The 144,179-nt window shown below is 39.0% G+C and overlaps 4 protein-coding genes and 2 non-coding genes across 7 annotated transcripts in view; 3 read left to right on the top strand and 3 right to left on the bottom strand.

The window, feature by feature from the left end:
• The window catches only part of LOC149029423 (E3 ubiquitin-protein ligase BRE1-like 1), a 37,727-nt gene extending 14,573 nt beyond the window's left edge, over window positions 1–23,154 (top strand). The window contains exons 12-19 of the mRNA XM_089141862.1: window positions 12,932–13,008; window positions 13,524–13,718; window positions 13,861–13,933; window positions 14,027–14,113; window positions 21,686–21,823; window positions 21,912–22,114; window positions 22,195–22,360; window positions 22,876–23,154. Coding sequence (XP_088997988.1) covers window positions 12,932–13,008; window positions 13,524–13,718; window positions 13,861–13,933; window positions 14,027–14,113; window positions 21,686–21,823; window positions 21,912–22,114; window positions 22,195–22,360; window positions 22,876–23,007 — 1,071 coding nt within the window. The 3' untranslated portion in view covers window positions 23,008–23,154. The remainder of the gene's footprint in view (window positions 1–12,931; window positions 13,009–13,523; window positions 13,719–13,860; window positions 13,934–14,026; window positions 14,114–21,685; window positions 21,824–21,911; window positions 22,115–22,194; window positions 22,361–22,875) is intronic.
• Window positions 23,155–34,615: 11,461 nt separating this feature from the next.
• On the top strand, window positions 34,616–34,689 carry TRNAI-AAU (transfer RNA isoleucine (anticodon AAU)). The gene has a single exon. It is a non-coding gene; the product is annotated as a tRNA-Ile (tRNA).
• A 2,747-nt stretch (window positions 34,690–37,436) lies between these two features.
• On the top strand, window positions 37,437–37,510 carry TRNAI-AAU (transfer RNA isoleucine (anticodon AAU)). The gene has a single exon. It is a non-coding gene; the product is annotated as a tRNA-Ile (tRNA).
• A 7,513-nt stretch (window positions 37,511–45,023) lies between these two features.
• Window positions 45,024–47,659, bottom strand: LOC149029420 (ethylene-responsive transcription factor ERF039-like). Its single transcript, XM_089141861.1, is given in 3 exon segments — window positions 45,024–46,325; window positions 46,328–46,972; window positions 47,101–47,659. Coding segments are annotated over 2 exon segments (798 nt in total). The 5' UTR covers window positions 46,880–46,972; window positions 47,101–47,659; the 3' UTR covers window positions 45,024–46,079.
• Window positions 47,660–54,389: 6,730 nt separating this feature from the next.
• Window positions 54,390–62,665, bottom strand: LOC149029419 (chaperone protein dnaJ A6-like). The gene is made up of 8 exons (XM_089141860.1): window positions 62,537–62,665; window positions 61,275–61,482; window positions 59,040–59,205; window positions 58,773–58,914; window positions 55,592–55,725; window positions 55,364–55,506; window positions 55,059–55,257; window positions 54,390–54,962 (listed from the first exon to the last, which is right to left on the bottom strand). The coding sequence occupies exons 2-8, from the start codon at window positions 61,422–61,424 to the stop codon at window positions 54,640–54,642; spliced, it is 1,257 nt and encodes a 418-aa protein (XP_088997986.1). The 5' UTR covers window positions 61,425–61,482; window positions 62,537–62,665; the 3' UTR covers window positions 54,390–54,639.
• A 9,539-nt stretch (window positions 62,666–72,204) lies between these two features.
• LOC149029418 (dentin sialophosphoprotein-like protein) lies at window positions 72,205–126,107 on the bottom strand. Of its 2 annotated transcripts, XM_089141858.1 has the most exons (12): window positions 125,659–126,107; window positions 121,604–121,830; window positions 98,806–98,879; window positions 94,081–94,158; window positions 92,421–92,773; window positions 91,053–91,121; window positions 90,881–90,969; window positions 87,785–90,034; window positions 87,628–87,705; window positions 87,320–87,431; window positions 72,483–72,533; window positions 72,205–72,365 (listed from the first exon to the last, which is right to left on the bottom strand). In XM_089141858.1, the coding sequence occupies exons 1-12, from the start codon at window positions 126,010–126,012 to the stop codon at window positions 72,315–72,317; spliced, it is 3,786 nt and encodes a 1,261-aa protein (XP_088997984.1). In that variant the 5' UTR covers window positions 126,013–126,107; the 3' UTR covers window positions 72,205–72,314. The 2 variants fall into 2 exon arrangements, with proteins under 2 accessions (XP_088997984.1, XP_088997985.1); XM_089141859.1 differs by lacking the exon at window positions 121,604–121,830 and having other exon boundaries at window positions 125,659–126,098.
• Window positions 126,108–144,179: the final 18,072 nt, after the last annotated feature.

Raw genomic sequence — 144,179 nt, 5'->3', positions numbered from 1 at the left:
GAGAATTTTGTTATATACGGAAGCATTAAGCTATTTACATCCTACGAGTTAGTCGATGTTCATCAATTTCAGTGAAGGCAACACTAATCTAATAGCAAGGAAAACCATCTGGGTTCAGAGAGAAAAGCCCTGCTTCATTAATGCTGCAATGGCACATTGAAATATTGAATGGGCTTAAAGACTTGCTCTTGTTGAGGCCATGTTTTGGGCTTAGTTAAACCCATCAACACATAATGTCATGACAGCATTATACCCGTTGATCAGCAACTGAAGGGGAGAGAAGTTCTTTTCAGACCATGTAATGTAGTACTGTATTTGATTGATCAAAACAGTAGCCAAATAGGACCTTTCACAGGGAATCAAGTTCATATTTGATAGACTTGAGATGAAACAGAATTTAGATGTGAAAGAGGGCTGAAAGTAGAGTGGTTTTATAAGGATAATGGCATAACAAAATGGGCTAAATAGATCTTCAAAATAGGGGTAGAACTATGATGAAGAAATTGAAGGACAATATGAGGGAATTGAAAATAACAATATAACACCCGGGCTTCACACCGCAAGGTGGTTCGATTGGATCGAACACCAACCTACCTTGATCAAACACAAGGAGTCTCCATAGAGAAGGAATGCTAACAAAACAATTTGATTTCAATAGATTAGTTGTGTCTTCACCTCTTATATAAGTCTCTTTATATAACATTTTAAAGAGACATAAACATTAATGGTAACATTCAACTACTAGCTAACACCACCTACTTATTAATAATTCAACTACTACCTAACTCTTTGACAATGAGTTCTTTTATTTTCAAACCACGACCCCTTTTATTGACTTTTCAAAAAGTAGAGTTGGGCTTAGGTCTAGACCATGAAGTTCAACATATGTGGGCTAACTTTAACCCACTAAAACAGTCCTAGCCCATGAAAGCCATGGGCTGATTTGTGTGATAGCTTTAGGCTTTTGATGAGCCTGATCCAATGGGCTTCTTCTTTCTTAAATATGTCTTTAATTATGCATCAACTCTCCCCGACTTGAAAACATTCGTCTCCGACGAATGGATGAATGATATGTAATGCTCATACCAATCGGGATCGAGTTTCTCGAGATTTTCAGCATGAATCCAAGTGTTATCATGTCGTGGACGATTCTTCCATTTGAACTCGCCCTTATCTTGCTTTAAACATTTGGGAATAGGTGTCATGATTGCACTGAAGTTCCGAATGACTCTCCTGTAAGACGATGCAAGTCGATGGAAATGACGAACTTTAGTGATTGTCCTTGGGTTAGGCCAGTTGATGATGCTTTTTATCTTATTTGGATCAACTTCAACCCCCTGTGTCATAACCCTCATGGAGGCACTGGGTGCATTCGTCAGACCAAAAAGCATGATTTTCCATTTAAATAGTCCATCCTTGGTTTTGAAGACAGTCTTCCATTCGTCTGTAGGCCTAATATGGATTTGATGATAACCACTTTTGAGGCCCAATTTTGGAAAGATCTTAGCCCCGAATAGCATGTCTAACATGTCATCAAGCTGCGATATAGGAAACCTATACTTGATTGTAATCTTGTTAATTGCTCTATTGTCCACACACATGCGCCATGAACCATCCTTCTTTGGAGTCAGTAATGCTAGTACAACACATGGACTTAAGCTCTCCTGAATGAATCTTTTATGTAGCAACTCTTTCACCTGTCTTTGAGTTCATTGTGCTTTGTTGGGCTAAAGCGATAAGCCGGTAGGTGTGGTAACACCGAACCCGGTACCAAATCAATGGCATGTTGAATATCGCTCATAAGAGGTAGCTCATTAGGCAACTCATCAAGAACCACATCAGAAAAATTAGAAAGTAATTCTTTGATGGGTGGAGCCCTGTGTTATGGCTAGTGTGAATGAACTCTTGGTGTTCAAGCTTTTCCTTTTGAGAGTCACCAACATGCTTATTGAATGTAGGTTATTCTCCAGTGAAATAACTCCTTATGTGCTCTTTAAGGGTTGGTAGCACAACTGGAATCCTTTGAGGCCTTCTCCCTATATTCATCCGGGTAAGAAAGTTGGCTACAGAGTGGGTTGGCTGGGATTGTTCACCAAGTGGAGGGTGTGGAGCATGAGTAGAGGCAACAACTCTAGCCTCCATTGCTGAGAACCTCTCTTCCACTTGCTTGTGGCTTGTAGTGATTTGGTTGCTCAATTGTTGCAACATCCCCATCATTGTTGCCATAAGGTCAGTATTCAAGCCAGAAGTTTCATTCCCTGTCATGGCTCTGATACCAAATAATGTAGTACTGTATTTGGTTGATCAAAACAATAGCCAAATAGGACCTTTCACAGGGAATCAAGTTTAGATTTGATAGACTTGAGATGAAACATAATTTAGATGTGAAAGAGGGCTGAAAGTAGAGTGGTTTTATAAGGATAATAGCATAACAGAATCGGGCTAAATAGATCTTCAAAACAGGGGTAGAACTATGATGAAGAAATTGAAAGGACAATATGAGGGAATTGAAAATAACAATATAACACCCGGGCTTCACACCGCAAGGTGGGTTGATTGGATCGAACACCAACCTACCTTGATCAAACACAAGGAGTCTCCATAGAGAAGGAATGCTAACAAAGCAATTTGATTTCAATAGATCAGTTGTGTCTTCACCTCTTACATAAGTTTCTTTATATTGCATTCTAAAGAGACATAAGCATTAATGGTAACATTCAACTACTAGCTAATACCATCTACCTATTAATAACTCAACTGCTACCTAACTCTTTGACAGTGAGTTCTTTTATTTTCAAACCACAACCCCTTTTATTGTCTTTTAAAAAACTAGGGCTTAGGTCTAGACCATGAAGTTCAACATATGTGGGCTAACTTTAACCCACTAAAACAGTCCTAGCCCATGAAAGCCATGTGCTAATTTGTGTGATAGCTTTAGGCTTTTGATGGGCCTGATCCAATGGGCTTCTTATTTCCTAAATATGTCTTCAATTCTACATCACCATGTGGGATCCAACATGGATAACTTGGCTGTAATATTAACTTGGGTTCCGAGGCTAGTAGAACTTGTGGGGACCTAATGGACAGCTGGCTTAGAGGATGGGTGCTGAGATTCTTTTCAGACAATGATTGCTTTGAATTTGATTAGTTATTCTCATAGTAGCTCTAACGTCTATTTTTTGTTTCAGCTTTTGTTTCCTAATATGTTATGGATAGTTGGACACTCCTATTAGTTAAGGATGAAGTCAATTATTTCCTTGTTGGATGCTTTCTAGACGCTTACTGTTTTTTGTTACCTATCTTTTTGGCTATAGGCTTTCTAGACAATTTCTACGTATCGTCACTTCCCTTTTGGCTCTAGGCATGAACGTTCACATTATATATAACTGAGACATCAAGAGTCTCCCCAACAATTAGATGAATGAAAAACTTGGTTGGTTAGCTGTTGCTGTGAGCTGCAGTGAATGAGAGGCCTTTAGAGTAGGTGAGATACCTAGGAGAAAGGGAACTTCCATCCATTATCCCTGTATTCTTCTCCTTTTTTTCTCTTCATGGATTCCGGAATCCGTTTTCAGATCTCAGCTACTGCTTATGTCAGTGACCAATCTATCTCCATTATCTTGCTGATCATCACCATTGAAACCCCTAGTTATTGTCAGTAGTTGCTGTTCCACGTGGAGAGAACCCTCTTGACCAGTAGTTTAGGGTGGTGTTCTGGTCTTAGATCTGGTTCATATTTAAAGTTTCCTAAGCACTATCTATGTCTGACTTGTTCTTCAAGTTGTCCTTGTAATTGACTAACAACTTTCTAGGACGTATATCTTAACATCCAATCTGTTGAGTGATATTGGAGGAAAGTATTCTCACGGAGACGTACACTCATCCAGACTTTGGTGGGCTTCAGATCATTTCTGTGGCTTATATGGGAGTTTTTCTATTGTGTGCTAAATTAGGAAAGTTTGGTAACTACCATTCCAGCTACTGACGTGAGACTTCTCCTTGGAGGTCTGATTTCGACCAACAATACTTCAATTTGTTGTTGGGTGCTATTTGGTGGTGGTTGTCTACTAGTGTTAATTGTTACAAGTTTATTTCTGGTGTCTGGCCTCTCTTTTGGGTTTTCAGTAGATAAAGGCTGCTGCCTTGAATGCCTATTAGACAGAGTTGTACCCTGCATATTTTGGGCATTGTGGGAAGTCTTATGGTACTAATATCATTGTGCTATTGGCTGATTGAGTTGCTTGTCTACTATGACATATCTGAAATCTTAACTTAGAACCTACATTTGGTGTATTTGTAATCCTAATTGGGTTAGGATTTTCCATACCAGGCCTTAAATTATCCGTACAACTGTCATCGATAAATATTGGGGAAAGACCTGAACTTGTCTGGAGATCACATTCTTTTCCCTTCCATTGGCTGATGTCTTGTCTAGATGGGCTTAAGAAAGAGGAGGGTGATGGGTTGCAAAGCTTGATGACCTACGGGTAGTCCTTGAGGTGATTACTTGGTATGTTTGTTAGTATTGTAGTGTAGCTGGATAGAATCATGATACAGCTAAGAACTTTCTTACGGTAGTAGTCGATAGACCTAAACTTGATTTCATTCAGTAAGGAAACTGTTGGAACATAGGTATTGAAAACTTGGCTTATGGGAGATGTGGGGTAAGTTTCATGAGATGGGATACTGGGGATCTATAGGTGTTAGAATGGGCTGAAACTTGGACACAATGTAGGTAATTACATAAGGATATGGCCCTCCATGTTTGGCGCAGATCTAATGGCTAGATTGGTGAATATCTGACTGTGAATTTCAGGCATCTTAGAAAGTCCAAAAATTCAAGAAAATTAAAAGGCGATATAAGAAGGTGAATGGAGTATAGGCTGCTAAGTACCAGGATGGAAGCCTTGTAGAGCTTTGGAATGAATTGGATGGCTTCTTGATGTGAAGTTGAAGGACCCCCCCCTCCCAAGGGCCGAAAGAAAGTATAAGGCTGCCGCCCAAGACTCTGCAGCCCTGCAGGAAGGCCAAGCCACGTGGAGGGCATTTTGGGCGCCCTAATCCAGCCCAATTTGGTCTTATTAGAATCAGGGTCTTATTGGGACTCCCCTCCTAGTTTCTTTTTGTTATTTGAACCAGTCCTTGTTAAGTTGTGAAATAATCCTAGTCTAGCTAGGAGAGGTCAAGTTGGAATCTTATCTTGATTAGGATTCCTTCTTGCAGTGGAAATTCTTTCAATTGCAGTTGTATTTAGTTGGAGTTCTCTGAAAACAAAATACCTTGTTTATTTCCCTTTCTAAGTAAGAGTCCTTTGTGGAATAGGAGTCCTAAATAAAGTAGAAGTCCTTGTTTTCTTGCTTTCAAGTTTGAGTCCTTTAGGAATCCTTCAATGTAAGGCTACAAATATAGCCCACCACATGTTATCAAATTAGATTTTGATGATTAATAAAATATTGTCTGAGGAAGATATTGATTGGAGTGAGGGCTTCCAAGCAGCAAGGTGTGGCTTCTTGTTCATGCAAACTGCATACTTTGAGTTCTCAGCTAGTAATACAGCAACCTCATTCCTCCTCTCTTTTGTCCCATCACATTTAGCCTGAACCCCTCCTCCATCCCCGCAGCATTCCTTCTTGCTTCCCCTAACCCTGATTGCCCAATTTCCTTATCCCCTCTCCACATCCAATTAGGACGATCGCCTGACTTCCCTGCCTAGCATTCGATCCCCATCCCAAAACCTAGTTACCCATCTAAACCCTAGGACCCAAATGCCTTTTCCCTTTCCCAACCCCTACTTCATCTCACCTCTCCTTCCCCCATCCCTTTCTCCTTGTGACACTTCACCTTCTAACCCTAAGACCGAAACCCCTTTTCCCTTTTCCAACCCCTACCCATCTCACCTCTCCTTTCCCCCTCCCTTTTCCCTTGTGACACTTCACCTTCTTCCCACAAACTCTAGCCATTTATTCCCTCTTCGCTCCCATCAATTCCTTTCCCTTTCTAGGACCACAATCCTATTCCTTAACACTCAGTCTAATTTCTATCCCTAGCTCACCCCTAGAAAACCCTAGATTTGAGATTTGAATATGAACTTGAAATGATTGGATTCAGATTTACATTTTCTTTAGCCCTAGGTCTATGAGTCCCAGGCACACCTTGCCAACTCTTCCCTTCAAGTCCTAAAACTCTTAATAGCCCTTACATCCCCAACCGCAGGGTTTTGAGAAACCCTAAGCTGCTGGTTTCATATAATTGATTCTGGTTATTGGCCCTCAGTTTGGGGGTTACATCATAGGAAGCTTACTTGATCACATGGATGTCCCTTACCATTGATTGGAAGCTTTACTAGCACCTTGCTCTTAAGCAGCAGCACACTCACTATCAATTGTCTTCTCAGATCTGTCCTCTGTTACCTGCCCATGGCTTTATTTATAGCCAGTTTTACATAAGAAGTCTAGTAAAATTAGGACTTAGATACTGACTTTCCTAATTGTACGAAATTAGGACTTAGATACTGACTTCCCTAATTGTACTGAACATACTAATCCAAATTCAGATAGGACTCATATAACTAACTTAAAAGGACTCCTTATGATATCCTAGACAGAATATAGATAAACTAAAATAACACATAAAGAGACTATTTTGCCCTTGTAACTTAAGTTGGGCAGAATTTACATAATTAGACCAACTAAACTAAAATAAAAACCTATTTTCATAGTTGGCCTAAACACTATACTTATGGGCTCATAGAATTGTCCCATGGCCTCAACCTGCTAAGCAGCTGTCAACCCAAAGTCTTAATTTCAAAAGGAAGTTGGCCAATTTGGTGCGGGACCTGCATCAACTCTCCATCTTGAAAAAATTCGTCATCAAGTTTCATAGTGATGCCTTTTTTCTCTGTGTGTGTGTGTGGGGGGGGGGGGGGGGGGGCAGAGTAACATGCGTATGGCAGCTTGGACCATTCCTAAGCAAAACCCAGGCGATGTAGGAACACTAGGAAAAGTCTTAAAACTCTTGTGGCTTTCTCTGCAAAGAACCATGGTGGCATGACAAGCTCAACATGCTCATGCTCAAAATCAGCAGCTATGCTCCTGGGATCTTCTTTAGCTTCCATTGGTATGGTTATCTTGATCATGTTGTCGTGAACCTCTTAGTACCATCTTCAGCCTTATTTTCCTTGTCTTCAAAGATTTGATGTGCACACTATTTCGTCAAGAAAAACACCTTGAACTTTAAAAGATTGAGGAGTGCTCTCAATTACTTCCTTCTCTTCCACTGTTAGCAGTGCTTGCTTTGATCTTGTATACTTTGATTCCTTCAAGAAGCGCTTCAAGATTAAGGGCATGGTGAGTGTTAGACGGAGTAGGGCTGGATGGAGTACACTTCTGGTCACTCCTAAAATTTTGGTCTTTCACTGTCTCTGCTATTAAGATCTTGAGCATTTCATTAGGTGAAGATAATTGTCTAAGTAGTTTTCTTCATTGAAGAGATCTTCTTGGGCTACTTCTAGAGGTGGATGTATTACTCCTTCTTCAATGTGCTGGTGCAGGCGTCAAGGATTGCAATTCCTTTCTTTGGAGGACATTCTCTGGCATATTGTCCCCTTTAATGGCAATAGAAACACTCATTAGAGATGCAGCTGTTGATGTGGCCTTTTCCCTTGTAGTCTGCCCTAGAGGACTAGTATTTTGTGGAGTAAGTGTGGAGGTGGATGCGGGTGGTGGATTTTTCCTGTGGCCAGAAAACTCAGAACCCTAATTGTGGTATCTCGTGTGGTTGTTTCCTCCAAAGAAGTAAGATCTGATGTAATCTTCTAAGGTGGGTGGTGTGTGATTATGGGTTCTTTCTTCACCTTCATACTTGTCATACATAGGATTCTCATTCCTGGATTCTCTGGTGTGACCATTCTTTCCTCTCTTCTTTGTAACCGCCCAGAGAAATTTCAGTTTAGGCATCTCTGTCAGCATCTTCCCTATACCTGTAACCTCCATAGCTATTATCTTTGGTATTAGGAACCCCAGTGTTGGCTCTGCTGGCATTTTCCATGTTTGTATCTTCAACTTGGAGGACCTTTGGTTGCATTTTTGTGGGGAGTTTAGTTGATGTTGTCGTTGAGCTCTATTACCTTGTGGGAAAAATATGTTGCTCAAATCCTGTGCCATCTCTGTGCGAAGTAATAGGTTCACTTCCTTCATAGTCCATATTCCTTTTTATGTGGCTCCATCTTTCATGGGCATAACCCACTAGGTATCATGCGCTAGTCTCATCTTGATATCCTCAGGGGAGTCATACCAATCAAATAATTGCCTAAATCATATAGCCACTCATAAAATACCTAGAGATTGTTGACACCATTGTATTCCCTCAATTCATACATCTTTGGAGGCCTATGCTGTAACTTTACTCCTCTATGCCTATGATGATGAGATTGTAATTAGCTTGGGTTGGTTCTACCATGCTTCGAAACCTCATTGATGTTGCCTCAAGTGAATGAGGCCAAGTTCGTCCAAGATCTTTTTTAGGAAACCAAGAAATGGTTTGAGTTATTGGATATGGAGTGGATTATGGGTATGACCTCAATTGGATTTAGACTAGTGGCTATGTTTCCCGGGTTTGATTAATTGGTATGGAGGAATATCAAGTATTACGGTGTTAGTTTTGGATAAATTTAAAATGGTGATATATCTGGTGGGATGGGGCAGGTTCTTGACATATGGGATGAAAAGTTATGGGAATGGGGTGAAACTTGGAGGGAATGTAGGTAATGGTGTAGGGATATGATCCCCCATGTATCATTGGGTTTGGATGGATAGCTTAGAAGATATAAGGGTTCTTGTTTAAGGGGTTTGAGGGACTACGGAAACTCAAGAAAATATTTGTATTGAGGTTGGATGGTCAGAATGTCCAACTAGGATCTAAGGTCATTTGGGTTAGGATACCTTGAATTTTGGGGCTCTAGAATAGTCTGAATTTCAAGAAAATTCAAGAAATATTAAAGAAGGTGATATGAGAAGGGGAATGAATTGATTGCTGACTCATTACTTACTTATAACATGAGTTTGGTAATGGGCTGAGATGGGGATGGAATAGTCGAAGCAGGCTGCAAGCACTGCGAAGGAGAATCCTGCAAATAGAAAACCCTAGGTTGCTTACTCAATCACATGGAGATCCCTTACCATTGATGAGAATCTCTATTAACACCTTGCTTTTAAGCAGCAAAATACTCTTTATTAACTGTGTTCTCAAATCTGTCCTCTGCTGCATGCCAATGGCTTTATTTCTGGTCTTACATAAGAATCCCCCCCGGGGCCCCCCCCCCGCGGCCCCCCCCCCCCCCCCGCCCCCCCCCGCCCCCCCCCCCCCCCCCCCCCCGGGTGGTGCTCGCACCGGCACCGGAAAAATCTAGCCAAACCTTTTTTCATGGATTCGACCTTATATGATAAAAGCTATGCTAGGGCGTTCCCCGACAAAGACGCGCCACACTATGGCCCGGGTGTGTGTTGGGCAGGGTTGCTGCGTCCCCGCCCTCTCGGCGCCCGGTGCGTGTGTGCGGTTCCGCCCTGCGTGCGGGTCTGTCCTGCATGGTTGTTGCATCTTGACATAGGATCTCTAGCTGGTGAGCTTGTTGATAGATTTATGAGGAAAGGATTTGTAGCTTGCATTCAGAGACTAGTGGAGGGTGCCAAGGTTGGATGACTTTACTTTGGTATCTGGGGATACAATAAAATGGTGGGTATTAGTGGATAGATTTAAAAAATGATGTGGTGGTGTTAGAGTGGGTGTGGATTATTGCTATCAGCTTGTATGGGGTTCTAAATATATTTGTGCATATGCACCTCGTAGGACTAGATGAGTCTAAGCTAGAATTTTGGGAAATATGGGTGGATTCTGCAGTTCGTCGGAGAGATTATCATAGGAGGTGATTTAAATGGACATATTGGAAGATCAAAGAGGATATGAGATGTTCATGGAGGTTATGGTTTTGGAGAAAGGAATGACGAGGGATTTCAATTTTGGATTTTGCTCTGCTTTTGATCTATCTATTATAAATACTTACTTCAAAAAGAGAGATGAGCATTTAATTACTTTCAAAAGTGGACAGCATAGGCCAAATAGATTTCTTCCTAACTAGAGGACTGATAGATTGTTGTGCAAGGATTGCAGGTGATACCGGGGCTTACGCACAACATAGACTTGTGGTCTTGGATATGTGCTTAGTCCCAGAACACATAAAGGTCTAAGGTAAACTATCCCGGTAAGATGGTGGAATTTGAGGGAGTACTCTAAATCCTTCGTTAATGAGTAGTCAAACAAGGATGGATTTTAAAGGGATACCAATGCAATGTGGATGAGATGGCTATGTGTATTAAGAAGGTGGCTGGATGTTCTAGGTGAATCAAAGGAAAGATCCATTCTTATAGAGAGCGTGGTGGTGGGATAGTGAGGTTCGCTGCCATTAGGAATAGGCTAGTTTTAAGACATGGCAAAGAACTAAGGATGTTGAGGATCTTCAAAGGTATAGGTTAGATAGAAATGAAGCTAAGAAAATTGGGGAAGCAAGGGAAAGAAGTATGAAGAGTTATACAATAAGTTGGGCACAGGAAGGGGAAATCTATTTATAAGATAGCTAAGATGAGGGATAGGAAGAGTAGAGATCTTGACCATGTTAGATGTATTAAAAATGGAGATGGTAAAGTATTAGTTTGTGAGGAGGATATTAAGAAAAGATGGGAAACCTATTTCTCTAGTTTACTAAATGAGCATTCTTCAAGCACTTATGTTTCGGACGATTACACTTTTCACCAAGGCACTGGTGTCCGAACTTATATACGTAGAATTTCGATGTCCGAGGTAAAAGAAGCTTTAAGGAGGATGAAACTCGCAAGACACAAGGTCCTGATGAAATCCCAATTGAAGTATGGAAGAGCTTAGGAACCCATGGACTAGTTTGGTTGACTAAGTTGTTTAATAAGATTATGAGCACGGGGAAAATGCCGGATGATTGGAGGAGAAGTGTTGTGGTTCCAATTTACAAAAATAAAGGAGATATTCAAAGTTGTAATAACTATAGAGGCATTAAATTGATGAGCCATACGATGAAATTATGGGAGAGAATAATTGAAACCCGGTTGAGACACTTAACTACGATTACGGAGAACCAATTTGGGTTTATGCCGGGAAGATCTACAACGGAGGCTATTTACTTAATTAGGAGACTTATGGAAAGGTATAGAAAATGTAGGAAAGACCTTCATATGGTATTTATTGACCTAGAAAAAGCTTATGATAGAGTCCCTAGAGCGTTAATTTGGCAAGTACTAGAGAAAAGAAGTGTTGCAAGTAAATATGTAGATATAGTTAAGGATATGTATGATGGTTCGGTGACTAGTGTTAGAACGTGGGGGGACAAAGTAAGGAATTCCCGATAACAGTTGGCTACATCAAGGGTCAACTTTAAGCCCATATCTATTTGCACTGGTAATGGATGAATTAACCAAAGACATTCAAGATGAGGTCCCCCGTGTATGCTTTTGCGGATGATATTGTGTTGATTGATGAGACCCAAGTGGGGATTAATACCAAATTAGAATCATGGAGAGTAGCTTTGGAATCAAAAGGCTTTAAACTTAGTAGATCAAGACAGAATATCTAGTTTGTAACTTTAGTCATGATCGGGCAGATGATGAAGTGGTGATACTTGACGATAAAGAGATTCCTCGAGTGATTGTTTTAGGTACCTAGGTTCAATCATAAGTAAAAGAGGTGATTTAGAAGATGAGGTTTCCCAAAGAATTAAAATAGGGTGGATGAAGTGGAGAGGTGCATCCGGGTCTTATGTGATCGGCGTATTCCATTAAAGCTTAAAGGAAAATTTTATAGGACCGTTGTCCGACCAGCTATGATGTCGGTGCGAGTGTTGGGCTGTTAAAAAGAATCATATAGATAAACTCGAGTGTAGCAGAAATGAGAATGCTAAGATGGATGAGTGGCAAAACTAGGATGGATAAGATAAGAAACGATCATATTAGAGTTGGTCTGGGAGTTGCTCCCATAAGTGATAAGCTTAGAGAAAGTCGTTTGAGGTGGCACGGCCACGTTCAACGGAGACCTATAAATGCTCCTGTTCGGAGAAGTCATATAATCCATATTGAAGGAACTAGAAGAGCTAGGGGTAGACCTAAGATAACCTTAGGAGAAGTGGTGAGAAAGGATATGTATAGCTTAGGCCTTGTATCTAGCATGGCCTTGAACAGAACTGATTGGAGGGCAAGAATCCATGTAGCCGACCCCATTTAGTTGGGAAAAGGCTTATTGTTTTTTTTTTTTTTTTGTTTTTTTTCACAAAAGACTACTACAAATTCAAATAGGTATAATCAAATGTTAAATGACTCATTATATCTTAGACTGAATCATAAATAACTAATACTAAAGTAGAACATAGAAAGACAATCTGCCCTTGTAACTTAAGTTGGGCCGAATATACATAATTAGATGAGTTACCCCACCCACCCAAAAAAAAAAAAAAACTATTTCATACTTGGCCTAAGCACTAAACTTGGGTCCATCAAATTGGCCCATGACCACATAAACCTGCTGAGCAAAGGCCCAACACCCATGTGTATCAACCCTATGTTGGTTTCAAAAGTTGGCCAATTTGATGCTTGACCTGCATCATATCTGCTCAATAAGGCCTAGAATCTTTTTGCATGCTACTTTAATGACCTCTACTCATTTTCAGTTGAGTGCCATGTAGTTAGTTTCTCCATATTTGTCTTTTAATTGTATTTCCCTTCTTTATGCTTGTTTAATGCATCAAATCCCTGCAGAGTATCCGATCATAGCATCAATCTCAGATTTGTTCTTTTAATTATGTTTTGCAATTATTATGACGGTTACTTCTTGAAGTTTTGGCTAACTCTGGATTCTTCAGGTCCGTGATTTGAAGGAGAGTGATCGGGAGCTAAAGTTATTTCTAGAAATGTATAGGCGTGAATCCATTGGTTCCAGGTTAGAATAAATTTGACAATTAAATATCTTGTTATTTGAAGTTTCCTATCCAAGACTCCCATTGAATGTAGTCTTTAACATTATTAATTTTCTGCCAACTATTGCTCTTCCTCTTTCCTGGTCAATTGTTTTTTGTGATGACCTGGAACCTTTATTTTCTTTCTTATTTAGCTTAAATGTAATCATTTTTCTGTTCTAAAAAAAGGACATGTAGCTAAATTAGAGATAATAATTAAATGATACACAATATGCACTTGCTTAGAAACTAGGCAGTGTTAAATACTTATTTTTACCTTTTTTTCTTTGGCATGTTTGATCATAGACCTGTTTTTAGTCCTTTAGCATGAGAAATGATTCAGGTTATCTGTCTGTGTTGATATACCATTAGCAATGGTGATTACTGTGGCCAATTTATCCTGCAGAATTACATTAGGTATTCTGCTTTAGGATTGTGATGCATTGAGTTGATTTCTTCTTCTCTTTGATGCAGTATTCTGTATTTATTTTTAATGCAGGGATTTCTTAGAGGCTAAGGATCTAGAGTATAAGGCCTGGGCGCATGTTCAAAGTCTTAAATCTTCTCTTGATGAACACAATTTGGAACTACGTGTCAAAGCAGCAAATGAAGCTGAAGCCATATCTCAACAGAGGCTGGCTGCAGCGGAAGCTGAGATTGCTGACCTAAGACAGAGGTCGGAAGCTTCTGGAAGGTTGGTTTCTTCATCTTCTCTTGACTTGTCTGTGGTAAATAGGCTTCCACATCATCTATTACATGTTCAGTGACTCTCTTGGACATGTTCACTGTAAATATGTCTACAATTGAATAACTGTTTTTCGTAATTGCTCAACCAGAGATATATCTAAACTTACAGAGACACTAAAATCAAAGCATGAGGAAGGTGAAGCATATCTTTCAGAGATAGAGGTTAGTTCTCATTTCTCCTTTTTGAATTTTGAATGTGTTTTTCTGTTCTGCACTCCAGGGGGAAATAAACAGTTAAGTTTGGATTCTTTGCAGTCTATTGGTCAGGCGTATGAAGATATGCAAACTCAAAACCAACACTTGCTACAACAGATCACTGAGAGAGATGATTACAACATTAAGGTGATAATTTCTTTCAATTCAAGGAGGAATCCCCTCCCCCCTCTACTAGTTATGTGTTGCAATTTCTCTACTCTTATTGTCACCATATCTAGTTGTTCTTACCTTTGGGCATCTGTGCTGGTTATGGAGCCAGACAACCTTGATCCCAGATTAGTAAATCAAAGATCAGATCATCTGCTTCCGAGTTACAGGTCTGAATTGTTCTCTTGATGAACAAATTCGAAAATATCTTCTGATTTCTGTAAACCTGCATTGGTGAAAAAAGACAAGAAATTTAGGGTTTTTTTTTTTGGGGGGGGGTTGTTTGATTCAGATTGTGAGAACTACTCATGAACAGTGGAGCAAAAAAAAAAATAAAATCCTAAATCTAAACTCTAGGTAGCTTCAGTAACTCAAACAAGGACTTTAAAATACTTGCCTGTTATTCTTGCAAAACTCTTTTTTGAAAGTCTGCTACATTTCCTAATGACCTCATTAGTATTTAAAATATTTATTTTTGTATTCTCCTATAGCTTTATAATTAAGCCTTTGCAAACAAAACCCAAAAATCTATGAACCCATACCCCATAGACATTAAAATAACATAAAATTTTGGATTAGGCCAGCATTAGCTGGTTTCAACAACAACAACAACAACAACAACAAGCCTTGTCCCAACTAAATGGGGTCGGCTACATGGATTCTTGCCCTCCAATCAGTTCTGTTCGAGGCCATGCTAGATACAAGGCCTAAGCTATACATATCCTTTCTCACCACTTCTCCTAAGGTTATCTTAGGTCTACCTCTAGCTCTTCTAGTTCCTTCAATATGGATTATATCACATCTCCATACAGGAACATTTATAGGTCTCCATTGAACGTGGCCGTGCCACCTCAAACGACTTTCTCTAAGCTTCTCACTTATGGGAGCAACTCCTAGACCAACTCTAATATGATCGTTTCTTATCTTATCCATCCTAATTTTGCCACTCATCCATCTTAGCATCCTCATTTCCCTACATTGAGTTTATCTATATGATTCTTTTTAACAGCCCAACACTCTGCACCGTACATTATAGCTGGTAGAACAACGGTCCTATAAAATTTTCCTTTAAGCTTTAATGGGATATGCCGATCACATAAGACCCCGGACGCACCTCTCCACTTCATCCACCCCATTTTAATTCTTTGGGAAACCTCATCTTCTAAATCACCTCTTTTACTTATGATTGAACCTAGGTACCTAAAACAATCACTCTGAAGAATCTCTTTATCGTCAAGTATCACCACCTCATCATCTGCCCGATCATGACTAAAGTTACAAACTAAATATTCTGTCTTCGATCTATTAAGTTTAAAGCCTTTTGATTCCAAAGCTACTCTCCATGATTCTAATTTGGTATTAATCCCCACTTGGGTCTTATCAATCAACACAATATCATCCACAAAAAGCATACACTAGGGGACCTCATCTTGAATGTCTTTGGTTAATTCATCAATTACCAGTTCAAATAGATATGGGCTTAAAGTTGACCCTTGATGTAGCCCAACTGTTATTGGGAATTCATTACTTTGTCCCCCCACTGTTTTAACACTAGTCACTGAACCATCATACATATCCTTAACTATATCTATATATTTACTTGCAACACTTCTTTTCTCTAGCACTTGCCAAATTAACGCTCTAGGGACTTTATCATAAGCTTTTTCTAGGTCAATAAATACCATATGAAGATCTTTCCTACATTCTTTATACCTTTCCATAAGTCTCCTAATTAAGTAAATAGCCTCCGTTGTAGATCTTCCCGGCATAAACCCAAATTGGTTCTCCGTAACTGTAGTTAAGTGTCTCAAACGGGTTTCAATTATTCTCTCCCATAATTTCATCGTATGGCTCATCAATTTAATGCCCCTATAGTTATTACAACTTTGAATATCTCCTTTATTTTTGTAAATTGGAACCACAACACTTCTCCTCCAATCATCTGGCATTTTCCTTGTGCTCATAATCTTATTAAACAACTTAGTCAACCAAACTAGTCCATGGGTTCCTAAGCTCTTCCATACTTCAATTGGGATTTCATCAGGACCTTGTGTCTTGCCGAGTTTCATCCTCCTTAAAGCTTCTTTTTTCGGACATCGAAATTCTACGTATATAAGTTCGGACATTGGTGCCTTGGTGTAAAGTGTAATCGTCCGAAACATAAGTGCTTGAAGAATGCTCATTTAGTAAACTAGAGAAATAGGTTTCCTATCTTTTCTTAATATCCTCCTCACAAACTAATACTTTACCATCTCCATTTTTAATACATCTAACATGGTCAAGATCTCTACTCTTCCTATCCCTCATCTTAGCTATCTTATAAATAGATTTTCCCCCCTTCCTTTGTGCCCAACTTATTGTATAACTCTTCATACTTCCTTTCCCTTGCTTTTCCCGCAATTTTCTTAGCTTCATTTCTATCCAACCTATACCTTTGAAGATCCTCAACATCCTTAGTTCTTTGCCATGTCTTAAAACTAGCTTTTTTATTCCTAATGGCAGCTTGAACTTCACTATCCCACCACCACGTCTCTCTATAAGAATGGATCTTTCCTTTTGATTCACCTAGAACATCTTTAGCCACCTTCTTAATACACACAGCCATCTCATTCCACATTGCATTGGTATCCCCTTTAAAATCCCATTTTCCTTGTTTGACTACTTCATTAATGAAGGATTTAGAGTACTCTCCTTTCAAATTCCACCATCTTATTCTGGGATAGTTTACCTTGGACCTTTTATGTGTTCTTGGGACTAAGCACATATCCATGACCACAAGTCCATGTTGTGCAGTTAAGCTTTCCCCCAGTATCACCTTGCAATCCTTGCACAACAATCTATCAGTCCTTCTAGTTAGGAAGAAATCTATTTGGCTTCTATGCTGTCCGCTTTTGAAAGTAATTAAATGTTCATCTCTTTTTTTGAAGTAAGTAATTATAATAGATAGATCAAAAGCAGTAGCAAAATCCAAAATTGAAATCCCTTCCTCATTCCTTTCTCCAAAACCATATCCTCCATGAACACTCTCATATCCTCTTTGATCTTTTCCAATATGTCCATTTAAATCACCTCCTATGATAATCTTTTCTCCTTGACGAATTCCTTGCATTAATCCATCCATATTTTCCCAAAATTCTAGCTTTAGACTTTTCATCTAATCCTACATGAGGTGCATATGCACAAATTATATTTATGAACTCTTTCTCCATTACAAGCTTGATAGCAATAATCCTATCACCCACTCTTTTAGCATCCACCACATCATTTTTTAAATCTGTATCCACTATTATACCCACTCCATTTTTATTTGTTTTATCCCCAGTATACCAAAGTTTAAAGTCATCCAACTCTTTTGCTTTTTTACCCCTCTATCTAGTCTCTTGGATGCAAGCTACATTAATTCTTCTTCCTCATAACATCTATCAATTCTAAGCTCTTACCAGTTAAAGATCCTATGTTCCAAGATGCCAATCTAATCCTACGCTTATGGACTAGCTTCTTTACCCGCACTCGTCCACGGCGTGGGAACCCTTGCCTACTTATCACCGCATCCGGGCGCCGATGCGGCACGTCGCTTACAGGGGACGTCCTAGCTAACCCTTGCCCACTTATCACTACACCGGGGCCATAGTGTAGCGCTTCGCTTCTTTTGTCGGGGAACGCCCTAGCATATCTTTTATCATATAAGGTCGAATCCATGAAAAAAGGTTTGGCTAGATTTTTTCCGGTTCCGGCTGCCGACCTAACGCACCAACCCTCCTCCTTTACCCGGGCTTGGGACCGGCAGCAAAACACTGGTGGAGTTCCAGCATTAGCTGGTTTCATCTTGTGAAAACTACTAGGTTGATTTGTCAACGTCTGCTTTGTATGATGTGAAAAAAAATGAAGTTTGCATGAGTACATGTGTGTATTGGTAAACCATTGTGTGTTTAGACACTTGGAGATGGTTGATTGATTTGTGGGAGTGCTATAAAGTTATTATACTATGAATACGAAATTTGTGGTATCACAATCAAAGTACTGTAAATACAAAATTTGTAGTATCATAATTACTCCTGGTGCCTTCACAAGACTGTTTAACTTTGGGATATGTCTCTCTCTCTCTCTGAATCCTGGGTGCTGATGTTGGCATAGATCAATTCTGAAACCTGGACTGGATATTGGATCATTGGGCCTCTTGGTTGGTCGGTCTGTCCCTTTGGACAATTCAAACATCTGATTAGTATATGTTCTACGATATAGTAGTTAACATATTTAGGCCGTGCTTGGTGTGCATTCCCATTATGAGAATGCAAAAATGCATTCTGGAAATGCAGACTTTTACTTTTAGCTATACAGTGATATTTTTGTTGCACACATCTCTGCCTCTAAATCAATATAATCTACCCAAAGTTTTCTTTGACATTTTACCAAACAAATAATGAGCAAATTTTAGTATTGACTGGTTAGTGAAAAAATTCATGGGAATTTCTACTAAAATCTCCAAAAGTACACAACGATGGTTGCCATTGATGTTGTCAGAACCACTGTTTTTCAGGAAAAATGTCATCGATGAATCAAATTCCATCAAAACTGCCAAATACTTGGTAAAATTGTTGTCAGAATTTTTTTAATTGCCGATTAAATCAAGCCTGACTTTGAAACTTGGAGTTACTTCGAAAAAAAATACAATTACAAGGTATCCAGTGGAAAAATATTGCATTCCAGAATGGGCTGTATTATTGATTGTATTCCAAGGATTCATGAATGGAATGTTTACCGAATGGTACTTTTTACTATCCAGAATACCTTCTTGATCGATAAGCATCCCGAGCACTGCCTTTATGTGGAGTATGTCATCTACATGAAGGACAAAGATTTGGTGCTGACCAAGGTTGCAACAGCTAGAAACTGATATATGGTCAAAACAGGATATTTTTGGGTAAAACTCAATATGTGATGACTGATGAGTTTATTGATGCTCCAAAACTTGATTTGGTTGAAAAACTTGAAATTGGTTAAAATTTGGTATTTATTGGTTGTATTATCAAAGTTTCCTAAATATTGTTGAAAATAATTGAAGCCAGTCGAAAGCTGTCAACTTTTTTTTTGGGAGGGGAGGGGCTCCTAAAGATTTTGTTTTAGTTGCCTGTGAAACTGAGAAATCTCTTGCTTGAAGCTGCAGATTTCAACCTAGTTGTTTCGATGATTAATACACAAGCATAATTATTTATGGAATATTTTGTGGCTCAGGTGGTTAAAATCTGTTTAACACTTGTGTATAGAGACCTTTTTAAGTCGAGATAATTTGTTAAACAGTTAGGCTGTCCAACTGACTGACCGAGTTTGGAGGAGCTCTGGGCATATGAACCATAGGCAGTCACAAGCGTAATAAGCTGGGGATGGTCCTCTTGCTGGTTTGAATGGTCCCTGAGAATATTATTTTAAATAGTCAAACTAGTCAAACTGCTCTTCTTCCTTTGATTCCTCCAAAAAAAATTGCTCTTCTTCAGTAGCTTTGCTTTAATTGTTAGATTTTACTGCAGTGCAAAGGTTGTAGTTATCTAATAACCTTTACCAATATCAACAAAACTATCTTCTAGATTTTTTTGGTCATATACGACCTTGTTGCGGCCTGTCCCTCGTTATATGAAATTATATTTATCTTTGACCTTGTGTTCTGGGATTCATTTCTATATTTTATGATTGACCTATTTCAGTCAGCAGAGGTGCTACAGCTCCAAATTCTACATTTCCTGCCTGTATTATGCCAATTCTGATGTCAGTTGCCCTTTACTCCTTAATTTAGCATGGTGGGAATAATTAAGATCCAAATTTCAATTGTTGGAATTGACAATGCAGGGATTTCCAAATCCACTGATCTAAAAATATGCTCGTTTTGAATTGTGGATTTGAAACTGTCTTCTTCCTTTTTTTTTTTTTTTGGGGGGGGGGGGTTGAACAAGTAAATTTCTGATGATTCTTGTTGTCAATGTGATTTGATTGATACTTCTTAACTAATTTGAATGTAGGCATTATAGTGATTACTGGATGACTAGTGTTTACTGCTTACTGCCTATATACATTTTCCACAGAAACCATTTTTTGCATGGGGGGGGGGGGGGGTTGTTCTCTTTGTGCTAATCTTTTGTGTCCGTGCTGCTATGCAATCTGAGAAACCATGTCTCTTAGTTAGAATTTGTATTTATGAGCCACCTGGTCTGGAGAATGTACAGAAGCTGCCCTAACTGGTACTAGTTACCGTCCAACTATTTTGCCTTTCTTGAATGAAACTATTTACTGTTGGATAGACTGAAGTTGCTTCTTGGTGTAACGTCTTATGGGGTTCTGTTTACAAGTACATAGGTTTTTTCCAGCAGCTTTCTGTTTTTCAAAATTTGAGTGCTTCTTTTAGGAATGATTGCCCTAAACTTAAAGTATGGTTGCCTAGACACTTTTTCCCTCTATTTTATCCACTTCTCTTTATGAATCCTTACGTTGTAATATACCTAACATGTTAGAGACTCAGGATCAAGCTATGTCACCATCCTTAAATCCAAAATAAAGCATTGCCTCCCATTGTGAAATCTGTCCACATCTAGTTAGCAGATTATCTTCCTATTAGTGGTTTTAATCATTATTTGAAATATTATCCCAACCTCATGATTTGAAATAGGCTTCAGCTAACCTTTTCATCCTTTCAAATCCCTGAAATATTTATCTGCCTTAAAACGCTAAACCTTCTGACTCTAAGTTAATATTTTGGAGGCATAATCAACATAAGATCTCAATGCTTTGTTTTTGTTTTTTCCTGTGAATTTCCTAGACTCAAGGCGGTATGTCATCTTACAAGTCGTATCCACCCTTGGATGCCCAAATGCTTACATGTATCTCTGTTACCTTTTTCCACTGGTTATGACATGAGTAGCGGCTTGGAATTTTCGCCCAACATACATTCAGATTCAAAACTCAGATGGGTAAATGACAAATTAACCACCGCCACATGATAGCCACATCTGCTTGTCCTCTTTTGGGCACATTTTCTTGTCATTTGAGCTGGCACTGTCATGTGCAATTGAGGCTTTGGGATGCTTTAGGTGGAGAAAGACTTGTATGGCTTAGGAATTGTATGACTTCAAATTGAGTTGTATGGATAGCATGGATCCATCTGGGCAACCCCATTTAGTGAGGTGGGGCTATGTTGTGATTTGATTCTCCAAAACATAGATTTAACTGCTCCTCGAACCTTTGCGACAAACGTTACACCCATTTGTGAAACAGGTGTCTCTATCTTGGTGCAAGTATCCAATTTTTTCTTCCCAATTGTGCTCTTTCAGCTTAAAAGTTCCTCTTACACTATTATGATCCACGCATAATCCCTAGTTCTCCCAAAAGTATCTGTTTTTACTGATTTGACTTCAAGGGTTCTTTTTTCATTTAACATAATTCATTGGCGCATATCCATGATCTATACTAAGATATGGGCTTTCTTCACTTGTTTCATTGACTGTTCATTGACTTCCTCCATTATTTTGCATGGAGTTGACTTGATGTTGTTCATTCTTGTTCCAGCTTGTTTTAGAGGGTGTGAGGGCAAGACAGCTGCAAGATGCTCTACTCATGGAAAAGCAGAACATGGAAAACAGGTTGCTGCAAGCAAAGGCTTCACTGCATTTATATGAGCTGAAGGCTGTGCGTATTGAAGATGAGGTATGACGGATTTTCCTTGTGTTTAGATCATTTTCTCAACATTCAAAACAAAGTGAGCTCTTATTGTCTAAATATATATTTTTTGCAGACGAAAATGTCCTCGGAGCAGGTTCAGAAACTCACAGAAGATCGGCGGCATAGTGCAGCTGTTTTTGAAAATGCCCAAAAGAGATTAGCAGATGTGAGGAAAGAATCTCAGTCTTTTAGAATTTCTTTGGAAGAATCACAATCCAAGGTTGTGAGAAGCCGTGATAGTGTTTCAGAGCTGCAGGCAGAACTTGAGAAAGAGAGGTATGAATCTGATAATGAGGTTCCCTTATGGTCTTCTTGCAGATGTACGGTGTGAAGCTCATATGATTATTATATTACAGGTTTGTTAAGAAAAGAGTGGAAGAAGAATTGGATGTTGTGGCAAGGAAAGGTACACGGCTTAGTGCACATAATGAGGGATCATCTGTGGTGGAAAAGCTTCAGAAAGAAATCAGAGAATATAAGGAGATACTGAAGTGTGGTATCTGTCATGAGAGGCCCAAGGAGGTAGGAATTCAGACTTATGTTACTTGATGATCTTAGACATTTAGAGTTAGCAATGATGGATCCATGCTATGATTGATAATGTTTAGGGGCGCTATATCCATTTTGAAAGCTTTGATGAGAGACAACCTGGTGAAAGGACAATTTGGCTTTTGTTGTTTTGGCAGATTTATGAATCTACCTTGTTGGTCTAAATGTTCCATTGTCATTGTGGTGTTGTTGAAATGCTATACTGCCTGGTGTATCATAATTGCTCAGTAGGACATTTTGTAAAAGGTGCTGTGTGGTTCATAAATTATTGCTGAAGATACCTTTTCAGTTCACCTTCTTTTAAGATTTGTTAGTTGCAATTTTGCTGTGGTTGGCAGCTTTATGGGGATTTCTTGCGTCTTTTCTGGTGCAGATTGAATCTGCACCGACTCTTTGATTCTCTTTTCGTTAGTCATTTTTGCATGGAGTCTTGAGTTTTTTGTCTGTTTATTTGCTTTTGATTGTCTTACTACTGTTGGTACTTCCAGGTTGTCATCACGAAATGCTTCCACCTGTTCTGCAATCCCTGTGTCCAAAAAGTCCTGGAAACTCGCCAGAGAAAATGTCAGTTATGTTCTACCTGTTTTGGGCCCAACGATGTAAGAGCTGTTTACATATGAGCAGAAATGTTTGCAATGTAATGCTTCTCAGAGATTTTTGCCAAACCCATCATGCTCATTTTACAAGATCTGGTTACTGGGTGGCTGCCGTTATCACGTACTACTGTTGAAGGGGAATGGAATGTTTGTAAAAGAAAGGGAGGAGGGGGGGGGGGTGGGGGGGGGGGGGGGAAATTCCACTGCAGGGAATTGGCAGCTTGTCTCCACCCATGGAAAGTCAGCTTCTATTTGTTTGGGCGTGGTTTATAGGTTGTGGATTAGCCACAACAGGACTTTTAATATGTGCATAAAGCCAGTTTTTTGAATTTTACATTCTGGAGCCTTTGGAATGCCATGATTGATTGCTTGCTTGTAGGTCTACCAGAAATCTGCTCCCTTTTTCTCTGGTTTTTGCCCAGAGATCCTTCCAAGGGAAGGGGTGGTCAGTATGGTTAATAAGATTTCTATTGGTGAGCGCTTCCAACTTAGTACAGTCGCATTCTTTATTCCATGTTACTTAAAATTTTGTTGATCATGATCATGATGTGTGGTGTTTATGGTTTTAGCTGCTGCTGATGGATTAGAAAAATTGGATTCTCTAGCTTGTTATATATAATAGTTATAGGTTGGTCAGTTTCATCCTAGTTCATGTAATTCAATTTTGTTGATTAAATCCAAAGTTTTCTTTTGAGGGTAGTCTCATTTAATTTCAATCCTCTTGGGAACCTAACCCGAATATGTCGGAATTATTGTTTTTTTCTTCTTCTTTCTTTTACATCCTGAAGAGACATTTACAGGGACTTTAGGACCTCATAATAAGTATGTTGGACTTGTTGATCCTTCATATTTATTCATTCATTGAGCAGGTGAAGCGGGTTTAGAATATGTGTTTCTTATATACTTGAAAAAAGGATTTTTCTTGTCGACACCATATGTGAAAATTTCCTTCAATGAGAGCAAATTATTACAATTTCTGTGTTAAGGGAAATGTTCAAAAAGAGAAAGAAAGCTTCTATTGTCCTTGTGATGACCCTGTATATGTATGGTCAAAGGGAGGTGTTGGGGGCGGTTAGTCTTTCTTCTTTTTCCTAGAGATGAGTGAGGAACATACGTAGGACTAGCAACTGTGTTGCGAATGCCCTAGTTGGGAAGGCCAAGTCGATTTTGGGCTCGACTATTTGGCCAATTTCCTCTCCTTGATTGAGCTCTTCAGCCGTGGCTTTAGCCCATCCTTAATGAAGTTTTTCTACCCCCCAAAAAAAGTGAGGAACATACGGAATTGATGTCATTCATTCCTAAAGTTAGGAGAGTCGGCAAAGAAATACTTTCTTGATGAGTATTCATTCCTAAGTTAGGAGAGTCGGCAAAGAAATACTTTCTTGATGAGTTGACATCGAGTCGGGATCATCTCCCCTCGGGTAAGCACAAAGTGTTCTCTGATGGCTTCCCGACCACAACAGTAGTGGGGCCCACAAGTGAAAAATACTTTTTGAAAAAAAAACTTAGAATTTTACCTGTGGGTTCCACTGTTTTGTGGTTGGGAAGCGGTAGCGCTACCCCCGATGGGGAGATGATACCGACTCGTTGACATCTAGCCTCAAATTGTCTTATGAAATAAAAGTAATCTAATGGAACTTACGTGATATAAAAATCCACTAGAAATAGAACAAATCAGCTTTTTAATCGGTTTAATATGAACAAAGAATTCAATCACGGTCTGTTCCGATTAAGTATTCCTCAGTTTTTTAGGAAACAAAACCAATCCAGTTTCTGTTTGATATAAGCTTGGATTTAATTTACTGTTAGTGTCATGTCATGGGTTCGATTTTTCTATGGTGAAAGTGTAAAGCTACACTGACGTAACTTTGTAAAAGCACTATGCTAGAGAATTGTAATCAATAAGCAAAGTATAGAAGAAGAGGAAAACAAAAAAAAGAAGCCAATTCTTTGTTTTTTTTTTTTTTGGTGAAATAAAAACTTTAATTAAAAGAGATATTAGTGCTGAGAGCACCTACATATTGTACTATTGTACTATTGCAACTATCTATCTGTGTGACTGCAAAATATGCATACTTTTCAAAAAAAAATTGAAGCATTGGGTTGGGGAAGTCAACATATTTCACATATTTTGTTGTATTAGCTAACTCCATTAACCTTGGTAATTTCTCGAGAGACCATTTCTCTCTTGAGGGCCATGGTTTCTCTCTTGAGGGCCATGGTAAGAGCTTTGTAATTTGATGATGATTGGTCCAAATCTCATCTATCCTTATCCCCTTTCTATCGCTTTATCCATGCCTAACTGTAGGCCAAAAAGCATAGTGTCCAGCGTCCCATTAGCTTTCTTCTTTCCAAAAATGACAGACTGTAGATGTCTCTGCATATCCCAGTGCTCCAACCTGTTACTCATAGCTGCTGGTGAGGAACCCCTGAACATATTAAAATATTTTTGTTAGCTTGCAAAACATGCATACACCAGTTTCCTTCTAAGTCATCTAAAGCAAAGTTATTGACATGTTATTCAGGAATATTTAATAAATCACTATCTTCATTCATTTGTAGCTTCAACACCTTAATCCAGTGGTTCGTGTTGTGTAACACCACAAGTGGATTGGGTGTTTTTTGATTAAACACCCTCTCATTTCTTTCCTTCCAAATGAAATAACAGGTTATTATGAATATCGACATAACCCATTGCACATTGTCTTTACTCAGTTGTTAGAGCATATAGAGACAGTGATTGAGAAGCGATGAATTTTGCCAGTATTCGGTATGTAACCCCAATCTCATTTCTTTTGATTTTTCACATGTCGCACAATCCGCACTCATATTTGACCATTGAGCGAGCTTGGCCCGTACCGGTAATCCTGCATTTAACACCAGCCAAAAAAACACTTTAAATCTCAGGAGTTTCCACATTTGATTCCACCAATTCGCAGATTGATGGTTGTGGGTCCCTAACCTTTGTTTAATTATCTCCTTACAGGCCTGTTTAACTGTAAAATCTCCATTTGGAGAGATTAACGAAGACCACGAAGTCTTCATTATCCGACAGAGAGACATAAAGGATTATCGTAGATAAAGGGTTTGGAAATATCTCCCTGTTCTGATTATGATTTTGGAATGCTTCCGCCATATCAGCTATTGTTGCCTGTCTGGGCCATCTACTGAAATCTTGATTTGTTGTTATGCTTTGTGTATGATGTTGTTCCCATGGATCGAACCAGAAAGATGTACCTCGTCCATTCCCTATCTTCCTTGCCACCATTTTCCTTAGTTGAGGGATAATACTTGCGATACCATTCCATATCCATGAACCCTTTTTTTTTCGAGACCATTGGATCGAAAATGCTTCGATCCTTGAAGTATTTGGCTTTGAGAACCTTCACCCATAATGCTTCCGGGTTATTGATTAATCGCCACCACTGCTTAAGTAACATTGCCGAATTATATTCCTCAATTTTCTTGAAACCCATTTCTCCCATCTCTTTTGGTTGACAAAATTTTCCCCATGAGATGAGATTCCTTTGTTTACTTTTATAGGGTTGCCCATTCCAAATTCTTTGACAGATTGCATCTATTTTTTTGCACGTTGTTTTATGGAATCTTAGACATTGCATCTAATAGAGCCCCATTGATTGGATTGATGCTTGCATTAACACCTCTCTTCCTGCAAATGATATGTTAATTGCCTTCTAGGTTGCCATTTTCTTAGACATTCGATTCACCACCGTCTGCAAAGTCTTGGCTTTCGCCCTGCCCGGAATCATATTTGACCCCAAGTATATTGTTTCTCCTTTAATTTCCTGAACCTTCAGGATTGATAGTAACGTGTTTTTGTAACTCCTAGGAGCATTCCGACTGAAGAATACCCCACTTTTCTCGAAATTAATTTCTTGACTTGTTAGATCGGAGAACAACACTCCTTTTGTATCCGCTTGCAAAATAAAAATGTATCATCTACAAAAAACAGGTTGAGAAATTTCTGGGGCCCCCTCCCAACCTTGATTCCACTTAGTAAATTCAGGGATTTGTATTCATCGAGGAGACGTGAAAGAATCTCCTTTATGAGTAAGAAAAGATAGGGACTAAGAGGACATCCCTATCTAAGCCCTTGTGACCCAGAGAATCAAGAGAAAGGTGAGCCTTTAATCTTGACAAAAAAAGTGGGTGAAGAAATTACCTTAGAGATGAGTTTACACCACATATCATCAAAACCTAAGAACTGAAAAATCTTGGTTATGACAAAGAGAAGAGACTTAATTGTGGAGTGATTTTTTTCCTTCGCCCGCGGGGGGGGGAGGGGAGATAGGCCTTAGACATATTCCACTACATGCGTAATACACTTAGTAAGCAAGGGGTCATCGCTCTTAGATATTTACGATCTGTATTGGTTCGATTTTGATTTGGTCTTCTTTATTGGGTCTATTGGGTGTCCATTCGGTAGACTAAACCAAATCAGATTTAATGCTTGCTAAAATCAAAACTGAATCCATACCAGTAACATTTTGGTTAGTGTTTATGCTTGTGGTGACAGCTTCCTATATAGAAACAGTAAAGCCCAATGAGATTTCAAGTTTGAAGCTCTGTCCTTTCATACATTTTCCCTTTTTCCTGAGCTTATAAGCTCTCAATCCTTGTGACTGGTTGATGCTGACCAAACTATATATATATATATATATATATATATATATATATATATATAGAAAAATTTTAGATTATGGTCCTTTGGTGGCTAAAATTATGCTTTTTCGTGAAGTAATCAAAACACTCCTTGTATTAAACTAGTGAAAATAAAATTACTAATATTCCCTTAGCGTGTCCAAACGGATTTGACTTGAGCTCATTCCAAGCTAACATCTGTTCATTTGTTTCGAGCCTAACCAAAAAAAAGAAAAGAAGGTCAAGAGGTCAAATCCCGTTGGGACTAGGGCCAAAGTTTCATCATCGTATATGTAAATTATATATATATATCAAGTGATCCTCTATTTTCAGTGTTTTCATTCTAGGAGCTCAGCTCTTGTTAACAGCTGACTTTACATGTTTTTATACTCTGAGACCATGTTAAAATTTATTCAATTATGTTTATATTCTCGTGTTTTCAATTATTTATCAATCATATCATAGCGATTGGTTAAATGATAAATCAACCTCTACAGGCTCTACTATATTTACCAAACTCTCATATTGCCTGCTTTACTTCAAACCCTAAGGTAAGAAGTTGAAAGAAAGAAAGAAAAACAATTTCATTTTGAGCTGCTGTTGTTCACTGCCACCGGCTTCTTCTATAATAATAGCCTGATGATTTGTTTCTTCTCTTCCTCCATGCTGACCACAATTTTGCAATATGATATTGATATGGCACTAAAGAATGACCCAATTGCTTTCAGAGGTATGTGTCTGATTGTTGATTTTCTATTTGTACTTTGTTATCATCTAGCTGTTACTTCTGAGGTGGGAAAATGAAAAAGTATGGGCTAAGATTCCATATAGACTTTGGGTTTTTTTTTTCTTCTCTCTCTCAATTGCAGATTGGGGGTTCAGAGGAAGGTAATAACAAAGAAAAAGAAGAATCTCCATTCCCCATTGAAAAAAAAGGAGATCCAGTTTGAAAGGAATATCAACAAGATTGTATAGGGGTTGAGAGACAATTGGAAGGGAAGAGACTTTTTTTTTTGGGTAATGAAATAAATTTATATAAGTTTAAAGCCTCTTGCATTGGTAGAAGAGTTCCCATTACATCAAGGTCGGGAAGCAGAGACCATAGGCCTGAGGCTTCCAACTCCAAGAAAGGAAAGGAGATTGCAGGGTCTAGTTGGTCCTCGATCTTCACCATATTTGGAGGATCAAAACTCAAATCCCTCAGAAGACTGAAGGCAAATTTTTCAAAGACTTGATTGGGGGAAACATGGAGGCCTATGTAGATGATATGCTCGTGAAAAGCTTTCAACATTCGAGTCATGTCTCAGACTTAGCAGAAGTTTTCAGTGTACTAAGGAAATATCAGATGAAGCTTGGCCCAGAAAAATGTACCTTCGGAGTATACTTTTGAAATTTTTTGGGGTTTATGGTTTCCCAAAGAGAAATTGAGGCAAATCCAATCAAAATTCAGGCGTTGATAGATATGGAGCTTCCAAAAACCATTCGATATGTACAATGCTTAACGGGAAGAGTGGCAACATTGAACATATTTATAGCATAGTCGGGAGAACGATGCTTACCATTCTTTAAGGCTTTGAAGGATCTGAAGGGCAACAAAGAGGCACGATGGACAGAGGAGTGCCAAAAGGCATTCAAGAGCCTGAAAGAGATGTTGGGAAAACCACCATTGTTATCTTGACCAAAGAAAGGTGAGACATTATAATTGTACTTGGCCACTTCGGCCTCGGCAGTGAATGCAGTCTTGGTTTGGAAGGAAGATAAGAGGTAGAGACCAATCTGCTACGTCACATACTTTTTGATGCGGAGACTAGGCATACAGAGATCGAGAAACAAGCATTGGCCTTAATGTTGGCAGCAAGGAAGTTGAGGCCCAACTTCTAGGCCCACCTAATAGAGGTATTAACTACTTTACCCATAAATAAAATACTTCATAAGCCAGACCTATCGGGGAGGATGGTAGCATGGTCGATAGAACTTAGCGAATACCAAGTAGATTTCAAGCCTCGAACAACTATAAAGGCTCAAGCCTTAGCCGATTTTGTGAAACCTCCCGGATTTCTAACCCGTTAAACCATGATTTCAGGACCGCGAACCCAGGCCTCGAGTCGGCAACAATTGTGGGCCATTCGAGTCGAGCTCGAAGATTCTAAAGTGGACCCAATGATTGTGGATGACCCTAGTGATGATTTGACAACTCTCATAGAGTTTAGAGAAGGGAGAAGATTAATTACGATGGCGTTAAAAGGGATTTTGTCACATCCGTAGACTAGAGATGGAGTGTCTGATTGACGAGTTTAAGGTATCCAAATGTAGATAGTCGAAAGACCTTTCTTTCATACCACAATCACCAGATTCGGAGTCCATTTGGGGGTCCAACCATGGAACGGCTGTTTGAACTGGTCGATCTCCCCAACCCCCCATCCTTTTCCAGCTTTGAGACAAAATCGGGATTCCGGGTTTTAAAACTCATCTCAGGTTTAACATGCATTTTTTTAATGCTAGAATTGGGCTAAGGCTTTGGGAAGAGGAGAAACCAAGGAGAAGAGTAGATCTCATCCAATCGAAGGTGCTTTGTGACTCGGATCGTTGTGGGAATGTTAAGAAATGTGAGAATTCTTAAACCCTTCTCTTTAAACACAGTTGTGTGAGGTATCTCTTCTCTTCTTTTGTGAGATTGTGGTAGTGGAAGCATGTTAGGTTTATTGGATGCTCTTGAATTCTTGTGTTGAGGTTGCTCATTAGTATGAGAGTTATTGGTGTGAATCCTTACAAAAGATTTTTCATTTTGAGTCTTTCAAACGCCTGCGGGCAATTTAGGAGAGCAAGATTTGGGCCTTTTTAATCTAGATCAAATTGGATCAAATTGAAGGTACCCTTAGGATCATTTTATTGCCAATTAGGCTTCCCAAAGTTTCGTTTTGATTCGACTTCAAATAGGTGGCAAAATAATTACTTCTCGTCAAATTAGAATTAAAACGGTGAATTTGAACCTAGTTTTCAGATTGGATTTTTGTGGGAAGATTTGGGATATATTTTGAACCCAAATTAACTTCTAATTTATATTTGTTAATCCTCTTGCATGAATAGGATTATTTCTCTTTTAGTCACCAACTTGTGGGAGTGAATTTTGGACTTTGGAGAAAAGAATCAAAGTGAAAGGTGAGGAATGACTAACCATGTTTTATATAATTATTTGTTGCTATTCTAAATTCTATTGTTGATATAAATTGCTGTAAATTCCTATTTACCATGATATGCTTGTGTGTGCCTTGCATGAATGAAAGATATGATTTATTGCTTTAGTATTTTTCTTTGCTTTTGAATCCTATATTATTGATATGAAAATGGTATGGCAATGTATGAGATGAAAGAGGAGGAATGATATTATTCTCCTTACCTTGTATTATCAACTAGGGTTGTGGGTTCGCCCATTACCTTAGTGACCTTATGTGGTTGCATTATACCCAAATTACATGATTGATAGGTGTCTAGAAGTGTTGGGCTAGGGATCCCTATGAGTACTACTACCCTCCCGGTAAGGGTATTGAAGCCGGTTAACCCGTGATGCACGTGGTTGGGTTCTGGATGTTTAACATGCCTACTAACATTATAGAGAGGTAAGGTTGTATATAATAGATAAGGGCTCTTAGACGCTCAAGACCGGTAACCAACCCGTGAGAGGACATGGAGAGCATCCTGTCCATTATATGTGGATGACTGCTGGGTTAAGGAATGGGGTCCAACAGATGCCTTCCGTTGAGGATTCTATTCATAGGTGGGAAGGTATCAAACCAAAAGGGCACTAGGCATGAAGGGAGATATCCAGACCATATGTAGTACGAGACCGTATGACCTTGCACTGGGCTTATGATTATCCTTGACATGCGCCAAATCTCATACCAAATGGTGATGTGAGAGAGTGGTGACCTATACCCCAGCCACGGTTCGACAAGACTTTATCCAACAACTGTGAAAAACCCAATAGACCTCTCTTGTTGAGGGAGAGTGACTGAGACCGCCCAAAGGAGATTGTTGTTTATACTTAATGCGTGTCTACCTTAGAGACTACATGATAAAGTTAGGAACATCATATCATCATCATGCATCTGTTTATTTATATTATAAATTACATGGTTATCTTATGACTTATGAAGTTGGAAATGAGATGAATGTATGACATGGATGTTAGTTAAGCTCATGGAATTCTGTGAACTCATTCCTTTATCGGGTAATTACCAGGAGGGCATGATCGGAGAAGAAGTGGATGCACATGATGCTTCTTGTTCATGTCAGGATTGTTCCTATGAGGTCGCCTTCCTTTAGAGTTTTCCCTAGATTATTTCCGCTGCAGACTTTCTTTCTTTCTTAGACTCTGATGTTTAACTTTTGATTGAAGTTTTGGACAATTTTAATCATTACTTCAGTTTTGATAACTTATTATTATTTGAACTTGATTTACTCCTGTCCTTTTAATTATGCTATATCATATGTTGTATGAAATTATCACTGAACCTAGGTCTTGTGGTGTATCGCCCCAACGTGTATTCCGGTATGACCGGATCTGGCTGGGTGGGGGCGTGACAGATTTTGTGGTAGAAACCATAGCTCTTGTGGAAGAAAGGGTGGAACAAATTACCTCAATGATGTGGGACATTTATGTGGATGGTTCGAGTAACAAACAAGGTGCAAGAGCTTGAGTTTTACTGAAGAGCGCAGGAGGATTCATCATTTGGTACACATTAAAGTTCGGGTTTGAAGCAAGCAACAACGAGGCCGAGTATGAAGCCTTCTTGGTTGGCCTACAGTTGACAAAAGCACTCGCAATCCCACAGATAAAAGTATATAGTGATTCTCAACTCATAGTCAATAAAGTACAAGGGGAGTTTGGGATTAATGAGCCTTGGTTGTAGAAGTATCAAGATATGATTCAAGCGCTACAAAAGGAATTTAAAGAGGTACGAGTCTTTCAGATCCCGAGGAAGGAGAATGAATGGAAGATGAGTTGTGAAGATTGGTTAATGCAAATGTAAAAACCCTTGAACCTTCTGTTTACATCAAAGAGCTAGACTTCCCAAGTACGAGGAGCGAAGATGTGAAGTACATGGAAGACAAACGCTATTGGATGGACCCAATTGTGGAGTACATATGAGATAATCGGTAGCTTGAAGACCCAAAAGAAGTACAACGTTCTAGAATTTGAGTGGCAAGCTTTACCATGTAGAATGGAAGACTATACCGAAGATCTTATGCTGGAGCATTGCTAAGGTGTTTGGGACTAGAAGGATCAAAGAATGCATTAACAGAGGTGCACGAGGGTATCTGTGAAGCACATATGGGTGGATGAGCTTTGGCACACAAGATACTCAAGCTTGGGATATATTGGCCAAAAAATGGGGGAGAAAATCCTACGATTGGACGACTACCAAGAAGGATCATGAATGAATCCAACGTTCAAGAATAAGAGGTGAATCCTATATAAACTAATGTATCACACAAACCAGAGGTATCTGAATCGTTTCCCTTCATTATTGTTATTCAATTAAGCTATGCAATTAGCCAGAGCTCTGTGGTGATCCATTACTGATTTAACCTTTGGAGGTGACTTCCCGACCATTGAGTCGGTCCACATCTAACCTTGTTTTGTAGGTACACGTTAAGGGGTGATCAATTTTTGGACACTTCAATAAAATAAAATGGACCAATTTAAGAAACGGGTTTAGGGAAGTAAACAGTGTAAATTGAGATTGTGAAGCACTTGAAGAAAGTCTCATGTTTGAAGTATTTGTCTTTCATCATTCGTTTCCATGGTGATTTCACTGGAGTTAATAGCTCCCAGGCCTTTCAAGATAGAAGAGTTAAGTTCATGTGTTTTAGTTTCTTGAGGTTTAACCTTCCATTTTGTTTAGATGAACACATAGTATTCTAGTTAATAGTAGGAACAAGAGATGATTCCCCATTAGATCCTTACATGCAACACTTATGGATTTTAAAATTGAGGAGGTAATTTGAAACATGACATGTAATGATATGGAAGGAAACCCGAGAGAGGGTAAGGATTGGATTGGAAGAGAAAAGACTGACCAACTTGATGGGTCCAACAAGTTTTGCCATCGGAAGAGTCAAGTGGAGTTGTTTTCTTCCCTGGAAGTAGCCATCAAACTGGAACAACAGTGGCATTGGAAGCGACTTTGGTGGATCAAGGAGAGATGCTGACGGTAGGCTTCACCAGAAACTAAAAAACTAATTTTATTTTATTATATTGTTATTTTTTTTTGTCTGAAGATAAAAAGTTTTCATTAACCAAAAAAGTCTAGCCTAAACAACCGTGCACTACAAATTGGTGGATTAAAAATAAATGGTAGTGCGGAACCCCAACAAAACTTAGAAAGTTTCAACCTAAAACAACCAAGAAGCAAGGAAATCGCATACAAATTGTTAGTTCTACGAAAGTAGTGAAACTGAACTAACACAAAGTCATTGGCAAGTTGCTTTAAATGCTCCAGAATCAAAGAAGTTGCTCAATCTATTTGTACTTGCACACCATTCAACCAAGATATAATCGGTAGGCAGTCAGAATACAAAAAAAATACAGTTGAGCCTTAGAGATAGTGCAAAATGGAGAGTATCACGACAAGCTTCTGCTTCTATAGAGGAGGCCCATGAAGAAAACCCGAGTTTACACCTGGTTGGCTCAAAACCTCCGATTGGCTCTCGTATCACCACGGCCCGACCCCTTTGTCCGCTGGACTGATTCCACACCCCATCTATGTGAACTTGTAATTCTATTTCTTATTAATACAAAAGCTCTCTACTAATCAACAAAAAGATAAAGAAGTATTTAATAAAGGTAGATACATCTTTTTGTATTTAAAGATTGTTAGGTGTAGATGTTTGTAATAGAATGACTTTTAAGGGCTACTAAAAAGTACAAAGTGCCATCTTAATATATTTTCTTTTATTAAATACAAATGGCCCATTAGCTCAGTTGGTTAGAGCGTCGTGCTAATAACGCGAAGGTCGCAGGTTCGAGACCTGCATGGGCCATATTAACATTTTTCACGGCTTTTTGTATTAAGATTGCACCACGTGGCAGTGGCGGTTTCAAACTTTTTGTAGACCCCACCGTATTGTGTGGTTGTAAAGCCACCCCACCGTATTGTGTGGTTGTAAAGCCGAGGAGCACAGAGATGATTTGGACTCATTTTAAACAATAGCAAAAAAACTACAACACATGATTTATAGTGTGGTTCAACTATACAAGTCTACGTCCACTCCTCTTTTGGCCTTAAGAGAGTATTCCACTAATGATTCTCTTTAAATACAATGGGTAGAGATCAAACCCTTTATAATAATCTTTGTTACGGGGCAAGAGTACCCTTTACAATATTTCTTTACCAAGTAGGGCAAGAGCACCCTTCACAATATTTGTTTATGGGCAAGAGCACCCAATCAATCTTTGTTAACGAGCAAGAGCACCCAAAGACCAATTCTAATCTACCTAGACTAGAATTGAATAGTTTACAAGAAAATGGTATTACCTTACAAGAGGTGTGACACTTTACCTCTTGTGTGAGTGTGATGCAATGTGAGTTGTATGCTCAAATTGAAATGTATGCACCACCGACGGCTTCAATCACCTCAAGCTTACCTAGTACATTGGTATTGTTCTTTAAGGTTGAGTGAGGATGAGAGGCCAAAGCACAATTGCTTCTTTGTGATTTGAGAGCTTGAGATCACTTTGGGGAGTAGTTGATCAAGGGTGGAGTTCAACCCTCTCAAATGAGGTGAATTGGGTTTATATAGAGCACCTTTAAGTGCCTAAACCCAATCCCCAACGGATAGAAAATGGACATAATCTTTGTCCTGTTTTCAGCCCAGACGTCCGTCTTGGAAAAGATCCGTTAAAAACTGGCCGTTGTGGTTTAGTCAGGACCAGACGGTGACCGTCTGGCTTACCCAAACGAAATTCCGTCTGCCAGACGGCCAGGCCGTCTGGCCTTCTGTGACATGCATTTCTGTCAGCAAACCAGACGGTTGTTTGTCTGCCCAGACGTCGTCCGTCTAGTGCACAATTTTGCTGTCTTAGTTTGGGACTTGGACTTGGCTTGGGTTTTTGGACTTTTTGGTCAACCCTAAGCCTCATACACCTTCTTACTATGTCCTAGGTCAGTCTAGTGACATGATATGCACATGATTACATACAATTACATGAGAGTGCATATGTAGGTGTCTTAAGTCCTAACTTCATCTAAGTCTTGATCATTGAAGTTCTTGAGTCTTCTTATATTCCATTCTTCATGATCATCTTCATGTTCATCTTGGCATGGTCTTCATGTCCATCTTGGCATGATCATCTTGACTTAGACTTCTTGTCCATCTTGGCATGATCTTAGTTTGGGCTTGACTTGAGCATGAACATATGGCTCTGACTTGGAGTTGGTCCACTTGTTCTCATCTTGAACTAAAACAACATAATTCAATATAGCCATTAGTAATTCATGTTTGTTATCATCAAACCCAATGGAGGTTGATGTGGCAAATGCTGACATGGCATTTTCCAACATAAACAATGTAAATTGAGATTGTGAAGCACTCGAGAAAGTCTCATGTTTGAAGTATTTGTCTTTCATCATTCATTCCCATGGTGATTTCACTGGAGTTAATAGCTCCCAAGCCTTTTGAGATAGAAGAGTTACGTTCATGTGTTCCCGTTTCTTGAGGTTTAACCTTCCATATTGTTTAGATGAACACATAGTATTCCAGTTAATAGTATGAACAAGAGATGATTCCCCATTAGATCCCGACATGCAACACTTAAGGATTTTAAAATTGAGGAGGTAATTTAAAACATGACATGTAATGAGATGGAAGGAAACCCAGAGAGGGTAAGGATTGGATTGGAAGAGAAAAGACTGACCAACTTGATGGGTCCAACAGGTTTTGCCACCGGAAGAGTCAAGTGGAGTTGTTTTCTTCCTTGGAAGTAGCCACCAGACGGGAAAAACAGTGGCATTTGCAGCGACTTTGGTGGATCAAGGAGAGATGCTAAGGGTAGGCCTCACTAGAAACTAAAAAACTAATTTTATTTTATTATACTGTTATTTTTTTTTGTCTAAAGATCAAAAATTTTCATTAACCAAAAAAGTCTGGCCTAAACAACTATGCACTACAAATTGGCGGATTAAAAAATAAATGGTAGCGTGGAACCCCAAAAAACTTAGAAAGAAGCAACGAAGTCTACATACAAATTATTAGCTCTACGAAAGTAGTGAAACTGAACTAACACGAAGTCATTGGCAAGTTGCTTTAAATGCTCCAGAATCAAAGAAGTTGTTCAATCTATTTGTACTTGCACACCATTCAACCAAGATATAATTGATAGGCAGTCAGAATACATAAAAATACAGTTGAGCCTTAGAGATAGTGCAAAATGGAGAGTATCACGACAAGCTTCTGCTTCTATAGAGGGAGGTCCATGAAGAAAACCCGAGTTTACACCTGGTTGTCTCAAAACCTCCGGTTCGCTCTCGTATCACCAAGGCCCGACCCCTTTGTCCACCGGACTGATTCCACGCCCCATCTATGTGAACAACATGTAATTCTATTTCTTATTAATACAAAAGCTCTCTACTAATCAGCATAAAGATAAATAAGTATTTAATAAAGGTAGATACATCTTTTTGTATTTAAAGATTGTTAGGTGTAGATGTTTGTAATAGAATGACTTTTAAGGGCTACTAAAAAGTACAAAGTACGCCATCTTAATATATTTTCTTCTATTAGATACAAATGGCCCATTAGCTCAGTTGGTTAGAGCGTCGTGCTAATAACGCGAAGGTCGCAGGTTCGAGACCTGCATGGGCCATATTAACAATTTTCACAGCTTTTTGTATTAAGATAAGATTGCACCACATGAAGATGATTTGGACTGGACTCGTTTTTTACTCTCCAGCATTTATCTTTTGCTCTTCAATGATTATACATTTTTCTTTTGCCCTTATCAAGAATAAAGCATTCAAATTTCTACGTCTCTTAAAACTACTTGATCTTTACAAATAAAAAACTACCTGATCTGTATTTTAAATCTTAGATTATATACTCTAGTTAAAAAAAAAAAAAAAAAATCTAATAAGAGTAATTTTCAGGGCTGAACAAATCTCATATAAAAGGGTTTCTTGTTGGAGATCTCGCAAGTACATACATGTACATGAAAGGAGGAAAGAAGTTTCAAGCTTGGATTCCTTTGAGATGGAAATGAATTTCAGGCTTTTTAGTAAGGGAGGTAAAATTATAAATTCAAAAGCTAAAAATCTTAAAATATAAAATAAAAAAATTATGCTAAACAATTATTATAAGATGAACTCAATATGTTAAAAGTTTATATGAAAAAAAAAATTTATATAAAAATTGATGTAGATATCATAATATTGTTCAGATATTACTTAATAATAGTTCACAACCACACAACAAAGGGGAGGGACCAATGTTGATGATAGTTGGGTGATAAGGGTGATAACTATTTGATGATGGAGAGAGATATTCAAGGAAAAAGAGTTATTCCCAAAAAAGAGAAGCAATATCTAGTGTTGTTAGTTTGGTGGTGCCTTCTCTTGAATGACTCTTCAAATTTAAAGCAATTGTACTATATATATATATATTTTCTATGATATAATTTGAGATGGTAACATATCAAGTTGAGAAGACAAGTTCAAGTAGGTTAGTTGCTTGTTTATTTGCCGAGTGAGGAGCATCAATCTAATGATATATAGCTGGTAGGCGTGTTCCAAGAAGAGGATTCAAACTAAGATAGCTATGTGGTTTTTGTGAATCCACGTCTTCATTATGATTAAATTCTTTTCAAAATGACAATAACAACTATCGTTCACATCCTAGGGGAAGGCATCAACAAAATCATAGTGGAATTTGGAGCCAAATGCAAAGGTTCCAAGGGCATGAGATTGAGACCATTATCTCTAATGTCGAGTATTCGACCCTCTATTTTAAGGATTGTATTTTCATTTTTGCTTCTAGACAGATCAATTTTGTAGCTGATCACCTAGCTAAAAAGGCCCAGTTAGTTACATGTACAACTTGAGTCTTGACTTGTTATACTTTGTTCCCTGACCTCGGCTTTGCTGTTTAGTAACCTGACTTTCAAAGAAAAAAAAAAAAAAACCACAAAATAATCTAAGAATGAAATTTGTGGAAACATATTCAAATGAAGCAAATGAATGACTTAGTTGATACAAAGTACATGAATTTAATTTACTCAAACAACAATTTAAGAGCTGGGGCTTATATGTCATTTCGACCACTTCTTCTTTGTCCTCTTAAACCCTTTTTCTGAAAAAAAAACCCTTCATATTTGTACTACTAGACAAACAAGTCATCAGTTCTTCTCCTCCTTAGAAAAGGTGACCCTTCAGTCCCTTCTTTTTCTTTTTCAATATGACAAAACAAATGGACCCAAAAAGCAAGAAGCAACCAAGGTACAATGAAAGGACATTACCAAGTGCAACAAGTTCACAATAATTTTGTTTGCCATGAAGTTTTTCTCAAGCCATAGTACTTATTGTAAGGCATGAGATTTTATTAGCATGAACCATATTCAAAGGATATTTTTGAAGATATACAAAAACATTTTAATTTCTTCCTCTATTTTTTCTAGGTAAAAGAATTTGTTCTTTGAATAAAGATTTCAAAGTATAAAAATATAGAATGGAATACAACCGACCGGTCGTGTGTTTTGTAGGCAAAGAATTTTGGGCTAAATCATTTGTCATGTCACTTACAACCCGTAGAGATCGCTTGAACCAAAAGGAAAACACTTTTTTTTTTTTTCTTTTTTTCTTGTGTATTTGTAAATGGAGACATGCTCTTTTTTGTTTTTTTTTGTTCCAAATGGAGACACAATTCACATCATCAATAATGAATCGGCATAAAAAATTAGGTCCAAGTGATTATTATTAAACACTAATCCCTGGCCAAATATGATATGTCAATATTTGAAAATACAATGTGACAATGACAAGAAATATTGAAAATTGTAAGTTGTCATTATCATAAGGATGGCATGAAAGTCTTTGCTTTAGGGTTTTGTTTGATATAATTTGAGGAGATAGAGACATACAATTATACAATTGCCTTTCAATGGAGAAAGGACCAGTGTATTATTAGTATTGGTAGGTATCTATTCATGAATAGGAGAAAAAATAATGTGCCAATTTTTTTTTAGAATTAGGGTTTGAGATATTGGAGATTGCATCAAGTTATGAATATTAATTCTCCTTGAGATAGATAGGTTTAATGCATTTACGTCCTATATCCTATGGAATACGAGAGATTTTGTGAACAAGTGGACTCAAAATCCTCTTATGATCATACTTAAGCCACCACATAACCTAGAAATTAATACTGGTAGTGGAGGAATTGGCGTGTCCAATCCAACCTTTAAGAACAGAGGTACAGGGTGGATGTGCTTCTAATTCTAGCACGCTGGTGGTAACCTCTTATGTAAAGATAATAAGTCGAAGAGATCATGAGTTTAAGCTTTCATATCTATACACATTTTTCTCTCTTCTCTTCTTAGCCCCTCGGCCTGTGCCCGAGATAATTGGTTTGGTAATGAGGAAAAACAACAGAGGTAGAGGTGTAAAGTTGAAAATTGCTTGAGTGCTGCGTAATTAATTTGTGCAGTGTAGTACTACACAAATTATTACACAGTACTGAAGTCGAACTCTGTAAAGATGGGTCAGAGACACGCTGGCAGCGTTTCCTGTGAGAGAGAGAGGTCCATCTTGAAATGAAGCACGTGAGCAATAATGATGTAATCTTTTCTCAACCGGAAAAAAAAGGACGAACGACGTAAATAAAACCGGCAGGGCCCATTGTGCATTAAAGCTGGCGGAAAGGCCCACCACATCTCTGAAGGCCCAGTTGTCTTTCTCACTCGGAAGAGTCGAAACTCGCTCCGCGCGTGAGAGTGACAGTGACAGTGAGAGTGAGAGTGAGAGTGACGTAAGAGTCGCGTAGGAAAAACGTGTATCGTACAAAGCGTTGTGGGTGGGTTGTAGCTTGTCTCTCTGTCCGTCCATGCACCACTAAATGCCATCCACGTAACCATCATACCCTTGCTATCATGCGCTTGCTGATCACGTTAACAACCCATATTCCCATGCATTGCATCATCATCATCATCTACATCTATAGTCTATACGGGATGACTTGACTTGTAATGTTGGTTTAGCCAGTAAACCAAATTTTTTTATTTCTTTTTTCGATTTAACAATTAAACGATTTATATAAATTTTTTTTTTGAAAGAGATTTTTTTTTTTATTGAATCATAGAGCTCGTGCAAATGGAGGCATTAAAAAAATAAAAATAAAAACAAATTAAGGTTCTTTATCAAATTATAAGACCAACTGGACCAACATGTCTGTCGTGGTAACCTTGGAAAACCTTGATATATAGACAAAATTATGAACTTCAAATGAATTTTTTTTTTTTGGTAACCACTTCAAATGATATTTGAAACTCAAAAAAATCATGACATAATCATGTTATATCAATCATAATATCAAACTGCTTTTAAAGTTGATTAATTAGCTCAAAACGATTTGATTCCGTTGTGGTCGCGGATATCGCCAAACCTGAGAGATAAGTTTTGGAACCGGCCCTAGGCAGCTAAGGAAGCCCCGAGCCAACTCATCCCCTGCGAAAGGGCCTACGTGGCATGGGACCCACGTGCTTGAGCCAATTATCCAAGCAACCTTAGTGTCTGGTATGATTTGAGGTTTCCTCAAGTCCAAGGACGACAAGATCTCTGTCGAATCCTGCACACCGAAGGATGGTGGCGGCTAAAGGGACCCTTGTCTCGCACAGCTGCCCGGAGGTCATGGAGAAGGGTAAGGATCCATGATATAGTCTCTCCTCACGAAAAAGACGATGTAAGCTCTACACTCTCCAGCCACCGTTTCTTTTAGTTGGCAAACCCTTCAGGAGGATGATCTTCATCGTCTCTTGGGGTCTTTACTCCTTTACGGAGCCTCTTATTTGCTGGCCTGAGCTAACTAGATCGTTGGAGGGGGCTTCCCGTCCTCAGAGGCGGTCCACTTTCACATTGCTTTGGTCTCAGGAACAAGGGCTGGATCTGGAGCAAACCAAGGAGCCAAGATAACATTTCTTGCACCAACAGATTCTAACATGAAATCTTTGAAAATTGTTCTTTTAAAGCTTGAAGTAATCCAAGTCTCATGGCAAAAACTTCACATCTCATGTTTGAGACGATGGTTAATATCACGAGAGAATGTGACAAATAAAAAGACTTTTGAAGTCTCGAAAAATAACACCAATTCTCCAGGACAGCAACTCAGACGTGCTACGCCAGGCTTTTCCAATACTAATACCAATCCCAACCCTATATTTTTTTTAAGTTAAGTCTGGTTCTGTCACGACCCTAATTTAGGACCTAGAATTCTTGTTTTTGACTTTAAGTTTTGCATGCCAAGCCTAACCTATTCCTACTCTAATTGTCCCTGATTGGGTTGGGTCAAGACGGGTTGACCCTGACCCTGACCCTGACCTTGACACTGTCCTGATTGGCATTGTCTCTATCTTTGTCCTTGATTGACCCTAAACCTGTCCCTAACCTTCACTTGCCTTGACCCCATCCCTAATTGGTCCATGACGTTGTCTCTCTCCTTGATTTGCCCGTGCATCTTATGATTAATAGTATGTTATTTTGCAAAAATATTGATCCAATTGATCAATACCCAAGATCCAGTTGAAGTATAAGAATATAAATTCCACATCAATATATAAACAATTCAATTCACTCTCTCATGTTCACTTTCTTCTCACATGTAGATTTTGAATCAAATAAAAAGGGGAAATTTTTTTTTTTCAGTTATGAATCATATGATGTGGTAGATTAGATATGTTCGATCTTTAAGGAATGTGCATGGTTGTGACTTGGACATTGGATTCTGAAAATCAAAATGGGAATCTCTATGAAGAACATGTTTCCAGCTAATAAATAGTGATTCCCTGAGGCCAAAGCTGCTGCATGCAGCAAACAATATAAACCAAAATCAATCACTGTGGGAGACTATCATGTCGGGCATCTTTAAACTCTTTTAGTATCTTATCAAATGGACCAACCACTAATATTAATAGCATACATTGACCTACCTAGTTATGATTCTAAGCTTGCCTTCCAAGTTTGCTCACATGGGTCATACATACTCTTACCTTTCATTTCCCCCTCCTTTCTTCTCTTTTCCCTCTTTTTACTCCCTTTTCCTATTTTTCCTCTTTCAACCTCTCTACATTTTTTCTTCTCCTCTAACCACTTTTTATTATTCTCTACAAAAGCTCCCTTTTTTTTTTTCTTAACATGATTTTCCCCCCGAGATCTGAGTTTCTTTCGAGCCAGTTTACGCACACCTCGACTACATATTCAAATAATAAATTGTCGCCTCAACTAACTAAGAAAATTCAAACTCTTTCATGATTTTAAGATGACAATCAAAACACAACATTAAAGAAATTGGCTTAATTTTCATTTTATTTTAACTTTTTTCTTCTTTTTGTTTGATGATCCAATAAGGTAAACCATTATATGGCTGAGACTGATCAACCAATCTGGCACAGTATTGACCAATGCATATCAAGTTTTAAGAGTGTGTCTTTGGAGCATTTGATGCAATTCTTTACATTGTGTACTTTGGAGGAATAAGCTAATTATACTGTGAATTATAAATAACTTTCAGAAAGGAAGTGAGTCCATTGTGGAGATTAATTGATTAATTATTTGGATAAATGCATCATCTATGATTCATGGTGGTAGGTCCATTTTGCCACTAAGTATTATATCTATATCCATTACTCAGATGATTATATAATCACAAGATGTAGTTTGGCTAATTAATAATAATGTGAATAGATAAAGAGATAATGATAATTAAGATGGTGAACACCTAACACCAGACATGGTGGTTTTGCCAGATCCAGGGGAGCAACTTATGAGGCACTTTTCACTGAGACTAATCAACAGCTAATTTAAGAACTATGATCATGTACTTTTGGCATAGTGGTTGCAACAAGTCTAATGAGGTTTTAGATTTGAAACTCCGACCCTCTACGCCTTTTCACCCCTCTACCCAAAACCCTTCTTTTTTTGGATAGAAGAGAGAAGGGTTGTTAGGTTTCAGAATCATCGACTTTGATTTGAGAAAAACCCAAATCTCAGAGAGGGGCAACCACCCTCAGAACACCCCATCTCCCTGAACGAGTCTTGTGCTTGAAAATGCTGCCCCCCCCCTCTACCCTTCATAGCTAGCAAACCTGTCCCTTAAGCAAAACACACACAAAGACATTCTTTCTCTCTCTATCTCTATCTCTATCTCTCTCATGCTAAAAAAATATAGCATGAGAGAGAAACCCATGCATCAAAAGCATTCAAGTATTCTCATATTTCAGGTAAAAAGCATTAGGTGCACTTCTTTTCAACTTAAAAGGGAGGAAGGTTGCCTTCATGTTTAATTCCCCTTATACTCATTAATAATGATTATTCTTGGGAAAAAAGAAAAAAGAAATGTTCCTCTTATGCTCATTAATATGATTATTCTTGGGGAAAAAGAAAGAAATAAAAGTGTCCATTCAGTCAAGAACTCAAAAAGGCTGCTATATAAACAATTGTAATTTAATTACATGATTGAGTTTGTTAAGTTTCATTATCATTATTTACCTTAGGGAGGCTTCAAACCAAAAGCTTAACCAGTAAAAGCTGAATAAAACAATTAACATTCTTCCATAGTACATGCCAATAAAAGTCCATCATGTCATGTTTAATCTCATATACTTTGAACATTAATCAAAGAGTATGCTTATGATTTCACATATCATTGATTGGAACTTAAAAGTAAACAGTCTTTGATTCGACTCTTGTATCTTCATCTTATGTTTTTGCTCTATTCCTAATTAATTGTCCTCTCACAAAATTATACAACATCGGCTTTACATCTCGACTCAATCATGTGTAGTCATTATATTTGGAAACATGAAAGTTATCATTGAAATTTGACAAAATTGTCTAGATGATCTTTAGAGTTGTAAAGTCACATATGTAGCCAAAAACAGTTTGAGATTATTTACAAGACTTAATGATGGAGAAATAGACCATGAAGATGGTGATAGCTAGGTGAGGTCATTCTAGTGGCTTCTAGCTTACTAGTCCAATAGGGACAAACCCTTTATACTAAATTAGGATTACTTTATAAAACTGTCTTAGCTAGCAATGAACTAAAATCCAAATTATTATTTTGGATAAAAAGATGTACCATATAATACAATATGCCTATATCTTTAGAGTGGGAAATGTTCTTGTATATGAAAATATTCTATTTGTGTAAACTAAAATATTTCATCAGGATTCTTCTTTACATGGAGAAAGACTGACTTGTTCCATAATTCAAATCTAATTCTTTTTTAAAAAGAAAAAAAAATAAAGAGAGAGAAGAATGATGTGTAGCTGACAAAACTGCTTCTTTTGACTAAAAGGAGAAAAAATGCTTCTTGTTACCTCGAGGGTGGTCAAAACATAAGAAGACATATAAAAGGTACTCTTAAAAATAAAAATCTAAGAGAAAATGTAAATTATTCTATTTTCTTGATTGATAATTTGACACTCACTCTTGTATGAAACAATTTTTTCGAGAGAAAGGAACTCAGAATCCTTCACAAAGTGTATTCGACAGTTGGGAGGATCACGAGTAATCAAATCTACATAGTAATAGTTGGGTAACCGGAGAGGAGAGGACCTTTTTGAGAGAAAGAGAGCTAGAGAGAGAGAGGGGATTGAGACAATTTCATCAATTATTAGGAGAATTTTGCTTCATATTGGCTATATGGGTTTCTAAATAAATTAGGAAGCAAGTGGGTAGGACCAGTGGACCTAAAACCATGAGATATCCCTCCAGTGAAAAATCTTGAATTACACTTCTATTGATTGTCACTCATGGTGCCCCATACACAACTTTTCTAGATTTATATAACTTGTGAGTTGTTATTTATGTATCAACTATAAACAGGTGAAGTTTAAGGACCAAGTCACCTTCAAGGCGCATAATAGCAAGTGAGACAATGAAACTGGACAACTCTCCACCTTCCTCTTTCCGGTCCCTGCGGAAATCCTTCTAGAGAGATCAAGATTGATCGACCTGAAAGTAGCAAAGAAACCAAAACCCATCTCTCAAGAGATAAAACATCGAATGTCCTCGACTGGGCTTCTTTCTGTTTGGCCATTGAAGGTACTCTGGCTCCCTCCCCAAATGTGCTCAATTCTGCAATTCAATCACATTCTTCATCAACACTAACTACTACTTTCTAATTAAGAGCTCTGTGTGTGTCTCTCTCTCTGTCTCTCTCTCTCTTACTAGTAGTATTCCCACAAGAACGGCTCTGCTCCACTTGATGATAGCCATGAAGAAGAGATCCCAAATCCGTCAATTGGATTGGCTGCTGTGACATCTATACGAAGGAGATCCGGCAGGTCAAAAAATGTCTGATCATCATGATCCATGAATTGATGAGAAACAGAGGAGGATTCTTGGGTGTCTTCTGAAGTTGTAGTTTGCGTAGGAGAGTGAGAGATTTGCAGCTCGGCTTGGCCAGATGACTTGGCTTCTCTACTTCTTCTTCTTCTTCCACATGGGCATGGCTGGTCGTCGGAGTTACCACCGTGGACACCATCGCTGCCGCCAAAGCAGCGGCGGCTTGTATGTCCTTTGGCGAAGAAGTGGCAGGACGGGGAAGTTCTTGAGCCAATTCTGGGAAGTTGAGATAAGCTGAATTGCCTTTAATGGTGAGAGCTGCCACGTCGTGGGCTCGAGCCGCCATTTCTGGCGTGGAAAATGTTCCCAGCCAGATCCTTGATTTCTTTCTTGGCTCTCTGATTTCAGACACCCATTTCCCCCAATTACGCATCCGAACGCCGCGATAAGTCGGGTGTTTGCCGTCCACGGCGCTGCCGGAGTCTCTGTTACTCTCATTGCCACTGTTTCCTTGTTTCACTTTCTTCCTGCTTGAACCTTTCTCCCTCTTCACAGCTGCTGCTGAGCTCTTCTGATTTTGCTTGTTGAATTCTGCCTCTTCCTCCGACGTGCCGGAGGTTGCGGTGATGGTGGTGGTGGAAGTTTGAGCTTCACACTCTGAGATCAGTGGTTCTTCTTCCATGATACAGAACTGAGTGAGTGACTCGTAGGGGAGAAGGAAGAGAAAGCTGGCGCATATAAAATAGAGGAATTGGGCTTGGGCTTATGTGCTTTCCTGACAAATTAGAGAAATTTAAAATAAAACAAAAAAAAAAAAAAAAAAAAAAGAATAAAGTCATGGACCCAACGGCACAATAGATAGATGTGGACCTGTTGGTTATATTCCTAGACTGGAGAACTTACATTTAAAAATTGCATTAGCTTCGCGTCATTCATCGCTGCTCCTTTGTTCCTTCCGCGAGTCAGCGAGTCTTGATCAGCTTAAGCAGTTCAGCTCTCATCAATCTCTGGACTTGGGTACTGTTTCTTATGTCATTTATAACTGCAATTCTTGGACGGCTAAGGGATTACTTCCATGAGTTTTCTTCTCTTCTTGTTTGGGAGTTACCCCCTATTATTTGGGTTTTGCAAATTTGTGGGCCAAGATCAGATCTCAAAGGCACCACCACCACTGCCAGTGACACCATGAATTTCACATGAAAGCTGGTCTGGGTCCCCTTCTTTTCATCTCTCTTTATCATTTCATTGATTTAAAAAATCTGGGTTTTCTTCCTTCGTGTCTTCTTCTTCTGCTGCTCCTTGATGATCTGGTTCTGCTTCTGCTTCTGCTTCTTTCACCTTCTCAGCTTATCCTCTTCTGGGGAACTGATATCTTGTCTTCTCAGGCTGCTAACAGTGATGGGTATGTAGTTGGTTAACAGATCATATGTAACTCACTACACTGCGACAAAACCTTCCATTTCAAATTAGAGTTCAGTTTAGTCAAGTCTCTACCTCTTTGATGTACACCCATCAACCCCATGTGGGTATTTCCTTGATTTAAGGTCTAGACAACTAATCCAACTCCCCCAACCAGTAGATCAATTGGATATATTAATCCTCTTAAAAATCACCAAGTCCATCAACTAGTTATAAATTTAACTAGAGATATATCTTAACACCAATGCCATCTCATCACATGTTATTTGGTCTGAACTATTAATGGACTAGAACCTACTTACATGGTTCTAGATCTCGGATCCGGTTTGTCTGAATCATCATCGACTAGCGATCGATGACCGGGTCAGACCCCCGAACCGGACAGCTAAGATCAGTTCACAGTGAAGGTCTCTTGAGGCTACATAATGCAAACTGCAAAATACAGTTAAGGGGCATTAGCCCACTTAATCTAAAGAGACTTGTCTATGTCTTGAAGGGTTTGAGCTTACCTACTTCTTGTCCCATATGCTTAGATTTTATATTTTGAGAGTTTTCTCTTCCAAAATTCTCCTTAGTCTTCTTCAGCTTCTCTCAATTTTCCTTTGGAATGACTACACACCATTGAAAAGGTGGGTGAGATGAAAGCAATTGGTCGAAGTTCATGATGGAGATCTTATATATATATATATATATAAGCTTAGGTTCACTAGGAAGCAAACCTACCTCTGGTCCCACTAACATTTAATCCTACATGTATACCGTTGGACCAAAGTAGTGTTGTAGGGTTACTGTTTCTTTGGTCCTTGGTCCTTCACAGAGAAGCTTCATGTCCATCTAGAAAGGAAAGGAAGAAACAAGAAAAGAGGAGAAGAGGGTTCTCGCATCTCCAACCATTGTCTAGTAATGGGGCCAGCTCTTCTATTTAAATATCTTTCTTTGTCCAGTCTTCAATAGCCACATAGTTTATTCACTAACAAATCTTTAAAGTAATTCCAACCCTATATGATCATCTCTTTAGCTTTTCCACTGTGAGATTATTGTAATCTAACCCTATGACTTTCTAAAGGAATGTTCACTTTGTCTGCTTTTCTTAACTAAATCAATTCAAATGGGAAAAATAAAATAAAATCAATCCATCAAGTCTGAATATTTGAAAAACAATGATTTTCCATCCCAAGATGGAATTTTTAGGGCACAATAATGCTTTCTTTTGGGAGGAAAAGCCAAACAAGCTAGAGATAAAGAAAGCAGACTTTGTCAAAGGTCAGAAGCTCTGAAGGCATATATGATTGCTGTAATCTTCCTCCCTACGACTGAATTGGTGTGAGAGGAATGGAGTAAAAGGCTTTGCCAAACACTGAAGATGTCCAAGAGATCTCCAGTTCCAGAACATAAAAGGAAATTGTTGTGGTGGTGATTGACCCAGTTAAGAGAGAAAGGGAAAATGGCCAAACAAAATTACTTGCATGTAAATGAGAGGGTTTGGTTTACTGTACATTGGTGCCAAACCCTGAAGTGGACCAGCTAAGGCTTCTTCGCATGCCAAGTCCTTTGACACTGGAATGCACATCAAGTGTTTTGTCATATGAAATGAAGAGGGGGGGGGGGGGGGGACCAACATCTGTAAAAGAAAGAAAGACAAATGGTGCTACTTTTGAAGTTGCACGAGTTAAAGAGCTAACAGTGATTGATTTCTAATTTAGACGAGATTAATTAATTTTTGTTCATTTTAAAGGGTGGGAACAGTAATTTTGCATGTGTATCATCACATGGATCATGTGATTATAGTATCCTTTTGAACTCAAAACTGTATAGACAAATGATCAAAACTGTATTGACAAATGATCCTCAAAATCATCAAATAGCTTTCCAAATTACAAAATGAGTTTTGCTGAATTAAGAAAGGGTGTGTGCAGGTGGTCAGATGCTTCAGATGCTATCATGGTGTTTGAGAGAATTTAATTTTTTATTTTTTTTTGGTTTTTGTGAAGGACCCAAAGAGTAATATTATAACTGCAGCTTAAATGGAGATGATTCAAAGGAATGTGGTCCGCGTGGGGAAAGTAGGTGGAAGCTTTGTCTTTGTATGTATGCATGATGGTATATTACTTCATCTCTCTTCATCTCCTACCCAGGAAAAGAAAAAAAAAATCTCTTTCTTCATCACCTTCTCTCTTCATCTCCTACCCAGGGAAAGAAAAAAAATTTTCTTTCTTCATCACCTCTCATCATTTAATAGGGTTTTCATCAACTCCACTCAAGTTGACATGAAAAACAAAAAAGAAAAACTCTTTCCAGGAGTGTAGCAAGTACCCATACGAGTCTTATCTCTCTATTTCTTCATATAAGGGAAAGAAACACATGTTCTTTGAAGAGAGTGATAGAGCACGGAAATACCAGCATAGATCACTCTCTTACATCTCAATGATCATAATGCCCTATTAGTCCTCATAGGCTCATAGCTAAAAAGCTATGCATTAAAAAGCTATGCAACCTAACAGCAATATCTAACCAATAAGAAAGAATGTGAGAGAGAGAGAGAGAGGAGAGAGAGGAGAGAGAGAAGCTTTAGGTACTTTGATGGACCAAAGAATGGACCAATCTAGAGCATGGACTGTAATGGTAGAGACCAACCCAGCTCAGCCCTTACAGCCCAATTCCTCTTTTCAGTCTTTCTTGTCTCTCTTGGCTTCAGCTCCAGAGCAGAATATACTATAACTATATATATGAGGGTCAAGTAACTAACCCTCCACCAGTGGTGAAGGAATTTCAAATCTCTTTCATTTTCTTATTCTTCAATACATGATGTGGATGTTTTCTAATTAAAGTAAGTACATATATCATTATAATATAGGGTTGAATCGTACTGCTGGATACTTTTGAACATTATTACTAAGAATATAATACAAGATGACCTATACTAATGTAAAAGATATAACAACCATCAATCCATAACACATAAGGTGAATATAATCTTCTTCATTATTCTCTATCCTTTATAAGATACATGAGTTCTTATAAATAAAAAATTATGAGCAGAGTTCTTGAGGCAATTTTCCTAAGTAGTTTTACCTTAACAATTTCTTTTAGGAAGCTATTTCGGGAACTTGACTAACAAATAAAATGTTCTAAAAGGGACAACGACTGACTAACTATACAAGTCCAGTGGCTACTTTTCAATTCAATCTAATATCATTAGTTTATCACTTTCTAATCTTTCTTCCCGACAATGGAAATGGAGAGAGATCATGAGATCTCTCTTTTGAGGCTCTTGTCTTCCACTGTTTTATACCCAGCTAACTCATTAAATGAAAAACGAGAAACCCGTGTTCTCTTTTCCTGTACATTGGATACTCATATAAAGTTGATAGTCTAATAGAAAAATCACTTAGGATTATTTGTTTAAGGGCTTGTCTTGTCCAATCGAAGATGCATGAAAAATGTATGATCTTATCTTTCAGTATCCATCTTTTATGTCTTCTAAAAGATTGAAAGCTTCAACTTTTCCTCCCAATTTCATTAGATTCATAACAGTAACAGCACAAATCTTGGTTGTTTTCAAAAAAATAGCAGTGTATAGCTTTAAATCATCGAGTTTATACTCTGTTTTTCTGGAGCAATTTTTGAAGTTTGTGTTCAGAATCTAATAATTATGTACTCTGCATTCTACTTTCACCAAAACAAAGATTTCGAATATCTAATCAAGAATGTAATATAGGGCTCTTAGGAAGTGTCCCCAGCAATCAATTATCAATCAAATCTCACCCATCCACCTCCCTTTCCTTAAAAAAAGAAGAAAAAAAATCTTCATCACATTACCCAATAGTTCTGTCTTGTCATGGTTTTCTCTCTATTCTCTCAATCTTCTTGGTACCTTTACTTGTTGGCTTCTTTAGTTAGATGGATGGAACAAAATGGTGAATCCATGTTGAAGGTTTCTATACAAACAGTCAGGGACTCAGGGGGAGTGTAATATTGTTATGTGGTCTTACCTCAGTAATTTTGCTGAGAGGTTGTTTTGATATTTTGATCTTGGATTACAACTTTGATACCTGCATCAGAAATTGAAGAGAAGTTTTAGAGTTGTATGCAATATCAAAATTGAAGTGATAATCACAGTTAGAAAATCAGGTTTTGATTTTTCCAAGTCTCCCAATAATAAAGTCAATAATTTGATTTTAGTTTAACCCACTACTAGACTGAAACTGATTCAGCAAGATCAAAACCAACCAATTTGATTCCCTTAAATCAACCGTGTGCCCATGTCCATCAGCATCACTTCTGGATGGGAAAAAGGGAAGCATAAAGCATGGATGGGGTCGCCTTACTCTTTATAGCCATTTAAATTGAAAATGAATCAGCTTCCACAGGAGGAGGACAATTAACGAATGACATGAACTTTCTTTCTCTATTTCTCTCTCTCTTCTTCATTTGGGTCACTAAATCCACAGAAGTCAGGAAGCCGACAATAAGAGTTGATAGCAAAGTGGGGCTTGGAGGCTTTGGGGTAGTGGGATTAGGTTCTCACGAGCTCAAAACCCTACTTTCAGTGGTTGTTAAAAGTTGAAAAATCTGTAGTTGGTAATCCCTTTTCTGTTGAATATTCTTAAGGTAGCCGTTGGGTTCAACAGAGACAAAGTGACATTCCAGAACCAGTTTTCTCTCAAGTATTTACTCAAACAAGTCATGTTCATTCTTTTTGTTTGTTTGAAAAACATAACCCATTCTTGACCTTGACTTAGTATCTTCTTCGTAATTCAAAATCTGACAATCTCACCTTCGTATTTGCGAATTTGCGAATTTGCGAATTTGCGATCGATCATTTTCACAGAACCACTTCTCTGAAATTGTTCGTCTGTTATCTTCGATAAGCCAGAGAAACAAAGTACAAAGCAACTACAGACAGACCTAAATCTGAACATAAGAGAGTTCGGTAGGTGGCAACTTAATTATTCAGCATCAATACAAAACGACACGTAAAAAGAGTCTCTCACATTCACACCAAGTGAGTTGACAGGTGAATATGAAAGTCAGTCAAAAAATGTCTCCCTGAGAAAAATAGGCTGGCCTTGGTTTACAAACTCAAATGATGAAAGCATCGACAACAGTTCAGTTTTGAGCTCTTTTATTTATCCTTTTAATTTATTGAATAGGTAAGAAAATAATGTAAGGAGTTATGATTGCATAAGTTCAAAACCCAAAACCCAAGGAGAGGATATAATGTTCGGCATGTAAAGCGTGCTTCATGATTCACCTCCCTAACAATCCAACAAAAATTGTATGTGGGCATTAGAGATGGTGACACAAGTATGGAGACCCTTTCCTTGTATCCCATGTTACATTATAATTTGAACATTGCACCAACACCTTCAAAATGGAGGTCTTAAAGCACTGACATCCCATTTTATGTCTAAAAAATACAGAGACCCTAATATTGAATTTTCGTTAGATATATTTGTCAAATTTATCACTGAAAACAGTTAAATCACTGTTTGTTTTAAATGACTAATTGGACAAATGTATCTGTTGAAAATCCAATTTTTTTGAGGTCTTTGTGCTTTCTAAACATAAAATGGGGTGTCACTGCTTTAAGGCCTTCATTTTGAAGTGCCAGTGCAATTCGCTCTTATAATTTTCACTCGTTTTGACCTGATTTATTTATTGCTAAGCCCATTTTTAAGGCTGCAAATTTTGTGGCGACTGTTCTAGGCCACAACTAAGATGGTTTGATCTAATTCCATTACATGGCCGAAAAATCAAGTTTAATTAATAATAAATATTTCCTGATAGTTTTAATATTAAGATAACAATGTTATGATGTTATGTCGTGTACATGCAAGGATGAGCATGGGCATATATAAAGATGCTCCCATGCTGGAGGCATAACACAGTGGGTTGTTTAAGGTGCATTGCAAATACTCTAGCAATCGAGTATGACTAGGAATAGAATAGTATTGACTTACATTCCCGTTATGATCATATCTGTCTCAAAGAAAATAATTGGTCCCAAACTAGCCAGAGGTTCTCCTTTTTCACCCCATACCAAATAAGAGATGAGCATATACAAAATACCCTGCAACAATAAGGGAAGGTGGCCTCCTTGGTTGGTTTAAACCAAGCCACCAAGGTAACCAATTCCAAAGTGCGTCGGCGGTGGGCCAGTGGTGATTTTGCCTCCCCCAACCAATTTATAGTTTGTCATGCATTTTGTCAATCTCTGTATATTAATGCTCACTAACAATGCTCACTAACGCCAGAGGTGGTGGTCTAACAGTCCCAAGCTCACTTCCAAGTGATTCGGTAGCCCTTGTGTTCTAAGTTCGAATCCCCTTTGCTCATCTATTTTTCACATTGGACAATTATGTACTTTTCAGCATCGGCATAAGGTCACTCCTGACTTCTGCAGATTATAATAAGCATCAGGTGGTGGGACTACAGTGACAGGACTAATGTTTACATTGATACTTTACAAGGCTAATGCTTGCATTGGTCAAACTCGAAAGTCCGAACATTAACATTACTTAGCAGGAGACACTACTACATCCCCTTTTTGCTACCCAAAAAATAACACACAAACTGTGACCTCGCATTTTTAATTTATTTTCTCAGAAATTTTTTTTAAAAAAGAAGGGGAAACTCAAATGAGACTCACTGAGGCTTTGATACTGCTATTGTTCACTGGAAACATCATGAAACTGGTCAGGCAGCAGAATGGCCTGATATCCTGATGAGCACATTGGCTTTTGAATGGAATGACAATGACACAGAAAAGATCGAGAAATTAATAATGCTAGCCAAATTCAATTCTAAATTTCCAAAAAGCACATCCAAAATAAATATGAAAATGAGAAATATAAACCAAAGGCAGCCACGATGGTGCCACAAATCTAGACTTTCTTCTAAGCAGCAAAAATAACATAAAAATACCTATCACAGTAAGAACATGCCTTTCCCAACATGAGAAACCACCAGTTGAGGAAGGTTGAAAACCCGAAGGGGCTGAGCGATAAAAGCTAGCAATGTCTACTGCTGAGCGCACTGCACTCGAGGCATTGACGGCTCATCATCCTCATCATAAGCCTCCTGCTGCTGTTGCTGCTGTTTTCGCCTCATTTCCTCTTCAATGTTGACATCAGTCATGGTGGTCTCTTCACATTCATCCAACTCCATTTCTGACAAATGGCTGCTTGGCCTTGGTGGTAGAACTGTCTCCAATGAACGGCACTGGTCTGGGTTGAGAACCCCGGATTCTGGGAAATCAACATTGAATTGGATGTAAAGTCGCCCCCTCATAAAAGGTCTCCCATGGTGTGGCATACCCTCATCATTAATAGCCTTGTGTTGACCTGCATATCAGGCCCACAAAAGGAATATATTGATAATTTATACAGAGAAAGGGAGATGGCTTATGTCTTGTTAAAAGAGAGAAATCAACATAATACCTGGCTTGATAATCTCGCCGGGGTTTGATTTGATCAGTAACTGTCTGCCATCCAGGTGAGTCAAAGCAAACTGGAAGCCACAAAGAGCTTCTGTAAGACTAAGTGTATGTTCAACATAGAGATCATCAAACTTCCTCTTGAACTTGGGGTGCTCCTTCAGTTGCAACATGAAAACAATGTCCCCTGTGATGGTATCAGGCTGCAAAATATAGGGTTCAAAATATTAGTAATGCTGGAATTGAAGTTTGACCAAAGCATGAGAACTCCAAGGTAAATGTCTAAGATGTAGGTTCCGTTGCACTTACAGCCTCATCAGCTTCACCTTGGAAAACAATTTTCTGGCCATGCTGCATTCCTTTCTCAACGTGAACCTCCAGCACCTTCTTCTCCTGTGTAACTTTGCTTCCTTTGCACTGTGTGCATCTATCTTTCTCACTGATAACCTCACCTGCGCCAATTAAAATTTTAAAATAACGATGGCATAATCATAAGGCAGAATTGCAGCAAACCAAACTGGAGCTGTAATTTAGAACCTGAGCCTCTGCATTCTGGGCAGACATGCTGCATCTGTTGGATCATGCCTGGTCCAATCTGTCGGGTTGAGATTTTCATTCCTGAACCTTGGCATCCATAACATCTTCCAGATGCCCCACTCTTTGACCCTTTACTGAAATGATTAGACTCGAATTAGAAGCCAGACAAGTTTATACATAGGTAATACACAACATGAGGTATGCCGAGACACCAAGTCAAAAGAAATTTCTCCAAACCACCGTCCAAGGAAATCAGGCAAATCAAAACGTCAGAAAAATGAAGCTGTAAAGCATGTACCAAAAAATTAAAATAAAAAATCTTCCGAAAATTTTAAGACAGGCCACAGGTGCAAAAACATCATTTAGAAATTGACTGGATGATATATCTACAATAGCTGCTAGCAATTGATTGGCGATTTCTCAGATGGATCACAAGTCAACAAAAGAACCTACGTAAAGCTACAAATACTTGGCAGAGTAGTAAGTCGTTCATAAATTCCACAAGTAATTTATTTCTAGCACAAATTCAAGTCCTTATGAAAGTGTTCTTATAAAAGGTCCTTAAGCTATAAAGGTACGTATTGTAACACTCACACAACATTATGGAAGCTCCTCCTACAATTCCAACAACATCATCTAGTCATCATTTCTGGTTTTCTCATTTCCAATATAAAACGCACTAGTTAACTGCCCATCTACCTTACCTACCTTTAACCATTGAAATAGCTTTCTCCTTGGGCTGTAGGTAGGATGAACCCTAGGTTCAGGCTAAGAAACTTCCGAAAAAAGATCCCAAGCAAACCCAAGTCAAAGTCAACAGAAAAGATCAATGGTAGTCAACCTTCCCAGGTGAGTATTGAACTTGACAATCAACAACAACAAATCAATATAGATGTCCTTCAGAAGATGGTGATTGAATGTTCAGAGTAAACGTAATTAGGAAAATCAAATCTGAAACAGAATTTCAGCAAACAACAGATTTCTTGATGCAGACTCAGCACTGAATTGGACTATGTATCAGTTCATGGACATGCTCCTATTTGTGGACCTAAAAGTTGAGTGTCTACTACCCGGAAAAGAAAAAAAAAACTGTCTAGGCATAGTACAAAAATAGTTTATTAATTGGTTCAAGAGCTCTACTTAATGTAATATGAGTGTTTGCCAAAGCACCATTTACAAAAGGGGAAAGCCGGAGTGTGATCTCACAGGCTGTTTTGCTGCTTCACCCCTTAGGTAACAAAAAGCCTCCACACCTTGAGTTGCCAAACTACAACAAGAGGTCCAATTTAACTTGCAAGCATATCAACGTTTTGGCTTTGAAACTGGTTTTGACCAGGCCAAAAACCAAAACCTCTAGGTTTCCAGGTACTTTCTTTGGGAATTTCAACCCTAGGGTTCAAGCCTAATATGACCTTCATTTCATCATTTGAGTTATTGCCTCCTACGTGTTAAATTGTAATAAACACAATGGAACTAGTATTTTTTTCCCAAAACAACCACTGAAAAGTTACCATTCAAGTATACTAACAAATGACTAGTTCTGCAAAGTACATAATGTATTGCATGTATGCATAGAATCGTCAGACAAGTCAACAAAATTCAATAAACAACCGGATTAAGTGATGGCTCATTCAAGGCATGAACAAAACAAAATTAAAAAAAGGGAAAGTTCGGAACTATTGAGTATGGCTCATGCTTCACATTCTATTGCTGACATGCACAAGGGTCCCACTCGGAGTTTCCTTTGTAGAGGCCTTTTATCATTTTGGGCCTCGGAGTTTCCTTCGTAGTTTGGGCTTGGGCCAATGAATAATTATTGTGGGTTAAGAGGTGTTTGAACACAAAGGGGAGCAAAAGAGTTGTTTGAAGGCAAAGAAGTTGTGGATATAGGGTGAAAATGAGGTAGAAATCACCAAATACAAGAGAAATCAACAAATATCGGTCAAACCTAAGCTGCAAAACCAGGGCACAAAGGTCGAAACCTGCGATATTTGCAGGTTTGATCAAGATAGAGGATTTTATAAGATCAAGATAGAGTTAAGCCTAGAAAGACAACAGCCAGGTGTATACAGCAAGCTCCATCCAAGGTAGATGGGTCCATACAATATTTTCAAGCATATTAGACAAATGCGTATGTGTTAGAGCAGCCCTCTAATATGGGCATTAGCAACACCTTCAATGCAGCTGAGCATTAAATGAGAGATATAGAGTGTTCTCTCTATCCAGTAAAGGTAACAACAGGGCAACAGTGAGAAAAAAGAGAGAATAGGAGGAAAGCAAGGGAGAAAATGGGAAGAAGCACAAACGACGAGAAGAGAAGAAAGAAAAGAAAACGAGGGCTAAAAGGGGGGGGGGGGGATCCCACAAACCTGAGAACAGGCTTTTTCAATCAAAACTCGCAACTTCATTCTCAATATCTTTGGTATCAGTGAGTGAAGATGTAGACAAAAATTAAAGGAGATAAAACACTGGCTTATCTCTTGCTACTTATCTCCAATTAAAGATCCAATAATAAATAACTATGAAGAGAGATCAGAAATTCATGTATGGGCTGGCAACTATCACCCGGAAAGGGATGTTTTAACAGAACACAGAGAGGACAGAGGATAGGGGAAAGAATACCTATCTGAGATTTTTTTTAAAATAATAATAAAGACGCATCAAAGAAGATGATAAGATCAACAACCAACTTGGTCGCACCATCTCACAAGCATGCAACAAACCCAATTTTATTCACTATTCAAATTGATCAATCAATGGGTAAATGTATAAAATAAAAAGTAAAAAGAAAGATTTCTTTTTGGGCTTAGGTTTCCAAATCTTTCTAGCAAAAATAGAAGAACAAATATTACAAAATAAATTCAAACAACCAAAACAACTATTGTTGGTCAGAAACCTGGTTTACCCTCTTTTGGGCTTGGATTTCCAAGTCTTATTGGTTCCATTCTAGTGATACAGCATCAAAAGCCTATGCTTGCACACACAAAGCAGGTATGAGTAACCTCTCATGGGTACTCTATAACTTCAGAGCCTGCTTCAATAGTCCTATTCCAATTTTCAACATATGGCACTCACCAAGAAAGAAATAGTTTGCATGTAAACCCTAAGTGACAATTAACATTCAGATTCACCAACCAAACCTGCAAGAATAATAATAATAGCTTAGGGATAGATGGGATACCCTTTACATTTTGGGCATAGTACATTTCTTGACAGAGAAAGCTTCTTAGATGTTCCATTATACAAGTCCTCTAGAGAAACCTTCAAGGTGTGGACCACATCTTCGCCTTGTTTCTGTCTTCTTCCTCGTGAGCTACCACCACCTTCAAAATTTAGATAAAAATGAAAAGAGGATCAAAGACTATAATGAATCACTTACAGAAGACGATGGAATTGCACAACCGTAGCACAAAGTAGACAGAGTCAACAAAATATAGAAATGACTTACCACCAAAAGCACCTCCACCAAAGAATGATTCAAATATATCAAAAGGATTATGAGAGGCACCACCTCCTCCCATTCCTTCCTTGAGTGCATCTTCACCATACTGGTCATAAATTTCTCTTTTCTCAGGATCACTAAGAACTTCATAAGCCTGAGCCAACTCCTTGAACTAATACAACCAACAAAACAATAAGTAAACCTGAGAACCTATACAAAAGCCTTCCTTAAACTAGAACCCAGCTTTTGCATAATATTATTATTTATAAAAAATAAATAAATAAATAAATAAAACTGAATTCTGCACTCGATAAGCACCCAACCATGCAACAGATGTATTAGTATCAAACTAAAAACACTCGAAGACAAACAAGGAAGTGCAAATGCACAGTTGGGCGAATTTCATTTACACACCAATGGTACCATCGTGCACACAAGTAACGAATATTATTTAACACTTATAATTAAACATCTATCTTTTGACAGCAAATGGTTTAAAATGTAAGGTTTATGGGAATGCACGTCACCTGCTCTTCCTAACTGAAGGTGATAATACTAAAAGTTATTAGATTGCAACTGAACATAAATATATATGCACATGCTTCAAGTGAGGTAGCTGCTTGGCAATCAATAATTCACAACAAGACAATTGAGGGGAAAATGAACTTAAGATTAAGTCTTAACACATCAACATATTTCAACCCAACCACAGCAGGGATGAAGAGGAGTAGATTTTCCAAGCTGATATTGCAGCAGGTGTTCAATTTTGTTTTCAACCCCCTGCAAAGGCATGGAGGCCAAAGAACCAAAGGAAACCCAACCGGCCTAGAGGGTCAAATCTCATATAATATAGGCTCAATCAACACAAATTTTGTTCAGGGGTTGTTCCCCTCCAAGTCTATTAAAAGCAAACAACCAGAATTATCTGAAGATTCAGGGCTGTTGAAACAGAACAGTAGACCATGGAACCATGTCTGAGGTTTGAATGGTGTATCAGATCAAAAGGAGAATTGGGGGTAGGGGGTAACGTCTAGGGTTTTAAATCCCCCTGAGGAGAGTGAATTTACTAAGCCCTAGAAGTTCCATCAATCTGGAATACTAAGGGTGGAGTCCAAGTGAACTCTTCATAGAGAGGTAATTTGTTGCTCAGAAGAGAAATACAGCAGGGAGTAGAAGGGGGGGGGGGGATATGGAAGCTAAAAGCTAACCTAACCTAAGAGAGGCTTAGAATCATGAGGGAGAGATTGCACAAGCATGCACACATGCACTCACAAAACTCAGCTAGTCAATTCATTTGCAAATCTGTCCAGTGAGTAGGGTTACAAGGGTATGAAAGATCCAGTTTGAAGTCTAATGCTGAAATAGAAGTAAAACCTCACTGTCTCAAAATTATTTTAAACTCTAAAACTAAAAGGGGAAATGCAGCTCTGACCATGTAAGATAAAGAGACTACATAAATATCCAAATTACATAATTATAAATAAATTAAAAAAATATATATCAATATCTTACCAGACCCAAATTGCAATTCAGGTCCAGTTCTCGGTCAGCAATCTCAAATTGCTTCAATCTAGTTGAAGAACTGCTCCTGCATCACTATTGTACCATAAGGTAGCTGACGGCCAGAGATCTAAGCCACACAATACAAATGAACCTTTAGCATTTTAGGAATGCCATCTCAAGTAACTCCCCATCTTGATGTTCCAATGGAAAACCAAATGATTGCTTCTGCAACTGGGGTAGGGGCAGCAAACTATAAATATAAGACACCTTCACTTTAAATGATGACATTTCTTTCAAAAGTAATACTAGGCCACATAAACTGCCCATATCTATGTATTGGTATCCTAAATAATTAAAACCCCGTTCATTAATATTCTCCAGCACTACTACTCATACTGCATCCAGTTCTGACAACCAAATTCTAGAACAGAGTTATATGCTCAACAAATCCTACAAGGAATTATTGCTTGGTAGAGAGATAAAAGCTTCAACAGTGAAGACAAAGACATGAGAATATGAGATCGTGTAGTGGTCACTTTGTGCAAAAAGTCTAGACAATCACTAAGGGACCCTTATAGGACCCGGCAAAGCAGGGACTGAACTATGAATAGTTAAGTTTGACCTTTAACAGATAACATGAAAAACTAGAGATTCTTTTATGTGGTCATCGATATATAACTATGAGTGGATTCCCGACTGATATTCAAAGGGAATGGTACAGCAACAAGGTAGACTCACTTTCTCAGGGTCACCACCCTTGTCCGGATGATTCTTTATGGCAGCTTTCCTATATGCCTTCTTCAGTTCATCTTGACTTGCACTGTTTGAGACACCAAGAATCTCATAATATTTGGTGCTATCACTCTTCTTTGGAGCACGGCCAAACATGATTGCAGCGCTTCAGTACTCCACACCACACAAACTATCTCAAAATTCACTGCTGATTCTGAGCTCAAACATGCGAAAGATGAATAAAAAGTGAGTAGCAAATAAATATTAATTAAGTATAATAAACCAAGTGGTAAAAGGAACGCATACAAACACCGCTCATCCATATACAAAGTAGTCAGACTAACTAATATTGGACAATGACAAGAAGAAAAAGGAAAAGAAAGAACCTTTGAATATGGAAACGAAGAGGAAAAGAATATTGCCATAAACAAAAGGAGCAATAATCAAGTAGTGCCAAAAAAAAAATCTGCACTAATGCATCACCAAAATAGATACTCAATGGCTCCGGTAAAATTCAATTGCCGACGATAGAAAATTGCTTGTTCCACAGATGACAGCAAAACTATATTTTCTAACGTGTCAATAGATCAACACCACCAAGCTACCATGATATAGGAAGAAACAATAAAAATTTTGAAGCAAAGATGGAGAAAACAGAATAGACAAGGAACCACAATTCTGTGCAAGAGAAAGACAGTTTAAAAAAAAAAAAAAAACCGAAAAAACCAAAAATCAAAACCCATGTTAGACACACTAGATCCAATCATACAAAAGCAAAGTTGCAATAAAGAAAATGAAGCACGTAAAGAGAATAAAAACATGTGCTTGTGTACACAGACGTGCGCCACCTAAGATGAGAAAGAGAGAACAACCCTTAAGCACCTCATCAGTATCAATAACAGGGAAGGAAAAGCAAACGAGCACGTTCGAGACCACAAGGAACAGGGAGAGTGAATTATAGCAAAAGCCTGTTTAATCATCCCAACAAGTACGGCAAAAAAAAAAAAAAAACACAGTCGCAGTCCAAAATCAAAACGCACTACAGAGATAAAAAGAGCAGATTAAAAAAAAAACAGTGTAAATCAATTTCAATCTGATCTGAGTCCCTAACTTCACATGTATTTGCTCATACAAGAAGCCAAGAAGAAACAACCACCTGTCAAAGCAAAAGGATAACCTAAACTTGTACAAGATGTTGGTTGTGTTCTCGGATTTGAAGGATAAAAATCAGATCGACGAGAACATCCAGAGAGAGAGAGAGATCTTACTGGTATGCTATTGTTGTTGAGAGCTAAGAGCTCGAAGCTAAGCAGCGAGAGAGACAGCGGTAGGAGTCGAGGAGAGGCGTCTCGTCTCCCTAAGGCCCTAACGAGTCGCAGAGGAGTTTTCAGATTATGTGGAGGGTCTATTTATTGGAACTAAATATTTAATTTAATAATAAGAATAAATAACAAAAAAAAAAAAAAAAGAAGAGAAAAACTTTCTTTTTATCATCAAAAATGAAAAAGTATATAGGCCTTAAGCGTTATACATGTACGTGTCATGTGTGTCTTCTAGCTAGGGCAGCTCTGGCAGACTAATCTGTGAATCGCGAACGTCAGCTTTGGATTACCAACGGTTCAGATGGGATTTGGGTTTAAATTAAAAAAATATTTTTTTAATATAATAATAATAAAAGGAGAGAGAGTCGAAGTCTAACCGTAATAAGTAAGTCATCCTGGACCTATAAAACAGCCAGAGGCAGAATATGATTCAAAACAGCAAAGAGTTCTTTTTAAGTAAAACTTGATAGAATCAACTGGAAATCTACCAACAGAAAGACCATTCAAATCCCAAGCTAACGTCACCAAAATTGGGTTAAGATCCCAGAGCTGCACCACAAAGTCACTTTATGTTTTCTTTTTATGGGTAGATAGATGTATTTATGTTGATTTTTTTCTTCCCTTTTTTTGTGAGAGTAGTATTTTATTTTGGAATTGAGTAAGAGGGCCTTAAGTAATCTAAGGTTGTCAATCGTAGTACGGTTTCGGTACAGTACCAACTTTGAATTCCGAAAACTAAAATTGTATCATACTAAGTTTGCATGGTACGATTTCGGTATTTGCAGAAACGGTTCGGTATGATTTCAGTATTACATTTGTGTTGGAAAACGATTTAAACACAATATCTAATGTGATACAATTTTGGTACGAATGAACCCATGCCACTTTTGTTATTAGTTCATTAAGATCCTAATGAAATTGCAATCAAACAATCGATAGAATCTGATATTAACAGAGACAAACAAGTAAATCTAATTAACAGAGACAAAACAATAAATTTAATTAACAAAAACTTATAAATATAAATCTCTTCAAGCTCTGATAAAAGCATGAAAAGAAGAACGATTGCGTAGGCAGATTCTTCCCTTTTCATGTTTAAGATTTTTTTTTTGGTAAGCGAACATTTAATTAAAAATAGGGCAAGAATAACCCAAGACATCCTGATTACAAGCTTCAAGAAGTCAAGGAGCGGAAATAGGTCAGACAATCCTACTTGCCAAGGACTGGGCTTTCCTAGCTAGACAATCGGCTAAAGAATTAGCCCATCTAGAGACATGTTGAACCGACCAAGACGGTTCCAGTACTAACCAGTGATGGATGTCCTCCACCACACGCTGAGAATCCAATTGAACTGGGCAAAATGGGTCTTCAAAATAGTGGATCAGATTCAACGAATCACTCTCAAGGACAACATTTGCCAAACCACTCTGCTTAACCCATAGCATCGCCTCTCTAAGAGCAAGGGCTTCTCCCGCAAGAATGGATGATGAATCAGCCGGAACCGAGGCAGCGAACAGGCAAGCTCCAGTGAGATCTCTCAAGACAAATCCTATTCCAGCTAGGTTATCTTCAGATTGGGTGAAGTTTGAGTTCATCTTCAGGAACAGAGGCGGGGGAGAAACCCACTTCCTAATCGCCAGATCTGCAGGGATCTCCATCGCTACCGATTTACTCCAAAATTCCAGGTAAGCCTTCCAAGCTCTGTTGATGATGTAATCTGGGGTCCATTTCGTTCCTTCGAAATAAAGTTCGTTTCTTGCCACCAGGGAAGACCAGCAGGTGAAGGCAAACAAATTGAAAGTCTCCTTACTCGTCTTCACATTCGGAAAGTGGATTTTCCCCCAACTGTTGATCACCTCGACTAAAGACTTCCGATCAAACGATTCCACTAAACCAGAGAGACCCATGCCAAACCAGATCGCACGAGATGGATCACAGTCGAACAAGATATGATCTATTGACTCCGTAGCTATCCCACATCTCCTACAGGTAGGATCAAGTTTTATCTCTCTTCTTATAAGGTTATCCCTTGTAGCAGTGGCTTGATTCAAGGCCTTCCACAAAAATGATTGAATTTTAGGATAACATGGGCTTCCCAAATTCGTTTCCATGACACAAGAGAAACTTCTTCCCATAGATGACGATGAGAGGATGAAGGAGATAATCGGGCTAGGGAGTCTCGTTGATTGCACTGGAGGTGGTAGGCACTCTTAACTGAGAAGACACCATTTGAAGCTCCTCCCCAGCATACAGTGTCCTCAAAAGTTACTTGGCCGAGCTGAATTTTCATAATTTCTTTCACTTCCTGAGTTGTAAACAAATGTTGTAATAATTCCCTATTCCATGATCTGGTAATGGGCTCAATAAGGTCGGAGACCCATTGGATTGAACAACCGCTAGGTTTAGCTGAAGAAATTCTGAAATTGGGCAAGCTTGGAACCCAGCTTTAATCCCAGATTGATGTGGTAGCTCCATTGCCAATCAAACTCAGAAGACCATACTGAAGAACTTCTTTGCCTTTAATAATGCTTTGCCATGCCCAAGAAGGACTTGCACCTTTCCGAGCCTCCAAGAAGCTACAATTAGGATAATATACGGATTTCATAAATTTAGCCCATGTAGAATCAAGGAATGCCCACAATCTCCAAGCCACTTTTGAAAGCAAAGCCCGGTTATGCAAAATAGGATCCCGAAAACCGAGGCCGCCCTTCGCTTTAGATCTGCATATTCTAGACCACGACATCCAATGTAATTTACGCTCCTCACCTTTCTAGCCCCAATAGAAGTTGGAGATTGACTTCTGAATGTCGTTATGAGTCTCCATCGGCAAAAGAAAATGAGAACCTGCATAAGAAGGAATAGCCGAGGCAGTAGATTTAATGAGGACTTCACGTCTCGCCTGAGAAAGTAACTTGGCCTTCCAACCTTGGGTTCTTTTGCTTACTCTCTCCCCCCACATCTTTGAATATAGCAGACTTCTTGACACCAAAATCTGTTGGCAAACCCAAATATTTTGTAGGGCCATCACTGTATTTGATTTTGAGGACTCTAGCAAACCATCTTCGAAAGCGAATAGGAGTGTTAGGGCTGAAAGTGAAGGAAGATTTGCTCTCGTTGATTGCTTGGCCACTAGCTTGGCAATAAAGATCCATACAGGCTTTGAGATGATAGATCTGCTAAAGATTCACTTCAGAAAACATAAGGCAATTGTCTGCAAATAGGAGATGTGATATACTTGGAGTCCTATTCTTGACATTGATACCCTTTATCAATCCCTGATTTTCAGCCACATTCATAATAGAGCTAAGAACCTGAGAACCAAAGATAAAGATAAATGGAGAAATGGGATCACCTTGCCGAATACCACGAGAAGGTGAGAAGAAACCCTTCTCCACTCCATTGACCAATAGAGTATAGGAGACCGAGGTTGTACATTCCATGACCATATTAACCCATCTCGGAGATAAGCCTAATTTGAGAAGGGAAGCTCTGATAAAGGGCCATTCAAGTCTGTCGTAGGCTTTCCGCATATCCAATTTCATAGCTAGAAATTTCTTTTTCCCTTTCTTCCGATGTTTCACATAATAAAAAATCTCATGTGCCATAAAAATGTTATCCGAAATGAGCCTATCTGGTACAAAAGCCGATTGAGCGAGAGAGATAATACATGTGAGAGAGCCTTTGAGCCTGTCTGCAAAAATCCTTGAGATCAATTTGACCACCACCCCACATAGACTGATTGGTCTAAACTGGTCAAGAAGCTCCGGATTGGGACATTTTGGGATTAAGCATACATAAGTCCTATTGAGTTCTCTAGGCATGACTCCAGAGATAAAGAACTCCTTCACACAGTTGTAGACCTCGTCTTTGGAGACATCCCAAAATTTTTGAAAGAACATAGGGGGAAAGCCATCCGGTCCCGGCGATGTGAGTGGGCCCATGGATTTGAGAGAAGAATGAATTTCCTCCTCTGTAGGAATTCTGCATAGTAACTCATTTAGCTCACTATCCACTTTCGGTTGAACTCCCTCCAAAGCTTGAAGAAGAGCTACTTGTGAGATACCCTCCGATGAAACCGAATTCCTGAAATGCTCAAGTAATAACTCCTCTAGCTGGCTTTCATTAGAAGTCCAAGACCCGTCCTCCTTCTTGAGCTTAATGATTCTGTTTCTCTTCCTTCTTTGAATAGTGGTGGCATGAAAGTAACCTGAATTCTTATCACCTGACTTGATCCAATCAATCCGGGATTTCTGATGCCAAAGGATTTCTTCTCTAGCTAGTTCCTCATCTAGAAGATCTTTCAATCTACTTTCTTCATCCATAAACGCCTCATAGTCAGCCTTGTTCTGAATCACCCCAATTTGAACTTTCAACTCTTTGATTTTTTCTTGGACAATGCCAAACTCCATTCTATTCCATCTCTTAAATTCCTTCTTATAGTTATCGGCTTTTTGAAACAGAGGGTGCATGACGCTGTTCCTTCCGTTGAGTCTCCATCCTTTTTTGGCCACCTCCTTGCATTGGGGATGCCTCATCCACATAGCCTCAAAACGAAAAGGTCGAATACCTGTAGTTTTTCCCCCTTCCAAGTCCAACAAGACCGGGTTATGGTCCGAGCAAAAGGCTGGTTTGACAATCACAGCTGCATCTTCGAACATCGAGTTCCAATTGGCATTTGCCAAGACACGATCTAATTTGATCCGAATATTTGCCGCTCCCCTTCTCTTATTGTTCCAAGTGAAACAAGGCCCATTTGATCCCAAATCCATCAGCCCACACTGAGAGACCATATCCTGAAACTATTTGGAATCCATGCCTCCTTTGTTGTTACCACCTGCTTTCTCATGCCAATTTAAAAAACTATTAAAATCCCCTAGACAGATCCATGCCTCTGCTCTCATAATTCCAATGTTGATAATTTGGTCCCAAACTTTCTGCCGAAGATGTTTGATTGGATCGCCATACACACGTGAAAGGAAAATTTTCTTCCCTTCAGCTACCACTTCTAGGTCCATAACATGTTTATCAGCAACTAATATGGTTATTTGAATACCATTTCTCCATAGAATAGCCAAGCCACCAGCTGAGCCCACTGCATTCACACAACAACATTCATCAAAATTGAGTTTCCTTTTGATATCCACCATTCTATTGTGCTGACTTTTGGTTTCAGCAAGAAATATGATGTCCGGATACTCAGATTTAGAGAGATTTTTGAGAGCTCAAATTGCCCTGGGACACCCCAGACCCTGGCAATTCCAGCTAAGAACTCTCATATGGGCCCGTGGGATTGATAAACCCCAGTCTCCACGGGTCCCATCCCTAAAAAATGCTTACAATCCCCCAGGTGATGTAACGAAGCCGCCTTGACATCCACATGTTTCGTTTTTGGCCTGCCTTTTCTACTCTTAGAGACCACCCTAGATGGGCCTGCAATATTCAGATAACTCCTCTTCCTTGACGAAGCGAGGACCACAGGGTTCTTGGAGATTTTTTGAGGAAGCGGGCTCATAATATCTGAGGTGGGCTGAATTTTATATTGTGTATCCTCACCAATGGACTAGAAAAAGGGATTAATAACCATGGAGGATATGGTTGGGCTTAGAGAAGGAGGCCCACAACTTAAAGGAATATGATGCAAAGTTAAAAAAAGTAGAATAGGACGATTCAAGAATTACCTACTTGGGGAGTGGAAGCTGATGTGTCATGGCACATTTTGCAAAGTTTGATTGTAGAATGTTTGGGGCTTTGGGCTGAGACAAATTGCAATGTGCAATATGATTTAAAAGGGAGACAAACATGGGGAAATGATCTGGGCAATGTCGGGGATAATCTTGAATTGGTAAGGGCAACGGCTCTTGTTTCTTCGCCCGGATTAAAGTATTTTTCATCTTAAAAAACGATCCAACAGCATCGCACTATCCAGCCTTGGTCGAGAACACTGCAACTCTGCCAGCTTGGGAAGTATCGGCTTCTCTATCCTCCTCAACATGGACGGGCATCGGAAGATGTTCATCCCTAACCTCTCCCGTTGCCGGAATTTCTTTATCTGGAGTAATCTTAGAGCTGGATCCTTCATGTTCAACCGAATATTGCTTTGAGAAAATAATTTTAGCCCTTTTGATTAGCCGAGCTTCTGTAATCATCCCCCTTATCTCCTCTGTACACCTTGGCTTAGGTCTCTCTCTACACAGGCTAAACTCACTACAACTGTGATTGCTTCGATGAACCTTGGAATCTTCAAATTTTTTGATGCAGTGACCTTCCTCTTGTCTGATTCTGCCGCAGAAAACACAGTATGCTGGCAATCGCTCATATTTAACCAGCGCTTCCACGGGGGGTCCTTGCGAACTAGACATCCTGATACAGACACGAAGGGGTTTCTGGATGTTGATTCTCACCCTGGCTCTCAGATAAGAAACTTTCGTACCGAATTGCATACCATCTATCAGCATGACCGAGCTTGATTCACCCATCTTCCTTACTAGTTTCATGATGATAATCGGATCTAAAAACTCAACAAGAACAGAGTGAATCTGAACCCAAAAGTCGCAGAAATTAAATTCCCACTCCTTTCTTTCATTCCATGGTTCCAAAATTAGCAGACTACCAGCAACGGTCCAAGGACCTTCCTTCAGCACGTTGTCTTTATCTAAAGGGTGTTGAAATTGGAACAGAAATTTCCTGTTATCCAAAGTGATAGTTTCCACCCTATGACAAGTATTCTAGGCACCAAGAAGTCCCTCAGTAACTGCTTGTTTCCTAAAAGGCCTTCCTTCCGTCACATACCCAACGCGTGTATTTTCCCATAACTGTACAATCCGCAACTCATCCGCAGCATCGAGGACAACTTCATCATCGGATTCTTCAGAGCTGTATTCGTCTCTCTGTGTATTTTCCAAAGGCAGAGGGTGAAAAGAAGGTATAGCTCTTGACCCATGGAGTTGAATCGGAAAGAGTGTTCCTGATGGAGAAGGTGGGTGTCCCATTGAAGACATTCTAGAGATTGAGACACCAAACTAAGATTCAATCCACTGGAAACAACATCCCGAGAGAAAAAAAAAATATTAGTAAACTAGAATAAAAGAGAATACACGCCGGAAGGCGGAGAATCACAAGGAAGCCAAATTTAACATGTCTCGATCATCATTCAAAAATTTCAAACCATCTCTAACCCTAATGTGATATGCGTGGGACAGAAGTAAGTGGAAAAGTATTAAGAGACAGAGAGTGGAAGCCATTAAAGGGGAAGAGGAGAGGTAGAGAGGAGAGAGATGAGAAGTGGAAAGAGTGATTGTTCATGTTTAAGATTGATATGAAGCAGTAAGCAACAAAACAAACTAGTCCATGTTAAGTTAATAATAATTCTAATACATAATCATCCAAATCCATGCTCAAGATCTTAATTTTAGATGGGTTCTTAGGGCAAAAATAGACTAGACATTTATAAGCAGGGAAGAGTAGTTTTCAAGATGTTTCTCGATTAATTTTCAATAAAAAGGAAAAGTGAAGTTTGTAAGATCTTCGTTAGGGATGTCTTTATAGACAGACAAGTTGGCTCAAAATTCTGGTTTATAGAAGCATCATCAATTCTTTTAGGATGTCCAACAGTAAACATCCTTTACCCGATTTGTCAATTGGAAGATAAAATATGTCAATAGTATATAGCGTTGTTCATATAGATTTAGCTTTGTAAAAGATACAGAGTCACATTCTACAAATGTAAGTATATGTACTAAAAAAACAATGGGTAGAACCGTAGAAACTGCACTGCATATGATTATTTTTTTTAATGATTGAGGACTTGAAACAAAAGGAATAATCGTCTACCTGTAACCATTGATGATCGAACCCGTCAAGGCGTCACTAAAGAAGAAGACTCGACTAGTCAACTACAAATATTGTGTGTGGCTTCAGATGGCATGAAAAAGGGGAAATAAACTATAAGTATAACTCTCTCTTTCTCTTGGCTCTGGCACTCTGGCTCTCGTTGTCTCGCTACTCTCGTAGAGTCGAAGAAGAGGAGCGAAGGACGAAATGAAAGACAAAAACAGGGAACTAGGGGTAGGGTAGGGTAAGGTAAAGTTTTTAATTGTAAAATTACATTTATATCCCTTAATTTGGTACATTGCCAATTTGGTATGGTTTCAGTATATACCGACTGTATGAGTACCTAAAACCGGTATCGTACCGTAACATACCTAATTTTGAACGGTGTGGTTTTAGATGGCGCCATTTGGTACGGTTAAACGGTTTCGGTACGCAATTAACAACCTTAGGCCCTTTTAGTACTATCAAAGAATTGGTTCATTGGCAAAGACTAAACCTCTTAATGAAGATGTCACGAATTCGACTCACCATGATGGTATATGTAATAGTCATTACAATAATTATTCAAGATGTCAATTGGTTGGTGGGCTAGGCATCCACCAAATTTAAAGCCCAACAACCTCGAGATTTAGGCATATTCTAATATTCATACATGACGATATGTCTCTTAAAATCACCTGACCAATACGATACTCAATACCGATACTTTAAACCTGGATTGCAATATTATTGAAGACCGCCTTGAGGGAAGAATCACATAATTTTTCCTACATACCCATCTCATCTGACACAAGGGTAAACAAGAGAAATAGAGGCTTGAACAAGGGGCTTAATTTCTTTTCTGCTTACAGGTGTGTGCCACATATTTTTTCTCAATTTTTTTGTAAATGCTAGGCCCTTGATCTTAATTACCATCTTACCTAAATGACCTTACTCTTCACTAAGATGTGTTGGTCTTATCAATCGAGCTATCCTCCGATGATCCCATTGGAATTTTTGGATTGTTGTTGCAACCAAAGTAATTGAGCAGCGAATTGAATAATGTAGGAAGTAATTCCATCGAGTTATAATCACCTTGTGTGACAGGTGTAGATGAACTTCATTTCGAGCTGGGGAGACCAAACGAAAGCATGGTTGGCTCAGCTTAGGTAAAAACACAACCGAAACTGACTGAGCCAATTGAATTGATTGAAATCAATAGAATAGAACAATGACCAACCCATCACTTCTGATTGGGAAGACTATCAAAGCAAATCCACTAATATGTAATCATTCAATTCCTGTTAGAATTACATGATAGGAATATGTAAACCTAACTGGATTCCCCATCAACTCGCTTCACATCAACACAACTCCTGCTTCCATTATTTCTTGCAAGTACAAATCAACAGGCAGCAGTAAAAACTTGACCCAACGCCACCACCAAAATAGGTTTACAAGGATACATTGGTATCTCTCTCCAATAAACCACCATCCTATTTCTTTTGTTTTTGTGTATTTCTGGGGGTTGGACTAATCTCCATACAATACCTCCAAATCATCGTTGCAACTGTATCTGTTCTATACTCGTCCTTCATCATGCCTGAATGGCGTAGTTCCCCGAAGGACACCTCAAAATCATCGAATTTAGTGTTAAAGACTCAAAGCTTGCATTGATGATCATCAAATACCATCTGCTGGTCCATGATAGAGTTCAGCAACTTCTTCATACTCTGCCTCGACCCATGGGAACTATATACACTGGAGATGCAACCTCGAGCATTGATGCTGCCCCCTGCCCACCTGCCCCCCCACCCCCCACAAAAAAAGAAAAGAAAAAAAGAACCCCGGCGGGAGCAAGATTTTGACACTCAAAAGATTGTAGAAACATGATTCAACCTTTTCAGCCGACTCCTCACTCTTTTGTATATGGTAGTGCAAAATCTTTGATTCTCTGCTTGATTTGCTGTGAAAAGATAGTAGATCAACGTAACGATAGAATGGTAGGGGAAGCATGACAAAATAAGATAACTTGGCAGCAAGTTAAAACTAAGTAAGGAACAGCACAGTAGGGTCAAATTACCTGTAGTTCTTCATGAAGCACAATAAATATCTTCTTAAGCCGTTTATGCCTCTGCGGAAGTTGGATCCAAGTTAGTTTCTCATAGGCTTGAAAGTAGGTGATAAAAGGAGAACCTGATGCAATCAAAGCTTTACATAAAAGCAGGACTACCAATACTACTGTTTCTAGTAACAAATGAAGACACGGACACCTATCAACTTCTCTTTCCCTTGAGTAGCTAGCCCAATTTCAGCAGACATTGCAATAAGTTTTTATAAACCATGTGTAAAATACTAAAACATGAATTCAGTTACCTATTCTTCTGAAAAGAATACCGAAGAAAAGGACCCGGGGGGGGGGTAAGTAAGCATTGTATAAATCACTTGTATAGTTGTCATGGCATCTAGGTGGCACAAGCCAATGGAGGGGGTTCAAAAGCAAGGTGAAGCCTACAAGGAGACCTAACAAATTACCAAGTGCTGAAAGCAAGGATTTGTCCCTTGTACAGAAGGCACAGGCTGCTATTGTAAAGATTCAGGTTCAAATCTTAACAGATGTTCACTTCCTACAAAAATACCAAAGGTTAGGGCCATGCACAACCCATCCCTCTTGGGATCCCCTAGAGCAGGTGATGTAGGACAACGCTAGAGACTAGGTTATTCTACAAAGAAACTGGATCCTAAGCTAACTAAGACACTAGAAAGGATTAGGAGAGGGGTTTGTACAGCACATATTCAGACCAACAATAGAAAATTAATATGGATATAATTTCAGCCATAAGAAATATAAAATTATAAATAACATGCAAATTTTAATTAAAAGACCCAAGACGAACAGACCAAATCAAGCTTAGTCAATCCCCACAACTACTCAAGGGGAGGAAAGAATGGGGCATTGCATTCACAGTAATTTTAACTTCAGAAAGTTGATGTGCACAAGGTTGATCCCCCCTGGCCGAACCCTACAGTGGGCCCCTATAGGGCTGGCCAAACCTCTAGGAGGGGTATTTTGGTCACTTTAGCCCTAATTGATTGGCTGGTTTTTATTTCCAGAATTTTAACTTTAATTTTCTGAAGAGTTTCAGTCAGTTAGGACGTTCAGTTTGAGTTTATTAACAGTCCTTGAGTCTTTAGTCCAGCACATTTCAATTAGAGTTTTAATTAAGTAGAATTTAGCAAGTGCTAATTAAAGTTTAAGTTACTTTAGAATTTTATTTCAGTATGTGACATAGGGTCCATTAGATCTTTTAATTTTATTTCACGGTTGTGATTAATGTGGTGGGATCCTAATCTATAAAGGAATCCCACTTAGAGTTAGGGTCTTTAGTAGGCTATAAATAAAACCTACTCTGTTGACCCAAAAAAAATAAAACCTACTCTTTCTTTGTAAGTCAAGTCTGGTTATGTGAATAAGAATATCGATTTTAAGGACCGTGGTTCCTGTTTGAGGGGGCCACAAACAGATTTTCAGCGAAGTTCTTCAAGATCAGCAACCTACTCTATTTGGCATTCTTCTTCAGAAATTCCAGGCTCTCAAGCTTTTCAAGTGAGTTTCAGAATTTCAGTCCCTTCCCCCTTTCCTCTCCCCACACAAAGGTCCCCCACCCCTTTCCCTTCAATTGCAGGCTCTCTCCAATCTCCCCTAAGCACCCGCAAGTCCTTCCCCTCCATCTCCTCCCCTGTTCTGCGCAGGTATTCCCACACCCTCCCCCGGCTGCTGCAGCTAGGCAGCAAGCATCCCAGGCCCCCACAACCATCCCAGCCCCCCCCCCCCACAAAAAAAAAAAATAATAATAATAATAATGAAAAGATAAAAAATACCCCCGACGACCCCTCTAATCCTCTCCTCTACCCCTCCCACCCCTACAGTACCCTCCTATCCTCCCTACACCTCTCGGTCCCCCTCTCTGCCAGAAAACAGAGAAAGAAAAACAGAAAAAGAAAGGAGGAAGAGAGAGAAGAGAAGAAAGAAAAGAAAAAGGAAAGGAAAGGTCCAAGGATGATTTGTCAAGACCCAGCCCACATTGATCCCACCATTATTTCATCCTTTTCCTATCAATCCTAGAGTCTTTTTTACCTTTATCATTCCCTTCTTCCCTAGTATTATTTTAGATACCCTACAACCAAGTAAACGATCCCACCATGGGTTTCAAGTAAAACCCTAAGTTTCCCCTTTCCCCCAAAATTATCTCAACCCATCTGACTTGTGATAATAGAACTTCCCCACATATTCATCTCCTAATAGTCTTAGAATCATTCTTGGTTCCTTAACTCATCCCATTAATTTCATGGAATATTCTGTGCGAACCTTTAATTTGGGAAGTTATTTTAGAAATAACCCTAGAATTGGGTTCACATCACAGGTAACATGATTTATTAATTCAATTGGGTCATAACACATAACCAATGTCAACCTCAACCCAAACCAAAACTAAAACCTAACCCAAGCCCCAACGACTCAACGAGACTAAAGCAACAAAACTAAAAATAACATAACCAGCAGCAAGTAATGGCAAGGCAGCAGTCACACATAACAGTATAAACAGGGCACCAAGGGGTACTGCCAAGGAAAGACATCAAAATAGATATTGCAGGAAGTATAGTTAAGTGCTGGAAACAGAAATTGCAGTAGTACGATATGCAGAATAAACTAAAGTAGAAAAGAAGAGAGAATAAATAATGGTTGGACAGCAAGGCTGTCGGTAGAGTGAAGAGGAGGACAGACCTCAGAAATAAGTAGCAGCAGACTACCATACAGTGAAAAGGAGGAAAAGAAGCAGAAAGCCTAACGCAAGCAAAAGAGAATGAGGGGGAATAGAGAGGAGAAGGAATAAGGGGAAATCAGGCAAAGGAAGTGCTCTAGGAGAGAGGAATGCAGTATTTTATTTTTTATTTTTCAGATCAAGAGAAGTTGAGAGGGAAGGGGAAAATTAATGGCAGCAAAAGTCTCTACTATAGGGATGTGAGGATGAGAGAAAAAAAATTATTGGAGAGGGAACACTTTTTTTTTTTTCAGAGAAAAAACAATAGAACTAGATGGAGGGGGTGAGGGAATTTTCCCAAAGGGGAGGAGGGTCACTAGCTTCTCAAAAGGCTTTTTTTTAAGTCTTTCCCATACTCAATCCTTGGTGCTTGGTTATTAAAATAAAAGGATTTTCCTAAAATAACCCTACAAATAAATGGAAGATCCCACTGAAGATTTTTTTTTTTGGGGGGTTTTTTGAGTAGAAAAAAAAAAAACTCCCTAAACTTGGTTACAATGAATAATACCAAATAATCCCGGTACTACTTTTTTTAAGAATGTGTGGTTATGGACCATGAGGTCTTAAGGGTCCAGATGACCCTTCCTAAAAGATATCTCCATATGCCTCACTGTACCAAGCTGAAAGGTTCTGTTGTCTGTCTTTGGTAACAACAAATGATGGGTGGACGGGTTATGTCCCCATCAATCCTCTTCGTCTGCGAAGAATTCACCTCTGCTGAATGAAAGCTCTAGTAGTACTCCAAGAAGTCGGGATCTAGTAGCTGGAACTCCTCATGTGTAATCCAAGAGTCATTGCTCACTAGCCATCTATTTAATCAGTTCTGGTTCCTCATCTAGCACATCCTCAATCTCCTCTAGTAAGGTGGTAAACTAGGGTTACCAGAGGGGATAGTGTAATGTAGGCAGAAGGGTCCTGCTTGTCAATATCAAAAAGGGAATCTACTAGTGTAGGTGGGTATCGTGAAGGGATAGTGTGTTGGTCATGATAAGGAGTGAGGCCTCAACATTGAAGATGTCCCCTATCCCCAAATCGAATGGCAAATCAATCACATACGCACTAGCGCTGATCCTCCTAATCACTTTGCATGGGCCTGCCCTACAAACATGAAGCTTGCGTGCTTTTCCTCTCACAAATCTAGCTGGGTGGATACGAACCATAACCAAGTCATCTTCTTTGAACTTTAGTAGCCTTTGGTGAACATCTAACGAGTCTTATATTGCTCATTGCTAGAAGCAATCAGTTGTTGTATTTTTGCATGTAAGTTATGTATGCGCTGTGCAAAGGACTCGACAAACTCACTAACTCTACGACTGACCAAGGCTGGTGAAAGATCTATGGGTAATCTAGGTTGAACACCTAAGCAAACCTCGAAAGGAGACAAGCCAGTGGATAAATTCTTAGAGATATTATAGGGAAACTCAATATGGGACATAACACTATCCCAGATATCCAAACTCTCACCAACAAGATATCTAAGAAGATTACGTAAGTTCTTATTAATGACCACGGTCTAACGGTCGGTCTAAGGATGGAACACTGTTGAGAATCAAAGTTTGAGGCCTAACATGTGCCACAAGGTGCACCAGAAGTGACTAGTGAACTTAACATCTCTGTCAAACACTATGGTGAGGGGAAGGCCATGGTACTTGAAGACATTATGAAAGAATAACTTTGCCACCGTCGTAGGTATCAGATGTCTTCGAGCAAGGGATGAAGTGGGCCATTATTTAGAAGCAATCCACTATCATAAAGATAGAATCATTGCCTCTTGAGGTCCTGGGTAAGCCTGACACAAAGTCCATGCTAAGGTCCTACCATGGGAGTGGGGAATGGGTAGAGGAGTATATAGACCTGTGTACTATTTGCACTACTTTGCAGTTTGAAAAGCGTGACATTGGAAAATGATACATGCTACATCTCTCTGCAAACAAGCCTAATAAAATAGGATTTTTACTAGTGGAATGGTCTTATCTTAACTAAAGTGACTAGCGGCTTTACCACTATGCAACTCCCAAGTGAAATGGTCTCTTAATGAAGTCCTAGGAATGAATAATCTTTGACCTCTAAACAAGAACCCATCTCAGGGTATAATCAGAGTTGTGTGCTCGGGTGGGTCACTATAGAGAGACGTGAAGATCCCTTCAAAATCAAGGCAAGCATGATATTGGCCCTTCACCTGCTCAAAACCAACAACTTGCACACTCAGGCTGTGCAATAGGGATTTCACACGACTATAGGCACTATGCAACCATCACAAAGCATTCACTCAACTAAGGGCATCGGCGGCTTTGTGTTTTGTTCCAGGCTTGTACTTAAACACGAAAGTGTACTCCTGTAGAAACTCAACCCCCTTGACATGTCTAGGGTTTAATTTCTTCTCAGAGCCCAAGTATTTGAGCGCTTGGTGATCGGAAAATATGAGGAATTCTTACCGGTAGCAAATAATGGTGCCAGTATCTCAAAGCTTGTACTACCACATAGAACTCTTTATCATATGTTGAATACCGTTGTTTGGCTTCATTCAGCTTCACGCTGAAATTGGCAACAAGGTGGGACTCTTGGCTAAGGACACCTCCTATACCTACACTAATGCAACACAAGCTACTTCAAAGACCTTGAAGAAATCTAGTAAGTGTATGATTGGGGACTTAAACATTAGTCTCTTGATCTCCTAAAAGGCTGTAGTAGCACTTTTAGTCCATTTAAACTCCCTTCTCTAATGCAATTGGTGATGGGGGGCCATCATGTACTAAATTTGTGAATGAATTGATTGTAGAAAGTGGCCAAACCATGATAACTCCTAACCTCATGAATGTTGGTGGGTTCCAGCCATTCTACTATCACTCTTGACTTTCTCAAGGTCACCTGATACTCCATTGGCTGACACAACAAAACCTAAGACACACCACCTGCTCGCTAAAGAAGGTAGACTTCTTAAGATTAGCATAAAGCTTCTCTTTCAGAAGCGTCTGGAATACCTAACAGAGGTGATCTAGGTGAGTTTCTCGAGTCTTACTATCAATGAAGATGTCGTCAAAGTAGACCACTAGGAACTTCCCTTTAAAGGGCCTCAACACCTCTGTCATGATCCTCATAAAGGTACTAGGGGCATTTGAGAGCATGAATGGCATGACTAGCCAATTATAAAGGCCATCTTTATTTTTGAAGGTTGTCTTACATTCATCCCTTGGTCTCATCCGTATTTGGTGGTACCCACTCCAAGTTAACTTTAGAGAATATGGTAGCACTAGCCATCATGTCAAACATATAATCGAGTCTAGATATGGGAACCTGTACTTAATGGTGATTTTGTTTATGGCTCCGCTATCTAAACACAGAAGCCAAATGCCATCTTTCTTTGGTGTGAGTAAAGTGGGTACAACACATGGACTAAGACTCTCCCGAATGAAACATTTTGGAGCAGTTCATCAACTTGATGTTTCAACTCAACGTGCTCTTTAGGATTCACAATAGTGAGGCAAATTTGGCAAGGATGAGCTTGGAACTAGATTGATGGCCTGCTAGATATCACACATGGGTGGTAGTTCATTAGGCAGTTCCTCTGGGAACAATTGCTCGAATTCCCTCAATGAAGGTTGCACTTCCTTGGGTGCCTCAGTGATTAGGCGTGACGTCAATGTATTACTCTGTTTGGTAACCAAGGCATAAATAACCCATGTTTCTTTACACTCCCTTTTAAAGTTGGTCTAACTTAGGATGTCTGTTTTCTTCAAGGCTTGCTTGAAAGTGCTTCCTCTGTTCTCGAGACTCTAATCTCTTTAGGGGCACAAGGGATCAATCTAATTTTCTTCCCATTGAACTCAAACACACAGATGTTGGATTTCCCATAATTAATGACATTTAAATCATAGATCCAAGGTCTCCTTAAAATGATGTTGGCAACATCCATGTCTAGGACATCACACCAAACTTTATCTTCATAGCCTGCAAAGTGAAGGGGACTAGACATCTCAACCTAACGGGAATGGTGGACTAGTCAACTCAGGTGACCTTGTAAGGCTTTGGGTGAGCCTTAGGTTTAAGCCCCATGTGGGACATAGCATATTGTGCGACCACATTCATACAACTCCCACTATCAATGGCAACTTGACAATTCTTTCCTTGGTGGGAAGTATAAGTGATGAAAATATTAGTCCACCGCCAATCTTCTTTGCTGCCCTTGGGTTGCAATATTATGCAGCAAACTACACCCAAATAAGAGATATCAATAGCCTCAAGCTCGTAGTTAGATGGGATCTAAAGGGCAATCCTAATCTAGAGGTAACGACCTCTCTGTTAACCTCCTCCTCGAAGATATCCTCTGGGGACGATCATCCTCATACTCATCACTTTGATCATCCTCAAGTCGATAATCCTCAGGATCCCCCACGTAAAGATTTCGGCTGGGGCACTCAATGGCAATGTGTTTGGTACCTAGACACTTGAAACACCTCACTGGGCTAGTTCCCAAGATACCCTTACCCTTATTGTCCAGTTGCTTTGGTGGGTTACTAGGTAGTTTGGGGGTGCTCGTGGAAGACCAAAGCTTTCTATTAGCCCGCATCCCCTATTGAGGTAAGGAGGGTTTTAAGGCTTTCTCAACCTCAAGGCTATCCTAAAGGCTTAGGGAACAACACGCATCATGTGGGGTGCTATGTGTAACTGGATCTCAATGTAGAGTCCAGTTAGGAATCTAGACAGTCTGTTCATGATCCTCATGAGTATGGCTTCTTATCTTCAACTCATTGAACTTGGCCATGTAGTCAATAACTTATAGCCTCCACTATTTTAGGGCATTCATCTCATTCAAGAGTTGCAACCTACTTGCATTTCAACCCAGGTAAATAGTGGTTCTTGCCCTCAGTCATATACTAGAAATTCTAGATCAATCCAGAAGTCCTATGCTACTATAGTTAGCTTCATGTTAGCAAACCTAAAGCGAATCTCTTCTAGCATATCATAGAAGTCAAAGAACCCATCCATTTGCCTAATCCAATCAAGAACGATTTTGGCATCGATCTAACAACCATAGGATGGTGCCTCTACCTTAATTAGTCTCCTAGCATCGAATCCTCTATCATAAGGCTCAAAGTCACCAGCCCCTTGTATGCAGGATGATTCCAAATGGCTCACTGCTCACGGGGTCATGACCTCTACCTCTACTATTCCCAAAGAAAGGTTACCTACTACAACACCACCTACAGAATGGTGATCCTCGAAGTTGGTGCCGGTGCAAGGGCGCCTAGTGGGGGTAGACTGCCTAATGTTCTGTGGAAAAGTCATCTCCATAATGGTAAGCCTATCGGGAGAGGGTCAAAAGGGTTTGTCCAATGGCTTGGAGGTTGTTGGACTACGCTTCTTGAGCTTCTCTGCTAGCTCGCAACTTGGCTAGTGCCTCACTAAGTAAGGACGCTAAGTCCAAAGTAGGGACCATGACCCTATATGATCTACCACTACGAGTGGTCATGCACAAGATAACATGTATAGGAAAAACAGCGGCAAAGGACAACCTAGGGTCTACTCAAAACCTCTAACTGGGCAAGGTAACTCACCTTCTCGGCTTAAGTCTACGGATCTCTCTTAATGTGTATCTTCCATACTGAGTAATCCACAATACTATTAGGACCACAAATCCTAAGGAAGAATTCAGTGTCCTCAAGAAGGTCATACTACTCATCCAATTCTTGCTCTACTACTGACAAGTTATGCCTATTGATGGACCTAGTCTGACACGACATGGACTGGACAGCAAACCTAAGGTTCCTAAAATATTCTACAAAGATAGCAATGGTTACTAGACACTCAAAGATACAAAATAAAAATTTTCAGAATATAATAAGCATTCTCTGATACCAGAATGATGTAGGAAGCCCAAAAGACTAGGGTATTCTACAAAGAAATAGGATTACTATTCTATTTAGACATTAGGAGGGATTAGGGGAGGAGTTTGCACTGCACATATTCAGACCAACAATAGAAATTTACTATGGATATAATTTCAGCAACAAGAAATAAAAATAGCATGCAAATTTTAATCCAAAGACTCAAGATGAACAAACCACACAACTAGCAAGGGGAGGGGAGAATGGGGCATTGCATTCACAGTAATTAAAAATTTCAGCAACAAGCAATATGCTTTATTAATCCAATTGGGTCAAAATACATAAACAATGTCAACCTCAACCTAAACCAAAACTAAAAACTAACCCAAGCACCAACTAAACTAAAGCAATAAAATTGAAATTAACATAACCAGCAGCAAGTAATGGCAAGGCAGCAGTCTCACATAACAGTATAAACATGGCAGCATGGGCTATTGCCTCGCAGGAAATATAGTTAAGTGCTAGAAACAGAAATTGCAGTAGTATGATATAAAGAAAAGAAGAGAAATAAGACAAGAAGAGAGAAGAAATAATGGTTGGAGAGCAAGGCTGTCAATAGAGTGAAGAGGACAGAACTCAGAAATAGGTAGCAGCAGACTAGGAGAAAAAGAAGCAGGAAACCTCGTGCAAGCAAGAGATAATGAAAGAAAAAAGAGAGGAGAATATACAGGGGAAAATCAGGCAAAGGAAGTGCCGATTCTAGGAGAGGGGAATGTGGGATTTTTTTCTTCTTTTCCAGATCAAAAGAAGTCAAGAGAAGGATGAAGGGGGGTGGGGGTGGGGGTGGGGGAATTCATGGTAGCTAGAGTCTCTGCCATAGGGATGTGAGGATGAGAGAGGAAAAAAGAGAGTTATTGGCAAGGAAACAAGGTTCTTTCAAAGAAAAAAGAGTAGAGCTAGATAGTGGAGGCAGTGAGGGAATTTCCTACACAAGAAACAGCAGCAAAGGAGAAGAAGATGACTTACCAAAGGGCGGGAGGAAAAGGGCTGCTTCTCAGAAGACTGCCGCTACTTTCTGTTCTTGTTTTCTTTTCTTTCTAATTTTCCACACTCAATCCCTGGTGCTTGGTTGTTAAAATAAAAAGATTTTCCTAAGATAACCCCACAAATTAAGGAAAGAAAATACCCAACCAAATAAGATCCCTAACACCCAAGATATGAGGGGGAAAAAAAAGAAGGGAAACTCCCTAAAAACATTAGAATGTGCAAAACTCTTTTTTTATTTATTTTATTTATTTTTTATATATATATTCCTTCTTTGTCTAGATTGGGTTTGGGTAAATGTACCGCACCGAAGCTTGTGTAGCTTATGCGAAGCAAGCAGGTACAAGATTGAAAAGAATGCTTTGCATCCAAGTGAGATGCCCAAGAAAAAAGGAACGACCCTTACACTAAATAATCCCAAATAATCCTAAGATACTAATACTAATGTAACAAATGAAAAATGTGGTATAGACCAGTCCCAAGGGTTCAGATGACCCTTTCTAGAAGATATCTCCATACGTCTCGCCAAACCAAGCCAAAAGGTTCCGTCGTCTGTCTCTAGCAACAACAAATGATGGGTGGACGTGAGACATCCCCATCAGCAAGTCTTGCACCAGGAAAAATGCCATAACAATAAAGCTAAATAATGTGATTCCTTCAACACAAAAGCAGCTAAGTAATTTCAGAATTGCTGGATGATAAGCCATTACACTGGTGACATGCTGGTATGGTAAATGCTAAAAGAGCCAGGAAAGAAGAATGCTTAATTGTTGAAGTCCTGCAGCATCTTACTAACCAAACATAGAGGATAAGATTCCAAAGCATTATAACAGATAAAGCAGTCATCTCAAACTAAAGAGTTGCATAGCAATTGAACTCTAATAACTCTCTAAAAGAATCTTAATCTGGGCCTGCCATGTTAATCCAGGCTTTGATACCCCTTACTGTATCCCTGGACTGAAAGGTATCTACTAGGGGCCAATAACTAGGATCTTGTATGAACCAGTCAATTTGAGAAGGCCAAAACTGAGTGTGGGGCCCAATTGAGTGTTAGTACTAGGATAACAGTAATGTCAAGGTTTAGTTGAGAGAACACACGCTAAATGTTGTAACTAAATCAGGTGGTTAGATCTGAAATTTTGGAGGATTTCCAGCTGAAATACAACTGATGGGTAAAAGAGTAGTTTCACACAATTGGCAAGGTGGATGGGTATAAACTTGGATAGAGTCTCTCTTTGGGTTAGGATAAAATCTTTGGATCAGTGTCAGCAAGTTTTAGTGGCTAGATTTGCATACACAGAAAGCCCATGAAAAACCTTGTATATGAACTTCTAGGAGATTCTCACAGGTTTCCAAAGCAGCAGCTTCTCTGAGCTTGAAGCTTGAATAAAGTTGGATCTTAGGTTTTTAATAGAATTCTTGGGAAGCAGAGGAATATTGTGTGCGGGATGGCATATGGGGGTTGTCAGCTGTATTTGGAAAGGATTCTAATGGTGAATTTCAACTATGAGAAAGCAGTATGAGATCCCAAAACAAAAATAACAAAGGGAGAGGCTAGGGTTTGTGGAACTAGAAGGTTTGGAATGAAATTGGGGGTGGGAGCTGTCCCAATGAAGGAAGAAGGCAGTAGCACAAGCAATTTCATTAGTCAAATTCTTGTTCCTGATGTACCCCCCTTCCGATCTGATATATAAGACTCTATACTTCTATACTAGGAAGGGCCAAACCCAAAATCACACTTATTAAATATCAATCTAGGCCTATTTAAACACTCACTAACAATTAATTGTAATAAAATTGAAGCACATAGAACCGGTCAAATGAAAGTAAGCCCCCCCCCACCCCAAAAAAAAAAAAAAAAAAAAGAGAAAAAAGAAGATAATAATAATAATAATAATAATAATAATAATAATAATAATAATAATAATAATAATAATAATAATAATAATTTAAATAAACTAAGTATAGAAGCTATTTTGGTATTAAACCTAGTTACCCATACTTTAGATCCAAAAGAGTGACCTATTAAAAAATAAACCCATGGATCAAAGGCCCAATATCTGATGACCCAACTCTAGTCTTCTTCCTAATTTGGTCATAGATCTGCATCAAGTTTCTTCAACCAAATGATTTTCAAAGCCTTATGACACTACCACCACTACCTTATATTTTGCCTTAACAATGCCCAAAAACCACAATAACCATTTCTTGCTTCTCCAAGTTACCAAATTGCTCTAGTGGAATTACAATAGTTTGAAGTAGATCCTTAGCCATCAATAGAACCAGTCCTAATGTGGTCTGAGATTGATAGAGATCAACAGGATCCAATAAGAGGCAAATTGGAAAAACTACGGTTAGGATCTTTTAAAATTTGACATCTAGGTCTTCCGATGAAAATTGGTGTTAGGTACCTAACCAGTGCACCAAGAGCTCCAAAGCTACTGGAACAAGTTGACTCAGGCCTTTTAACCTATCTCATCCCATACCAAGCTTGCCCAATCTAGCACCCATACACTAGAGTGGTCCCCACTATGCACACAAATATTACACGCTTCTGCAGTTGTTGTCCTCGACAACTTTTAAGTCTATGCAGCTCAAATTCTGGCAGTAGGTAGCCCTCTCCAAGCAGCTGCACTATGCTCCATCTTTTTTCTTAGGTGACAGGCAGCCCTTTCTCGGCAGCTTTTACTGTACTCCAGGTAGCCCTTCTCCTAGGTAGCCCTTTCCAAGTTTCAAACCCTTGACAAGGTGCCAACTTTGATACCGAATGTTAGGTACTTGACCTATGTTCCGAAAGCTTCAAAGCTGATGGAAAAAGGTCAGTCTAGCCCTTTAACCTACCCCATACTAAGCTGGCCCAATCTAGCATCCATACACTAGAGCGATCTTCATTAGGCACATAACAAGTGGTAAGGGAAAAATCCATTGTGGTGTTTTGGCTGGTCAGATTACAACCAGATTTGAATGATTTGCTATGAAGATTATGGGTTTGAATGATTTGCTAGGAAGATTATGGGGATGGTATGGTCCCAAGGGGATGAAGAGCCCATGGTTGGATTAGGTTAGGCTAAATCTTCTCAAAAAACACATTACTTGTATTACACTTGAAGATTAGGGGAGAGAAGGTGAAAATTTCAAATTGAACTCAAGTGGTAGTTACAGTTGCTTAAACCCAATGGAGATCCTTTGAAGGAGGAAGTAAACTTCAACCAACTAGAAGGGAAGTTTGAGTAGAACCTCTTGGCTTCTGATTGACAACCAGACAATTGATTCCACAGTTCTTATGTAGCTAAGACTCTAAACCACAGAAAAACCAAAAGTTCCTCTCATGCTTCTCTTGCTGCTTTAGGTCTTTAATTAACAGTGTCATGGTCTAAGTGATTTTCTTGTTAAACTTTATGCTTAATTAGATGAGAATTAGGAGTTAAATTTCTGGTGTACTTCTATTTTGGTTTGTTATAAATATATGTGTTGGCTTGCTATGATAGAAAATACAGAATCTATTGCCATGCCTATTCTCCAATTGTTCTCTTTCTTCTTTCTATTGCTATTGGTTACAAATTTTGGGATTGCTTACATGGTATCAAAGTCATAAACATTGCCGATTTGACGTTCATCTCAAAGTTCTCTTGTTTGTGGTGAAAGCCAAGTTCATATAAGAAGAAGAACTGGGGTTCTGATGAGATTGATGAATTTATAACTGCATCATAGCTGATACCTGTTCATTCCATCTCATAGAGTCATATGGTGGCTATATTTTTATTTTCAATTTCTGTCAAATTTCTTTGGTTATTCAGAGTTTAATTATTTATTTATTTATTTATGGGTATTAGTTCTTTTCTGGCTTGGAGGAAGAAATAATCTTCCAAGTCATGCTCACCTGCAGGATCAAGCATTGGAGGTAGGGAAAACCATTTGAATCTGAATGGTTTCATTCACACAGGTGAAGACCCAGGTCAAGGAGATATGAACTTTGATGATCAGGCTATCCAGTTATTTCAGCCAGATTTTGGTAGGTTTTGTAATGGATTCATGAAGGATTTACCCATTCGTTGGTCGACTCTCATAAGGGATCATATTTCTTCTTGATTGGTTCTAAAGAAGGCGGCGATTCCAGGAATCTGATTCAGCATGTTCATCGGTTGGTTCCTCCTTTACTTTCTTCCTTGATGAGCAGCTCGCTGTGTTAGATGGACCATTGATGGTCATTGGGTTCTGGTTTTATTGTTGGTGCTGATTATTGCTCTGAGTTTGACACGTGGTTGAATGTCTTGGTTTCGATTCTTATTGGAAGTTTCGTGAAGCAATCGTCCATATCAAGCGCAATCTCCACTATTGCCATGTCAAATACACTTTTATCATGTTGCTGATACTGTTCTCGAGTTTTAGCACTTTTCCTGAGGCCCACCTTTTCAATCTAAGGTATATTAGCATTCTGGATTGGATGGTGAAGATAAGACAGTCGAGTTGTTTCACAGTTTGATAATGGATAGAAAAACAGATTTAAGTGATAGGAGCTTGCCAGGGTGACTTATACATGGTCAGAGAGCCAGATGGAGTGTATTTCTCAACCTGGTTTAGATCTGCTACCCAAGATACTAGGAATCAGTGCTTGGGACATCCCCATTTTACTACACCAAAACATTTAGCCCCGGAATGGATTATTAAGGTAGTTTATTAAGGTGATAAGGATTTTGACAGTAATCAGTTGCGAAAAATGAAAAATTAATTTTGTAACTTGGGCTTTGAAATAATCAGACTTCACATTTACAAAATTTGCTATGATCTGTAGGAACCACTCCGTTTCTCCTTTTTATTACAATATATTTTCTAGTTCTTTGAAGATTTAAGATTTTCAACTCTTCTGTTGTTTTGTTGATGATTTTTCCTGTTATACTTGGCTGTACCCTCAAACGCAAGCTAATCTTGCTTCCTGCTGTCTCTAAGTCTTGCAAATCTGTAGCTTCAGGCATAAGGAATTGGATTTGACACACAGCAAGTTCAGCAAATAAATCTAGTTTGTTGCTGTCCCTAATCTAACAAGCTTTCTACTGAATACAAATGAATGAACAATATGTAAGCCATGGAAATTGAAATTTGACATTATTAAGCAGAAATCTGGTCAATAAGAGTGACAGGTGAAACTTGCACATAGAAGCCTCTCATAGTCCTAGAAAGATGCAAACCACATCCTAATAAATAGCAAATGCAACGGCATAGCAGCGTACTGTTTCACAGTGGCGATACATTTCCTTCAACTGCTCCAAAATGTTATGATATTCCTCCATATCCCGGCTTTTTGCAACAGCAAGGTCACATCCAAGTTTATCGAAGTCATTCCTACCAAAAAAAAAAAAACAGAAATTCATTTTTAACTGGTCAATTTCTATTTATAAAGTGTCAAAAATATTGATGCATTAAGAGATAAAGTATATAAAAAGTATGTCCCACCAATCATGAGACATAAAGAGAAACAAAACTAAAAGATATTCATAAAACAGAAGCCGTAAATATGGGCAAGCGGTCATCCCGGTACCTGTAAGTCTCCAGGATCTTGTTTAAAGAGCAGTAACTTTCATATTTCTCATGGTATTCTTGGACGTATTCCTTATATCTGTACGGAGCATATACGATACATGATCATTAATCTTTGAACTGTTCTAGATGTATTTCAATTAACATAAGACACTTACTGTGAGAAATCTTTTATTGGTCCTTTGAACTCGGGCTCATTTTTGTCATACTTGGAATAAGAACAACTATCTTCATCTGAAGAAGATTCCCTTTTACGCTTGGTGCTATTGCTTTCCATCCAAAAGGAACCATTCCTTTTATCACTTACATCTGCCACTGAATTAGACTTATAGGATTTACTTTCTTTGATTGTGTAGTTAGCCACTGCTTGTCCAGTGTGTTTAGGCTCAAGCTGTTGGGGTGCACTTGTAGGTGCCTTTTTATGAGTGCTTCCATAGTCTTCTGGACCAACATCCTTGCTTGCGTAGGCCTCATTCTTCCTAGATTTCCCACTAATATCCATGAATTTGTTAGATTGAGGCCCACCTTCATTGTCTGCACGATCTACTCCAGACAACTGCTGAGGCTGAGAAAGTGCAGCCTTCTGCTGAGGTTTTCTAGAATCTTCAGCATCATCTTCTGAGGCCCTTTTCTTAAGTGGGGCTTCTTTGCTACTTGAAAACGCAATTCTTGGGTTAAGTGGGGATGGCTGCTTTCTCGAGTCCTGACTTGCATTTGCCATGGTTCTTCCTTTACTCAAATCTGAATTCCAACCATCTGAAGCACTTGGTTTACTCTCAGACAGTTTAAATGAATTTTTTCTTTCGAACTGCTTCTTGACCAAATGTGTTTCCTCCCCAGGCATGGGCTCACGAAGTTCCCCCAACTCTAAATCTGAAAGCTCCCTTCTCAGTGAAGCTCCTCTTCCATTGATGAATGGTGATTTTTCAACATCAGTCCTCTTGTTATGCATAGGGAGAGTCCCCATGTCTGGGTGCATAATATGGGCTGCATCCTTGGACTTCCCCACTTGGTCAGCATGGTTCTTGCTCTGCACATTGGACAACAATGATGATCTGTCCCCATTAACACTTTCCCGGACAGTTCTGTTCATTAATTTCTCATAAGCAAAACTATCATCATCAAGTTTTTCTCTATGCAATTTGTCTCTAGGCATGGAACCCTTTTCATGTGCGTGCATGCTTCTGGAAGCAGATCCATTTGATTCATCAGGGACAAAAGAATTCTTTTCAGATAATTTAAAGCCGCGGCCAACGTTTCCTGTACATTTGTTGGATCTATCTGTCCTATCTGGAGTTCTTCCCCGTGCACTGATATCTAGAGAACTTTGACCTGGCCGGTGAGCATCATGGAAAGATCTCCCAGGTATCACCATGTTGTGTGCTTTCTGTGAACCAGTATCTGCATTCCCATCCTTACCAACTCTATCAGTCATCTGTATTCCATTGTCCTCATAGGAATCCTGGTTCAACCTATCAGGAGATAAATGACGAGGAATGTCAGAGAACACAGTATCCCTTCTCCTCACAGCTGATGATTGAGATGGTGTTCCTTCTTTTGATCTTTTAGCACTTTCATGTTTCACCTGAAAGTGCTTTACACCAGAGTCCCTTTTTGACTTGGATTTGGCTACTCTCTCGAAACTATTAGACTCTTCATGCCCTATCACATCATTCACTATATCTTGCATTTCATTAGCAATTTTTCCAGGGTGGGACACCTGTTGGACCTTTCGTTTCTTACTATGATCTGGTGAAAAGGTAATAGTCTCTGAAGATTGTAACTCCCCTTTCTTAGGTTCCAAGTCAGTCATATCAACCATCTCATTTTCATGACCATCAGATCCCAGGTCCTCACCAATTGCACCTGTATCTGGTGCATTCTGTTTGTCTTCATCAACCTCACTTTGCACAGTTACAGGGTCAGTTTTCCAAAGGGTGGGAGAATCAGAGATCTTCGACTCCGGCGGCCGCAACTTTTGCTCAGTTTCTTTTTCATCATCACTTGTCATAATATCAACATCCACATCAGATCCCTCCTTGCTGCTAGACGAACCATCACTTTCACTATCACTGCTGCTCCCACTTCCTGTTCCACCAGGACTTCTGCTTTTACTTACACTTCTACTCTGGCTTCCGCTGTCACTTCCACTGTCACTGCTTTCACTTTCACTTTCACTGTCACTCCCACTGTCGCTGGAGCTACCTGCCTGCCCTTCACTATTGTCAGAAAGTTTCTTATCACCAAAGGTATCAGGAGAACTTTTTTGAACATCAGTCTTCACTTCATTTGATTCTTCTGATAGTTTTGAACTCAGCTGGCCTGGCTTCTCAAATTCTGCAGCTGTAGTTTCCTCTGGGAATGTTTGCTCTGGAGCAGGGGTTTGACCACGGATGCATTCAGGTGAGCTGCAGAAATCATTAGAAGGAAAGCTAATGCAAATTAAAACCAAAGAGATATGATGAATAGAGAACAGATACTGAACATTTCATATGATTGATCAAATTTCAGAAGCTTAAACAACAATCAGGTGCATCACTTTTTCCTTATTTTCTTTTTTCAGCTGGAAATGGCATCATTTAACTAAATCCACAGGCAAAGCCACTATGAAAACATATATCTAACAATCATTTTTTCCTCTCTTCTTCCCCCCCCCCTTTTTTTTTTTGGGGGGGGGGGAGGGGGTGGAGGGCTGAGATATCTAGTCCACTGATTAGTCTACCATGACTGTTGTTCGAGGGCTGAGATATCTAGTCCACTGATTAGTCTACCATGACTGTTGTTCGAGGGCTGAGATATCTACTCCACTGACTAATCTACCATGAACCAAGGCCTGGTTCACCAATCTGTAGGCCATCTCATGAAGCATCAAGCATATCAGTTATTCTGTATGAAAAACGGTTGACAAATACATGCCACGTCCTTCCGTAATGCATAGTGGCTCCTCAACAAGCTTAACGTTAGACACTAGATTTGCATCAGAATTCAACTTTCACGAATATTGTAAATACATGATTTTACTCATTAATTTTTCTGTGGTTCTCCTATAATGACCTTTAAGGCCATTCAAAGAGAAAAAGCTGGATAAAAAAGCAGAATCTCATACGTGTACAGTTAGTCATTTTCATATGACATAAGCACAATTAGCCACCCCCAATATGAAACTGGAAAGTATGCGACCAAAGAGAACCTCCCCCCCCCCACCCCCAAAAAAAAAAAAAAAAAAAAAAAAAAAAAAAAAAAGAAAAAAGTACCTGCTACTTTCAGGTAGAAGTTTGTTGAGGCTATCCAATTCCGCTTGTGGTTTCAAGATATACCTTCCTGACGGTTGATAAGTTGCAATCTGTTGCCCAAGAAAAAGAAACAGAAACAGAAAATAAGAACTATTTTGATTTGTTGCAGCAGCATCAATGTCTCCTTACTTGCCTTTCTTAAAATTGGCTCAATCTTTCTCGAACTGTTGGGTATTGTGTCTCCAACCGTTTTCTCCAAGGCCTATATGAGCATTAGACACATAAAACAAAAAGTTCTCATGACAAGGCCAGATTTAACAGTAGATGTGAAAATTCAAAAATTTTCAAAGCACAACAGGACAGAGATCGCCGGAATACTTTCGATAAGGGCTAGTAGGAAAGTAAAAAAAAAAAAATTAATATTTAATGCAATGATCACCTCAGTAATATTTATGTGCTACCAATCTGAAATGTACACTGTGCAGCATGTCAAGTTGCAAAGGCAGAACATTTTCACATAAGCATTCCGCCAACTTGTTAGTGGTTTATCACATGTTTCACATGTTGACACTCTAAAAAGAATACAGGAATAAAATAGCACATAATATCTTATGGACCTATGAATAAAGCAATGAATAAATCAGTGGACACTCATTAAAATAAACAAATGATGATACTTTTAACAAAGTGAAGTCATAAAAAAAGGTGCAGAAAACCAGTTAAATGTACCCCTATATAAGAGGAAACATAGGGGTACTAGGGAGTATGGTAAAACATTTCGGAGATTTGCTTAACTAACAAGAAATTTTGGCTTCACAGGCTTTCGTAACGAAACAGCCTGTAGTACTGAAGCATTGCAACGTTTTGTTTGTTGATAATTTCAGCAAAATTCTGATCATGTTTTGTATTTCAGTATTGCTTCAGTCCAGTCCATATAAAATGCATGGCTTCAACTGAAAATACACAGTTCCCATAAAACTTGAACCATGATTCAAGATTCGATACTCATTTGCCAGTTTTGACTCCAAAGAAAGAATTTCCTAGAAACCTTTTTCATTTTTCTAACAGGATGGGGGGATAAATTTCAGAAACACTACTTTTTTGTGATTCGGCCAGACCACTTCTATATATTTGGAATGAACCATGAATAATCATTTAGTGGTTTACAATTTTATGTTTCTTCATTCTTAAAGCATATTTTAGTTGTCTTAATTGAATTATGTATTCTAATAGAGCTGAATTTGTGTCTCAGTATCATACAACCTACAATATCGGGGTTCCACTATCCTTTAGTAGGCTAACATAGATTTTCTACAAAGCTGTAGAGCTGATTTGGTCCGGCCTCAAAACCAGCAACCAAAACCTGAAACCAAGACTACAGTTTAAGAAAATACTTCGAGCCTGGAAAGGTAATTTGCAATGTCATGGTTTCTTCCATTTTTCTTTTGATTTTGTGAGATAATTTGCTTCAGCACCGGCAGAGATTCTTTGATGAGAACCAAAAGCAAAATTGGCTCAAGAAAAAGATATTCTAGTGGTTCCAAAATATGTTGGTTCTGACCTTTAAATTCATTCCCTTGGGGTTCTCCATAAGTAGCATGATCAAATGACTCTGCAAATCCATTGGTGCAGTTCCTACACCCACTTTTTGTGCTGAAACCTCCTGTGCAGCTCCATAAGCAGACTTGATGGGCAGTTCTTTCTCAGAGCTGGCAATATCATCTTTTGCCACCATTTGGGGCGCAATAGCTTCCTGTCCACATGTATAACCATGTGTAATATTTCCAGTTCCAAAAGGAGAAGCCGAAGGACCCAATTGCTCAGGTGGAGATGGAAGGGGTGAAACTGACAGTCTGCTCTTAGAAATAGTTGTTGAAGGCCGTCCCTGTTTAAAAGAAGACTTAAGAGGACCAACTGAAGCAACAAATTAAATGTTAGAAAGGGAGCCAAAGCAAGTAAGTTCTAAGAAATCAACAGAACTTTCAGTTATTGTAGATTGAATTTTTAAATTAATTTTTTTTTCCCGCATGAACAAGCATATCAGCTACACTGAAACAACAAAAAATTACTTGATCAGCTACAATTAGGTTTATGTTTACAGAAGTAGTCACTCATTGTGTCAATTAACAAAAATAAAGCATTGTGAGACTGGGTTTACAAAACTAGTTAAAACACTGCCCACTGCTCATCTAAGAATTTGTTTGGACAATTTTACCCTTCAACCATTCTCCAGCCACTGGTCCCTGCTACTCAACCCAATTCCCTAACCTCCTCATCTTCTTCCTCCTCCTATCCATTGCAATCCACTGCACCATTCCGTACCATTCCGTACCTCTACTCCTCTGTCTTCCTTCAAGCCCACCATAACAACCTCTTGCCCTGGCCCTTTTTTCCCAAAACTGACAACCTTAGCCTCCACAGCTGTTCCCTCCTCAGCCCCATTAGTCGTTGATTTTTTTAGGTTTGGTTTCAACATCGAAGAAGTCAGATTGTAAATCTACAGTTCTAGCTTAGGATTTTCTCAGTTTCAGTTCAGTGAGCCTTGCTTCTTTTCTGGCCAAAATCCTGATTTCTTTTTGCTTCTCCCGGTTGTCAAGCCTGATTGACTCGACTCTTTTCCCTGCCTCACAGCTTCTCGCTTCATTTCGCTCTTTTTCTGTACTGAGCTTGAATGAACCCAAATGCCAACCACCGGCCCTTCTCCTTTCCAGGTCTGGATTTGTTGCATTGTCTCTATCATTGTGGTCAACAAGGAAGAAAGAAATGCATGAATTTTTTTTTCTTTTTCTTTTCTTTTTGGGGTGTTAGCAATGTTGATTCAAGGCGTCAAGGAATTAAAACAGGAAACCTCTAAAAACACAAACCTTGAGTTGTTCCCCTCTGTAACAGAAGAGATTGTTATTTTTTCAGGTGAGACGGCAGACCAACTCCTAAAATGTAACAAACTCGAAGAGCCATCAGGAATATGGAAATCACTAGCTAGGAAAAAGAGCACCCACCATTTTAATCGGAGGAAGAAGAGGAGCAAAACCATCAAAAGGAGGAAGAAGAGGAGAAAGGGACAAAACCGTAAAAAATGAGTAACAGCCACTGTTTTGACTAGTTTGTAAACTCAAACTCCAAACACTCCACTTTTGTTAATTGAAACAAGTGTTTACTTTTGTTAACATAAACCTAATTATAGTAGCTAATCAAGTAAATTTCAAACAGTTTTACATTACCTTGAGTTGGTTCAACCTTCCGCTTTTTAAATGGAGGCTCCTTTTTTTGCTTGAATGGTGGAACCTTCCCTGGGTTCACTGGAAAGAAAAAGTGGAAGATATGTTGCATAAAGAAATAAAACTCAAAGAGGTGGCTTCTTCACGCATATGTATCATTTGGAGGAAGAGTTGAACATTACAAAAGCAAACAGAAGATGCACCAGGAATCCTATAAGTATTCTTCCAATGCACATCATGCTTTTCACTATCTATGGAAGAATCTATATATATCAAGTATATTGTTCTGAAAAACAAACTAAAGGGAAAAGCAGACAATATGAGTATTTATGTTTGACAAAAGATACACTTGAAGATTGTCACAACGGGAAAAACACACAAAAAAGAAGTTACAGCAAATCCAAAAGTGCATAACACAAATGGACTTCAGCTGCTATACGCATTGATTTATGAGTGGTGCTGAAATTAGTAGATTCAAATTCCAATAGAAACCAATTTGATTCAGGCATGACACTTCTTTTACTTATCAAGAGAAACAAAATTACCATCATCATCAACAACAAGAAGTCTTTTCCCAACTAAATGGGGTCAGCTACATGGACCCCTACCTTCCAATCAGCTCTATTTGAGGTCACACGAGATACAAGGCCTAACATATGATGTTTTTCCCCACCACCTACCTTAAAGTTATCTTAGGTCTGCCCCTAACTCTTTTAATTCCTTCCATCTGGATTAAATCACTTCTCCACACAGGGGAATTTAAAGGCCTTTGTTGAACATGGCCTTGCCACCTCAATTGATTTTCTTGTAGCTTATCATTTATTGGTGCTACTCCTAGACCAGTTCCAATATAATCATTCCTTCCCTTATCCTTCCTAGTTTTGCACTCATCCATCAAAGCATCCTCATTTCTACTGTACTGAATTTATCTAAATGATGCTTTATAACAACCCACCACTTTGCACCATACAGCATAGCTGGTCGTGCGACAACCCCACACAAATTTTCCTTTGAGCTTTAAAGGAATACGTACATCACACAGGACCCCGGATACACCTCTCCGAAACATCATCCGCTATATCACCTTTTTTATTTAAGATTCCAATAATTGTTTCTAGCAAAAAAGGAGTTGATTCTATAAACTGGCTGAAGTTTTAGCACTGATAACTAGTTTGCAAACTTACCATCAAGCATATGTGACATGGCATCCCAAAAACAGCTCATATCCCAACAGGGATGGCCCCATGTTCTGGTTAAATCTCACTTTCCCAAGAAAACGAGATGAAACCATAGGTTAGTGTTTAAAAGTCCTAGGTTTCAATACGTTTTGACAAATATTTCGGAAATTTCGATAGTTCAAACCAATATTTCAAAATTTTCAGTAGTTTCGACCAATAAATGCCAAGTTAGGATCAAGTTTAACCAATTTCAACAAACCCAATTTCTGCAGTTTTGGTAAGTTTCAGTGGTTCCGTCCAGTTTTGATGGTTTCATCCAGACCATAACATGCTGAGTTTTAACCCCCCCCCAAAAAAAAAAAAAAAAAAAAAAAAACCCTAGTTTGACATTGTTTCAACCATCTTGGCTAAATCTCAGTTTCCAGCTGATCGAGACTAGCCTCAAAACCAAGATCTTGATCCTTGATCTCAACTAACATTAAACTTTAATGAAACCCGAAGTTCATGCCACGGTTGATTTGACGGTGAGAAAAGGAATTAATGCCGATGCACTGCATTGATGGATCCAAAACCATCTGGGTTTCCATGTTAAGAATCTGGTCCAATTGGGCCTTTGGGTTCAGTAAGACATTTACATTATTTATTAGGGATTTATTAGCTGAGAATTGAATTTTTCTTTCTTTCCTGTTTGTAATCAATGAAAGATTTTAAATTAGTTTGATTGGTTGAATCCCTTTATGGCACTGACAAATTTCAATCGAGACTAGGCAAAATTTAGCTATAATTTCGGCCCTTTTGAGAAAAATGAGATGAAACATGCCAACTCAATATGTAACACCATATCTTGGTCCATCTCGGCTGAAATTTCAACCTAGATAGACCATATCGACCCATGTTGGTCAAAATAACATCTTTTTCAGCGTTTATTTCGATGAGATTTTTTTGAAGTCTCCGCTTCGACATTGGTTCCCGCCCATGGTTTCAGCACAGAGCAGTTGGCATGGAGATTTACAGAAGGATCTTTCCCTACTTCACCCCCAAGGTTTGAAAATTTAGACTAGTTCTGAAGCCTTACTTATTCTCAACCTACTTTCAACATATTTTTCTGGGTAAATCTTCACTCAACGGTGCTTCTCCCAAGGGAGTAAATCTGAAAGAAAGACTCTTCTTGAATGACAGATTATCATGGGGGATCCAAAATGGAAGAGCTAGAGAGGTGTTTTTTACATGGTGATGGAAGGCATGTAGTCTTTTACAAGGAAGATTCACTATCGAGAATCAGAAGCAATCCAAAACAAGGTAAGTAGATCGACCAGGCCACCTAGCACTTAGGCTAATAGTGTCAAAACCTTCAAAATTTACTGCAGAAATAACCTGATTTCGGCTGAGATGGCTGAAATTTTGACACCGTCTTGGTTTCGAGGATGCAAACCTCAAAACTGAGATATCGAAACTGGCTTCGTAATTAGACTGCTCATGTGAGCCTGTCTTCTTTTGTTCTTTCTCTTTACTGTTATTTCTTATATTCTGCATCTATCTTCCTAGGGAACCGAAAGGAAGTGAACCATCATTGTTGCGAGTAATCAATTGGATCTGTTGGGTTTTTGGTAGTCTTTCCATCAAGATTAGGAGAACCTATTTAGATTCATACCTGGTCTGGTTCTGTACTGCCAGATCTGAGTTATAGAGACAACAGTTCTTCAATTATGCTTCAGATGTCTGATGGTCTAAATTGAGCGACCATTGACTTAGCAATTTTTGTTTACAGCTACAGAACATTTTCAGGCCTAAGAAATGTGGAATTTCACTTGGAATTAAAGCAACCACCTACACTGGTTTTAATGAATTTAATGGCGGAAGGTTCACTTTCCCAACATTTTTGTCTTTTTTGTTGGTCTTTTAGTTATCAACTTCTTTCTTTTTTATTGTTACTAATATAAACCCTGCTCCCGCACAATTATCTTGCTCTTCGAAATTAATGTAATGTCCTCCAGTACACCTCTTCTATCTGGTTTTATTCCCATATGTCCCATACTTAATATTTGGTTTCCAAGTTCGTTCCTACATAATAAATAATAATCCCTATCATATCCCTCTTCTCTCCACTTACCCAATAAACCCTTGAAAATTCCCATTATTTGCAATTCTCCTGTTGCACCTTAAGATTGAGCTATCTATTATTAAAGTGGGCCCATAAAAGACCTGAGAAAGGTTTCGGGATCCTAAATCCACATCAAGTAGTATCTGAGCTGAAGTCCTTACATCTTAATGATCTTCACCCTGAACTTAATTCTCTTGTAAAATGGCTTAAGAATATCTTTGATAATGGCTTGTTGAGATTTCAACTGGGATCTCGAGGACTTCAATTTAAAAAAAACTGACATATTCTAGATATGCCAAATGCACTTCTGATAAAGTGTCCAGCATGCTAGTAACGTTAGAGGACTGAACAGTGGTGACAGAAAAGGTGGAGACAAGAGTCATGATCACATGGAGGTTTACTGTTTGATCAAAGTTGCAGATACGGACTTCACCATGGTCCAATTTGAATTGTGAAAGTGAAATCCATGATCAGATTCCAATTTGAAGAGACATAGTTTAATACAAACAATCAAAAGATCTACACAACTGATTGTAATAAACACTAGATCATCACCCTCATCGAGCCGATATTTGTGGATGCCAATCAAAAGGTGTCTCCCTCGTAGTCATGCTTTCCCTGTTTGGCCAATTTAACCGTGGGAGGGACTCCAACCTGGGGTCCTCTTCTGTATGTAAAGAACACTTCTTTCAAGTCTGATAGTGGATCAAGAAAGCTACACCCACAGGTGCCTTACTGGCCCAGTCACGGGTAGCCTAAGATGACTTCTAAAAGAAATTCACTTTCAGGGTCAGTAGGGGAGATGAAGTGCACTGATTACGACTATTTTATAAGTAAAATTGGCACCAATGGCTTCCTTACAATTTCCAACACTTTATAAGGATATGTTTCAGTGGTTAGGCTCTCCTCAGGGATAACCTAGTACTAATTTGTCTGGAGTAATGACAGCTCTTATATGTAACTAGCTGTTCCTCTTTCTTCTCGAAGGAGGGTTTCACAATGGAAAGATCGTAAGCTAATCCAAAGTTTAATAGTGATACACCACCCTCCTCATTCCTTTTTCCAAATCCATATCCTCCATGTACATCTTCGTAGCCTCTACAATCTTACCCAGCATGCCATTCCCCCTCCCAATGTCTTATCTCCTATCCTAAGCCTTGCACCAATTCATCCATGTGCTAATAGAATTGTAACTTGCTACTTTCATGCAATCCGACTTGGGATGCATAGGTGCATACAACATTGACAGCATGTTTCCAATACAAGTTTAAGGGATATAATTCTATCTCCAACTCCTTTGACCTCAAGTACATCATTCTTATGCTTTTCTCTACCCACTTCACCTCTACTGCTATGGTCTATTAGTATGAAAAGTGAAGATATGAATTTGAGGTCAGCAATAAAGAAACAGGGCCAATTCCAGAGGAAAATAAATTAAAATAAACTTACTGTCAACTGTTGCTGCAGGTAACATCTTCATCTGATTCTTTACGGATGGGTTCCCATGGTCTAAGATAATGGCTCTGTCATCAGAAAAAAGAAAGCAAAAAGACTCAAAAGTCAGAAACCACAGAACCTATCCAAATGCAGAAAAATGCAGACACATTGAGACAGGATTTTCTCAAATCACTGCCCAATACAGATGAGAGATTCTTAATGTGTATTTGCAGAATATCACTAAGTGGATTTTCAACTACAATATAATCTTCACAGTTCACAGCAAGATAAAAGAATTCCAAATGAATTCTCATCTGAGACCCCAAGCTGGCAAATAATTCACATGCAGAACTCACAAAATCAGAGGCATAACAAGGTCATGAGTAACAAACATGAATTTAATACAGATAACATGTCTTTAGGAAGAAAAACAAGTAAACAAATGCTCTACATTGTAAACAACCCGTTGGATGTCGTGATCAATAGCAAGATTCTTCAATCTCTAGACCCTGGGTGTTAAGCTCTCACGGCAAGGTCCTAGCCCTTCTAACTATTCATGGAAGAGACAAGAGAATAAACCCAAAGCAAAAACTCAAAAATTGGTTCATTAAAATCCTAGGGGCTGAGAACAAGCCCAGTACATGCTTATGCAGAGGTCTAATGCGTGCATAGCAAGTTACATGGAATCAGAAAGTACTAATACTAAAGAAAATAAAGTAGAAATGCTGAGAAATAGACTGATTTTCAGCTCTAGAAGTAGAAACTTCAGAAAAACTAGAAAGATACAACAACAGTCAACAAGAACCAATAAGCCTTTGTCCCAACTAAATGGGGTAGGCTGCTGGATTCATGCCTTCCAATCAACTATATTCGAGGCCATACTAGATACAAGGCCTAAACTACGCATATCCTTTCTCACCACTTCTCTTAAGGTAAGCTTAGGTCTGCCCCTAGTTCTTCTACTTCCTTCAATTTGTTTTAAATCACTTCTCCGTGCATGGGCATTTAAACCTTCAGTTAACTTGGTTGTGCCACCTCAATCAACTTTCTCGTAACTCATCATTTATCAGAGCTACTCCTAGATCAGCTCAAACATGATCATTCTTTATCTTATCCTTCCTAGTTTTGCCACTCATCCATCTCAGCATCTCATTTCTGCTACACTGAGTTTATCGATATGATGCTTCTTAACAGCCCAACACTATGAACAATACATCATATCTGGTCATACAACAGTCTTGTAGAATTTTCTTTTGATAAAGGAATAAGTTGATCACACAAGACCTCGGACGCACCTCACCATTCATCCACCCTATTTTAATATTTTAGAAACATCATCCACTATATCACCTTTTTAATTTTTGATTCAGCCAAGGTACCTAAAATAAACGCTACGTGGAATCTCCTTCTCATCAAGTTTCACCACCTCATTATTTTGTCCAATCACAACAAGAGTTACGCACTAAATATTTTGTCTTCATAATACTTAGTTTAAAGCCTTTGATTCCAAAGGAGCCTCATCTTGAACATCTTTGGTCAAATCATCCATTATAAGTGCAAGTCAATATGAACTTAAAGTTGATCCTCGATGTAGCCCAACTTAAATTGGGAATTCACTACCTTTGTCCCCCCACCGTTTATACACTTATCACTGAACCATCATTCATATCTTTGAATATGTCCACGTATTTAATTGCAACATTTATTTTCTATAGTAATTGCAAATTAATGCTCTAGGAACTCTATCATAAGCATTTAGACCATATGAAGATCTTTCATACACTCTCTATACCTTTCCATAAGTATCCTAATAAGGTAAATAGCTCCCATTGTAGATATTCCCAGCATTAAACCGAATTGATTCTCTGTAATAGTATATAAATAAACTAGAAAGATACTAAACTAGAAAATAAAATTTAATAAAGTTGTCATTTCTCAAAAAAATTGCAGTCAAAATCTACATGTGTTCAGCCTCTTTTTGGCCTTTCTAGAGACCAGTTACGCTGATTTGACCTAATCCAGTTGACCCAATTGATGCTTGTTGAGTTCCACTCAGGTTCTACATCAGTAGTATTAGGCTTCTGGCTCCTTGATGGTTGATGTGTGAGACACCAAGCTTTTACAGGGTTAAGAATGGGGTTTTAGGTTCACCAGGCCAACCCATGAATTATGGGATACTGCAATGTGAAATAAGAGAATCCTATTGACTATGAAGCCAACAGGTCAGATAAAAGCTGATTTCTTTAACACCACAGGACCTTAGGGGAATTTTTTTTAATGGAGTGAATTTCCAGATTGATAAGGTAACCAAGAAAAAGGGTTCTTGTTGTCTGATTGACCTGAAACTTGGGGATCAAACTTAGGGGATGATATAGAGGGATGAGACTCCAAGTCAAGGCAAATCTAATGGTAAGAGTGAGGTAGATCTAAGTTTGAAACTTGGTTTCTTGGGCAATCCAACAATTCAAGAAAGGGGTTAATCTTGGATAGTAGATTCATATGTACCTTTGGAGGATGAATGGGATAATGTGTATTGGCAGTGGGCTACATTGGGGAGGATTCTAATGGTATGGGTTGTAGGAGTATCCCTATGAGTGAGGGTCTCCAAATACAAATATTAAACTGAAAGGGGCAAGAAAGAAAATGTAGAAGATAGCTAATCTGGATATGACTCACCAGGTTAGGGTTTGCACTAGAATATGACTCACCAAGACTTCTCTTACATATTACCCTTACCCACCAAGACAACTGGATGTAACTCACCAGCTAAGATGGAGAAGCCACACAAACAGAAAACCTTTGCAAACCACAATTTAATCATCAGTCTTCAAATCTGTCCTGTAAACATAAGACAAATGGGTTACACAGTCCTAATCTGAAAAGGAAACTAATTCTCAAGGAATGAAATCTCGTGAGATCTCCCCGAAAACTTGCTTGAGATCTCGAGACGAGATCTCTAGCAAGACTCTCGAATTACCACAACTCGACTGAGATCTTGGTCCACCCACTAGTTTAAAATCCCTCATTTTGAGCCAGATAGGCCAAGATCTGGACCTGTCTCACCCCCCCCCAACTCGCAACAGCTTTCCAAGTTAATTTTTTGCCCCATTTTTTGTCTCCTCTCGCCAACAGCTTCCCTAAGCCACAACAGCTACTTATGGGCCAAACCAAGCTGCAAAGGAAATCCCGAGGCCCAAAGATGTACAAGGCCTCTATAGGCCCGGCAGTGCTGCCCCCCCCCCACCCTCCCCAAGGGGAAGATCGTCAAATAGAATGTGAAGCCTGAACCATACCCAACACTTCTGTTATGAACTTGTGATTTATATTGAACTTATAACGATTGTATTATTGTCATGGAATAAATTTTGCTCGAAATTTTTGGAATTTTGAGCGAATTTCCTGCATCTTTTTAAATCAAAACGAAATGGAAATTGTTTTGTCGAAGTGGTTTGTTTTGATAGAAATGTACGAAAATTTTGTCAAAACGACACAAAATTTCGTATTGTTACGAAACCATACATCCCAACTTATAAAAATAACCCATTTCGAGCAGAACCTGGAAAATAACAGAGGTTCCGCCAGTTTTGAGCAATACCGCCCCTTCCAGTTTCGACCCTAAACCTCAATTTTTCTCATTTCTCTTGCATTCTATCCCCATTTCACCTCATCTTAGCAAATCCTTTGCATTCCTTCTCCAATCTTGCTCCTTCATTGTTGGGTTTTTGAAAATCAAACAAGGTAAGTTAACAAAGTTCTCCATTTTTTATTTTTGTTTTGTTTATGGCTCAAATCAACTTAGATTGCTTTCAAATTAAAGCATGTCTAGAGTGTTGATCTATGAATTTGTGGTGTCAAAATTAATTTTTGGTTCTTCCTAGTATTTTTTATTTTTCTGCTATTAAAAATTATTTTGTAAATTATATATATTGCTAAAAAAATGTATATGTATAGTAGATATATGAGCTTCAAATTAATGTATGTGAGACATCATATTGCTGTGATGGTGTTGAATCAAAATTTTTGTTGTTAATTATTTATTTTTATTATTTGAAAGATATTTAAATAATTTTAAAAACATTTAAATATTAAAAAATACTAATTAATTTTTTCTTTAAATGTAAAAAATAGGAGAGTATTAGTGGAAGCATATATGTAATTTTTGGAGCATGTTGTGGAGCTTTTTAAGATACTTAGTGTGTATCTTATACATTTTTTTAAATTATTTAGATATTAAAAAAAATACTAATTAAATCTTTGTTTTATATTTAAAAAAAGGAGATTATTATTAGAAGCATATATGTAATTTTGGGAGCATATTGTGGAGCTTTGTAAGATATTTAGTGTGTATTGCTTGTATCTGGCACTCTCTTTCAAAGATGTAAGACGTAGGTTGGCAACATGGGATACCATTGACAGCTGATAGGAAGAAGAGTGAGTGTAATTATTGCAAGAAACAAATAGGAGGAGGTGGAGCCATTAGATTGAAGGCGCATCTAGCTAGGGGAAGTAGGGATGTAGTAGGATACCAAAGGGTGCCCTCAAAGGTCAAGAAGGCAATGGCCTCATACTGGCTGGGGGAAAGCAAAAGAGGAAAGACAAGAGAACACAAAGGGAGGAGTTTGAGGATGCATGCCTAGATGACCTTCCAGAGCCAAGAAAGCAGGATTTTGATCCGAATGAGCCAGGAGAGTACGACCCAAAGTCTACACAGATCACGAGGGAGATGATGATGAGTAGGGAGCAAGCGAGGGTTGATGATATGAGGAGGCAATAGAGGGCTATGGGTTATGGGTCCTCTAGAGAGCCAGCAGGTAGGAGGCACATATAGCTCCTAAGTCCCTATAAGGAGGAGTCAAAGTGTGAGGAAGGAGATTCCTATCCCACGGGCCCTAAGAAGGAGTTGAGCTTCATCAACACATCCTACAGATTCAGATCGTGAGATTCTTCATAATGATTCGACACTATTTAGGAGGCCTAAGCGCAAGCAGAGAAAGTTGAAGCACTTGTGGGGGAGTGTGAAGAAGAAAATGAGGATGGCTTCCTCCAAATGGGCTATGTGCCATAGTATTCCAGCACATACAGCCCAAAGGCCTACTATAGGGATATGATTGAGGAGATAGGCAGAGCTCGGAGTGGTGAACAAGGGCCCACCCCACATGAGATACATAATGTCTATTTGCCTAAGCATAAAGAAAACTTGAATGAGTACATTAATGGTTTAAAGCCTATGTGGGTTCATTATGGAGTGGCTGATGGTTGATGGTTGGATTGGTCCCACTAGATAGTCCATCATCAATTTCATTTTAAATTATGATGGGGGGACACTGTTCCTCAAGTTAGTAGATGCATCCAATGAGAAGAAGGATGCAAAATACATTTACAAATTATTGAAACAAGTGGTGAAGGAGGTTGGAGTGGAGAATGTGATCTAAACTGTGATTGATAATTGCTCCAAATATAAGAAAGCTAGGTTGAAGATGTAGGAAAACCCCAAGTATCAAAACATGCTTCTACTTCTAGTACTAATTTTCATTTTTAAATACATATATTACATAACATATACACTTTATGACTTTATATTGATGCCTTGAAGGACATATATGCTCTTTTGGACTCCATATGCTGCTCATTGCATTGACCTAATGCTTAAGGACATAGGAAAGGTCAAGCTTGTGAAGCAAACCATGGAGCAAGCCCGACAAGTTAGCACATTCATCTATAACCACACCTATGCATTAATGATGAGGAGGGACAAGTGTTAGGGAGACTCAATGAGGCCAGGCATAACCAAATTTGCTACCAATTGGATAGCACTATAGAGCTTTGAGAGTAGGACCATTGACCCTAAGAGCATGTTTGCATCGGAGCAATGGTTTAACTGGTAGGGTTCTTCATCTGTAAGAAGAAAAAGAGCACGGTTGACCATACTCGATGACACTTTTTGGAAGAATGTGAGAATAATGGTGAAGATGCTTGAGCTTGTGGTGCATGTGTTGAGGATGGTAGATCAGCAGAGAAGACCTACTCTACCACAAATATGGGCTGCAGTAAATAAGATGAAGCAACAAGTTATTTAAGTCTACCCATAAGGCAATAAGAAAATCTTCAACACCATCCAAATTAGATGGGAGTCTATATTGCAGCATCCACTACATAAGTTTGTGAGTTTTTTAAGTCTAAGAAGCAATTTCATTTATATCATCACCCTATTAAGTATTGACTATTCTTTCTTAATTTATCTTTTTTTATAAAGCATACTATCTAAATCCCAAGTACCATTACAAAGACAACCTTGGGATGAGGCAAGATTTAATAGATGCCGTCCAAACTGTAGTGGAGAGGTTGGAACCAGATCCATCTAAACAAGCAATCATCTTAATGAAGGTGAGGTGAGATGGTGATTTGATATTCAAATCTAGGATTTAATTGATTGAGGCAAGCCCTCGATCTAGGTCCACTCTAGGATTCTCTTCCTGAGAATCAGCAGTTTTCTAGGGATTGTAATGCCCTACATTGAGAGTTTTTGACCGATTTACAGGTGCTAGAGCTGAACAAGGTCTAGGGTTAGGTTCGTCCAGGCTAAGAGTCTAGGATTTTGCAATATCAAACTTCAAACTATGCTTTTCCGTTAAACTCAGATTTGAAACTTCAACTTTGGGTTCCTAAATTTTAGGGTTTCCAGGGGTTATGGAGACTAGGGTTAGGTCGGCTATTCAAGGAGGGATGTGGATGTTAGTACTAAAAGGGTTTGAAGTCTGGCTAATGGGTTGAAGGGTTTCAGGGTTTTGAAAAACTCCAGGTTAGGGTTTCTATTCAAGGAGGGATGTGGATGTTAGTCCTAAAAGGGTTTGAAGTCTGGCTAATGGGTTGAAGGGTTTTAGGGTTTTGAAAAATTCTAGGGTTAGGGTTTCCTAGTAGGAAGATGAATTGCAGGTTTCTAGGGTTTAGATGTATGAAACAGGCTGGTTCTTAGGGTTTAAGGTACAGGACTGTCAATGGGTCCTAATACCTAAAAGGGAGGGGTTTAGGTCAACGGAATATAGTTAAATTACAACAAGAAGGCTGCTGCACTTTAGCGTTTTGATTTCTGGAAATTCGAGAAGTTGCTGCATGCTGTAATTGGGGGAAAGAAGAAGAAAATAGAAGAAAGGTGGGCAGGGGTTGTGGCCTACGGTTGGGGCAGGGTAGGGGATTAGGGTTGGGATGGGGAGGGGTTCTATAGCTGCCACAGGGTTTAAGGAAGGCTGGGGAATAGTCCACAATGGGGGAATGGGGTTGGGAGGGTTAGGGTAGGGCTGCGAATGAGAGAGGAGAAGAGGGAATGGGGCTGGAGTTGGGGTGGGGGCTTCACGTACTTGGTGATTGAAGATGGAGGCTGGAAATATGAAATTGCAACAAATTCTTCTCTTCCTAAAGCTGCCGGAGGCCCCCTCTAGGGAAACCACGACTCCATTGGTTACCTTCAACACTCAATCAATTTTATTAATTATTCAAACTTATTTATTACAATAATAGGACGCTTATTTATAGCCTATTGAAGGGACTCACACTAGGACTAACTTGCAAAACAACTCAAACTAAAACTCCTACTAGACTAATGACTTTAACTCAAACAAAAAACCTTCATATCTCCATTAGAAGATCCAAACTAAACTCTAAGAGTAGATATGGGATCCTTGCAAGAAGTAGGACAACTCCTCCAAAACCTAGGAATCCTACCCTCTAACAAGGACTACTTTAGTAACTTGACAATTATGGACTCAAATTCACAAACAAAAAATAGATCTAGGGTCCTACAAACGCACTGGACCCAATAAGACCCTAGTTGGACTCAACTGAAAAAAATGTGAAATTACCAAAATACCCTTCTGGTACTGGTCACAGGTTCTGGAAAAACAATATAGGCCCTATTTTGGCCCAGAATCTCGTGTACATTACAGCGGTCGTGGGAGACAGCCTTAAACCACCATCAAAAGCAGCATTCCAACTCCAGCCAGGCTCCATTAAGGTCCTCACCAGATATTAATGGAAGCCCAGGCCCTTACTAATACCATTCTTCTATATATCATATTCATATTTTCCTTGAATATTTGGAGTTCCCAACACACCCAAAATTCAAGGTCAATCTATGCCAATCTAACTGTTAGATTTGTCCCAAATTTTAGATACATCATCCCCCCAACTCTAGTGACCTTTGATCCAAATTTCAGCCCTAACAGACCACAAACTCTATATCTGCCATCCTTGTTATTACCACCTTATTTTCCTTCCAAGATCATGAAAACCATTATCTCCCAATCCACCCATCCAAAATCATTGACACTTGAAGAGATTTCAAGTTTATCCCATTTCCTAAGTTTCTATCCCTTCTTAATCTAACCTCATCTCAACGGAAGACCCAACTCAACAAGGTTAACCATCAACATACCCATCAAACCCACACCCAAAACAATTAGAACATAGAACCAATTAGAGAAACCATGTGTTTTAAGTTATAAATCACCCATACGCCCTAACCAAAACCCTAATTTTGGGCATGGAATTCAAGTCTAGCCTTAGATACCCTTGAAGCTACAGCCCTGTTCAAGCAATGCTGCATCAAACGGTTTCTTGGCTTGCAAATTCCTTAGAACTTGACGCAGGGCTGAATGCTAGAAAAAAGAAGCCCACTGGGTCAAAAGGGTATGACCCAAACCAACCCATGGCTTTCTTGGGCTAGGATTGTCTTCGTGAGCTAAAGTCAGCCCACATGTTATGACTTTCATAGGCTACACCTAAGCCCAAGTCTAGTCCTTGAGAAACTCATCAAAGTCAATAAAAGGGGCTGTACTTTATAAATAAGAAACTCATTGTCAAAGGAATTTTCCTTTGTCAAGAGTTAGGTAGTGGTTTAGTCATTATTAGGTGGGTGTTAGCTAGTGGTTGGATGTTGTATTTAATGTTTATGACTTAAAATGACTATATAAAGGGGCTTATGTAAGAGGGTGGATCACTCACACATCATTTGGATTCAGAGTTGCTTTATTAGCCTTTCTTCTATATGGAGAAACCTTGTGCTTGATCAAGGTAGATTGGTTTCCGATCTAATCAATCCACCTTAAAGTGTGAAGCCCGAGTGTTACTTTCTTGCTATCATTGTTTTGTCAATTCCTTCATATTGTCCCCTCAATGCCTTCGTCTATTAACAAGACTAGTTTAGTGACCATTTTCTACTTCAGTTACTATTCAAATCTGCCATTTACTTGGCATCAGCTCTCAGGGTATCTTTCTCATCTGATGATGATGATTTATACTGTAGCCTAACTCAAATATGTGTCCTAACTCTGCCCCTACATTGAAGAGATATTATACCCCTGTTGTTATGTTATTCTCAATGTGACATAAGGTTTCAATCTTGTTTCACACCTCAATTCAGTTTCATATTTCATCTATCAATTCTGATGTTTATTCCTTGTGAAAGATTTTGATTGGCAACTGTTTTGATCCTTCAAATATAGTACTACATTATTTGGCATCAAAGCCATGACAAGGAGTGAAAATTTTAGAACATCTGATCCAACCAATCTTATGGCAGCAATGATGGAGATGTTTCAGCAACTGAGCAAGTAGATCATTGCGAACCAAAAGCAAATGGAAGGGAGGCTCTTAGGAATGGAGGCTAGAGTTGCTGCCTCTACTCATGCCGCCCCCCATCCGCCACTTGACGAAGAATCGCAGCTAGCTCACTCTACAGCCAATTTTCTTACTCGAAGGAATATAAGAAGAGGGCCCTAAAGGATTCCAATTATGCAACCAACCTTCAAAGAGCACCTACAGAGTTATTTCACTAGAGAACAACCCACATTCAATAGGCATGTTTGTGACTCTCAAAGGTTAAGCTTGAACTCAAGGAGTACTTGGGTTAGCATGATCCTCAAGTTTTCTATGATTGGTTAACAACGTTGGATGACTATTTTAATTGGTATGAACCATAGGAGGCATGAAAGATGAAGGCATGAAACTAGCACATACCAAGCTAGTTAGAGCTGCATGTGAATGGTGGAGAACTCATGAATATGAGTTAGATGATCGTGGTAGAGTTCCTACCACGTGGGAGGAGATGAAGGAAGAGCTGAGGGAAAAGTAATTGTCATCCACTTTTCAATTGCAACTATAAGACAAGTTAAATTTTCTTCATCAAGGGGACTTGTCAGTTGCAGACTTGTAGAATATACAGAGCAATTTGACTCCCTCTCTTCTCGTACAAGAATTAGAGAGAAAGTGATGCATCCAAGGATGGAACCCCCCCCCCCCCCCCCCCAAAAAAAAAAAAAAAAAAAACAGGGGGCTCAAGCCCAACTGTGTGCCAGGGATGCCAAATCTGTCCCAGAGGTAGAATGGTCAATTCCAACCCCTAGACCGAGTTATATTGAAGACCAAAGTCCAGTAGTTTAGTTGATTTTGAAGAGAGTCATAGAGTTGTAAAGTAGTGTTTCCTATTAAGAAGTCCTACTTTTAAGGATAACATAAATTAGGAAACTTTTATTTCCTATTGGAGTCCAATTTGTTTGCTATCTAATTAGTATTAGGTAACTTAAGTGTGATCAAGGCTGAGATTGCATAGCAATTAGATACCTTGTGAGAGTCCAATTTAAGTTGTGGTGGGGCCCAAGCAGTCAGGGTAACCCAGTAGGAACCTAAGTCTTTTGTTCAGGCTATAGATAGCCTTTCTGGTGTAAGTTTTTCTTTACAGTTGATTGAATGAAAAAAAGTTTCGAGAAAACAAACTGGTAAATTTGTGGGGAATCTGGGAGGAGAACCTGCAGCTGGTTTAGTGTTGTTTCTTCAACCTCAAGATCTTCAATCTTCAAGTCAATCATTCTACAGAGAGCAATCTGCAGTTCTTCAACTTCAAGTAAGACATTCCCACCCAAACCCTAACCCTCTTCCCCTCTGCCCGCCACCCTAGCAGCCTCTTCCCTCCTTTGTTTGGCCTAGTTCCACACCCCCAACCTATTGCAAACTCTCTTAGGTTAACCCCCTTTAGTTTCCTGCAATTCCAGCCCCATCCCCTAGACCAAAAGACCCTCCTCTTTCAACCGTAGGCTACCCCTGCCCTTCCCTGCGTCTGGGCAAGCAGCAGCACCTCTTATTGTGTAAATCCTACTTTCCTAGTCCCTTTTGAAGCCCTTTTCCCTTCCCTAGAATCGCATCTGCCCTAGGATCACATTCCCCAAGCCCTCAATCCATTCCAGCCCTTAAACCCTAGTCTGAGATTTTTCTGCAAGTCATCTTCTTCATTGAAAGTTGCAGAAAATTTGAGTTTCCAGATTTTTTTTCTAAAACTTATCTACTTCAGTCCCAACTTCCCAGATATATCTTAACCCTCAATAAACCCTTATTAGTATCCTTGAACTACCGAGTCAGCAACCCTAGACAAACTACCAGCCCCAACCGAAACCCTAAACCTTCCTATTGGCTGCTGCAACTTGCATACAAGGTCCTGAAAGTGAACCCTAATTCTGGGATTACATCAGAAAGAGATCCAAATCTTGTCACGTTTCAGATTGGGTTTATGGTCTGAAATTAATTGGGCCATTGATGTTGTGGATGTGGAATATGCTAGGGACTGCTTTGAGGAGGCATCCAATAGCAAGAGGTTGAGATACCAAGCCAGGGAAGTTAAGCGAAACTTTCCAACACCAAAACCTACTACAGCAATCCCTCGTCGACCCACAGTCCCTACCCAACAAGATAAGGGCAGGGATCCTATAACCAGTGGCAGCCAGACACAATGTTTTCATTGTCAAGAGGTTAGACATTATGCTAAATATTGTCCGCACTGTCAAGAGATCAATGCTATTGCTGAAGTTTAAAATACAGTAGAGGAAGAAGATCTGGATCTATTTCTATACCCCATCGACGATGGTGACAATGACAGAGCTGCATATGATGAGGATGATACCAACCATAGTGATGTCTATGGCATTCATATAATAAGTCGCATCTTGGTCATTGAAACCAAAGGAGAGGACTGGAGGCGCAAGAGTATCTTCTACATCCCTATGAAGTCTAGAGATAATACTGCATTGGTGATACTTGACAGTGGGGGCAGCATCAACATCACCTCAAACACCTTTACGAAGAAAGCCAACTTGAAGGTGGAGAAGCACACTCAACCATATCGGGTGTCCTTGCTGAATGGGAATGCTTTGGAAGTAAATCGGAGTTGTTTTTTAACCTCTAAATTCCACAAGTATGAGGAAGAGATATGGTGCGATGTAGTCCCTATGCATCTTACTGATTTTTCACTTGGTCGACCATAGATCTACGATAATGATGAAATGGTCAGGGGAAAGAAAAACCAATGTGCATTCAAGTTTAAATGACTTCACACTGTCCTGCATCTAGTCAATGACCCAACGGAAATGTGTCAACAGAGGTCCTTGAGGACCAACCAAAAGGGCACCAATGAAGCGCAGGAGGTGCTGTCCACGCCACAAAAGAAGTTGTTGGTTGTTCCTCACATAGAATTTCTGCACACTAACAATGATACGGGGCTGGTATTGGCTCTTGTTACAAGGGAATTTATCCCCAATGTTCAATGTGTCGGCAATACACACGGCAATATATCGTCATTTTGCTGGGGGGGAACATGACTCCCCCCAGCGAAACGACTTATTCCAAAAATCGCCCATATATCGCCAAAAAATCGGCGATATATCATGAAAAGTCGATTTTTTTGCCATATATTGCCAAATTCACCATATTTAACAGAATTTCATTTGGTTTTTCACCATTTTTCATTTGATTTTTGCCAAAGTGACGTAGGACCTCTACAGTCTACAAGCTCTAGAGGCACTGCCCCCAAACCCCCGCCTGCTCATCAGGGAGCGGGACCCGTGTTCGTCAACAACAAAATGTAAAGCATGAGCCATACTCAACATAATTGTAAAATGAATTGTAGACTTCAGTACTTCTCTTCACTAGTTGTGTATTTGTGTTCTCTTTGCATGTTTACATTAGTTTATATGAGTTTCCAAACTTCCAGTTTTTCCAGCATATAGTTGGGCATGTGCTAATCAAAAACTTTAGATTAAGTGATATTTTAGGCCAAAATAATGCTCTCAGTGTGTTTATTGGCCTAAAATTAGGCTACACCACAAAATTCAAATACCCCCCGAAACCAGGGGTCGAATTTTCATCGACACCTTGCCAAAAGTCGGCGAAATGTCGCAATGTCTGTGGTGTCACCAGCCACCGACACAGCGACAAAGTACGACATTTCGGACCTTGGTTACCCCTCAACCTGAGGTGACATTCCCTCCACCCATCAAAGAGTTGTTTTCTGATTTTTCTAATGCCGTTCCTGATGAGTTTCCTGCTGAGACTTACGTGTGGTATTCAGCATGTCGTTGATTTGGTGCCTGGCTTGATTTTTCCAAACCTACCAGCTTATTGTCACAGGATCTCAGCAGAGCACAGTAAACTCAAATGACAGTATGCGTTGCTACATAAAGGATTCACTCAGGAGAGCTTAAGCCATGTGTTGTACCAGCATTACTCACTCCAAAGAAGGATGGCTCATGGTGAATGTGCATGGACAGCAGAGCAATCAACAAGATTACAGTCAAGTATAGGCTTCCTATACTAGAATTGATGATATGTTAGATATGTTGTCAGGTGCTAAGATATTTTCTAAATTGGACCCCAAAAGCGGTTACCATCAAATTCGTAGTCAACTCGAAGCCGAATGGAAGACTGCCTTCAAGACGAAGGATGGATTATTTGAATGAAAAAGTCATGCATCTCGATCTAATAAATACACCTAGCACCTCATGAGGGTTATAACATAGGTATTTCATCATTTTATTGGTCAATTTTTGGTTGTATACTTTGATGATATATTGAACTAAAACAAGCACCTGGTGATCACATCGATCACCTACAACAAGTCTTAAGAGTGCTTCGCTATGAAAAGCTATATATCAATCTCAAGAAATGCTCCTTTATGCTGCCAAAGGTTGTGTTCCTTGGTTTGTTGTCTCATTGCGAGGGGTTAACACAAATTCAGAGAAGACAAAGAGCATCATCGATTGGCCTACTCCAAAGACAATCACTAAGTCCGCAATTTCCATGGACTTGCATCGTTTTACAAGAGATTCATTCAAAACTTTAGTGCAATCATGGCACATATTACCAAATGTTTAAAGCAAGGCAAAGGTGAGTTCAAATGGACAGTAGCGACAACCAAAGCCTTTCAACTTATCAAGCAAAAGATGACAGAGGCTCCAATAATTCGCTTACCAAAGTTTGACCATATATTTGAGGTAGCAACTGACGCTTCAAATAGTGGTCTAGGAGGTGTATTGATGCAAGGTGGGACCTTATTGCTTTTTATAGCAAGAAGCTCAATGATACTAAACGGCGCCACTCGACATATGATTTGGAGCTTTATGCTGTCATCCAAGTGTTATGCCATTAGAGACATTATCTCATTGGCAAAGAGTCCATTCTCTATACCAATCATGAGGCCCTCAAGCATCTCCACTCATAGAAGTCGATTAGCAATGGCACACCAAATGGGTTGCTTATCTACAAGAGTATGTGTTTTGTAATAAAGTATAAGACCGGAAAGGAGAATACCATGGATAATGCCTTGAGCTGAAAAGTACTTACTCTTAACACATTCGCAGCACATGCAATTAGCATTGATTAGATACATGATGAGCATATGCATCTGAACAAAGATTTTAGCATGCTATATAAGGAGTTACAACAAGGTGGGAAGCATCATAAACACTCACTTCACAACGGTTATTTGTTTTCTGGTAACTTGGTTATGCATTCCAAATTCTTCTTTATGACATCACGTCATACGAGAGTTGCATGGCGGAGGTTTAGGAGGTCATTTCAGCAAAGGATAAACCATCATACAAGTTATTGATCTGTATAATTGGCTGTTGATCATGTAATCAAGAGCTGTTGAGTCTGTTAGCTAGCCAAGGGAACAAAGCAAAATACAGGTCTATTGTAACCACCACCAATTCCTTATGCACCTTAGATTGATATTAATACAGCTTTCATACTTGGGCTGCCCTCAACAAAAGAGTGATACGACCCCATCACGATTCTAGTTGAACGACTCTAAAAAATGGCTCACTTTTATACCATGTCGCAATACCTTTGATGCATCTCATATTGCAAAAATGTTCTTTAAGGAGGTTGTACAACCACGTGAGCTACCAAGTGGCATTGTCTCAAATTGTGATGCCAAGTTCATGAGCTACTTTTGGAAGACATTGTGACTGAAAAATAACACAAAGTTACAGTTTTCAACCACACTCAATCCACAAACTGATAGGCAAACTGAGGTGGTGAACCACAGCTTGGGAAATTTATAGAGGTGATTGGTTTGTGATTACCACAAGCATGTATAAGTTGAAATTGACGAGCTTCTACACCATATCACAGAGGCACATGCTAATGTTCAACAAAAAACAACTCTCAACAATGATATCTACAAGGCTACAGTTGATCATCATCAACGATATGTGGAGTTTTAACCGGGAGACATGGCGATGGTTTGCGTCAATCTTGAAATGTTCCAACAAGGAGTCAACAACAAACTCCATAGAAAGAAGATGGGTCCATAAAAGGTGCTGAAACATATTGGACCTAATGTTATGTGCGCAAGTTACCGGCTAAAATGAACATAAGCAACATCTCAATGTGGCTGACTTGCATCTTTATGTAGGATATCACTCTGATGACAAAAACACTGAACAAATGTAGAGGCTACCCAAGCTCAAGCCACGTATTGATGACGTCATTGAGGAGGTGTTAGGTGATTCTTACAAAACCACTCGACATGGCACCAAATACCATGCTTTCCTGGTCAAATGGAAAAATCATCCACAACATTATAGTAATAGGATTCATGCTGACAATTTCAAGAAATTCAATCCAGATTTGTATGAGTGTTACATGTCATTCATCCATTTGTCAAAGACGAATGTTTTTAAATAGCAGAGAATTGATGCAAGGCTGAAGACATATGCTAGAAGAAAGAAGCCCAATGGGTCACAAGGGTATGACCCAAATCAGCCCATGGCTTTTATAGGCTAGGATTGTCTTAGTGGGTTAAAGTCACCCACATGTTATGACTTTCATGGGCTACTCCTAAGCATAGTTGTCAAGGCGTTGTCTAGGCGACGCCTCGACGTCCTGGCGGAAATGAAGGGCTTGTGGCGACACTCGCCTCAGGCAAAGTCAATAAGGCGGTCGGAAAAAATTAATGATCAGTTGCATAAGGAAAAAAAAAAAAAAGCATTCCGGCGACTTACCATCGCCTAAGATGGTGACCAGAGTGACCGGAAGCTGCTACAACTTGGTCACTGACTCGCTGCAAGCCTGCAACCGCAATAGTGGGTCACACGGTGAACAAAATGAATTTGGGAAAAAAAAATAATGATCAGTTGCAGAAGAAAGAAGAAGAAAAGAGAGTCACACGATGGCACGCTGCTGCTCTGAAGGTTGTTGCCACCGGAGGTTGGCCGCTGCAAGCCTGCAACTGAGATACGGTAGAGTTTTGGTTGATGAAAAACAAAAATCAGAGTCCAGAATCTCCAAATGGCTGTCGCCGGTGACGCTGGCTGTCGCCGGTGTCACTGGTGTCGCCGGTGTCACTGGTGGTCGGTGTTGGAGTCGGAGACAAAGAGAGTAGTAGATGGAGTCATGGAGAGTAGCAGAGAGCATAGAGCATAGTTGTCAAGGCATCGCCTAACCGTCGCCTAGGCAACGCCTAGGTGTCCGGGCACCTTCGGAGAGCCTCAAATTGGTGTCGCCTCATTTTCAGGCAATAAGGCGACCGCCTTGGGGTATGAGGCATCGCCTCAAGAGCCTCAGACGCCTTATACCCCAAGTCGTCCGCTTTTTTTTCTTTTTCAAATCACATGAAAGATGCCAAATCGAAGGCATATATTGAATTACTTATTAGATTCCAATTGTAAAGTATCTATTGTTTGAACCTATATCCATATTTATAATGACGCTACATGTGATCAAATGCTAAAATAAAAAATAAAAAAACAAACAAAATTGAAAGAGAATAAGTTCTTGACTCGAGTCTCACACTCTCACTCTCACTCTAATCCCTAATCTCTTTCTCTTCCTCTCTTCTTCTCTTTCATCCCGCGACGACACTCTAGCAAGCCGCGCAACAAATGACTTCTTCTCTTCCTTTCTTCCCGTGACTTTTTATTTAGGACCTACTATGTGTGGTTTGTAGTGTGTTAGATGACTTGTGGTAGGCTAATATTAGTGTTTTTTTTTTTTTTTTATTATTATTATTATTATTTTTTAATCATATAAGATATGATAGATTTATAATGAATTGGAGTAAATGAGATGTACACTAAAAATTTCACTTAAAATGCCTCAACCGCCTCAAAAGCGCCTCGGAGGGCGCCTCATCGACTCATTGCCTCAACTAGCCTAAACCGCCTCACATCGCCTCATCGTCGTTGACAACTATGGCAGAGAGCAGAGAGGCGAGAGGCGAGAGGCGAGAGGTTAGGGGTTAGGGCTTGACATCGAGATTTTAATCTCGTTTTTTCTTTTTCTTTTTTAATTAATTTAATATTACAAATGATAATACGTAACACCTATATAACCATTCACCCCTTAGATTCTTTTCGATTGGAATCTACTTTTCAAATTATTTTTTACCTTTGATTTGGAATAAAATAAATTACAATTTTAAAACCCAAAAGTCGGTTGAGGTAGGCTAAATGGCTAATATTAGTTTTTTTATTATATATAATATAAAATGCCTCGACCGCCTCAACGCCTAGGTCAAGTCAAAGACATCTCGGAAAGATCGCTTTGGCAACGGGGCTTAGGACACCTTGCATACGCACACATGTAAATACATCCATAATATGTAATCCATGTTGGGCGGGGGGGGGGGGGGGGGGGGGGGGGGGGGGGGGGGGGGGCGCTCCAACTAGGAACATCCTCTCCCCCAAAAACCGCCGGTGTTAGCATTATTGTTGTCCTCCCAACCCGGTTAACTTGGGGATATTCCAAAGTGAAGCTTCCGTGACAACTATGCTCCTAAGCCTCAGTCTAGTCCTTGAAGAACTCATCAAAGTCGAATAAAGGGTTGTATTGTGAAAATAAGGAATTCATTGTCAAAGTTTCTTTACCCACGTATTTTTTTCTGTCAATAGTTAAGTAATGGTTGCATTAGATTTCATCTGCTGTCAATTCATTTTGAGGTGGGTGTTAGCTAGTGGTTGGATGTTATATTTAATGTTTATGTCTTTAAGAAGGCTATATAAAGGGACTTACGTAAGAAGAGTGGATCACTTACTCATCATTTGAAATCAAAGTTGCATTAAGCCTTTCTTCTCCATAAAGAAACCTTATGTTTGATCAATGTAGGATGGTGTCTGACCCATAGTTGTTAAGGCGTCGCCTAGGCGTCCAAGTGCCTTAAATCAATGTCGCCTTATTGTCAAGCAATAAGGCGACCACCTTGGAGTATGAAGCGTCGCCTCAAGTGCCTTATACCCCAAGGCGTCCGCTTTTTTTTTCCTTTTTTAAATCACACGAAAGATGCCAAATCGAAGGCATATATTGAATTGTTTATTAGATTCCGATTGTAAAGTATCTATTGTTTGAACCTATATGCATATTTATAATGACGCTACATGTGATCAAATGTTAAAATAAGAAGAAAAAAAAACAAACAAAATCGAAAGAGAACAAGTTCTTGACTTGAGTCTCACACTCTCACTCTCACTCTAATCCCTAATCTCTTTATCTCTTCTTCTCTTCCCTTCCCGAGATGACACTCCAGCAAGCAGCGGCCAGCGACAGACGACTTCTTCTATTCCTTTCTTCCCGCGAATTTATTTTTAGTACCTACTATGTGTGGTTTGTAGTATGTTGGATGACTTAAGGTAGCCTAATATTAGTTTTTTTATTATATAAGATATAAGATATGATAGATTTATAATGAATTAAAGTTTATGAGATGTACACTAAGAATTTCACTCAAAACGCCTCAATCGCCTCAAAAATCGTCTCAGAGGGCGCCTTGTCGACTTATAGCCTCAACTAGCCTAAACCACCTCGCATCGCCTCGTCACCATGACAACTATGGTCTGACCCAATCAATCCACCTTTCAGTGTGAAGCCCAATTGTTACTTTCTTGTTATCATTGTTTTGTCAATTCCTTCATGTTTTCCCTCACTGTCTTTGTCTATTAACAAGTCTAGTTTAGCGACCATTTTCTTCTTCAGTTACTATTCAGATCTGCCATTTATTTGATATCAGCTCTCAGGGTATCTTTCTCATCTCATAATGGTGATCCACACTTCAGCCTAACTAAAATCTGGGTCCTAAATCTGCCCCTACTTTGAAGAGCTATTCTGCCCCTGTTGTTAAGTTATTTTCACTGTGACATGACTCTAGGTTTTGGTCTTGTTTCACACATGAATTCTGTTTCATACTTTGTCAGTCAAGTCTGAAGTTTATTCCCCGTGAAAGATCTTGATTGGCAACTGTTTTGATCCTTCAAATACAGTACTAAATTAGAACTCAAACCATAAGCGATTTCAGGAAATTATCTCTGCTAACTAGAATTGCTTCAAGCTTGAAACAGTCCAGCCCTATCCCAATCCTTAAACATCCTACCAATCTTGAGCAAAGCTTTCTTTTCCTAAGACCTTCCAAAGAGATCCCATAGCAAAAATCTAACTCCCTAAAAGCAACTTTTCTAATGCTACCCTATTTTTGCCCACTGCAACTGGTCTTTTCACAAGGTCCTGCAGCCTTGACCGTTAGTTCCTTGAAGGCTACATTACAGATGCTGCATAGTTCCCTGGAGATACCAAATGTGTTGGAAACCTGGCATCGCACTAAAAGATGGGAGGACTGTCCTAGTCAGAAGAATTCTCACAAAATTTATTTTCCAAATGGAAGTTCTCTACTCTTCTTAACATCCACCTAAAAAAATTAGACAATAGACTCGAGCTGAAAATTCTTTATTATACATGAGGTTTCTTTAATCAGCAGAGTTTTGAACAAAGATTCCAGTGATGAGAGTATCTAGGTATTTTAAAAAATAAGGCCCTCTTGGTATCATTTTTCCTTTTATTTTTGTCCAGGAAAAGGATTTGACTCTGTTTGGTAATGTTAATGGAACCTGTTTCAATTTTAAAATGTTTAAAACTACAAAACAAGCATAACACGGTTGAAAACCATTTGTGATTTTCTAGGAAACTGTAACCCATTTCACATTTTATTGAGCACATGTACATAAACCCCTCAGCTGAAGGTAAAATGGCAACTTGCTTTGTCTTTACAAAGCAAGCACCTGCCCGCTTATCCTCCTCCACTGATCAAGAGGCTAACACATTTCAAAGGGCTAGAAAAGACAATCCAATGGCCTGAAGGACGAGGATTGGTGACAGTGAAGGGAAACAAGGGAGAAAAACATCATGAAGGAGGAATCAAAACCCCAACAATGCCATACTGAAAATTAAAAAAGTTAACCATCAGCTGGAAGTGGATTTGCTAAACCTACAAATAAATCCCTGTACCTAACATTCTAACCCCAACACAAGAATCTAGCAAGAACTACAATAACTCCTCAGGGAAACAATCAGATTAGGAAACGGAGGAAGTAAATCGTGGACCAAAACCTTATGGAACTCATGAACTGGTTTTGTCATCAACTTGCTAACTCATATTTAAAAAAAAAATAACAAAGCCACCGGGATAGATTTCTCTGTTGTGCTTTTGTGAAGGAATCGAGATAGAAGATGAGTTATCCGGAATCCCTTATTAAATCCATTACTTAGAAAACTTCTTTCTTTTCCTGACTCTTTCCTCAAGATTCAGCCTTCTGGACAAACCAAATGGGAGCCATAGACAACAATTGGACAGTGATTGTGTTAACTGTAGTGTTAATTAAATCTCAGCACCATTGCATAGACACCTCTAAATGGATAGCATATTTCTGCCACAAAAGCATCAGATTCCAACACTTAATGGATCTTGGTGCCACTTTATCACCTAATTATCACCACTGCTACACCCCCACTCCCCAACCAGGATTGTATGAGTTCCAAATCTAAGTATTTTTTGTCCAGTCATATTGTCCAACTCATCATATTTTAACTTCCATGCCAAAATGCATAATTTAACAGGTCTGCCTCATCCCAACTAAATGGGGTTGTTATATGGATCCTGGCGCTGGAAACAGCTCTCTTCAAGGTCATACTTGATCTGAAGTGTAAGTTATCCATGTCTCTCCTAATCATCTTTCCTGGTCATTTAAGGTCAGCACCTAGCTCTTTTAGCTCCTTCAATTTGGATCAAATCAATCCTTCATATTGGAGCATCCAAAGGCCTCGGTTAACATGCAAATGAATTTCTCATAGTTTATCATGCAACAGGAGATACTCCCTAATCAGCTCTAATATAATTATTCCTTACTTTATTCTTCCTAAGCCAGTCATCCATATGATGTCTCTAAAATGCCCAACATTCCACACCATACATCATAAATGATCATAGTACTCCTATCGTGTTTTTCTTCAAGTTTATAAGGAATGCACCAATCACACAACACTCCAAATGCAGCTCTTCACTTTATCATCATCCCCTATTTCATCTTCATTTTTTATGACTGAGCCTAGACACCTAAATACACCACAATTGGATTCTCTCTCTCACATCAAATTTCAGCTCATCATTATCCATCCTATTGTAACCAAAGTAACACACCATATATTTAAAACTTATTTCTTTCAAGATTAATCCCCATAACTGAAACTTGGCTTTAAGGACCTGAACTTGAATATCTCTAATTAAATAATCCATCATAAGTGCAGAAAAGAATGGCTTCAAGGTGATCCTTAAGCAACCCATATATAAATGGGAATTCATTACATTGCCCCCCAACACAGATCTTACATGTGTCACCCAACCATCACAAATATCTTTAGTTATGTCCATATATTTCTGTTGGACACTTCTCTAGTACTTGCCAGATTAAACCTCTGGAGGACTCCATCAAAAGATTTTCTAGGTCAATAAAACCATATTGAGATCCTTCTTGCACTCTCTAATCTTTCCATGAGCCTCCTAAAAAATAGCTCCAGTACTTTGTCACAATAGTTTCTTGTCTCAAGTGTATCTTAATAATACTCTCCCATAATTTTGTAGTATGGCTTAACAGTTTTATGCCCTATAATTATTTCAACTCTGAGTACCACACTTAATTGTAGATCAGAACCCTAACACTTCTCCATTCAACCAGCATTTTACTTGGATCATAATTTTTTCAAACAGCTTGGTTAGCCAAGATAAATCACTGAGACAAATCCTCTTCCATTCACTTGCTGGGAGTCTGAGATTTCATCTGGGCTTTGTCTCTTGCCTATTTTCATCATCCTTAAACTTACTTCAGCCACCCTAATTTTTCATTCTATGGAAAAATCCATGAGCTATTTAATTCCTGATAATTGCATGTTACAGTAAAAGAAAATGACATCATGCACAAATGTTGCTAGATGATCCAGAGTCAAGTATGTAACTAACCCCACCCAATTGGACCTATTCACAAATGGTCGTTGAATTTACGGCACCTATACTCCAATGTATATGATTTTCTCTAAACTTATGCAAGAACTACCAGCAATATTAATGGAGAAAATACTTGAGAGACAAACCTTATAAAGATCCATCAGCAGCTATATCAAGTAAGAAGTGGCCCTAGGAAATAAAGCATTTCTAATGTTAATCCCAACATACTTGCGAGATTTGAGCTTCCGTTCAGCCTCCTCAGAACGCATTTTGACATGGTTCATTGTAGATCTATCCAAAGTCCGCTGCATATTAAGCTTGCGCCATGCACAACCAGATTCAACAAGCAACCCATTTCCATCTTCACCACTTTGGCGTTCTTCATAAATGTCACAGAGGTCACCCGGTTCATGAGACCATGTAAATCTGAAGTCTTTACCACCTACATCAATAACCTGATGCAAATGACTTGTAAAGCTCTCATTACCAAGGAATAATGAGGTTACGAACATTAAAAAAAAAAAAAAAAACCAAAGTAATCAAAGCACATCCAACAGTTTCCTCATAATGCTAACAGATTAATGATGTAAAGATAGTGACGTGAACCTCCCCTGAAAAACAACCCTGGAGTGGGCCCCAAAGCCACTCCAAAGTGGCCAACCTAGGGCTGGCCAAACCCTCTTAGAGGGGTATTTTGGTCAGTCCAGCCCTAATTATTGGATATTCTAATTTTCAGAATTTTATTTTTAATTTTCAGAAGAGTATTAGTCAATTAAGAGTCCAGTTTAAGTCAGAGTTGTGATCTTGAGTCCTTGGGATTCTTCTTTAGACAAGATTCTTACCAGTCCTTATTTACAAGAAGAGTTCCTTTGGTGTTGAAGTGTTAGGGGGAATCTATTTTCAAGGAAACTCCAATAGATCTTTTATTATTATTTTGGATTTGGATAGTTGAGATTAAGTGTAAGGGGATCCTAATCTATAAAGACAACCCAATTAGTTTAAGAGTCTTTTAGCAGGCTATAAACAGCTTATTCTTTCTTTTTAAGTTTCTTAAGTCTAGATTAATGAATTTGATCAAGAATTGCAGCCAAGAAAGGTGCAACCATGCAACCATGCAACAGAGTCCTATTTGGTAGGACCTTGCAGTTGTCTAGGTCTCTGAATTCTATCACTTCTTCCTGCAATCCAGCAAGCAGTCCAGCAACGCTACAGCAGCGTCCCTCTTGAATCAGGTACACACCGCCTTTCCCCACCCCCTTGGCTCCATCACAATGCTAACCCTCCCTTTCCCCTGCAGTTTCAGCAACCCTAGCCCTTCCTCCAACCTTGCACAAGCCTCCCTCCCCTGTTTGTGCAACCCTAAATCCCACCCCCAATGCTGTTGCACCTGGGCAAGCACCCCAGGCCCTTACGACACCCCCAAGCAAGGTTTAAACTTTAAAGTATGGCCCATATCATTTTGAATCAGCCGACACGTACCGGTACCACAGTTTGCAATACGATACAGGCTGATTCGTCTCCAGAAAATAAATTTCCTTATTGTTTCCCCCATATCTCAATGTATCGGCTGATAAAAGACGAAACGATACAAGACCATGATACTATCAATTTTTGTTTTAAAAAACTATCATGTGTTTAGCGATAAGTAGCAATTGTATCGATCAGTATCAAACCAATACACGGCAATAAGGGCCGATACGAATCAATCCAGCTTTAAAAAGTGGGGAGGGAGAGGTCTCACCTCTGTGAGTCATACAGGGTGAACGACGACCCAAAAACCTCACTTCCAGACTCCTTTTTTTCCAGTTTTTTACCAGAGATGGATTAGAGTTTTTCTTCTTTTTTTTCCCCTTCCTGTTCCTTACAATTGCCTGCAGCTTCAACTGAAGAGGGTGAATTTAATGCTTGACTCTGAGAATGGGTTAGCCTTTTTTTAATTTTTCTCTTCTTCCTAACGATTACCTAACTCATTCTTTTTTCTGTTTGTCTCTTACACTTTACTCTATTAGATTAGTAACTTGCTCTACCTTCATTGATATGTATGCCAAGTGCAGTTCCACTTGGATGCCTACAAAGTGTTCGATTGAATGCCTGAGAAAAAAATTCTTAGAGTGCAATAATCAATGGGTTTGGGAATGCATGGTCTATATTCTAAAGCAGTTACTCATTTTTCTAGCATGTTATTACATACCCAATTCCATAACTTATGTTTTGTTTCTATCAGCTTGCAATCGTTCTGGTAAGGCTGAATAAGTATGGCGTGTTTTTCAATCAATGAGTAGGACTTTGGTATTGGTCCCTATAAAATGCATTATAACCTATTAGGCATGGGAGGGAAAATTGAATCAATAAAACAATTGTTTGATAAAATGTCAACTAAGCCTAGTGGTAGCATTTGGGGAGCTCCATTAAGTGCTTTTAGAATTCATGAGCGAGTTGAAATAAGCTGAAGAAGTGGCCAGGAGGATCTTTGTCTTGGAGCCTAATCAATCAAGTGCTTTTCAAATTGCTTTCAAATATATATGCAGATGCTGGAATATAGGAGAAAAGTAGAGGAGATGATGACCAAAGAAAGACTTCAAAACACTTTTGGGTTTAGCTCCATTAAAGTTGAAGAGAAGGTTCATGTGTTTAGTGCCAACATAGACTGAGCTTGTAGAAGCAGAGAAATTGAGAAAATTTGAAGTTCCCTAAAAAAAACAAATGAAGACAATGACTGGGTTATAGAGTTTGACATCAAATTTTAAAATCATTTAGGATCCAAATTTTAAGTACCCTTGGCTCAATTGTCTTTGAATTCAAAAAGGCTTTCAAACAGGATCCATTTTCTACTACTATTTATAAGTCATAGAAAGGATGGTAAAAATGGCATACTTCAAGTCAGTAGCCAATCCCTATAAGAGGCTAGCAAGGACAATTGCCATCAGAGTTGTGCATCCTAACACTAAATCTCCTTGGGTCTTTCTACAGATTATATTGGCCGGGGGGGGGGGGGAATGCGGAATGAATTTTCAGCCCTCCCCTAGAGGACGCAAGGAACAGGAAGTTGACTCCCATCTCCTGTTGAATTGATAACCCTTCCAGATAATTCTTAGGCTACCTTGAGGATTCACAAGTTTAATGGTGAAGGGATTTAAACTATTATCATCTTGACAGGGATATCATTAGCAAGACTTATTACACTAATGCAAGAAAACAAATTTCATATATTCTCACTGAATATCCCATTCACAGATCATAGACTAGCAAAATCAACTCAGAATGTTGATTCCAAGCCGCACTTGGAGGTATCCTACAAATATTAGCTCAATTACAACACAAATGGTTTGCCCAACTGATGCTGTTATTCTTTGTTCTACATTTAACTCATAAATTATTGCTTAGGGGAGTTCCAGTACTAGTTTAAAAAGTTCAACATTTTCAGCTCACAAACAGGACATCCTGAATTTTAAAAGGAAATCCAATTAATTTATATTCAACTATTAATCATGGTTCCCACTTCATGCTGAACCAGTCAATAAATTCAAACCAGACAATTTCTGGTTTGCTTAAGCAGTTTCCATTATGAACCAACTTGGGTAATTTTTCTTTGAATCTCCATTTAAGTTTACATAATACATCTAGTGAATGTTCCACAGAGGTGAACAAAGTCCTAGTTCTCAAGATTCTCCTCTGTGTTCTTAACAATGACCTTTGCAAATGCCATTGGAAGATGACTTCCATACCTTATATCCAAAAGCCCTTGTATTTAGATGCTTTCTACTTCAAAAGTTCACTACATTAAAACACAGAATGAATGACCATATTTCAAAGTTGTTGGTCTTCACAAGGCAGTTTAAGTGTTTTGATTGTAAACTTAGATTCTGAAATAGTTTTAGCTAATTAATCCATGTTATAAAGGTTAAATTTGAACGACTCCACTGCTTGTCACGGTAAGTTGCGTTAAAACCTGATGATGGTTGGTGATATTGAAGAGAAAAATTCTCAAAATCAATACAAACAAGTAACGACCAAGATAGTCCAATAAAAAGATATATTTATAGCTATGGAATCAATAACATAAACCAGGATTCAATGCTTGGCTAGTATTGGTTCTTCAAGTTTCTACTAAAGAAGAGAACCCAAATATCAAATAGAGGAAGTTCATTTCCCACAGGAAAAGTAAGAACCTGAAAAGGCTACTCCACTACCAACCCCAGTTTTGGTTACTCAAACCATAACAATAATAATAACAACGATAATAATAATAGACCTAATTAATATTTGTTCCTCTTTGTACTTACATTCTCACATGTATTATTGGCATACGAGCCGAATTTGATCCGGGCAGTCCCACCTTGGGCTTCAACACGCTTGATCTCCTCAACAAGATCAGGTGTGAGTCGAACAAGCATGGCGAAAGCAAGTGAGTGCTCCCTAACAAGGCTGAAAGTCTCCTCTGGAGCTGATGGGGCGGCCGCAGAAGCTGCACTGATGGATTGACGATTACGGCCAGCGGCGCCACCCATAGAGAGGCGGCGAGGAGGGGCGCCACCAACAGGGCGGGGGTGGGGAGGTGCCGGAGGGAAAGAAGAATGGATGCGCTTTGCACCTCTTCCACCTCCTCCTCTACCATGCTTTCCTGAACCTCCGAACATTTCTCTTCTAAAAGAAACAACCCCTTTTCTGTATTGGTCTGAAGAAGGAGAACAGAAGAAGGAGGGAGGGAGGGAGGGAGGGAGGGAGAATTTGCAGAGCAGAAGCAACAGGAGAAGACGAGAAGAAGAGTATAGGATCTTGGTTTGTTTTGTTTTGTTTTGTTTTTGTTTTGTTTCTACATTTTACACTCTGGCAGAGTATCATTAGAATCTCCCACACTAGCACTCATCGGCCGTTGGATGAGAATTTAAATCCTTACCGCTGCTGCCGCCTCACGCCGTCACGCGTAATCCATAATTCCGTATTTTAAATATTCGTAACCCTTTAGTCCTTAGTTCCTTAGCGCGTCCTTTCCGAGAGGAACGCAGTCGCAGGGAGGGAGTTGGTTGGACCAATTGGACCACTTGGAGAAGGGTTCAGCCGGCAAGGTCCGGCCGGAGCATCTGGATTCTCACTGTTTGTCCTCGGGCCTCGGCTCCCTAATTTCACCCTGAAGGCCTGAACTTTGAAGTACAGTGGAGTTGGTGTCGATCTAAATCTAATTGCGTGTTCGACAATTTCTGCTTTGCCATTCTGGAACTGGAAGTACCCAAATGCAACGGCCTGACCATGGACCCCAGTAATGGAGGATGAACAGTCAAGTCATGGCTTCGCTTGCACTATAAAACAATATTTATGACATTCTCAGTAGGACAGCCCCTGTCGGCTGTCCAAGAAGGGAAGTCCATGGATATTTCATGGAATATGTAATCTTAAATTTCTTTCCATTTCAAACTTCACTTGGCCCGATTTGATATTATGGTTTGTTTCGTTTGCAAGAGACTTGGAAATTGCTTGGAGACAATGTATGTGATAATGTGAATAATGAGCAACAAGGGAAGAGAAGGTGGGGATGGAGATATTATATATGCTTCTGGCAAGGATTGATCCTACAATCTCTCCACCTCTTCACCAAGAGGTGAGGTTCTTAACTATTCTACTAATCCTCCATTGACAAAGAGGCCTTCTCTATTTGGGAATCAACATCAACCATTGGTTATTTGTGGACATTGAATGTATTAATGTCATTGGTGGCAAGGAAACCACTATTGTGCTAGCCATTTTTTTTTTTTTTTCTTTTTTTTTTTTTTGCCATAAACTAAAAAATATATATTAGCTCAAAGATCCAAGTTCAAGAGACCTAAACAACAATAGAGAAGGATCAACTAGGAATAAAGGTGGAACACCCCACCAAGACCTAGACAAGGAAAAACGACAAGTACCTTTTGCTGAAAAATCAGCATACATGTTACCTTCCCTAAAAATAACTAAACTAAACCCTAGTAAAATTTGAAGAAAATCTCAAAATATCAACAACTAGACTCATACTCATCCAATCTAAGGATGAAGAATAACCTCCTAGAGCAAGAACAAGACAAATAATCCAAGTGTATTAGCATGTTGGAAGCTCCTAATGACAATCCAAGTAATAACCCGTCTCTTATGGCTTCAAGCTTTATCATAGCTATTTGCCATATCTATGCTTGCTTTGTGCCGCAATAAATCCACTATTAGAATCCCACATAATGCATCGCTCTGCATGCCTAGACTTGTTGTCCCATGATCTATCCACCAAAATGTGAAAATGAGCTACCTCCTCACTTGGATGGTCACGAGATGTCGACCTATACTTTCCCGATTGGTGTTGTGAGTCCATAATGTAATTTTGGATATCTACACAAAGATAGGAGAAAGTAATCATAGTGTGCTTGACTGAAGCCTCTACTCCTCGAACTAGTGATGCATTTCTGGTGTTCCAAATGCACCATACTAAAGCACTTCACATTTGATTTACCAAGATCATGTTATCACAACCTTTGAATTTGGTTTGGATGAACTCCATCCAACCATGAAAGTGTGATCCCTGAAAATTTGTTGTATCAACACGTAAAGGGGAAAATTTCCAACATTCACATGCATGAAAAGTGAGAACAAAAGAATAAAGCATGACAAACATTCTCATATCTGTGGCCACATATAAAACTAGCAAAAGCTATAGTAGCCCTTTTAGAAAAGAGGGAGCTATCAATTGCTATGGCCTCATGTGAGTTTTTCCACACAAAAAAGTGCTTAATTTTAGGAATGGTGGGGATTTCCCAAATCTAACTCCAATAAATAGAGGAAGAAGCTAAATTTCCATGGGCATCTGGCTTTGCCAGGCATTGATGATAAGTAGATTTAACAATAAATTTATCATTTTTTGTTTTACTCCAAATCCAAGAGTCTGGAGTGCCAGGTGAAAAATGGAAATAGTGAGTATAGCATCAACATCAATGGGAGAGAATAAGGATTGGAACACGGAAAGATTCCATTGGGAATCCTCCTAATAGATGAGATCCTGCACCCAAGGACTATATGTCACACCCCACCCCACCGGTATTGAACTTACCCAAATACCGGTGGTTGTGATCCATCGCCCATATCTAGGTTCACGGTCAATCCATAACCACACAATACATAATCCAAAGAGCAAATGAATAAATAAGGTATCAAATTATCAATGTAATTGCAATCATCCCAAAATGATATTCAGAGTTAAAGTTAAGAATAAATGTTAAACAACGGAAGTCTTAATGTTATCAAGAATTATTTAATAAGATAAGTAGCGCCAAGCCTGACAAACTAGTAAAGAGTATACATAAAAGCAATCAAGGCAACTACATCTCCATATAGTTTCTCTAGGGCCTCAAAATGGCTGGATTCCATAAGAGCAATCCGAGCAGGGCAACAACTCTCCGTGTGCCTTAGTGTCCTCTCTCGGTGATCCCTCTTAGGACTCCGCTAGCAACGAACTATCCAAGTTAATGGTGTCCTCATAACCTTCAATTGAATCTAAAAAGATATATATTTTCGAGGAATGAGTTCCACATAACTCAGTGAGGTCAACATAATCACATATCATGCTTTCGACATACGTATCATATATAATACATAGAAATGTAAATGAAATGGGCTAATGTATGATTATGCAAGTATGTTCTTATACTATAACAAGTGCTAGTCTATATGGTGGACACCCATTATGTCATAACACCAGCCTACTCTGGGAAGGTCTTGTCACTCTAATCCCTGACGGAATGGTTACCTCTGTCGGTATCTTGCAGTAAAGGGATTTAGTCGCATCACACTATGGTTGGGGATTTGGTCACCACTCTCTCACCCACCATTGGCAACAAGTAGTGGCATGTGCCAGGGATAAGCCTAACCCAATGCAAAGTCACTTTCGCTTCATATTACATGTGGTTTGGATTCCTTCCCTCATACCAAATGCCCTGTTGGTTCACGTATCGTTCTCACCTAGAAATGTTATACCTCATAGACTAGTCCTCTTTTGGATTGTCATTTTGTAACCCTATAATTGTCCACATATGCTTTCGTGGACGATCTTGTGTCTCCTCACAAAATGGTTATCTTTGTTGGACACCTATGAGCCCTAAGACTCCACATATGCAACTATTAAGGCAACCTACATGGGGTGAATAGGTTGCAACTAGTGGATTTGCCTAATTTTTCGGTTTAATTGCAAATACAAGATAAATTTTAAATTTCAATAAAGTAATTTAATCAATCCACAAGACAAGTGTTTTATAGTGGTTCGACTTTGCAAGTCTACATCCACTCCTCTCTTGGGCCTCAAGAGAGTATTCCACTAGTAATTCTCTTTTAATACAATGGGTAGAGATCAAACCCTTTACAATCCATGTTCAATATAGCAAGAACACCCTTTACAATTTTTGTTCTAAATAGGGCAAGAGCACCCTCTACCAATTCTAATCAACTTAGACTATAATTGAACAACAATAGAATTTGAGAATTGGAAGATATTACCTAACAAGGGGTATGACACTTTCTCCTTGTATGAGTGTGATGCAATGATGAATGAATGCTCAATGGAAGAGATGCGCCACTAATGAAGTGCCAATAACCTTCAATCATTCCAAGCTTTACTCCAATGAACTTGGTTGAGAACTTTGGAATGTCCTTCAAAGTTGAGTGAAGTTGGAAGGCAAGTGATCAATGATTGTTTGCCAATTTGAGAGCTTTTAGAGTTGTGAGATAGTAAATGCTCAACAGGCAAGGTAGATACTCCCAAATGTGGGTGGTTGGGCTTATAAAGATGGCATTCAATTGTTTGGCCCAACCTCCCAACAAATAGAAATTTCTGTGAAATTTCATTCCTAGACGGATGTCTGTCTGGATCAGACGAAGATCTGTCTAAAAAATAGCTGCTTAAAAAAATAGCCGTTGGGCTTAGTCAAGACCAGACGAACAACCATCTAGCTCAGACAGACGGCCGTCTAAAGCACAGAGTGCACGATCAATGCGAAATAGGGACTTGATTGGGTTTTTGGTATTTCTAGCCAACCCTAAGCCTCATACACTCTCCTAATATGTCTTAGGAGAGTGACATGATATGCATATAATTTAATGCGAGTACGTATAAGTGCATGTGGAGGTGTCCTAAGTCCTTAATTTATCTAAGTTTTGATTTGACTTGATTTTCGCATCTTCTTGTGCTTTGATCTTGATGCTCATCTTGACCTTGGTTCCTTGTCCAAGTTTACTTGATCTTGACTTGGGCTTAGCATCCAGTGAGTTTGTTCCAATGAGTTGGATTTGGTCCACTTGCTTTAGTAATGAGCTAGACAATCACAACTTAATGTAAACATTAGTAATTCGTGTTTGTTATCATCAAAACTAATGGAGGTTGATGTGGCAATGTTGACGTGGCATTTTCCAACAACAACCTTTCGAATGCATGATAATAGTGACCATGCGTCTCCTCATGGAATGGTTACCTCTGTTGAACGCCCATAGGACCTAGCCACTATTATCACAAGTTAGTTGGCTTTAATACTCATGCAGAATGGATAGTAGCATGTAGAAAGAGCAAACTAGCCAATGCATCTAGACACCTACTAACAATGTACATAGTTATTAAGGGAATGCAAAGACACTAAGGGCAATGGGCGAACCCATGATTCCGGATTGATATACATGTAATGCATTTCCACCCAATTTGCAAGACATCACATTGGCAATCATAATTTGAATGAGGTAAATGATGAATAACATAAACAAATAAAGTCACATTATCATCTATGCGTGCAAAGTATCACCATATCAATCATAAGAGTAAATACCAAAATGATGATTGAATGAAATAGGACATGAGTCAAATACACTAATACATGATGGTGTATTCCTTAGTAGTCAACTTAAAAAATGATCTCCAAGAATCCAAGAAATCCACAAATTAAAGTGCTAACAAGCTACATGAACACTAGAAAACATGTAGATTAAATTTGGTTTAAGTTGGAGACATGACTAAGCATCAATTAGACCAAAAACACACACCCAAGCAAGGGCCAGTTGGTCCAGACCTATAGGACTGGCTGACCCCCTAGGGCTAGGAACCAAGTTGGTCAAAACTTGTTCATTTCAAAACTCCAGGATTTAGGGACTTTTGGGGCTTCAATGGAACAATGTTTAAGCCCCAAAATACCCCCAAAACACCCAACAAAGTCTTAACACAAAAACCCCCCAATTTGGTTAGCAAAGTGTTGCCCGCGTGCATCTCTTAGATGATGAATCGGTCTCGAATGGAAGAAATAACACCATCCATCACTCATTGGGGTTGGGAAACATGATAGGAAACATAAACAAACATTCAATTACTTCAACTACCAACATCCATCGTCATTAATGCCAACCGCCATCTTGAATAACTCAAAGGAATGGTTGCAAATAGAGTTTTAGAGGTTTCCTTACCTCAACACACAATTATCCTTGCGATTCGTGCTTCGACATTGCCAATCTTGCAAAGACTCCACTAAATCCCAAGTTTTTTTTCCTCTCCCAAGCTCTCAGCCTCCAAAGAACATAAACAATTCGTATATGAGGCTAAAGAACAATAAAATAAGGTTTTAAGACTTGAAAACCCAAAGCTGCCCTTTTTTGGGTGGGGGTAGGCAATCAATTTGATCAGCCACCCTTGGGAGACCTCCCCTAGAACTTCTTCATCCAAATATGGTTTCTGGCGGATTTTAGAGCGTGGACTTCTATAAACATGCTTGATTCAATGGTATAATTTACCTAGGTATTGGGGTCTTCTTGCATCGATTTCTCTGTTTGCCAACTTTCTCTCTCCTTCCAAAATCACCTAAGGTGGTTGGATCATCTCCTACCTCATCCAAGTCCATAGGTTCAATTTTCAAACTCCCAATCTCAACTCGAATGGTCCAAAGCTACCTTCTACTTGCACTCCGGGTTCATGGACCTACAACGATGGGTTATCAGATTAGGATTTTACGGGATTTTACGGGATTTTACATCCTCCCCCCATAAGAAATTTCGTCCTCAAAATTTGATATACCTAAGAATCCAAAGTGCTAGGAATACTTTGCTCACATTTCATCTTCTTTCTCCCACGATGCCTCTTCAAAAGCATGGTTCTTCTATCGAATCTTCACTAATGGTATGGGTTGGTTCTGAAGTTGCTCGTCCTTTTGGTCCAAAATTTCAGCAGGTTTTTCTTTATAAGAAAGGTCAACACTCAAGCCTTTGGGCTCTAGCGGTAGGAGATATTTCAAGTTCTCTATGGATTGCCGAAGCATAGAGACGTGGAACACATTATGCACACCAGGTAAAGATGTAGGAAGTGCTAACCGATATGCAATTGGTCCCACCTTCTCTAAAATCTCAAACGGCCCGATATATCTTAGACTAAGCTTCCCCTTGATGTTGAACCTCATCACACCCTTCATTGGCAATACCTTTAAGAAAGCTCACTCACGTACTTGAAATTCAAGATTTGTCATTCTCTTGTCTGCAAAAGATTTTTGTTTGGACTAAGTTGTCTTGATTCTTTCCTTGATCAAATCAACCATAGCCCAATGGCTTCAATCCATTTAGGGCCCAAAACTTTGTGCTTTTCAGCTTCATTCCATACAAAGGAGTCCTACATGCCTATCCATACAATACCTTGAAGGGTGCCATGCCAATAGTGGACTAATAAATGTTGTTGTAGGCAAACTCTACCAAAGCTAGGTGCTCATCCCAGTTTCCACCCATATCGACCACTCATGCATGAAATGTATCTTCCAAAATCTAAATTGTCTTCGCAGATTGTATGTCAGTCTGTGGATGATGAGCAGTGCTCAAACTCTTCCAGAATCTTGAAGTGAATCTCGGATCTTGATCCGATATGATGCTAATTGGCACACCATGTACTCTCACTACATTTTCCACATAAAACATTGTCAAAATGTTTATGGTGAAGGTAACTTCATCAGTATGAAGTGCACCAACTTCGTCAATCTATCCCCAACTACCCACACGGTGTCATTCCCTTGTTAGTCTGAGGTAAACCTGTGACAACATCCATTGTGATATCTTTCCACTTTGAACTAGACACTGGGAGTGGTTGTAAAGACCTGTGAATGGGTGTCTAATAGCTTTCATCTGCTAACAAATCTCACACTTAGCTACAAAATCTTCAACATCATTCTTTAGTCCAATACACCAATAATGTTCTTTCAAATCCTTGTACATCTTGGTGCTACCGAGATGTACGGTAAATATGGAATGATGCGCCTCACCCAAAATTTCCTTCCCAAGCTCTTCATTAGCTGGCACATGCAATTTTACCCTATACATCAAAGCATTATTAGTAAACAAAGAAAAACCTGGTAACTCTAGCGAATCTAAAGAAATCTTCTCCATCTTCTCCTTTAATACTGAATCCGAAGACTACAAGGTGACGATTCTATCTCTCAATGTCGGTCTCGTTGAGAAGGCTGCAAGGATCATATTTGAACATTCCAACACAATTTCCAACTCCATGATAGAGTTCAATAGAGGCTTATTGAGGGCTGTAAGATCAATCACTTCACTATTTCTCTTCCTACTTAGTGCATCTGCAACCATAGTTGCTTTACCTGGGTGATATTGAATATCATAGTCATAATCCTTTGCTAGCTCCAACCATCAACGTTGTCTCATGTTCAACCCCTTCTGGTGAAGAAGTACTTCAAACTCTTATGGTTGGTGAAAATAGCTATCATTTCTCCATGAAGATAATGTCGCCATATCTTTAAAGCAAAGAATATGGCTGCCAACTCAAGGTCATGAGTAGGGTTATTATGCTCATACTCCTTAAGTTGTCATGATGCATACGCAACTACCTTTCCATGTTGCATTAACACATAATTGAGACCAATCTATGTACACCGTCAAACCTCCGAAGTTATCAGGCGCTATAAAAACTAGTGTATTGGTCAATCTCTTCTTCAAAATCTTGGAAACTCTTCTCACATGAATCACTCCACACATACTTCACTCCCTTTCTTGTCAACTTTGTCATAGAGCTGACAATCTAGAGAAGTTCTGAATGAACCTCCCGTAGTAACTTGCCAATCCCAAAAAGCTTCTAATCTCAGTGATTGTCTTGGGTTGGTTCCAATCTGCCACTACCCTAACCTTATCTGAATCAACCCTGATTCCCTCAGCAGATACCACATGGCCCAAAATACTACATGTGACAACCAAAATTCACACTTGGAGAACTTTGCAAATAACCTCTTCTCTCTCAACCTTTGCAATGCAAACTTGAGATGTTCATCATGCTCTTTCTCATCCTTTGAATAAATCAAAATGTCACCAATGAAGATTATCACAAATTTGTCTAACACATCCTGAAATATCCGGTTCATTAAATCCATGAACGCAACAAGTGCATTTTTAAGATGTCTAGGTAATGCCATTCAGTCTTACAAAATTCCAATCATTTCAACTAAACAAGCATAATGTTGGTCATCCACATATTATGTATTAATCCAATGAAACACATCCCATTGATCCAAACATGTGTATTCAAAGCATCCAAAACATAAAAATTTCAAAATTTACTCCATTCTGGGGCCAACCGGTCACGATCGATCGATTGATCGACTGCCACCCTAGTGTGACTTATCTCTGAAATTGCAAAAAGAGACCAGTGGGATTGATCAGTCACTTTGTTGACAACCCCGCCTGCCTGGCTGCGACTCAGTCTGAGTCATACCGATCCCTAGCAAGGACCTGTCAACCATGGTCATCCTACCTTGGTCAACCAAGTCGGTCAGGCGGCAAGTCACCTTTATTAGGCGACCACTTCTCCATTTTGGCTCATTTTTCACTTGTTTCTCTGCCTCTAACTTTGAAGGGGAATTCCACTTCAATCCTTGGTTGATTTTTGGCTTCCACAATGCATCAACACTTGATTTAGCGGTCCTTTATTTGTGAAATCACCGGTAAGCTTCTTATCTATCTCAATTCTTCATGATTTTGACATAGATTCATGTTAGATTTGCTTTCTTTTTTTTTATCTTTTATCTAAGATACTTAGATATTAGAGTAGATTTGCATTTTCTACAATATCTTCATCAACTTCCCATCCATTTCAACTCATATTTGCACTCTTTTTTTTTTTTTGGAAGACACTTTATATATAGGGAAATTGGGGATGAGGATATTACATATGCCACCGGAAAGGGTTGAACCCACAATCTCTCCACTGATTCGATCCACTACGATGAGTGCATCCTGATCTTCTCTAAGCTCTGCAACAGAGAGTGTGATCGTGTTCACCGAGGTAGGTACATGCTCCCTTCTCCCCAATTGATTTCTCGCATTGTGAGTCGCAATATTGTGCCCAAGGGAGGGTACCAGGAAGAGATCTCACTCATGCAGGCCTTCATCCCCTTTGCCTTGTATGTGGGGTATTATCCCATAGACCTCTCTTACACATACAATAGGCAATGATCTATCGGGTCGAGAGCCCTTGGGTAGTGAACTTGGCATTCAAAACGCCTCTTGACTCAAATCTTCCGATTCTTCTGGGTAGACTTTGGTAAACCTGAGGAGGTCATCTGCGGCAAGGGAGACAACATTAGGAGGCGACTTATCTCCCAGATGAGTCTTCAGGATGCGGCTCACTCACTTGAGTTACCAGAGGAGGGAGGCCAAGGTCAAGCACAGGAGGAGGTTCAGCCTGAGCACCACATAGAGGGGGGGGTGAGTCTTCTCAAGTTGGAGAGGCTCCAGAGGCACTAGTTGCACCTGTGGCAGATTCTTCATAATGGAAGGCTCTTCTTACTTCTTTAGGGACAATTCAAGACAAGTAGCACCACATCCAGTGCCATGCAATGGACATTGAGGCTCAGCAATGGGACATGTATCTACGATTGCTAGATGAGCAGGGCCGAGTGATCCTCTGGGAGGACTTTCTTCTTTATTACATGCCTCTACCACCACCACCTCATGACTTTTGATGCCATTGTCTCATTTGATGCTAGTCATAGTCAGCGTTGTCTGATTTCGGCTAGTATTTGATTATGGACATGTTTTGTGTATTTATTATGCGTGATTAATCACACTCTTACACTTTTTATTTTGGGTTGTAAGACTTATGACTTATGCACTTATTTATGTCGTTTCATATACATTATCGTGTTTTATGCTTTGCTTGATTATTATCGTTGTAGAATCTCAAGTTTCATATCGTTATTGTATATTATTCAGGTTAGTTTCATTATGCTCCAGTTAGTATATTGTTGGTTCAAGTCTGAAGCTTCTACCTATTATTCACTTCTGATTTAGTTGAGTCATTTATGGATCGGTGACCCAAAATGCTCTGCTATATAGTATGAGAGTTAGGATTGTAAGTAAACCTAGGCTCTAATACCAACTTCTGTCACACCCCACTCAGCTAGTATCGGACTTACCCGAATACCCATGGTTGTGATTAATCACAAAGATCTAGGTTCATGGCCAATCCATAACCACACAATACATAATAGCATACCAAAGAGCAAAGGAATAAATATGGTATCAAATTATCAATGTTATTACATTCACCCAAAAATGATATTCAAAGTTAAAGCTAAGAATAAATGTTAAACGGTGGACGTCTCAATGTTATCAAGAATTGTTTAATAAGGTAAGTAGCGCCCCAGCGTGACAAACCAGTAAAGAGTATACATAAAAGCAATCAAGACAACTACATCTTCATATAGTTTCTCTGGGGCCTCAGAATGGCTGGACTCCATAAGAGCAGTCCAAGTAGGGGCACAACTCTTCGTGTGCCTCGGCCTCCTCTCCCACCGGTCCCTCGTAGGACTCCACCAATGGGGAACTCTCCAAGTAAATGGTGTCCTCATAACCTACAACTGAATCTAAAAAGAAATATATTTTCGAGGAATGAGTTCCACAGAACTCAATGAGGTCAACATTATCACATATCACGCATCCGACACACGTATCATATATAATACATATAAATGTAAATGAAATGGGGTAATGTGTGATTATGCAAGTATGTTCCTATACTATAACAAGTGCTAGTCTCTAAGGCAGACACGCATTAAATCATAACACTAGCCTCCTCTGAGAAGGTCTTGTTACTCTGATCCCTCACGGAATGGTTACCTCTGTTGGGATCTTGCAGTAAAGGGGTTCAGTCAAGTCACACCATGGTTGGGGATTCGGTCACCTCTCTCTCACCCACCATTAGCAATGAGTATTGGCACATGCCAGGGATAAACCTAACCAAATGCAAAGTCACTTATGTTACATACTAAATGTGGTTCGAATACCTTCCCTCATACCTAGTGCCTTGTTGGTTTGTGTATCGTTCTCACCTAGGATGTTATACCTCACAGACTAGTCCTTAAATGGATTAACATCCCGTAACCCTATAGTTGTCCACTTATACTTTGGAGGATGATCTCATGTCTCCTCATAGAATGGTTATCTTTTTTGAACGCCCATGAGCCCTAACACCCCACACATGCAACCTTTCCAATGCATGATAGTAGTGAGCCTCTCCTCACGAAATGGTTACCTTTGTTGGATGCCCACAAGACCTAGCAACTACTGTCATGGGTCATTTAACTTCAATACCCATGCCAAATGGGCAGTAGCATGCACAAAGGGTAAACTAGCCAATGCATCTAGACACCAACTAACAATGTACATAGTTATCTAAGGGATGTAAAGACACCAGGGGCAATGGGCAAACCCACAACCCCATATTGATATAAATGTAATGCATTTCCACTCAATTCCCAAGTTGTCACATTAACAATCATAATTTGAAAGAGATGAATGATGCATAACATAAACAAATAAAGTCATATTACCATATATGCGTGCAAAGTCTCACCGTATCAATCATAAGAGTAAATACTAAAATGATGATAAATGAAATAGGACATGAGTCAAATACACTAATACATGATGGTGTATTCCTCACCTGTCGGCATAAGAAGTGATCTCCAAGAATCCAAGAAATCTACAAATCAAAGTGCTAAAAACCTACACAAACCCTAGAAAACATGTGGATTAAAATATGTTTGAGTTGGAGACAGGACTAAGTATCAATCGGACAAAAAACACACACCCGAGCAGGGGCAGGTTAGTCTAGACCTACAGGACTGGACTATTGCTCCTTGGGATAAAAACCAAGTTGGTCACAACATGCTCATTTCAAAACTCCAGGTTTTGAGGACTTTGGGACTTAAATGGAACAATGTTTATGCCCTAAAATCACTCCCAAAACACCCAACAAAATCTCAATATAAAAACTTCCAATTTGGTTAATCGAGTGTTGCCCACGGACATCTTAAAGATGATGAATCTGTCTCAAATGGAAGAAATAATACAATCCATCACTCATTAGGTTTGTGAAACATGATAGGAAACACAAACAAGCATTCAATTACTTCAACTACCAACATCCCACCATCATCAATGCCAACCACTGTCTTAAATAACTCAAAGGAATGGTTGCAAATGGGTTTTAGAGGTTTCCTTACCTTAACAAGCGATTATCCTTGTGATTCGAGCTTCTGCACCGCCAATCGTGCAAAGACTCCACTTTCCAAGCTTTTCTCCTCTTCTGATTTCTAAGCCTCAAAAGAACATAATCAATTCGTATATGAGGCTAAAGAACAATAAAATAGGGTTTTAAGACTTGAAAACCCAAAATTGCCCTTTTTGTGTGGGGTTTGGTAGTTAGTTTGATTAACCACCCCCAAGAGACGACCCCTAGAACTTCTTCATCTGAATCCGGTTTTTGGCGGGCTTCGGAATGTAGTTTCCTCTAAACATACTTGACTCAATGGTATAATCTACCTTGGCATTAGGGTATTTTTGCATTTATTTATGTGCATGCAAAGTTGCCTTTTTAACCCATCCGAGTTGGCTTTCTCTCTCCTTCCAAAATCACCTAAGGTGGCCGGGTCATCTCCCACCTCGTCCAAGTCCATAGGTTCAATTTCCGAACTCCCGACCTCAACTCAAATGGTCCAAAGTTACCTTCTACTTGCCTCCGAGTTCGTGGACCTAAAACAATAAGTTATCAGATTTGATTTTAAAGGTTTTTACACTGTGACCTGGGGGAGGGGGCTACTTATATGCTTGAAAGGCAAGAATGGGAGCTAGGGATCCTTGTAAATATTAATGTTAGCTATGTTTCCCACCAGTCTTACAATACCTTACCTAAGATATCCCTCCTTGTCAGAACATTGCTTTATCCCCAATAGCAATTTGCATGAACTCTACACTCTAAAAAGGGAGTATCCAAGTATTTTCCATGTGTCACTTGTGCCCACAAAGAGTAGGGTTTAGTAGTCTCCAACTTTGCTTGGCAAGTAGTGCCTTGTTTAAACAATGCACATCCTTAAAACCGAACCAACCCTCCCTCTTGCTTTTACACAATGTCTCCCACTTAACCCAATGAATTCCCTTCCCTTGGTCATTATTTTCCTAGAATTGGCAGATTTTGGGTCATTTATTGACAGAGCTCACTTGGGATAAAAACAAGACATGGCATTTACAAGGAGGGCAAAAGCTATCGCCGTAAATTTAAAATTTCCTTACCCGCATGAGATAAAAGATTCCCCTTCTAGTCCAACAACATTGAGTCCAATCTCTCCAAAATAAAAGAAAAAGTCTGCATTTTGGATTTCCCTATTGAAGAAGAAAGTCCTAAATAAGCTCTTTGATATCAAAGGTAGAAACATTGTCATTGCTAAGGGCTTGTGGGGTTTTGGAACTGAATAGGATACTACACTTATCAAGGTTGATGTGGAGACCTAGACCAATTCATAGTCTTGCAACAATGTATTAATTTGGGATGCATTTGGTATTGAAGCTGAAGGAAATGGCCATACTATCATCCATAAAGAACAAATGATTGATTTTAGGAGCATTGCGGTTTAGTTTGATACTAGGAAGCCAGGGGATCCCTAAGTTAAGTGTGAGCCTTTGAGAGAGAGTCTCTTGGCAAAGAATAAAGATATAGGGACTCAATGGGCAACTCTGTCTAGTTCCTCTTTGTGGCACAATTTTCCTAATAGAGCTCCATTGATTTTATTTTGTATTCAACTATGGTGATACATTGCATCATCCATTGAACCCATTTAGCATCAAACCTTGAGTGTCTCAAGGTGTTCCCAATATATGACCACTCTAGTTTGTCATAGGCCTTGTACATATCTAATTTGAGAGCTATATACCCATAAGTAGACTTGGATTTTTTTAAAGAAATGCAGGTACTCATGGGCCAGATAAATATTATTTAAAATGGCACGACCTGGGACAAAGGCCCTTTGAGTCTCGCTAATGATGGACCTCCAAATGGGTTATAAATGATTAGTTGACATTTAGCAATGACTTTCTATGGAGTAGTATATAAACTGATAGGCTTAAAATGGGAGACATCCTCAGGGTGGGCTTTCTTAGGAATGAGGGAAATAATGGTTTTATTGAGGCTTCTTAACATGTAACCCCATTGAAAAAGTGTTGCACACCAACGATAAGATCAAGGCCAATGACATCCCAATGCCTTTGAAAAGAACCTAGCAGGGAGTCCATCAATTCTTGGGGCCTTTGTACCCTTCTATCTGAAAGAGGGTGTTTTTTGATCTTCTCAGAGGAGAAGGGGGAGCAAAGGGAAGAATTATCTGAAGTTTTAATCCATGGATAAGTACTAGAAAGAAACTCCTGAGGAGAATAAGGGGAAGAAGAGTTGTAGAGAGAGTTGAAATAAGACCAGATTTCAGAATTGATCTGGGAATCCTCATTCAACCAATTCCCCAACTGGTCTCAAAGTTTATGGATGGTATTTTCCTACTCTATTTGTTTTGTGGAGGCATGGAAAAACTTGGTATTAGTATCGCCTTCCTATAACCAAAGGATTCTAGACATCTAACACCAAATTTTTTCTTCTGCCAAGAGTTGTTTTTCAATCTCTCTTTTTAGTTCCATCTCTTCTATGGCAGAAGAATCCGTGGGGGGGGGGGGCATGATTGAGTTTTCTATTCATTGTAGGAACCTCTATCAAGATTTTGTAAATATTGTGGTTGGAAGTATTTCTTCTTTTGAGCTAAGTATAGTAGTAAAGTTGTATATCTCTCCCATAAGAAATGCATTTCCCTCTGCTAAGAGGAACAATATGAATCTAGAAGATTCATCCATGATGTAGCCTTTCTCAATCTTTGAGAGTGTGAATATCGTTAAATCCTTGTCTTTGTTGTGTGTGTTTGATGTCTTATTAGATCATGGAATCAGAGCAAGAAGCGATTGGAATAATGTTGTGTTTGGGATGTTGATCAATGGTTCTGTGGATCTTTTTTCAATGTTTCTTTTTTTGTTGTACTGTTATTCTTTGTGTTGCTAATCTACACTACTACTAGTAGATTTGCAGCACTACTATTAGTAGATTTGCAGCATATTTATCTCATTCTTATACAAAGTTGCTTTGTAAAAACCAAGCACTTACTCATATGGTTTAAATTTAGTTTTTCATGAACAAACCAAGCATATAGAGATAGATTGTCAGTTCATAGGAGAAGAGGTTCAAGACAATACTCTTGAAACTCCGTACATTCATAGTAAAGATCATTTAGTAGATATCTTCACCAAGACTCTACCAAAAAATTTGTTTCAAAATTTTTTAATCAAGTTGATCTTAGATGAAGTCTTAGCTCCAACTTGAGGGGCAGTGTTGGTGTGATTGAGTTTCTATTTTTAGTAGGAACACCTATCAATATTCTATAAATATTGGGGTTGGAAGTATTTCTTCTTTTGAGCTAGCTAAGTATAGTATTAAGGCTGTGGAACTTGCAACAGGCATTCCCAGGGTTTTTCCCTATCACAAATATTTGGATTTCTTTGACTGGTGTATTGTGCTCTTTATTTCCATTTTGAATAGTTGGCTTAAAAATTCTTCGTCTAAAACTAGAAATAAGTTTTTTGCTTAGTGTGTCTTTATTATTGGTTGTTGAGGTTGGCTGCTTTTTGTAATCAGATGCATGGTCTATTGTTCTTTTGTTGTGAATAGACCTATAAATGGATAGTTGAAATCCACCTCCAAATTCGCATTTGTATTCGTTTAAGAGTGTCCGTATTTGAAAATTTTCTTACCGGAAAATATATGTATCCGTCTGTTAAGCAACCAGATTCAGATTCGGATAATTGCTTATCGGATCGGATGATATCCGGATAAAGTAAAATATTCAACATTTTTTTCTCTGAAAATAGATGGTATTCGGATTCAGAAACCGGTAATTGGAAATAAAAATTATCCGGATAGAGTAAAGTATTAAACATTTTTCACAAAAAAATGGCTAATAATCGAATTCGATTCCGATAATCGGTAACCGGAAATTGTAAATTGAAAATAAAAGAATTAAAAAAATAAAAATTAACAATCAATAATCAGATAGTTTATCAGATTAGATTATTATCGGATATCCAATATAGTTTCAGATTCGAATTTAGATGCCTTCTCTAAATTTTTGCCGGATTCGGATTCGAATTCGGATAACGATTTTGCTAATCGGATTCGGATACTACTGTATCTGAGCCAAATCCGATCCGTTTATAGGTCTAGTTGTGAATGAAGCCTATTAAACATTTTATATGCTCATGTCAGGGGCGGAACTAGGATTCAATATTTGGGGGGGTGAAGAATGGAAGTCCAGATTGGGGAAATACCAATTGTTTTTCGCCACACATATTGTGTGGGTCCTTATAAGACCCACTGGGGGTCCCACCTATGAATTATTTTATTATATTGGAATAGACTCACATATATTTTGTGGGGCCACACTTATTTGATAAAAATAGGTAAATTATTGATAATGATATTTTTTTCAACAAGATATAGGTAAATTAAAGTATCAGTACAATTTTTTTTTTTTTTTTTAGGTAAGAGATGCAAACCAATGGTACTTAGTTACCTTACTAACTATAGACATTTTATTTACAATATAAAATCAAATAGCAAAAATTGTTGACGAAATAAAGATACAAAGAATATAAAATCAAATAAAGAATAACAAAAAAAAAAAGGAGAAAAAAAAAGAAACAATAAATAAATTGAGAAAGAAAAAAAGTACCTAATTGTGGGGAAGATTTTTCCAAAATTTTCTTTAACCCACGCTCATAAAAAAGGAAGAATAAATAGGAATTGAGGAGTAAGTTTCTAATTATAAATGACATTTTGAATATTTAATAAGATTTTTTTTTTCAAAAATTTCCTTTAATCCATGTTTATAGAAAGAGATGAGAATAAATAGGAAGAAAAGATGTGAGAGAGAAGAGTGGGGAGAATAAATAGGAATTGAGGAGTTAGTTTTTAACTAGAGTTGACTTTTATACCCATTATTTTACATTTAAAAATTGTTCTCAATATTGGGGGGGGGGGGGGAATAGTGACATTTCACATGTGAGAAGAGAAAAATGTGGAAAAATGAAGGAAATTAATATAAAAAATCCAAGAATTAAATGAATTAATAAATTTTTTGAAAAATCTAGGGGGGGCATGGCCCCCTGGCCCCTTAGTGGGTCTGCCCCTGGCTCCTGTCTCTCCTACTGCCCGTTTCTCTTTCTAATTGTATATGTCTCCTTTCGTTCTTATCCTATATACTTATGGTCTGTATTCTAGGTTTGGTGGTTTGATGTTTTTACTAGCTAGGGGAAATCCCTTTTCTGATATCTTCTATTGGTAACTGTGTCTCTTGTGCCAGGAAGATTCTTGCATGGAACGTAAGGGGTATTAATGGAAAATTTACTTTCA

This window comes from Hakea prostrata, chromosome 1 (genome assembly GCF_041222555.1).
Source record: "Hakea prostrata isolate BN-2017 chromosome 1, UWA_Hpros_2, whole genome shotgun sequence".
Classification (NCBI taxonomy): Eukaryota; Viridiplantae; Streptophyta; class Magnoliopsida; order Proteales; family Proteaceae; genus Hakea; species Hakea prostrata.
This window is presented reverse-complemented; position numbering and strand designations above follow the sequence as displayed.

Bases quoted from the DNA above. Each gene is read 5' to 3' on its own strand.
- LOC149029419 (XM_089141860.1), bottom strand. From the start codon at position 61,424: ATGTTTGGCCGTGCTCCAAAGAAGAGTGATAGCACCAAATATTATGAG. The intron at 58,915-59,039 runs GTAAGTCATTTC...TAAATTTTGAAG, and splicing joins TGGTGGAGGTGCTTTTGGTG to GTGGTGGTAGCTCACGAGGA. The intron at 54,963-55,058 runs GTATTATGTTGA...CCTGATATGCAG, and splicing joins CGGCGAGATTATCAAGCCAG to GTCAACACAAGGCTATTAAT.
- LOC149029418 (XM_089141858.1), bottom strand. From the start codon at position 126,012: ATGTTCGGAGGTTCAGGAAAGCATGGTAGAGGAGGAGGTGGAAGAGGT. The intron at 98,880-121,603 runs GTATGTTGGGAT...TTCTGATGACAG, and splicing joins CGGAAGCTCAAATCTCGCAA to AGCCATTATCTTAGACCATG. The intron at 90,970-91,052 runs GCAAGTAAGGAG...CTTGGGCAACAG, and splicing joins TTGAGCCAATTTTAAGAAAG to ATTGCAACTTATCAACCGTC.